This window comes from Oryzias latipes, chromosome 11 (genome assembly GCF_053564925.1).
Source record: "Oryzias latipes strain Hd-rR chromosome 11, Olatipes_Hd-rR_3.1".
Classification (NCBI taxonomy): Eukaryota; Metazoa; Chordata; class Actinopteri; order Beloniformes; family Adrianichthyidae; genus Oryzias; species Oryzias latipes.
In genome coordinates, this window is record NC_136247.1 from 23,294,435 (window position 1) to 23,416,330 (window position 121,896).

General features: G+C 41.2%; 3 protein-coding genes and 2 long non-coding RNA genes across 29 annotated transcripts; 3 read left to right on the forward strand and 2 right to left on the reverse strand.

Annotated features, from left to right (window-relative positions):
• Positions 1-16,784: 16,784 nt before the first annotated feature.
• On the forward strand, positions 16,785-27,426 carry LOC101160822 (homocysteine-responsive endoplasmic reticulum-resident ubiquitin-like domain member 2 protein). Of its 4 annotated transcripts, none has more exons than XM_011480747.3 (9): positions 16,785-16,912; positions 17,330-17,537; positions 18,353-18,430; positions 19,023-19,136; positions 19,248-19,372; positions 19,858-19,962; positions 20,045-20,332; positions 26,397-26,568; positions 26,710-27,426. In XM_011480747.3, exons 2-9 carry the CDS (start codon positions 17,385-17,387, stop codon positions 26,890-26,892), a joined length of 1,218 nt encoding a protein of 405 aa, XP_011479049.1. In that variant the 5' UTR covers positions 16,785-16,912; positions 17,330-17,384; the 3' UTR covers positions 26,893-27,426. The 4 variants fall into 4 exon arrangements, with proteins under 4 accessions (XP_011479049.1, XP_011479051.1, XP_011479050.1 ...); XM_011480749.3 differs by having other exon boundaries at positions 26,397-26,511; XM_011480748.4 differs by having other exon boundaries at positions 16,796-16,916.
• Positions 27,427-29,179: 1,753 nt separating this feature from the next.
• On the reverse strand, positions 29,180-90,273 carry LOC101171423 (sodium bicarbonate cotransporter 3). Of its 19 annotated transcripts, none has more exons than XM_078955408.1 (26): positions 90,049-90,273; positions 77,667-77,748; positions 72,559-72,708; positions 71,720-71,858; positions 71,072-71,232; positions 70,836-70,985; positions 68,204-68,578; positions 54,342-54,457; positions 53,507-53,664; positions 51,400-51,487; positions 51,085-51,231; positions 50,318-50,424; positions 47,801-47,975; positions 46,180-46,313; positions 45,850-46,095; positions 45,287-45,395; positions 42,095-42,256; positions 37,127-37,240; positions 36,863-37,024; positions 34,203-34,454; positions 34,042-34,110; positions 33,742-33,915; positions 33,502-33,639; positions 33,212-33,312; positions 31,997-32,045; positions 29,180-30,728 (listed from the first exon to the last, which is right to left on the reverse strand). In XM_078955408.1, the coding sequence occupies exons 1-26, from the start codon at positions 90,256-90,258 to the stop codon at positions 30,705-30,707; spliced, it is 3,792 nt and encodes a 1,263-aa protein (XP_078811534.1). In that variant the 5' UTR covers positions 90,259-90,273; the 3' UTR covers positions 29,180-30,704. The 19 variants fall into 19 exon arrangements, with proteins under 19 accessions (XP_078811534.1, XP_078811533.1, XP_020562643.1 ...); XM_078955407.1 differs by having other exon boundaries at positions 54,378-54,457; positions 70,797-70,985; XM_020706984.3 differs by having other exon boundaries at positions 70,797-70,985.
• Positions 62,164-64,417, forward strand: LOC144995662 (uncharacterized). Its single transcript, XR_013659175.1, has 4 exons — positions 62,164-62,340; positions 63,628-63,713; positions 64,059-64,170; positions 64,279-64,417. It is a non-coding gene; the product is annotated as an uncharacterized LOC144995662 (long non-coding RNA).
• Positions 90,274-97,210: 6,937 nt separating the features above from the next.
• Positions 97,211-101,483, reverse strand: eomesa (eomesodermin homolog a). 4 transcript variants are annotated; one of them, XM_078955420.1, is made up of 9 exons: positions 101,400-101,461; positions 100,532-100,949; positions 100,084-100,451; positions 99,655-99,809; positions 99,001-99,122; positions 98,662-98,820; positions 98,520-98,581; positions 97,700-98,418; positions 97,211-97,563 (listed from the first exon to the last, which is right to left on the reverse strand). In XM_078955420.1, exons 3-9 carry the CDS (start codon positions 100,437-100,439, stop codon positions 97,550-97,552), a joined length of 1,587 nt encoding a protein of 528 aa, XP_078811546.1. In that variant the 5' UTR covers positions 100,440-100,451; positions 100,532-100,949; positions 101,400-101,461; the 3' UTR covers positions 97,211-97,549. The 4 variants fall into 4 exon arrangements, with proteins under 4 accessions (XP_078811546.1, XP_023815941.1, XP_078811545.1 ...); XM_023960173.2 differs by having other exon boundaries at positions 100,084-100,949; positions 101,400-101,458; XM_078955419.1 differs by having other exon boundaries at positions 97,518-98,418.
• Positions 101,484-102,129: 646 nt separating this feature from the next.
• Positions 102,130-119,666, forward strand: LOC144995663 (uncharacterized). Its single transcript, XR_013659176.1, has 3 exons — positions 102,130-102,268; positions 118,885-118,960; positions 119,535-119,666. It is a non-coding gene; the product is annotated as an uncharacterized LOC144995663 (long non-coding RNA).
• The last annotated feature ends 2,230 nt before the right edge of the window (positions 119,667-121,896 follow it).

The following is a 121,896-nucleotide window of genomic DNA, read 5'->3' on the forward strand; positions in this document are numbered from 1 at the left end:
CCAGCCACCCCCACACCCAGACCCCCGCCGCAGCAGCAGCGGCAGCCGGAATTCCCCCAACGCCACACGGGAACAGGCAGGGAACAACCGCCCCCCGGGCGACCAAGACCGCCACCCAGGCCAGGGCCAGCAGGACCGCCGCGAGGCCCCCAGAGCCAGAGAGCAGGGAGGCGCAGAGGGAAAGAGAGCGCCGCCCCAGCCCAGCCAGGAAAGCAGCCCCCCGCCGCGCCGGAAGAGCCCAACGCAGGGCCCCACCGGAGAGGGACGCCCACAGCCCCAGACGAGCACCCCACCACCACCCAGGAGTTCCGGGCATCCCCCCGCCCCGACCCCAGGTACGAGCCAGGACCCCCCAAGGGAGACCCGCTCCGCACTCCAGGCGGCCACCCACCCGGCCCACGGTTGGTCCAGGGAGGAGCAAGGCAGGGGCCCGCCGCCCCCGCCCAGGAGGGGGGAACCCCGGGGAAAAAAGGGCGGCCCACAAGGGGTGTTATAAATATGGCCCGACCAGGCTCGGCCATGTTGGAAGTTTGGCGGGGCCCAGCGCCCAGGGGCAAGGACCAGGACCCACCCCCCAGGGACACGAACACCCCCGGCTCAGGTGTAATATGAACCCCCCCACCGCGCGGAGAGAGCACCGCCGGGCCCAGGGAGCCGGCACCCAAGGGACACGGCCGCCATCGCCAAGGGGCCCGCACCCACCACCAGGGAAGGGGTAGGGGACAGATGGACCCAGGTCCCACCTTCCTTGTAAAATGTGTGTGCGTGTATGTGCCTGACTTTTGTTTCTTTTGTGTTCCTCACTGTAATTCTTCTGCTGTGGAGCTTATTATTTTAAAAAAATTCAAACCTAAATCAATTTCATTTAAAATTTTCTCTAGGTTTTTTTTTTTGTACCAAAAGAAAAAAGCCTTTTACAATTGATATAAAAATGACTTTTGAACTGATTGTTTCAATTTCACCTTTAAAACTTAATTGCATTCCCTGGTGTGATGCAATTTTATTTACTAGTCATCACAATTTTTCTGACCCAAAATTCAAACTAAAAATGCAATCTGCCAGTCTCTTCTCAGGGCGGGTCACACCTGCTTGCTTTTTTTAAGTCCCCCCTCCACTGTTGGATGGATCTTGAGTTGAGTTTAAGAAAAGAAATGCATTTTTACAATAACTGACCAAATTCAACAATGAATTGTTAATAATTCCTTAATTATTGCACCAGACATTTTTTATAAATTTTTTATTAAATAAAAATTATTCGCTCTTTTAAAAACGTTAGTTAGAAACATGCAAGACTGAATTGTTTTCGGATTGAATTCTGATTTGCTAAATCATTTAATGGCACGCAAGCGCTACCTGCCCCCCTTTTGACCCGGCCTCAATGGCTTTTGACTGCTACACACACCCCTTCTGCCCCTAACCTACCACCCTCGTCACATAACAAAATCATTTAAAAAAAAACAAACTGTTTTCAAACAGGCAGCTTTTTTGTTGATTTTCTCTCTATGCCATCCACTCTGTTTTTTGGTCGCCTTGGGATGACGGACAGGTTGAAGTCATTTTCAGAAAAATCAGCAAAAGTACATTTTTGAATTTCCTTAACTGAGGTTTTTTTTTTTTTTGCACGCCCACATTCCTTATATGTTCACATTGAATGTTGTATCATTTCATCCAGCTTTAGATAAGGTTTCATTCACTTTTCATAAAATTTCTGGTAAAAAATATGCGAGTAACAGGGAAACGCCACTTTTGCGAACAGCATTCAAAGTCTACAACTTTTAATTCCAACATTTTTCTCCTAAGGAGCTTCCGAATGATGTTCAAGAAGTCAGGAGGACAGATTGAATTTCATAGGAGATTGGGACTAAAAGTGATTGTACTTTTATTTTTTGGAGGGTGGGGCTCAAGATGGCTGCCTCTTTCCGAGGGCTGTACATTATGTGCAAAATTCCTTTTCACCGGGTACCAGGTGCACATTTTAAAGAGTGTTCGAGTTTGTGGTGGGTCGCAAATTTCCCCTCAAAGGCGCAGAAAGAAAGAAGAATTGTAAAAACAGGTCCTTCAGTCCAGCTGCGGCTGTGGCTGCGAGAATAAATACGGGTGAAAAACCCTCCATGTCTTCTGTACCTCCAAAAGTGACATCTTTCCAGAAGATGTCCGTGTACAAGTGGTAACTTGTTGTGAGCAATTAGAAACTGAAGTGTCACATTTATTTGGCCCAGATCCTGAAGAGCGGCATCATTAATGTGCGGCGTGGATAACGCGTGGATGGATTCAATCAGGCGGCGCGGGGGTCTTCAGTGGAATAAAAACCATTAGCAGAAACAATCCCAGCAGAAGCTTCAAGTCATCAGGCAGATGCCGACTAATTGAACCTGATAGCAGCATTTCTGACTCTGCAGAGAAAACCAATTCAACCTACTTGTCCCCGTCTGGTTTCAAGTGAATTTAAACGGTACGTGTCCTACATCCTGATGAACCCGTAACCATGGAGACCAACTTGTTCAGAGCACCACTCTCCGACACTTTCTACTTAAATGTGTGTGTTTCTTTCTGCTTGACTTGCCTTTGCAAAGGCCGTGGACCCGTTATGCCGTGTTGAGTGACAGCAAAATGATAGGCAGCGTTCTTTTACGTGCGGCGAGACTTTTCCTGAATGAAAGATTCGTGCCCACTGACAGTGCTGACATGTCTGAGACTGCACCTTCATTCATGTTTTTCTTCCTTTGCTTGTAGAAGCTCCAACAAAAGAGGGTTTACTCCTTTTGCTCCACGCCACCAACGCATTTCTGCATGTTTTGCTTAATTTAGGCTTCGTTTTTTGCCTGTCAGTGGCTCAACACGGAGCATATTTATGTTTAACCAGCTAGTGGGAGGCTGTCGAGAAACAATTGTTGCAGGCCGTCCATCAAAAGCGTTATAAAACCTTCTCCAAACAACAAGGAGCTCTTTCTGCAGCAAAAGAAAAGATGATTCTTTACGGGATTGTTAACCTTTCTGAAGGTGGACACCTCTGCAAGCTCACCCCATTTGCAGACGGCAAGAACTAGCAAGAGGCTGTGTGACTAATGCAAAAGTTTGAAACTGTGAAAAAGTCATTTGGGAATTGTTGTGCAGATTCTGGTCTTGGACAACGTGCAAGCTTCATTATAACATCTTTCGCACTTTGTTCCACCTGTAAGAGGACTTTGTTTCACTGACCACGGCGCTGTGAAATGTGGCGCTCTGCAGTGGCTTTATGTCTGTGTCCCCAGAGGTGGTTCTAGAGCTCAGTCGCAGGGCAAAACCACAACAGCAGCCTGATGTGACGGTGGCCGCGCCGCAGCATTTGGAATCAGGAGGCGGCAGGGGCAGTTTTACATCCCAAGATGTTTTAAGAAAAAGTCAAACTTTTATAGCAACCGGACAATTTTTCTCCAAGAGTTGACCAGGCGGCTGGTGGTACTCGGTATGGATGGCCGCCGTCTGGAGACGTCTATCCATCCTCCAATCAGAGCTGCTGCCGGACGGCGATCCGACTGCCACCACCCTGTGGCCGCCCAGCTGTTGCCCAATTTCGTAACGGCATCATCTCTGCCTGACTGACTAGCCGCCGTCCAAATTCATGACCATGCCAAAATCTTGAACATGCCCTCCCTAGGGCGTGGTGGCAGTTGTATTTGGGACTGTGACATTAGTTTGTGTTACCTATTCTATTCAAATATTTAGATCAAAGCTTGATCTGTATTTTTTTTTTCCTTTCCTCCACAGACTGCTGCAGTAAATGGTCTTTCCTCTGCCAGAGCAGCAGCTAAAACCAAATCTGCCGCTAAAGGGGAGCGAGGAGGGCAATCTTTGTTTCACCTGAAGTGTGATTATAGCCACGACTACAGTAACAAACCCTGATTTTCCTACATTAGACTTGAAAGGAAACCTGTTCAGACAAATTGTTCCTTTAAAACCATGTCCAGAAATACAGGCGAGGAAGTCGTAGCGACCACCAAAATAACCTCTACGAACTCTTACAAAGGGCTTTCTTTAAGCAATTTTATTGCACTAAAAAAAGAAAAAGGTTCAAGTTTGAAGTAAAAGTGTCTTAAAATTAGAAACTGAGAAACTTCAGGTCAGACTATTTTTTTTCTTTTAGCAAAACCTCAGATCTTGTTAGTTGTGTGTAATGGTGTGAACTTGTGAGAACACACTAATATACTGAACTGTCAAAAATAACACAATGCAAAGATTGCTTTTAGACTTTATAAGGAAAAAAATGCACAAAATAAAGGATAAATTCTTATTTATTTACAGTAAAAAATCTGATTGTTTTGTGATGTGTGGCAAAACACGTCAACCTACATTTAACCCGTATTTATCTTTAAAAGAAACAAAAATGATCAAAATCATTTTTAAAATAAGCTGAATAACGAGCAAAGACAATTCTATGAACAGCCAGTGGATAAAACAAGTTATTAAGATAATTTCATCACGGGCCCCTTCAAAACAAAATAAATGGCTGAAACTTTGAAGAAAATCTGCATAAAACCAACAAAACAAAATGGTTACTCCTAAAACTGAGACAGAGAACGGAAATCTTTTTTATACTTTCTAAGAACGCCGTCTAAAACTTTTGTCTTTGCTGAACAACCAGAAAAACGCTGTAAAGACGATTCAAAAAAAGTAACACACAAATATCTTTGTGAATAAAAAATTGTACATTAGGTTTAAACGCGGGACAGAAATTGAGTTAAAGATGTATTAAAAAAAAAAAAATCTCTTTTTAATCAAATGTTCTGGTTTGAATTAAACATTTTGTTTTCTTCATGATTGTTAGATTATACATTTTTGTGTGGATTTTTGTGCAGAGCCTTTGTTGCGTGGGAATTGGAACTGCATCTAATGGTTCAGGCAGATGCAGACAGGAAAGAAAAAATGAATGAAGACAATCTTGGAGACACAAATGTTAAATCGTAGTTTCGGTCTTTGAAACATATCAATGAAAAATAACTTTAAGGGTGTTTTCAGATCGGACACATTTGGTTCGCTTAAAATGAACCGGGGTTAGGGTTGCGTCCAAGCAGACCTTTGTTCAGCATCTCTGCTGTTCTGACTGTCAGACATGAAATTCTTCAAACACCATAAAACACCATAAAACACAATAAAACACAGTGATACACAGTCATACACAGTAACACAGTAAAATACAGTAGCTCTGTATTTTCACAATCTTAAAGAATGTTTGCAAATCATTTTCTCAGTATGACAAAGCATTTTGTTTACGGTTATTGTTTTCAATCCAAACTATTAGAATCTTTTAACACTTGCAGGAGATTAAAGTTTATACTAAATAATTGATTTCACAACAATTCAAAAGAGTCACTCAAGGAGTTTCCTCGTTTCTTCCACATCCATTCAAACTTGATTTATAGAATATTCGTACGCTCTTTTAGGTTTCAGCTGAGTGATCTAATGTCAGAGCGACTTTCTCTTGCTAAATTCTGAATTTAAAGAATCAACTGTTCCCTAAATGTAGGCGTTTAATTGAGATGCTACGTGTTGGTTCTCTGAACAAAACATCCTCTGATTGCTTTTCTTTTTTTGGTTTCTAATTCCCCAAAAGGGTCTATTTGCAGCTATATTTTAGGTCTCCGTGTCCTGAAATGACCTGGTTTCAGGGCGAAGAAGTGGCAGTAAACCAGCCATCATTAGGGCTAATGCTGGAGACAGTATTCTTGGGACTATCTTTAGAGGGAGCAACCACCAATTTAGCAGCATGGAGAACCAATTTTGATCTCCAGTGAACACTAAAGGCCAAGTCTATTCATGGTTCGCCTTGGACTATTTTGAGCTCCTTGGAAATAAACTGAGCACATGTGTGTGGCACATGCGTTAAGACCGGCCCATTGTAGAGACAGGGTGTGGGAGTCGTCAAGTTTTTTTTAACCCAATGACCAACAAAAGACGTTTCATAAGGAACTAGTGCTGCCCCCTTTTCCAGTCCTCTTTTGTGTTGGAACACCAAATTAAACCAGAGAGGTACGCACACAGGCTGAACAACACAACAAAGCTAAGAAAGTGTTATATAACTGTCTCCAAATAATCCACAGTTATGAAAAAGTACTCTTCAGATTTTACTATTCAAAAATCCTTTCTTGTCTGAGCGTGGAGACGTCTTTGAGTTCATCCTTAAGTTATTTTTCCGACATCACTGAGCTTTGTACCTTTAATTTTGAACTGGAACATTTGGATTCATCAACTACTAAAAAAGATTTCAGACGTTTTTTGTTTTTTTTTCTGTAGAAAGATGAGACCAAAGAGATGTTGTCAGGTGATTAAATTATAATTGAGCAGAATTAAACAATCTGTAACTTCTTAAAGCTTTTGGCCCCGCTCTCCGTACTGGTGGACACGCAGGAAATGTTCAGATCGTAGATCGCTCAGTGAGTGACAATTTTCATGCACATTTATTCAGTCATGCTGCGGGCGGCGGGTCGCAGAGAACACTTATACAACACGTTAGAGTGACGTAGGAGAGGCTACGTTTTTTGCACCAGATTTGTCACATTTTCCACCCCCAAGATGCAGCGGACCGTGCAAAGAGCCTGTTAGTGCTGCTCACGTGATACGTGAGCGCTCTTTGCTGATGCCTGACTTTAAAGATGCGTTTAAATAGTAAATGGCGTATACTTGTGTGCTATACCTTCCTCGAAGGCCCAAAGCGCTTTACAGTCACACACACATCCACACACTTATGGCGGCTCCGCTGCCAAACACTGGCGCCAACCTTCCACCAGAGAGTGGGGTTCAGTGTCTTGCCCAGGGACACTTCGACACATGGGCAGGCAGAGCAGGAATTGAACCTACAATATTCATATCTGAGGTCGACCGCCCTACCACTACACCACAGCCACATGCATTACACTGAACGAGATTCGTGCAGCAGAGGCGGGCGGTTTCAATGTCAAGTGAATGGTGCTGATGCGATCAGAGAGGTCCTGCGGCGCCATCTGAGCAGCCCTACGCTTAGATGGCGGCGCTGCTGGTGCCGGACTAACTCAGTGCAGTTATGGCGGCGCCTCCAGGGCCCAAATGTTTGAACTTTGGCGAGGTCGCCACACTGCGCCAACCAGAGACTCTGCTTAAGGCATTAATGGCTCTTCAGCAAGAAACGTAATTGAACTGAACATCCACAACCAGATTTTAGCAAAAACCAAGGTTAGGAGCAGGTTAATCTTGTTTCTCTGCACACCTGAGCGATCCAAAATGGCCATAAATGTGCCTGCATGATCCCTCAAGCCTGACTAAAGGCTGCTCATGCAACCGGACGGACACATGTGCAACAGAAAAGCTGAGGAATCCGGGGTTTCTTTGGATGAACATGAGCAAAAAGTGTTATGAACTTCATTAGACATGTGCATGGATGCTGCCTAAAACTTTGAGAAAAGAAGAAACAAAAAAAAAGTCACACATAAACCTCTCTTTTACAAAAATGGGCAAAGTAGGGATTTAAACATTTTAATTTGTTTCATGGTGAAATTGCAGAAAAAGCGAATCTAATACTTTAAGGGCTGCATTTGGAAACTGCTGCCTTCCTGTCATTTTTGCAGACAAACCCCAGCATCTAATGGCTTTCACTCCTATGCTTCTACTGCTTCTGCAGATTTGTCGTATATGTAATTTAGCCTTTTGTCTTCTACAGGTGCCAAATCCATCTTCAGCAGCAGTGGGAGGGATTGTTTCAGCCAAATTGCATGCAAATGACCTTGTCTCATTTGCACACTTCCTGTGGACAAATAGAAGTTTTGAGCAGAGAAAGTCTGAATCACTCCTGCTGCAAGTGCCCCCCCCCCCCTCTCCTTCACAAACAAATGAAGGGAAAACACCCGAAACACTGAAGTGAACCCATGAAAGCAGAGAGTCACTCACCTCCCCATCCTAAAAAATGTGAATGTTTTTAAACTACTTTTTTCTCTCTCTGTCGGTAAAACATGTCCAAAAAACCTTTGCCAACAGGAAACCCGTTTCCATGGGAACCGCTCTCTTTTGGAGAGAGAGGGTCTTGCAGCTCACACAGAAAGATTTTCAACTACATACTGCTAAGTGCTTCTGCAGGGAGACTTGCAGAGGTGATGTTTAGTTAGTCACTGGCTCGAATGCTAAAGACAATTGTTTAAACAATGACGCTGATTGCAGGGAAACCTTTGTTTAATCAAAAGGAGAGTCGTGCACAACAAGCTGGTGCTGCAGAGACAATAAATTTACCCCGAACTGTCTTTTTGTTTGCATTTAACTCTTTACACATGCTTTTTTTTCCCCAAACTTATAAGTTGTGATTTGTCATAGTGTAATAACAGTGTTTTCTTGCAAAGATGCTGCAGGTTAGATTTCTTTTATTTTATTTTATTTTGCACTTTTGTGCAAAAAGTGCAGAACTTTCTGGAACAGTGAAAGTAGATCCAAATGCAGGACGCAGGACTAAAACTTTGAGACAGAAAAAAGATTTAAAAGAAGAAAGGAAGAACCAATAGGGTAACAATAGCTGACCTGGCAACCAAACTCCAAAGGATGACGACCAAAATGAGACGGGTGTGGAAAATGAACAATTACAACCAGGTGAAATCTGAAAACAGAACAGTTTGCACCAATCCTCACCAAAAGCAAAAGAGCTTTTTATTTTGAAAATGTGGCTTTATTAACAAAAAAAGGAGGAGAACATATGTTAGAAGTTTTTAATTAATTTCAAAAATCACACAGAAAAGAAAAATGTGAGGTGCTTTGGAAATAAAGCCTGTGGGTGACGGCTGTCTGAGCAGATGAGATGAATGAACACTGCCCCCTAGTGTCAGCCTCAGATGTGTGGTGGGGGGGCCAGAGAATCTCACACAGAAGATGTTTTAGATTTAGATTTTTTTTGTGTAATTCTGACAAAACGTGCCTTTTAAACTCAAGCAATAATTTTTTTCCTTTGGTATGAATTCATGTCTCCGCCCTTCAGGTCAAAGTGTCTTTCTACCAAAGAAACACAAGAATAAATTTTCTTATGAGTCTCCAGAAAACAGGAAGTCATAAACCAAACAAAAAGGGTCAGAATCTTTATTTTGAAAAGTCAAAATCAAACCTCTGACATGCGGACGTCCTGTCCTTCGTTCCCCGGCCTGACTGTTGATGTGCTCTGACATCATGAGTGACCCACAAGGGCCCCAGAGTTTGTTCAACCAAGCGTCTGCTTTCCTTCTTCTACAGGGATTCAGGATGAGACTCCAGGGAGATCTTCAGGAAAACAGTCGATGCAACAAGAGTTTGTTTTTTGTAGATCAACTCAGTGATCCAAGTTTAGGCGTCCTAATACACACACCGGTGTGAACGGACAAAGTTTTATCTCTGACTTTAAGAGCCCGGGGCTCTGTCCAAATTCCCACCCTAACCCCTAACTACTAAAAAACTATATATTGCTGGATTTTAAAGCAATTCGGACAACATGCTCACTACTTTTTTTTTTTCAAACAGCCAAAATGACATCATCGATTTCATGAAGTTAAAATCTAATTGATTTGAGCGTTTTGTGACGATTATTTATGAGTCCACTGTCTTTTGAAGATAAAAACATTGATGGTTTATCAAAAAAAATGCATTTAAACACATTTTTTGACAAAAGATGTTCCGATGCAATGCATTGTGGTCTATATTCTCCACTCTAGTGAGCATCGATGCACACTGGTTTTCGCAGAGACTTTTAAGATATTTCCAGGGCACTCGATTTAGGAATTGTAGATCTGGACAGCACTACAAAATGCGAACGCACTTTAATAGTGCACTGTGTCACGAGTAGGGAAGGAATTCACACACAACCCTGGTTATTGACTGACTAACTCTAACCTTCTCTACTATTTGAATATGAAATGACTGAATAAAAGTTTCCAAACCGCGATGGATTAATAAAAAACATCTCACTTAGACTCTGATTTGCAGAAGAGCCTTCCACCAGTGTAGGACTGCTGTCGTATTGACACCTCCAGTGGAAATGATCTCCACGCAGACTCCTGAATAGGCAGGTCATGACCTCCCTCAAAAGTACCTGCAGGTGACGTACAACCCGCCCAGACCTGCATCGATCTGAGTCATTCAAAGGTAGCGCTGACGACTGCAGACTGAGGAGCTGGACCTGACGGTTGGAATTTTCCAGCTCCTGCGTAAGCGAGCCCTTCTGCTGGACCTGATCTTCTGCAATATTTAAGGATTCCTTTGACTGCAAGGAGAGACTCTGCAGAATTTAAACAGTGGAGAAAGTAGAAACTCTTTATAGGGAACCATGAAACCTGATCAATCTGCGTCATTTTTGAGACAGATCGATCCAGAGGCATTTATTTATGAACTTATGATTAGGAGTGGATAAAAACGATGGGAGCGCTCAGCCAGAAGCTTTTTCAGGTAATTTTATGATTCTGTGCAGCAGCAGCAGTCCTGGACTGAGGGACCTGACTGATTAAAAAAAAAAAAAAAACAGTGGGAGAAACCATTAAAAAAATCAAGAGGACCAAAATCATAATAACGGGTGTCCGAAAGAAGTTTAGAGACTATTATGGGATTGCCACAGGATCTACAGTTGGCAAAGTGTAAAACTTGGCAATTTTCACATTTTTCCCACAATATGGAAAAGAAAACTTTTTGTCTAAGCGATCCATGAAAACTCCCCACACGTCACTAGGTTAAGCAACCACAACCACTTGACCTGTGCCCAAGAGGAGACAGCCATCAGTGGCTCAGGCAGGTGAGCGGGTCGGCCAATGATTGACGGGTCAGCGGTTCAATCCCCGATCCTGGCAGCCACGCCCCCGTCAGTCTGCCCCAGGGTAGCTGTGGCTGCATCAGCAGCTTACCATCACCAAGCATCAATGAGGAGTGAATGAATAATGGACACGCACGCATTCTGAGCACTTTGAGGGGCGGGAAAAGGGCAGGTAAATCCAATCCATTATGAATATTATCTCTAATGTTCCAAAAAAAAAAAAAAGGTTCTACAAATCTAAACTCCTCAAAGGGTTTTCAATCTATCACCTCTCAAATCCTGGAGCATCACATGAAGATAATTGCCAAAAAAAGATGAAATTAAAAGGTTGTAGATTTTGAATCGTTGGCTCAAGCTCAACGAAATTATTTGACACACGATATGAACATATTAGGAATGTGGGCGTGGTTAACCCAAAACCCTGTGTTGCCAAGGAAATCCAAAAATTTACTGTAGTTGATTCTTCTGAAAATGACACAAACCTGTTCGTCACCCCCAGGTGATCAATAAAAGGATGGATGCTATGGAGATAAAACCACCATTTTTTTATTTTTTTAAATTAATTTCTATCATGCAGTTCTGACCAGGGTGTCAGGGGGCCAAAGGGAGAAAGTGAGGGGTCTGAAGCCGGCGCTCAGCCAATGAGGGCAGGTAAAAGGGGTGTGTGGTGAGGATGAAGGCAGGTAGTGTGTCATGGTTTGAGTTTGTTTTGTCTTGGTTTTTGTTTTAGTTCTTGTTCTGTCTTGTTTGGTTCTGTTTCCTGTTTTATTTTGAAAGGGTTCCTGTCTTGTCATGTCTTGAGTCTTACTTCCTTTGGTCCCCATCTGCCCTGATCGTGTTCACCTGTGTCTTGTCTGCCCTGCCTGTAAATAAGTCTTGTCTCTGCCTTCCTCTTGTGCTGGTCCATTAGCTTCTGGTCATGGTGTAACGTCTTCATGCCTCGTCGTCCCTTCATGTCCTGTTCCATGTTTCATGCCACGCCACAGTGAGTTTTGTTTTGTTTTGTGATCCTGATCTGCAGCGCCTTTTGTTTGGTTAATAAACCCTCTAGCCTTGGAACCGTTTGCCTCCCGTCTCTGCATCTGGGTCCTACCTGCTCTCGAGCCCCCTCACCGTGACATAGTGGACCCATCAACGCCACTCACACCTGTATTTACCTGTCAAAATAACAACATGGAACTAATTGGAAACTTTTTGAATATTTTAAGGATTTAATGTGATAAATATTCCCTGTCAGGAAGCTGCATCTCTGCTGTGCTGTTTAAGAAACCAAAAACAAACCAGCGTTTTGCATCTCAAATCTGGCCTTTTGGACTCGCATTTATCCTCCCTTTCTAATTTAGTTTCCACATTGATGACATCTTTACATTTTTACATCTGTAGAGTTTGCAGAATCTTTATAATGTCAGCTTTTTCCACATAATCATCCTAGTTTTTGTGTTCTTAACCAGTTATACCTTCTGGCAGACGTTTCCGGTCCAAACCGACCAGAACAAAAAGACTTAGGGACAGTTTTTTTCCCATAAGTTGTAACAGAGTTAAACTCCAGTTTTGCACTAAAAACCGCTTCATTCATTTACCTTTTTATCATTTTTTATTCTATTTATTTGCCTGTTTTCTGTGTCCACTTTGAAGAGAACTGTTTATACCATGTACAATGACAAAAGGCTTTCTATTCTATTCCAATTCTATTCAATTCTATGGTGGTAAAAATCTGTCCATTAGGAATGCTGTTTTCCAAAACCCAAATGTTTGATTTTGTGGATTTGATGCCAGCATCGTTGCTTTCTGCGAACGCCATCAGATCTACCAAACACATGCAAATTTTATCATACATGTGATGCACAATTACATTGAAAACACAATTATTATTATTTTTTGTCATTTAGAAAATCTTCCGTGAAAAGATGACTCATTTTTTTTTTCTGAAGCAGCATGATGGATAGATTGTACTATGACCTTCAGGGCTGCATGCTTTCCCGCCCCGAGCTGTTAGCGCTTAATTAAAACCTCCTCCAGCCACAGACCTTTTTGCACCAGTGAGTCAGTGATGTAAGGCCTCATTACAGACCGGAGAGGGGGTTGCCGGGGCCTGTGAAGCTGTTTAGCACAACAGGAGGAAAAACCCTCGGCATTGTTGCGGAAATAAAAGCTTTTTGTTGATTTTCACTGTGGCTGCAGAGGGAAAGAACAAAAGCCGCAACGGTGACACGTTAGTGACTCAATATTTGACAGAATGAAGAAATGTCTTAATGTCAAACGAATGATCCTCCTGAGTTTGGCTGGAAATTCAGGTATTTGTCTTGAATTTTTCATTTCTTCTGATTACAATCAATGTAAGAACAACTAACCAGTTGCCTTTGGTTGGATGTATATTTTAAATTTGCTCTTTTGATGGAAAATATTCAGACCAAGGGAACTCACGGGTTAATGTGGAGAAAGACGGGAAGCTTGACTCTGAAGGTCACTGGGAGATCCGTGAGGCGCCTGAAAGCAGCGTGACATTTACCTGGAGGACACAAATAGATGCTGAAATATAACATGGTGGTTCCAAAGAAGATTAGGAAAACTCTGCTTTTTTAACCTTTAACATTTCAGTAAAAAGGAAACACAACTTTAAACTAAATTCAAAGACTAACATTTTTTTTAAACACATTTGATTTTTAATAAAAATACAAAAATGTGTCAGTGTCTCAATAGAGACATTTTACAATATTTTGAATAAGACTGACACTCCACTAAAGGAATATCTTAAAATGAAAAAAATTAATTCCCTTATCTATTATCTATTACCCATACATGACTTTTTATAGATTTAATGTCCCTTTTGCTCAGTTTTTAACTTAAATTTTGCACATTTTGTCAAATTTGACAAATGCTTTAATCTCTTCTTGTCCTTACTTTGACTTTTTTATTGCTGATACCTGCTCTTCTTAAATCTTTTTTTTTATTTTATTATTTTTTTTTTTTTACATAGTGGGTAAAAAGTATTGTGCAACTGTGCACGTCTTCCCACAGGTGCCATTGATTCAGGTAACGAGTGGAGGACAGAGGATCCTCTTACAGGTCTGTGACAGCCAGAAAGCTGGCTTCTTTGTAGGTGAACAAATCCAAATAAATTCTTTAAAAATCAGATTTTTCTGGTTTTCTTTTGTCTCTCAAAGTTGAAGTATACCTATGATAGAAATTACAGGCCTCTCTCATCTTTATGAGGCATAACTTGAACAATTGGTGGCTGACTAAATACTTGTTTGCCCCATTGTACATTAAAGTTTTTAAAATAATGAATTTCTCTGTTTTTTTTTTTAAATTATTTTGTTATATTTGCTGTTTTATATATATTTGGTATATTTAATATCAAATGTAAATGATTTTTAGTGATTTTAGTTTGTGAATTTGTCTATTAATGAGTTTCAACCTGTTGGCGAACAAGTATAAATAAATGCATACATCAATAAATAAAATCTTGATGTAAAACCTGTTTTTGCCCTTTTATCTGTTTTATCAAACAGAGTTGAAGGCCTCTGGTGATTGACAGATATTTCTGTTACAACAAAGGGTTATAAATCTTCTGACACACAAGGTGTATACTTGTATAAACCCCTTTTGTATTTGGAGCTAAACTTTATATCAATCCTGTTTGTAAAAGAAGGGGAGATGAGGTCCAAAAGAAAGGGGAGGGGGAAAAAGGCGGGTAAAGAAGTTGGAGGATGAATAAAGAAACTTTTTTTGACATTTTTGAAAATAATGAGGAAACATGACGGGGCAGAAAGCTGTGGTGTGAATATTGGCCCCATCAGGAAGGGAGATGAAAAATGAGATAAAAAAAAAAAAAAAAAACTAGCTCACATCTCATTTGGTAAGGAAGTAACCTAAAAGGTAAATCTGAGCTTTTTTGTTTGTTGCTATGAGCTGCCGATATTCTATCCTCTAAATTGGATCCATTTGTGTCCAGACAAAAATGTTTGGACACAAACGAAACATAAGAGAGATCAACAAAGATCCAAAATGTTCGTGACCTTTGAAGAAACACAATAGTTGTTTTTTAGACCTGCACTTTAATAACACATCATCAGTACATGTCTAAAGCATGTTGCTGCAGAGAATAATTCACGTCATGGTTGCTGTTCCTGTGGACCTAATTCCAGCCTCTTTTTCTTCTCCGATTTCTCCACCGGTGCACAGCAGGTTACAAGTGTCCTGTATTTAATGCCCCTCTCTGCTAAATTGAGCTGCAGTGTGAAAAGCATCTTTGTGCAACAGAAAAGAAGAAGACACTGGTTCTGAAAGGGAAGTTAAAAAATGAATAAATCTGATGTGGCTCCATTAGAGGCAGAGCTGTTGTTGTGCCTGCAGACATGGTAGAGCCTCTGAAAGTGAGCGGCGTTCTCGCAGCATCAACACGGCGAGCAAACGGGAAGGACGTCACAGGAGGAGAGCTTCACCTCACTCAGGTTTTAGTGCAGGAAGTCCTTGTGTAAAGAACGAGTAGCAAAGGTTTGAAAACCATTCATATGCATGCTGGGAGGACATAAACGCAAAATGTTTTAGTTGTTTTTTTTCAGAATGGCATTAATTTCAATAAATATACACTAAATCGTTTAACTTTTTAGCCTCTTCTAGCTAATTTGACACATAATGTCTGAAGTAATTTGTGAGAACATGAGAGTAAACGGCAGAATTCCAGGTCCAGAAGTGATATTTTGATTAAAACTATAAAACATAACAGTTTTTAAAATGAGAGGGCTATAAAATAAAAAGATGTGCTCTTATTTTCCACGTAATCAAGACCATAAAACCTCAAATGAAGGCAGTGCCGTCCTCCAACGTCTGGGTTGGTAATCAGAAGGCAGTTAACATTTGTTCAGACTAAATTTGATCCAAATTAAATTGTCTAATGTGTCACATTCAACTCATTCTTGAATTATATTTAGCTTCTCTGCAAAACGTTCAGATGCAAACTTTTACTGCAAAGTTTGTTTCGTCTTAATTAACAATTCTACTGATGTTTTTAGAAACAAAAACACAGATTTGCTCAAATGGACAAAACGGTGGTCTTATTACTAAAGACCTTTTTTTTTTAGGATTTATTTTTCTCTGATTGTATGTGGATGCTGCAAGCAGTGAACCCACATCATCCTTATTTTTCACGTGGAATATCCACCACAGGGAACAAGGCTGTATGCGTTATAACTCAGTACCAGCAGATGTCACTATTTGGACTGAACCACCGAGCTCTAAAAAAGAGAAAAATGAGCAGAAAAAAGATTTTAATTGATTAAAATTGTCATATTTTGTTTAAAGGTTTTTAATTTTAATGTTTTGCTTATCAGAGTAAAATATCTTTTTACAGTTTACATCAGAAGTTTTCTTTTGTTTGCATTTAAAACAAAGGTTATCCATCTTGTAGGATCTTTTATTTTTTTACACTTGAGGGTTTGATACTATTGTCCTTAAACATTAGGTCTATTTGAGTGTTTTTTCTATTAGTCCAATACTTTGCCATGTTGGATACCTTCCATTGTCAGTCAATCAATCACTTTATTTGTAGAACATCTTTCGTCAATGATGTAGAACACAAGGTGCTTGAAAAAATATACATTGGTCTACATTACCATAGGTTTATCATAAAACACCACAGACTAACATCTAAATCTGAACATGTGATGGAAGGAAACACTGCTGCTAAGAATTTAAGAATAGATGAATAGGTAGAACGGGTAAAAATGTACAAATGATGATGCACAAAAGCCATGAAATACTTCAAAGCCCAAAAAGTAAATAAATAAATAAATAAATAAGTTTATTTAAATGAGCTATGTAAAAGTTGAAATTAAAAAGATGCATTTGAAAAACTCCAGATCTTCAGGTTGGTTTTTCTACAGATGAGGAACATAAATATGAATATATTTTCTAAATCGTGTAATGAAAGCCCCACAAACACAACAACACAATATGCCTTTGACAATTTTTCCAAAGCCACATGAGCTGCAGTATCGAGTTGTAATACATACTTTCTGCCGGTAGGTGGCGATCACATAATTTCCAAACGGAACGACCATTTTCACTCCGTATCTCACGAGGAAGAGTAGCCCGAGGCTGGGCTCTGACTTCCGAGCTCGGTCAGTGGAGATAAACAAGCCAAACAAACAACGTGTGAGTGAGTTTTGAACTAACGCCGTCGAAGTTTGTAGTCGTTTTGTTAATTGTAGCAAAGCATGCTGGGTATTGATTTTTGTTTGCTCGGTATTAGCATAAAAGCTACAGGGCTAATGTTAGCATAGTAGTGCGTTGTTGAAGAGACCCGGACAGATTAGAGACCTTCGTTTTATTGTTAAAGCTTTTCTGAGCTAAAACCACTATTAACGTCAAACATTTTCAGTTTATACAACCATGTGAAACAATATGATTGTTTATGTATCATTTCAAATCAGTAGCTGGGTAATTTTGGTCTAAAAACCTCAAAAAACAAGAAGTCTGTTGTGTATACTGAATATTAACCAACCAAACTTCAGTGATATGTGATCATCGACCTCTTCGTTTATTTATACTCTCATTTCTTTCTAATTTTAGAGGTGAAACCTGTAACCGGGATAACCGCAGATGAGCTGAAGACAAATGGTTTTGAATGATGATGAATCAGGGCGTAATGGACAGTCCTGTTACTCTGGTCATCAAGGCTCCCAACCAGAAGTATGACGATCAGAAGATCAACTGTCATCCCAACTGGACCGTGGAGAAGCTCAAAGCCCACCTGTCAGATGTTTACCCCAGCAAACCTGTGAGGATTCAACACAACTTTATTGACAGCTTCCGTTTACAGACAACAGAGGGATCAAAGCTGGAGGGGAAAATCAGAGAATTTACATTTAGTTATCCTGACGACAAGCGGAACAAAAATGGGAGGAATTGTGGTTATTATTGTTATTATTATAATTATTATAATTGTTGATGGTTAAATTATAATCTGAAAAGTTATTTGTTTGATAATCCAGATTAGTGCACACAATCAGACTACATGATAGTAAGGATTGTGTGCAGAAACATTCAGTTCTGCTTTAGCTTTGGCGCTTTCTGCTGTTGATTTTTTTTTTTGTTTTTTAAATCTCTTGGGAAAATAAAGAGTAAAATGAAGGCAACTAGTTTACCCATGAAAGAGTTTATACATCTAAGTGCAGCTAATCAGCTGTTGTTTCCTTTTATTCTACGAGCTTTTATTTGTGAAGATGTAGACTTTCGGTTTTATTTGAATTGACTCCAGACGGCCTCAGTTTGGAAGAAGGAAACGTTGGGTCTTGAAGGAGGCGCTGAATGAAAGCTAATTAGGACACGCTCTGACCTTCTTGTTGCTAAATCCATTAAGACTGGCTTATCCAGATTGAGGTTACTACGATTACTCTCTTACGCAACGTAGCTGCTCTTTGATTTGCAGCCATTCACAACTTTTCCATGTAGATTTCAGCATCGAACTGCCATTCCTGGCAATTTTATATCAAACAAGAATAATCTCTGTTGCCCTTGTTTCAAAGAGGTGTATTTCTCCTTAAAACTGCTCTATTTCGCACCTATTTATTTATATTGGTTTGTGTTTTTAAGAGTTCAAAGGACCAGAGACTGGTGTATTCTGGGAAACTCCTTCTGGATCACTTCACCTTAAAGGATGTACTGAGGAAAGTAAGTTTTATGCTCTTAAACAGGAGAATGAAAATGGTGATTTTTGGTGTTTTTAACACGTTCTTGTCTCATTTTTCTGATGATTGAGGACATGTGAGAAAAACATTGATATTTAAATTGTATTTCTTTATTTCCTGCTAATGAACTTCTGCCGCTCAGCAGAATCTGTCCTAGAAAATGACCCAGGTTTTAAGATTTTTGCTAAAAATTCGTATAATTATAATTAAAAGATCACTAAAAGTAGATCAGAAGATCACCAGAGTGGGACTTTAAGATTAAAACAAAAGGATTAAACCAAACATTTTGTAAGAATGAACTTTTCTGACATCATTTGGCTTTTTTGATACTGTTTGATGTAGGAACATTGAAAACTGAGCTTTTGCTTTGCCGCTATAGATATACGGAAATTTATATTTTATTGCTTTCAGTGTGACTCATGACATCATCAAAAATAAAGTCACATGATCAGAATCTGGTGTTGATCAGTGCAGGAAATTCTTGTGAAACTGTCATTAAAAGTACACTGCTGTAGAATTGGTTTGAAGTGTGAAACCCTGATGCATTCTGGGAGATAACGAGTCGCCTCTCACAGCAGGACGAGTACCACATGCTCCATCTGGTGTGCGCCTCCCGAACGCCTCCCAGCTCCCCGAAGCCGGTCCGCAGTCGCAGTAATAAGCCCCAGGAGAGCGCCGTCGCTCCCGCGGTGAGTCGGTGAAAAGCCGCCTTCGCCTTTCAGGTCGTGTCATCATCGCCGTACTTCCTTTCATCACCGCTCCCATCCCAGAGGTTCACCCAAAGACTTTGTGTTTTTCAGTCCCAGGTTCCTCAGAACGCCGGGGGTCACAGCAGCCATGCGTCTGCAGCAGAGAACAGTGGCAGCGGCGGCGGCTTCAGGCAGGGAGCGGAAGCCTTTCCTTACCACCAGATGTTTATGCAGAGGTAACGCCTGGATAAAGACACGTCGACGCCACACAGATCATGTGACTTCAGGACTCTGTTCTACACAGAGTTAAAGTTCAAATGTTCTTCAGTGGATCATTAGGAGAAAACCGCTTTGAATCATCTGAACATCAAGATTTTAGAAGGAGAAATTCTGTGCCGGTGTTTTTACTGCCGTTTCTTTCAAACACGTTTGGTGAATCCAAATTCTCCCCCTAAACGTCTGGCTTCTCCCCCTCCCTCCATTGGTCGGGGCATTAGAAGACTCTATTTCTCTAAAACTCTCCGTTTGGACGGCCAAATGTAGGGGAACAGTTCGGATTCAGCCTTTGAAGTTAAAGTGAATGAAAAATCAAATTGGAAAAGTAAAATGGGACAAATAAAAATGTATATTTGAAGACATTCTTCATATCCAGGAACTGAAGGTAGTTGTCGTCCTGTTGGGTCACTTGGTCGTCATTTTAAAGCTGCGCCGTGTTTTCCAGTTGGAGTCGTCCTTCGCCGCCAGCACTTTCCACAAACTACTACTACAGCCCCATGAGCCTGGTGTGGTGGCAGCAGCTGTACGCCCGGCAGTACTACATGCACTAGTAAGGTCGTTTCATCCAGCTTTCAGGACGATTTTCAAAATAAAAGCAGAGTCCGAACCAGCGTTCTCGGTGTTCACCACAGCCACTTACTGGCCGCCGCCGCCGCCGCCGCCAGGACAGAGCAGTCCTCCGCCCCGCCTCACCACCCCGACCCTCTGAGCCGACGGCCACAAGTGGGTCACCGCGGCAACCCGGAGGTCCAGATGAACGCGCAGGGCGGGGAGATCCTGAATGAGGAGGAGCTCAACAGGGACTGGCTGGACTGGGTGTATACGTTCTCGCGCGCCGCCGTCTTACTCAGCATCGTCTACTTCTACTCCTCCTTCAGCCGCTTCGTCATGGTGACGATGGCCATGCTGGTGCTCTACCTGTGAGTTGGTTCTGCCTTTCACCGTCTGTGTTTACAGTTGAACGTTTTAGAGAAACGTCACGCTACAATGATTCTTTCTGCGCCTCTGAGCAAAAAATGTCATCCCCGCCACAAACACAAAATTAGCACGCAGCCTGTTCCCCGTGACCATGAATGTTGGACATGGATGACATCACAGCGGGAGAAACCATCAAAAAAAAAATGAATGAGGCCAAAATCTCTTGAGGCTCAAAAAAGTGTATATTTTTCAAAATCCACTAATGAAGCCAAAACACGTGTCGGAAACCTTTGAAATGATTATGGGATGGCCACAAGACCTACAGCTTGGTGGACATCCTGTTGGCAAAATGTTAGAAATTTTTAACATTTTTGCCCAAAAAAGTTTTTACAAAAGTTCCTTCACACAGCAAAAGGTTACCGTTAAGTCTACCACCACTGCTGACGTTTCGTCGACCTTTGACCTAATGAAGAAGCCGCCATCTTAAATGAATAATAAAAAAACCTTTAGTACCCTCTACAAATTTTCACTTCTACAAATCTCAATCTATCGCCTCCGAACGTCCAGGTTTGTAGATTTTGAACAATGTTAGCGTGGCGAGCTCACATAAGTGGCGCTCCCCTGTCGCTTGCATATTTTTTTTTTACCAGAATATTGTGAAAATCTCATCTATGAATCGCTGGCTCAAGATGAATGAAGCATGACATATGATGTGAACATTAGAATAGTGGGCGTGATTAACAAAAACTTCAGTTGCTAAGGAAATCTATAAATGCTGATTCTTTAGAAAATGATAACGACCTGTTCGTCACCTCCAGGAAACCAAAAAATTAAATGGTTGCTATGGAGATGAAACCCAAATAAAAGTCGCTATTTTGGAAACCAAGTTTTGTTCCGCTATGAAACTGACGAGGGGGGAGTAGCAGCCGCTCAGGGGGTGGTGAGAGTGGATGGCGCATGCTCGTGGTTTTAATTTCTTCTTAGTTATTTATATTTCTTGTCATCTTGTGTTTATTTGCGGATGTGGAAGGATCAGATCGTATAAGAATTTCCTTTTGATCATGGCTTCTTTTATTTTGAAACGCCAGTTTAGACGCCATGAACAATACATTAGAAAATTCTAGAAATGACCTAAGAGCACTTAAAACGGTTTGTTAAAATACAAATAACAGTATTTTTTTAACGTTTATGTTGAGTTTAGTTCATTATTTGTTTTTGTTTTTTTTAACTTTATTTTTTTGAGATAATTTTCTTAACACAGAATACAGTTTTTCTTGTCAGAACAAAAGCAATGGGAACAGAAGGAGAGGGAGGGGAAAGAAGAAAAAAAAAAACCAAAAAGGGTGGGGGGGACAAAAACAGACGTTAGTAGCGGGGCGCAACTAAGACATTGTTTCAAGACCGGACCGAGGGAGCTGAATATTGTGTCCATTTTTTCCATCAATCTTCGAGTTTATGTGCATCTAGCCTTAAGTAATACGTAATCTTCTCCATGGAGAAAATTTCCTCCATAATGTCTCTCCATTGCTGCAGTGTCGGTGCTTCACTTCTCAGCCAATTTCTTGTTATTGCCTTTTTACAGGCTAATATCATCACCTTGAACAGGTATTTGTCTTCTGGACGAATAACGTCCATCGATAGGCCAAAGTACAATGTCTTAGGGTCCATAACTATCTCACATCCTAGGATATCCTGAAAGGTTTTAACCATAATTTTCCAGAAAGGAGAAATAATTCCACATGACCAAAAGATGTGTGAATGGTTAACGTTGAAGTCCCCACATAGCCTCCAACATTGTTGTGAGGTTCCCAGTTGTTTACTCTTTATGTGAGGACTAATAAAAAACCTTGTCAAGTTTTTCCATCCAAATTCTCTCCATTTTCTAGAACATGTGGAGCTCTGCTGCAGTCCACAGATTGAATGCCATTCATCTTCTGACAGTAAAATTTGTAATTCTGATTCCCACTTTTGTTTTATATCAAACCAAATCAAATCAACCTTTATTTATATAGCACTTTTTCGACAACAGATGTCACTCAAAGTGCTGTGCATAAAATACAATAAAATTTAAAAACAAGATGACATGACAAGACAAACCGTGCGACAATACCCCCCCCCCCCCCCCCGCAAAAACACACACACACCCACACACACACACACACATCAATAAATAAATAAATAAATAAATAAATAAATAAATAAATAAAAAAGTGATAGAATGATAGAATGTAGAGACCTGGCTTTGTCCTGAGGTGGGAAAACGATAGTTTGGGGACATGTCCACACCAGCGACCCCCCCATCCCAAGTTCACGGAGAACACTACCACAGAACCCCCCAGATCCGAAAGAGTCAGACCCAGGAGATCCCACTGCAGCGACCCCGCTCACTGAGAAGGGTCAGTCACCGATGTGGAGGATCCCTCAGAGGAAAACACTGGAGTGTAATAAAATGTAGAAGGAATAAAATTAAAATATATATAAAACATGGACAAAAAACAAATAATTACATAAACCCTAATAGGCATATGAAATAGTAAGAGCGTCTTAAAAATTAATAGAATAAATAGATAAATGTATTTACATACACACATAAAACTAGTTAAAAGAAAAATAAATTAATTAAAATATTTAAAAATAATAATAATAATAAATTAGAAAAAATAATACTACTAATAAAAAATAAATAAACAAACAAATAAATAAATAAATAAAAAATTAAAAATCCTAAAATTCAACTAAAAGCTAAATTAAAAAGGTAGGTCTTAAGCCTTCCTTTAAAAACATGAACAGTCTCTGCAGCCCTGAGGCTCTCTGGGAGGCTGTTCCACAGGCGAGGTCCGTAAAAACTGAATGAGGCCTCCCCGTATGTTTTAGTTCTAACTTTTGGGATAACCAAAAGGCCTGTATCAGAGGACCTCAGGGTCCGCGAGGGCTCATACATTAAAATCATGTCAGATAAATATGAAGGCCCGAGACCATAAAAACATTTGTAAACCAATAAAAGAACTTTAAAATCAATCCTGAATTGCACAGGGAGCCAATGCAGCGATCTTAAAATCGGTGTAATGTGTTCCCGCCCCCTGGTCCTCGTCAGAACGCGTGCTGCTGAATTTTGCAGCAGTTGAAGATTTGCTATTCTTGTTCTGGGAAGACCAGAGAGCAGGGCATTACAATAATCCAATCTGCTGGAATAGAAGCATGCATTAGCACCTCTGTACTGGCAAGAGAGAGAAATGGGCGGACTCTGGATATATTTTTTAGATGATAAAATCCTGTTTTTGTGATGTTTTTAATTTGTGGGATAAAATTCAACTCAGAGTCAAAAATGACACCCAGGTTTCTCACACACTGAGAAGTTTTGTAATTCTTTAGTTTAGATAAAACCATCTCTCTCTTGTCTTCAGAACCGATCACTAAATGATCACATATGCAGAGAGTTATATCCATTACAGTTTAACAAGCATTTGTACAGTTTGGAAATGACCCTTAAATGTAACTTCTTATAAGACCCCATCAGTATTTCTATTAACTTGCTTCCATCTTGACTAAGATATTTTTTAATCTCCGTATTGTAGAAGTGCCTTAATTGAAAATACCTAAATAGGTCAGCCGTATCCAGCTGAAACTCCTCTTTGAGCATTTCAAAGGACTTGAACAGTTTTCCGTCTGTTAACATGCACACTGCCGTCATTCCTCTGTCACTCCATTTCTTAAAAATGTTGTCCATCTGTCCCGTTCTGTATTTTTGAGATTGTGAGGGCCAGATAAGTAGTTTGTAATCTCCACCTATGTCGTATTTATTGACCATGCTCCACCAGATCTTTAATGTCGTTTCAATGATAGGGTTTTGTTCTGTGATTTCTATTTGTATTTTCTCACCCAGTCTTGCTTGTGGTGGACATTTACTATAGGTCAGCTCGATTTGTTTCCATTTGGAGTAATATTCTGTTGTACACCAGCATACTATGTATCTTAACTGGGCTGCTAAGTAGTATTCTCGAAAGCTAGGGAGGCCTAATCCTCCTCTTTCTTTTTGGAGTGTTTTCAGTTTCACTCTTGGTTTTTTCCCTTCCCAAATAAATCTGCTCACTTGTTTGTCCCATTTTACAAATTGATCCTCTGGGATCTGCACTGGCAATGATGAGAAAAGATACAACAATCTAGGTAGCACATTCATTTTTATAACCTCTATTTTGGAGCTAAGGTCCATGAACAGACTGGTCCATTTTGTTAAGTCTTTTTGTATTGCATTATTCATCCTACTATAATTAATCTCATAAAGTTTATCAAGTTTTACTGTCAGAAAAACTCCTAAGTATTTTATATTTACTGCATCCCATTTCAATTTATATCTTTGTCTGATTGAATCTGCTGGTTTATAATTTATGCAGAGTAATTGCGTTTTAGAGATATTCAATTTGTATCCGGATTTCCTTCCAAAATCCTTCAGAATTGTCAGGAGTTTTGGGAATGCTAGGTCTGGGTTCTGTAGATAAATAATAATATCATCTGCAAATAGCCCTATTTTTTGTTCTTCCTTTCCTATCGTCACCCCTTTTAATTCGTCACACTGTCTGATATACTGGGCTAGAGGCTCAATGAACAGAGCAAAAAGAGCAGGGCTCAGACAGCATCCTTGTCGTGTTCCTCTGGACAGCTCAAAGTTCTCTGTCAAGTTTCCATTTATTTTAATTCTGGCTGTCGACTTATGGTATAATGCTTGTATACATTTAATGAAGAGGGGGCTAAAGCCCATTCTCCTCAGGACAGCGACTAGGAAGCACCAGCTGACTCTATCAAAGGCCTTCTCAGCGTCTAAACTTATTAAGACTGCAGGAGTGTTGACTTTGTTAACTTCGTTTATGACGTGCAGTGAGCGTCTTATGTTGTCCTGTGTCTGTCGTCCTTTTATAAAACCTGTCTGGTCCTCATCTATCAGATCAGGGAGAAAAGTTTCCAGTCGTCTTGTTATTATTGATGTGAATAATTTATAATCAACGTTTAAAATTGAGATTGGTCGATAGGACTCACAATATTCCTTATTTTTCCCTTCTTTTAGTAGTACAGAGATAACTGCCTCTTTCCAAGATGGTGGAATCCTGGCATTTTTAAGTGTCCAGTTGAACGAATCTAGTAAAAGAGGAGCTAGACCTTCTTTAAAGACTTTATACCACTCATTTGGGTAGCCGTCGCTTCCTGGGCTTTTGTTATTTTTCAGTCTCCTAATGGCTTTATCCAGTTCAGTTTTTGTAATTGGGGAGGTTAAAATCTTATTTTGAGTGGATCCGATAGAAGGCAGATCTAAATTAGCCAAAAAGTCTTTAACTTCTCCTTCATTGACTGGCTCACTGGCATATAGAGTTTTATAATAATTTAGGAATATTTGTTGAATTATTTCTGGTTCATAATTTATATTGTTGGTGGCAGGATCTCTGATTTTATGAATCAAGTTCCTCTTTTGCAGTGACCTTAAGCGCCTTGCCAGAATCTTTGTTGCTTTTGGGCCTGATTCATAAAAAATTTGTTTTGTGAATCTTAATTTTTTCTGGGTCTCTTGTTCTAATATACTGGACAGCTGTTCTTTAACCTCTTTTATACTTTTCGTCAACTCATTACTTCTATCTGAGTGTTGTTGTTTCTCTAGCCTTCTTAACTGTTGTTCAAGCTTCTTAGTTATTTATATTTCTTGTCATCTTGTGTTTATTTGCGGATGTGGAAGGATCAGATCGTATAAGAATTTTCTTTTGATCATGGCTTCTTTTATTTTGAAACGCCAGTTTAGACGCCATGAACAATACATTAGAAAATTCTAGAAATGACCTAAGAGCACTTAAAACGGTTTGTTAAAATACAAATAACAGAGTATTTTTTTAACGTTTATGTTGAGTTTAGTTCATTATTTGTTTTTTTAATTCTAAATGTCTTAATTAAAAAGCAGTTCCATGAGTTTGCATATCATTTCATTTTATTCTAAAAAGCTGCACATTGTTCAGCTTTATAATGGAACAATAAAAAAGCAGAAACAGTTTAGATGCAGAACTTTTTTGGTTTGTTTTCCGCCTGCAGACATCAGGCCGGCTGGTTCCCGTTTAACCTGGACAACGAGCTGCAGCTTCCTGGAGACCGAGCCCATCAGGACGACCTGGACGGAGACGTGCAAAACCACGACTTACAGGAAATGGTAGCGCCTTCTTTACCTGAAACGAAACTAAACAAACTACAGATTTTCTCTAAAAAGGTGAATTTCCTAAATTTTGCTTTGAAGAAAACCAAAAACCTGGAGGAGGAAAAGTGTGAAGAGTTCATGTTTTCCTGTAATCTAGTCAATGATTTATTCCATGACTGAAAAGAAAACCTGAACCTTTGCTTACCTGTGCAGGAAGTGGCGAACGACGAGAACTCTGACGATGACGACGACAGCGGCGGCGGCGAGAGCGGAGAGGAAGGAGCAGAAGACCCCAACAGCGCTCCTCAGGCGGGATTCCTGTCTTCCACCTGGTCGTTCATCATAACCTTCTTCATGTCGCTCATCCCAGAGGGGCCACAAAACGCCGCCAACTGAGAGGCTGCACGCTCCGGATCCCGTACGGCCGCGAGGGGGCGGGGCATAACCTTCTGTCTGCTCCGTGGACTGAACAACAGATTCATCCAAATGTGGATTTGCGTTTCTGCGTTTGTCTGCCGGAAGACAAACGTGTTGTACAGAGACGGCCAGTGATGCTCTGCAGACAAACCGCCGGGAAACTTCTAACTAATCCTCCTTCCGGCCTGTTTTTGCAGCCATGTTTGTTCACAGAAGTCTGCTCAAGTGTCATTTCTTTATTGACTGAATATATCAGGCATTTCCACATTTCCTTGTATATTGAAAATAACGTAGCATTTACTGGAAACTGACGGCAGATAGTTCGCCCCGTTAGTTTTACAAACTGATCTGAACTTTATTTTGTAGGAGCACTTCCTGTTTTCTTTTTGGTTTCTCCCAAAAGTACGAATTAATTTGGAGACATTTGTTGTTAAACAAACGTGGGAGCTCCTGATTGAGGAAAATGACGGCTGTTATGACGACTCAATATTATATTCATGTCATGAAAACTTCCCCCAGTCTGTTTTCTTGAGTTTGGACCTTTCTGCACTCTTTTGGAAACATGAGCTGTAGCTGCATTCTTTTTAATTACATTTTCCCCTTTTTCTTTAGCCAGGTATTTAAAAACTTTTATTTATTTTTGTTTTGTTTTTACCTTAAAAACAACAAAAAAAACTTTTTTAACACCTTAGAAGTTTTGAAGTCAGCAATAAATTACATTTTTGTCTGACTTTTCGTTTATTAAAAGCCATCAAAGATTCCAATGTGGATGAATACAGTCTGTACTGATCTAAATAAATTTTAACGATTTGTTCCAGGGAAAAAATTAAAATTCTTGCATCGTTTGGAATGGGAGCTTTTACTGTGGTGGGATTCCGAGAAGTGGAAAAACAAACTTTTATTGTGACTTTTACAAACCGGGTCCTTTTAACAAATTTAATAAATCCCGGCAAAAAAGTTCTTCCAAAGCCATGTTCAGGTTCACTAAGTTTTAGACTTTTTCTTAATTACTAGTTAGAATAATCAGAAAGAATTGAATAATCCATACTTTTCTAGCTGGTTCTAAAAATCAAAAAGTCACAATAAAGTGCTGCTTTGAAAGACTGCTTCACAAATATTTAAACCTGATGCATCAAAAGGTCTTGTTAGGTTGTGGCCCGCCTTTGCCCAACTGTAGCCGGGATAGGCTCCAGCAACCTTGTGACCCCCAAAGAGGATTCAGCAGGTTTGGATGGACGGATGGATCAAACGGTCCACATATCCTGACTTCCAGAGAGAAAAAAAGTACAAAAATGTTTTAATCCACTAAAAACTGAAATTCCCAGAGCCCCTTCACCTCTGGTGCTATCTTAGATGACCCCCCCCCCCCCCCCCCCCCCTCCTTACTTTGACGTGTTTTCCCTACCATGACAAAGGTGGATAAAGGTGGAAAGATTTCATGTAATCCATGGACACCAGTGAAGATCACAAATCATTGAAGAAAAAAGGTTCAGAGCCCTGTCTAGTGGGTCTAGATGACCCAATGTTAAAGTGCCTAGGATAGCACAAGGGTTACTTTTGCCATGAAAAAACCCCAAATGTCCTACATAGAAACCAAAAGGAGTCATTGGGAGACATTTTGGGTTAGAAAAGTGCTGCCGTGAGGACGCATCTGTATACTGCTAGTCAGGAAACGGCATAAAGCTGACAGGAAAAAGCTCTACACAATAAAAGTCACTGTAATCCTGTTTCCCCAACGCTGTTACGGTTTATTTTAGGGTAAGACCGTCTGAAAAGAAAGGAAGCATGGAGAATCAAACCTCTGACTCAGCATTTACCTGCAGGAAAGTGTGAATGCTGCCACCTTTGACCTTATTGTGAAAGAAACACTTTTAAGCATCTTGTTTCAAAATCAATCACCAGTTCTTAAAAACCACTGGAATTAAGTGATCTTAAAGTAAAAGAAGGGAATCCGATGAATTTGTGTTGTTTGTGTACAGAAGAAAATGAAAAAATATTTGGATTCCATCCACAATAACTTATAACTAATAATTTATTTTTAAATGTATAATAAACATGCTATAGGTACTTAATCTCCAGGTAATTCAACAGTTTTCACTTTGGATCAGCCAAAAGTGAGAAATTTGGCTCCCTCTAGTGGTCACTTTGTGAAAGACTTCTGCAGGTTTTCTCTGTAATGACAACCTTGTTGTGAATTTCCCACGACGTCCTTGAAACCGGCTGGTCCGCATCCTCCACGGGTCACAAAAGCACAGAGAGGCAGGACAACGTACTCATCTTTATTGCTTTGCAACAATCCGTTTGGACAGAGACGTCATCAAACCCTCAGGATGGCGAGCGCGTCACTGGTTTATTGCAGGTAACATTTTTCACATGAATACATGTCACTGATGCTGTGAAAATAGAATCTTTAGTATTCAACAAACTATATGCTGTTCAGAAAATGTACGCTTCTTTTGATCTTTATGTTTGGTCGTTGCCAAGAGTGAAATTACTAGTATTTGTTTTGTTTCCATAGATATTATAATAAATATAAACATTTGTGTATTTTTGACACAGACAGCACAATAAACCGACACACACAGAAGTGTAACCTAACAGCATGGATGTGACGGCACGCAGAAGCAGGTTCACGTTTGAAATGGAAGAGTACATCTGATTGGCTGATTTACCAGGTTCATGCAGACGGCGAGCGGCGTGCTGGACGGCCCCTTCTGTGGCGCCTTTGCAGTCACCCGTTCAGCAACAGTACGACACCTGAACACGAAGAGCTTTACAAAGGCACGAAGTAACGCTATTGTGGGTGGAGCCTCTGCACACGGACAAAGGCGACGAAATACAACTTTTTCACCATTTTTTTCCTCCCGCCAGTTCAGCAAAAACTGGAATCTTTTATTGCTAGAACAGGACAGCACTTAAGAAAAATAAAGATGCATCTGTAGATTATAGCTCCAGACACAATAGAAACGTTCAACATGAAATCTTTTGCGACACTAAATAACTTTGCACCACACACACACACGGAGACCTTCACAAGAACAGACGGTTCAGAAACGACTGCGACTAAGCGGCGCCGTGGGCGTTCTGGCTCCTCGGACACCGGACTACACGTGAAACGAACGCAGGGATTTCTCTGCCGGGCCACGAACACAACACGGCGTGGCAGAAATCGTGAAGGACTCCTGAGTCGCGTTTAACAGCTCTAAAATATCCGATTCGGGCTTTTGTCCAATAGAAAAGTGCTTCCTGTACAGTACAGAATCGGTATGGCCTTCAGAGTAGGAAATAAGTAAACACAACAGTGCATAAACTAGGAGGGGGGGGTGCATGAGCAGCAACACTGAGTGTTCCCTGGGGGGCTGTGAGGTGCGTCTGGATGTACCTGTGAGGGCTTTTGTGCTTCATCAGCAGCTCGGGAATGAAGTCCCCGACACCAAAGTGCCGAAATATTTCAACTGTTAGGTTTGCCGCCGGCGCGGCTCCCGACCACGAAGAGGAAGTGCTGAGGACAGATGAGTGAAGACGACATCATAAAAACCCACAGAAGTACTGGTATGAGGAAGGTCATGTCAACGACCCCCCCCCCGCGGTCTTCCGACAGCAGAATTCTTTGACTGGATGGAGACCCGACGTTGGCCACGAGGGCAGAGGGTGTCTTCAAAGACGCCCTCAGGAGCTCCACAAACATGCAGCGCCCCCCCCCCTCTTTGGAGTTCTCAGTCCTTCTCCCAAATCACAGGAAAGTCTCGGAGGCGGAGCTCTCTCCGTGGGCGTCCGGGCTGATGTCCACTCTAACACAGGCCACCTTCTCCTGGCTGTGTGGGGAAGGAAGGAAGGAGGGGGAATCATTAAGGCGGCTCAGCTTTAAGGTGGAAATGCATCATTTTCACAACACAGCAGCGATTGGTGACAACAAAAGGACCTTCGTGCAAGATTTCTTTTCTTTTTGGTGTTTTTAGAAACAAACCTCACAGAGAGGCTTCGCTCAGAGCCACCTGGAAAATGCTGGTCCAAGTTTTTAGCATTCAGATTGCTTCCATCGTACTTTCAAAATAAAACTCCATACAGGGTTATTTACGGAGTTCTTTATTTACTGTGACGTGATCACGCGAAGACGCATGCTAACACAGTGGATAACGCCGCCATGGACGGCCAAAGTTCAACCGTGGAGGTTAAAAAACACAACATCGTAAAAGACACAAAACATTTATTTTATGGAGACTCAGTGATGAAGGAGAGGGTTTGATTGATCAAGTGTTGGATGAGCGAGGAGGGCGGGACGAACTACTCAACACGCAGGTGACGGGACAAACCACTCCTCTGGGGAGGGGGGACGAACTGGAGATGCAAAGGAGACGCTGTAAGGTACTCCTCATGCAATGCAATGGAGATGCGCCGCAGACGGACTGGTGAAAATACGGGGTCAGAGATAACCTTTAGGGTCTTTAACAATGATCGTTTCAGCCTGACTCCCTCACTCAAGTCCAGAAGTATGTGTGTTTAGGGGGCAATTACCCACCAACGACAGGAAATAACTACTGTTGTGGGAAAGGGGCCCCAGATTGGAATTGTTTACATTTTTTAGTAATGATTTACTCAGTTGGCTGGGTGTAGGATTTGATTCCCATGGCGTGCAGTGTGGGTCGTTGGGCAAGAGCCTATTTGAGTCTCCCTGTGTCAGGATGGGCATCCAGTGTAAAAACTGCTCTGCAAAGGGGGGGCGGGGTTTCCCCACACTGAACTCCTGCCGCTCTGCAGAAACTATGTCCTAGAAAATCCCACAGATTTTTTAAAACGTTGGCTAAAAATGGCGGCATAATCTGAAGATCACTGGGAAACAAGGGAACCGCATTCATTTCAGCCGATGTTAAATATCAGAATCAGAACTGCACACCAAAATTCAAAGACTCTCCAGGCAGGCAAACATCCCGTTAGCAGGAAGGGGGGGGTCCGTGCAGGACTGCTCCACAAGCTAACACCAGCGCAGCATTAGAAGCTAACTGCTAACACCTCACACGCAGAATCTGGTGTTAGGTTTGAGGCATGCAGGGGGGGTGTGCAGGTCTTCCATCCGTCCTGCTACCTGGTCTTCCACTGGGAGGCTTTGGGTCACTATTCCTATTCTGTAGGATCTGTTCAGGACGAACATGATGACACAGAGCCGTCTAAATCCACGTTTCCAGGTGTACAGATAATGCATCAAGTAAAAAATCTACTCATTTATTGGACTTTCTTTCATTCATTCATCATACACTTAGTTTTTTATTTATCTGGGGACATATCAGACCAATCACAAACGTTATTTAAAGCTAAAGGTGGTGTTTTATGCCCCGCAGGCGTTACAAGCCCCCGCTGCCCCCTTTAGACCCGCCCTCACTGGCTGAGCGGCTGCTACGCCCCTTTGCCAGCCTGGTCAGACAAATCTGTTGGTCTATCTCCATAGCAACCAATTGACTTTTTGGTTGTCTGCGGGTGACGAACATGATTGTGTCATTTTTAGAAGAATCAGCAACAGTAAATTGTTGAGTTTCCATAGCAACAGAGTTTTTTTCTGAACTGCGCCTACACTCCTAATATGGTCATATTGTTTTGTTCAGCCAGAGCCAAAAATTCATGTTTTAAGTGTTCACAATATTCCAGTAAAAAATGCGTGAGTAACAGGGGAACGCCACTTTTACGAGCTGGCCACGCTAACACCGTAAAAAAATTGAAAAACTTTTAAACCAACATTTTTTTTCTCCCTGAGCTTTCAAAATGATGCTCAGGGAGTTGGGAGGGGATCGACTGAAATCCCAAGAGGGAGGAGTTGAAATTTGTAGAAGGTACCAAAGGAGATTTTTTTTCTTTCTTGGAAAATTCAAAATGGCGGCTTCTTTGTGAGGTCAAAGGTCAACAAAACTTCGGTTGTGGTTGAAGACTTAACCTAGTAAAAAAAATTGTGACGATCGCTTGAACAACATTTATTTTGTGTAAAACTGTGAAAAAAAACGTAGGATCTGTGGACATCCCATAATAATAAAAAAACTACCTCTGAAACGTTTCGTTAGTAGATTTTGAAAACACTTTTTGAGCCCCATAACAGATTTCAGCCCCGTTGATTTTTTAATTTTTATTTAATGGTTTCTCTCGCTGTGATGTCATCATTTTTGGGGGGGCGGTCGTTCACTATAAGTGAATGGTACTTTATGGTACGTGCAAATTTAAAAAAAAGGTTGTGAACCCTAATCAAAACCGAAAAAATGTATTATTGAAACAAAATGGGCTTTTTTAGGGATGTTGGGAGGAGTTTTGTGCTCACCTCCCGGTCATGGAGGTCACTGGGATCTTGAGTCGGTTAGAGGCTTCAAAGCTGACATTCAGTGCCGCCTGCTCTTCCTCCTGCAGTCTGGACTCTTCCTCCTTCATAAATGAAAGCATAAACAGCCTGTTTATGCTTCATGTTCTGTACTTTTTTTATAGCATCGTGTTGGCTTTTAATTTAGGATATTATTCAATAAATCATAAAGTTAGGACAAAAATCTGCTAAAAACCTGCCACCGTGGAGTAAAAAAAGTTTATTTCAATGGAATCTATAAACCAGAGCTGTACCAGCTTCTCCCGGGCTTTCTTCTTCTTGTCGTCTTCCGTCTTCTTCTTGCTCTCCGGCATCAGGTCGTCCAGCCAGCTCAACTCTCTATTCGTGAAGAAAAAGTCTAGAAGCTTTCGGATGAAAACCAGCGCCAGAACCTGGGGAACGCCCACAAAAAAAAAGACAAGGGCTCTAAGTCCCATCGACGCCGCTTTCTGTAGTGTGTGGGTGTGACGGCAGGATGAGGGCGAAGGACGCACCATCATGGGGAAGACGACGGCAGCTGCGGAGGCCTTGATCACCCAGAGCAGCACCAAACACGTGAGCTGGATCAGCGTGAAGATGTGTACCTTCCAGAGAGGGACGTAGCGCAGGTAGATCAGGTCCGGCTGGTGCTTCGCAGGCATGCCGAACAGTTTCAATCTGTCAAAGAACTGTGGAGACAAAAACCAAAAACAGCTGGAAGTTTCAGGAAAAACATCATACAAAACTTCAGCAGGTCAGAAGGTCCAAGCTAAAAGTTCAGAACTTTCTGAGAAACTAGTGGATGGAGGTCTTACCTGAATTCCTTTGAGGGAGGAGACCCCCATGTAGAGAAAGACTCCATATAGAACTGGCATGGGGATAAACTGGGAAGAAAAGGAAACACGAGGACAGAAACAATCAGTCAAGATGGCGGATAGAAGGTTAAAACGCACCAGGAACAGCTGACCCCGCCTACCTTCAACACGGACGTCATGAAGACGGAACAGCCCATGAGGACAAAGATCATGAAGCCAGTGACCCGCTGCTCCCGGATGCCCAGAAACTTGGGCTGCTCCCCCGGGGCGGAGCAGCCGGACTCCACCTTTAGGCTGTTGACGTGGGAGATGGACAGGACGGTGGCGGCCACGAACCACGGCAGCCCCATGATGGAGCACACCCCCAGCATGACCGCCACCACCATCAGATCCAGGTGATAGCCGCAGCCTTTCTGTGGGACAGAAAGGATGAAGCAAGAGATCAGCTGAAGGGCAGCAAAGAATAGAAAAGTTAGTCTGAACGTTAAAGTTTATTAAAAGATAGAACCAGTCATACTAGGTTATGACATTGGCATTGGTGTGGTAAATAAATCATGAAGTATTTGTGAGGCTAATGCAAGTTACACACACTTATGAGGTACAGGCAATAGTATCATACTGTGTCCTTATGCCGCACTCTAGTGGTTAGTAAAGTGCAAATACTGGCTTACTGACCGTGCATGAGGTGTGCACGTGCTACACAGCTTGTAGGACATCTGTAGGACGTCCACACAAACTGTATCATGAGAACGGCACCAACGAGCTCCTTTTGCAGTCTGCTGGATGGGGGGGGGTCGTACCAAATTAAAAGTTGGTACGACACGCCTACGTCTCGCCTGCTTCACCCTTGCATGTATAATGTATAATGTATAATGTATATACATGTATAATTGTTCTCTATGACCTGTCGCCCACTGCCTTTGACCATTTTACCCATACGGCATAAGGCCCGTCTCACCTGTAGGGGCATTTGGGACTGAGGCTTAGGATGAGCAGATTCCTCTCCATAAGCCTCCACAAGCCTAAACACCTTTACGAGTGTGCCTGACGAAGGCTTTAAGGCAGTGGTCTCCAACCCTTTTCAGGCCAAGGGATCAGTTTGATGTCAGACAACATTTTCAAGGAACGGTCCCAATGAGGCCAAAGGTTCTGTTCAATATTTTCAAGCTTCCGGGTTCTGAAAAACCTATTTTTCAAGTTAAAACGCTACTACAAGTTGTTGATTTGTGAAAGTTGTTTCTGATTTGAAAAACATTCAATAAAAGCAACATAACAGGTTTTATTTATTTTTATTTTCCATTATAACACTGATTTTTCATAAATCCTGATTCATTGTGTTTTTTTTCAACACAGAGGAACATTTTCTGCGCTAAAGCTTCTGAACAGACGACTGCCTAATTCCCCCATGCTGTTTATTTGATTGAATCTTCATTCTCTGTCAAATGTTTGCAGCTGGTTTGTGACTTTGTGATGAAGATTTTCCCTCTAACGTCAAAGTGGATGCTAACAACCGGATGCTAACTTTAGACGCGTCCAACTTTTAATGGTGGATAAATAAATCAAGATAAAATGACAGAACCGTGGTAAAAGTGGTACTTTCTAAATAAAATAATAAACATGAATCCACTGTTCCTGCATCTTCATTATCGTCTTGTGTGAAACATTCAAGTCAGTCGCTGCATAAATTTGCAAAGCAGCTTCTGGTAGGTGAGAACAACTGTCTCCATAAATCCATATGTCGAGGAAAACTTCTGCTTTTGTCCATAAATAGCAGCTTTATGTTTCTTTAAAGTTGAAGGCTCTTCTTCGGTTTCCTTTCTGCCTTTTTTTTCCCAGAAGAAACTTTCCAAATGAGTTTTATGGTTTGGTTTTATTAGCTTTTTAGCTTTGGGCTTCTGACTTTGCAGAACGTGCCTAAAGTCACGTGATGTGTCGAGACAGACGGATGTGGTGAGGAGAATCTGGTAGTTTTCCAAAATAAAACTTAAGTATCAGAAAATGAACTAAAGGGAAATAATCAAAATGAGTTTTTTCTGTCCGTGGCCCGGTACCGAGCAGCCCACGGACCGGTGCCGGTCCCCTGCTTTAACCCTTGTGCTATCCTAGGCACTTTAACATTGGGAGTTGGGTCATCTAGACCCACTAGACAGTGCTCTGAACCTTTTTTCTTCAATGATTTGTGATCTTCACTGGTGTCCATGGATTACATGAAATCTTTCCACCTTTATCCACCTTTGTCATGGTAGGCAGAACACGTCAATGTAAGGGTGGGCTCATCTAAGATAGCACAAGGGTTAAGGAGTTCAAACAGCTTCTTGGACATGCGTGGATCAAACATATGATGAACATGTGATTATTTGTTCAAAACATTAATATGTTTAGATTTTACATTTATTGCTGCGGGGCCTGAGACAGATTCCTGCTTTATTCCTTAAGGAGGTTTAAAGGTTGTCGTTTAACACTAAAATAAAAATCTATATGCTGAAACTGTACCCATTGACACAAAAGCTTAACAAAACATTTAATAAACAGCCTAATAAAACAGTAGATTTCGATATAAAAAAAGAGTTGTAAAAAAAATAAACATTTAGATCCACAGATGGAACCTTTAGCCCTTCTGCTCTTAACCTCCTGTTTTTATCATTTAAAGAAAAACTTTTCAGTGTTTTCTATGTATACATTTGTACATTAATAGCGCGTAATCGCAGCATGTTTGACATCAGATGTAGGATCTTTTCTGCGCTGAATTCCTAACACTAGAAATAACGTTCAGACCAAAGAAAAGCAGCATCACAGCACCTCCTCCTGTGGACGTTCTGACCTTCAGTTTGTGCTCTTTGCGGTTGATGATGACGGCCGTGATCTGCTGGTCCATGAAGATGAGGATGGTGCACAGCAAAGCAGGAAGTGCTGCCAACAGCAGCGTCCACCAAGGGTTCCCCCCTAAGGGGTCCATCAGCCAGCCCCTGTTCTTCGACGTTGGCTTCGGGGTGAAACACGGAACACGTTCAGAGAGAAATCCACCAATCAGAGAGGCGTTTGGTGATCTCACCTCCACATCATGAGCATCCATGCGTCAACGTACCTCAAAACGGTCGGGGACGTTGAGTTTAGGAGAGGGGATCCCCATCAGATAGTCCACCATCACCATGATCATGATGGTTAGAAAGACGGCAAAGTCACTGATGGTGGATCGCAACTACACAAACAAACACACACAGACACATAGACAAAATATTTAGTCATGTGATGCAAACATGTGTCCATTTCTGACGTCAGTTTTCTGACTGATTCAAAATCAATAAGTGCTTATTTTTCTGACTTTACAGGGTAGAGGAGTGGTTTGTTTGAACTTTAAAAACGTGATGGCGGCACGTTCTAGGCTCTTTAGCAGGACGGTTGGTTTGCGTTTCCAGTTCCTTTGCTCGTTTTCATCCTCATCGTGATCAACATGTACATGTTCTTCTCAGTGGACATGTTTAAAAAAAGAAAAGAAAAAATGTGATTTTTACTCCTTTGATGCCAAAAAAGGGCAGATTTTTTTTATATTATATCCAAGATTAACTGTTTTTTTTCTGACCTCCTCTGAGAATCGCCCAGTCTGACCTTTAGGGAGGGGGTTGTGGGAAGAGCGGCATCTGTTTAGAAATGTTCCCCTCATGAAGGATCATTCTGGCTGCTGAAGAAGTTGGCAAACTGTCTGGGAATGTTGTTAAACCCCTCCAGCGGATTCCTGCTGGAAGCTGGAACGCTCCAGACAAACCACCTGCAGAAGCATCTCCTTCTACACAAAGTCTTCTACTTTTTCATTATTGATCAATGAGGCGGATCCAATCTAGCCACAGGGGTTGCAAGCCAGTTGCCTCTGTGCCGGTCCCAAGCCCGGATAAATAGAGAGGGTTGCGTCAGGAAGGGCATCCGGCGTAAAAATTGCCAAAATAACCATGCGAATCATCCACAACACTTTAGACATACCGGATCGGTCGAGGCCCGGGTTAACAACGACCGCCACCGATGCTGTTAACCTACAGGGTGTCGGTGGAAATTTGACTACTGTTGGTGGAAGAAAGAGGGGAGGCAGAAGGGCCCGTGGCCAGAGAGAGAAGGGAAAAGGCAGGAACATAGGTTTGAGAATAGGGACTCTTAACGTTGGCACAATGACAGGGAAAGGCAGAGAGCTGGCAGACATGATGGAGAGAAGGAAGGTAGATGTACTGTGTGTGCAGGAGACAAGGTGGAAGGGCAGCAAGGCACGTAGTATTGGAGGAGGATACAAACTGTTCTATCATGGTGTTGATAGGAAGAGAAACGGGGTAGGAGTGATTCTGAAGGGGGAGTTTGTAAACAGTGTTCTAGAGGTGAAAAGAGTCTCAGACAGGATGATGAGCCTAAAGTTAGAAATCGAAGGGGTGATGGTGAATGTAGTCAGTGGGTATGCGCCACAGGTTGGCTGTGAGCTAGAAGTGAAGGAGAGATTCTGGAGTGAGTTGGATGAGGTCATACAGAGTTTCCCCAGAGGAGAGAGAGTTGTTATTGGAGCAGACTTTAATGGGCATGTTGGTGAGGGCAATAGAGGTGATGAGGAGGTGATGGGCAGGTTTGGTGTGAAGGAAAGGAATCTGGAGGGACAGATGGTGGTGGACTTTGCAAAGAGGATGGAAATGGCTGTAGTCAACACTTACTTCCAGAAGAGAGAGGAACATAGAGTGACATACAGAAGTGGAGGTAGGAGTACCCAGGTGGACTACATCCTATGTAGACGAGGTCATTTGAGAGAGGTTATTGACTGCAAAGTGGTGGTAGGAGAGAGTGTAGCCAGACAGCACCGCATGGTGGTGTGTAAGATGACTCTGGAGGTCAGGAAGAAGAAGATAGGGAAAACAGAAAAGAAGACCAAGTGGTGGAAGCTACAGAATGAAGAAACTTGTGAGGAATTTAGGCAGAAGTTGAGACAGGTCCTGGGTGGTCAGGATGAACTTCCAGATGACTGGGAAACTACAGCAGAGATTATCAGGGAAACAGGTAGGAAGGTGCTAGGTGTGTCATCTGGAAAGAGGAAAGACGGTAAAGAGACTTGGTGGTGGAATGAGGAAGCACAGGAATGCGTCCAGAGGAAGAGGTTGGCTAAAAAGAAGTGGGATGTAGAAAGGACTGAGGAAGGTAGACAGGAGTACAAGGAAGCGCAGCGTAGAGTGAAGAGAGAGGTGGCAAAGGCCAAACAGAAAGCTTACGATGAGCTATATGACAGGTTAGACACAAAGGAAGGAGAGAAGGACTTGTACAGGCTAGCCAGACAGAGAGACAGAGATGGGAAGGACGTGCAACAGATAAGGGTGATTAAGGACAGAGATGGAAAGGTGCTAACAACCCAGGAGAGTGTACAGAAAAGATGGAAGGAGTATTTTGAGGAGCTGATGAACGTGGAAAATGACAGGGAAAGAAGGGAGGAAGATGTGGTTGTTGTGGAGCAGGAAGTAGCAGAGATTGGAAAGGATGAGGTTAGGAAGGCTCTGAAAAGGATGAAGAGCGGAAAGGCCGTTGGTCCTGATGACCTACCTGTGGAGGTATGGAAGTGCTTAGGAGAGACAGCAGTGGAATTTCTAACGAGGTTGTTCAATAGGATTTTAGAGAGTGAGAAGATGCCTGAGGAATGGAGGAGAAGCGTTCTGGTTCCGATCTTTAAGAACAAGGGTGACATGCAGAACTGCAGCAACTATAGAGGAATAAAGTTGATGAGCCACACAATGAAGCTGTGGGAAAGAGTAGTGGAAGCCAGGCTTAGGAAGAAGGTGGAGATTGTGAGCAGCAGTATAGTTTCATGCCCCGTAAGAGCACCACTGATGCCATTTTTGCTTTGAGAATGTTGATGGAAAAGTACAGAGAAGGCCAGAAGGAGCTGCATTGTGTGTTCGTAGATTTAGAGAAGGCGTATGACAGGGTGCCGAGGGAGGAGCTGTGGTACTGTATGAGGTCGTCTGGAGTGGCAGAGAAGTATGTCAGAGTAGTTCAGGACATGTATGAGAGAAGTATGACGGTGGTGAGATGTGCTGTAGGTCAGACAGAGGAGTTCAAGGTGGAGGTGGGACTACACCAAGGATCAGCTTTGAGTCCTTTTTTGTTTGCTATGCTGATGGACAGGCTGACAGATGAGGTAAGACAGGAATCTCCCTGGACAATGATGTTTGCGGATGACATTGTAATTTGCAGTGAGAGTAGAGAGCAGGTGGAGGAACAGCTAGAGAGGTGGAGGTTTGCTCTGGAAAGAAGAGGCATGAAGGTCAGTCGTAGTAAGACAGAATACATGTGTCTGAACGAAAGGGATCAAGGTAGAAGCGTTAGGTTACAGGGGGCTGAGGTGAAGAAGGTGCAGGAGTTTAAGTACTTGGGGTCAACAGTTCAGTGTGATGGGGATTGTGGAAAAGAGGTGAAGAGGCGAGTGCAGGCAGGTTGGAGCGGTTGGAGGAAAGTGTCAGGAGTGTTGTGTGACAGAAGAGTGTCAGCAAGACTCAAAGGAAAGGTGTACAAGACAGTGGTGAGACCAGCTCTGCTCTATGGGTTAGAGACGGTAGCAGTGAGACAGAGACAAGAGGCTGAGATGGAGGTAGCGGAGATGAAGATGTTGAGGTTCTCCTTAGGAGTGACCAGGTTAGACAGGATAAGGAACGAGTACATCAGAGGGACGGCTCATGTTGCCTGTGTTAGCGACAAAGTCAGAGAAGCCAGACTGAGATGGTTTGGACATGTTCAGAGGAGGGATAGTGGATATATTGGTAGAAGGATGTTGGAGATGGAGCTGCCTGGCCGGAGGGCAAGAGGACGGCCAAAGAGGAGATACATGGATGTCTTAACAGAGGACATGAAGTTGGCTAATGTTAGGGTAGAAGATGTCCATGACAGAGTGAGGTGGAAAAGGATGATTCGCTGTGGCGACCCCTGATGGGAAAAGCCGAAAGAGAAAGAAGAAGATCAATGAGGCGGATCTGGTCTCCAGCACCTTGTTAGGTGTTGTTAGGTTAGAATTTCTGCTTCTTCCTCACTATAGATCTCACATCAGTAAATGTATCAAATGTAAAAGCCTCACTTGACGCATTTCTATTGACTGTGACAACAGATGGAAACACGACAATTAAAAAAAAATCCTCGCATTTATCGGAGAAAAGTTTTTGTGTTTGGAGGAGGTGGTTTTCAAGGCGTATTAAAATTGATTGGAAATACTTTTTTTGAATTAAATGAGTCACGTGACCAACAACCGGATGGCGATGCGTTTCCTGTTAGGAACTGGCTGTCTTGGGCACTGCGGGCGCCACCACAGCTCATCAAACGTTGAGCGTGTCACGTGGAATTGTTGGATCCACAGCTCTTCTGTAAAACCATGATTTCCCAAAATGGGTTAATCAATAGCCACTCCGGTGTGTGAGATGCGCGTCGCTCCACGGCCTGAAGAAGACGCCGACGTCTCCTTTGATGGATGCTGATGAGCGCTAGTGCCGTGACGGAAATGGAAATGGATCTGCTGTCAATCAAAGTATTGTCCACATCTGTCTCCATGTTTCTGAATGACTTATCCCATCATAAACACGTTTGTGTTTATTCACATAATTATGACTGAATGGAAACGGTGCCATTGTGAAATTGTGTATTTTTTCAACATTTATGGAATTTGGATAAAGTTTTGTGCATAAGTGAGATGGAAACACAGCTAATGAAACCATTTTTTGCTCTCATCATGTAAAGAGAAAACCTGTAAAACTGAAGGGAAAGGGGTGAATAAAGTCCCTTCAATAGATTCTCAGGTCACCGCTCCACCACATCAGCGTCTGTCCTCACCAAGTCATTACACACTTGTGTGTGCGAACACAAGCAGTAGCATACACACTAAAGCCTGACGCAAAGTAAACATTTACACACAATGAAAGGCGGCAGATGAGTCCAACCACTCGGTTACACATGAAAGACCACAACTCTTCAGATCGCAGGCATTTTAAAAAAAATAAGAATGATGCATCATTTAGGTGTGGAACACAAAACAGACGGAAAAGAAGTAAAAGGTCACCTTAGTGGGGAAGTATCTGTCAGTCTTAAACTTCTTGAGGAACGATGACAGAAAGAAGGTTGTGAAGAAGAGGATAATGGACCAAAACAGAACATCTGGGATGTAGGGTCCATGGTGACCACAGGCTGACCCCACAAAATCCCCATGGAGCAGTTTACACATCTGAAAAACAACAAGACAACACAAATCTGTGAAGTTTTACTGTAATATTTGAGGAGTTCTTGTTATTCTGTTCCGCAACTGCAGCAGCCATAGTCCTCGACTGAAGGGCCAAATTATCTTCACTATTCTCCATCTTTCTGTGCCTTTGAGCAAAAATCTGACCCAAAAAACAAAAAAACATCAAAGTCCATCCGATTGGTCAGAAGCATAACTGGATTTATTTGATTTGCTAAATATTTCAAGCTGCCATAAGATTGTTTCAGCACATTTAAGGTAACCACTTATGGCAATATTCACCGACTTTTGCGATATGCATTTTGCAGAGCTTGATATCGCAATAACAATAAATTTGCAATTTATTGTGCAGGCCTACACAAGGTGAAAATGAATTTTGGACATATTAACACCCGGCCCTCCAGAAACATCAAACATGAGGAAGAAACTATCATAAAAAATCATGGGGCTAAAAAAGACTAAAAAAGGTCTAAATCCACTAACAGAACTAAAACACGTGTCTGGGATATTCAAAGGAAGTTTTTAATTATTATGGGATGGTCACAGGGCCTACAGCTAGGTGGCCATTTTGTGGCAAAATGGGAAATTCTTTGATTTTCAAATTTTCCAACTATATGGTAAAATATAAATAATGGATTATATTAATCTGCGCTAAGTTTTATTGACCTTTGACCTCAGAAAGAGCCTGCCATCTTGAAGTCTGGTACCTTTAGTACCAGCTACAAATTTAAACTCCTCCTATGGGATTTTAATCCACCTAGATCCTCGAGCTTTTATTTATTTATTTTTTTTTAACTTGTCCTGTCCAACAGCTAGGCAGACAGATGAGAGCTGAGGGCCTCTTGGGTTGGACATATTTTACTTTAACAAGAGGGGTTATTCATCTTCAGACAAACCAAAGGTATGTCTGAATAAACCCCTTTTGTAATTGAGGCCAAACTTTATTAATTTCAAACATGTCTGAAAATCTTTGGTGTTGGACCGGACGGAAAAGGAAAGAGGGGAAGAAGAGAGAGGGACGTTAGAGAGAGGGGGGGTAGGGGGTGATAATAGGAGGGGAAGGGGGATAAGACCATGAAGCAGCATAAAGCAACAAGTTTACTGGTTGTTAATCATTATGGTAAGGTTCAAATGTAAAAAAAAACAAACAAAAAAAAAGGGCGGAGCCTGTCCACACACACACTCAAATGTTATAAACACACCTGTTAGTTGCAAAAATGTCCACCTGTCGACATGTACACAAAACAGATAGTGTTCACACGCATACTTATGCCTTAAAACCAACTAGTGTGAAATATTTCAGTCATTCAGTCTGTTGAGCTAACACCTGTGCTCAGGTGAGTGTTTATGTTCTTCTAAAATGGATGGTGGAATGTGAAAAGAAGGAGGGAGAGTGCCCAGCCTCGAGCTTTTAAGTTGCAGATCATAAACGGTGTTAGCGTGGCGAGATGGCAAAAGTGGGGTTCCCCTGTTGCCCGCACATTTTCTAACGGAACATTGTGAACATTTAAAGCATGAATTGTTGGCTCAAGAAGAATAAAACGATGTGATATACCAATATTAAGAATGCGGGCGTGATAGGCAAAAAACCTTTGTTGCCAAAGAAATCCAAAAATGTCCTTTTGCCAACTCTTCTAATAGTTACATCGACCTGTTCATCACCCCCAGGCAACCAAAACATAAAATGGTTGCCATGGAGATAAAACCAACAGAAGAAAGTTTTTTAAAAATGAATTTGTCACATGCAGCTTTGACCAGGGTGGCAGAGAGGAGGCAGCCGTTCAGCCAGTGAGGGCGAGACAAAAGGGGGGCAGAGAGGACGGCTCATTCTGGCCATGCAAAACTGCTGGCGGCTTTCACTACAATTGCTCCTACAGCAGAGAAAAAGGTAAATTTAGTGTTTAATCTGATGAGATGCTGCTCCTCCTAAAGGACGGGATGGATTTCTGTGTGTGAGCCTAAATATAGAAAAACTGTCTGGATGAGATGTGGCTGCCTTTGCTGCACCACGAAAGGTAGTCCTGCGGTGTGCGCCGTGACCACGTTCAGCCGGCGCCGCAGCTGTGGACTCACGGCTCGCCTCATTTCCCAGACGCGACCGGAGTCCCATCTGTGCAAATCTCCAGGGTCCTCCTTCAGGAACAGCTTTTATAAAATGTCCCATCTAGGTAAATCTTTGCAGAAAATAATGTTTTCCATGACTCCCAGATTCTAATAAAAGAGTGGTGCAGCAGAAACTCCTGGACAGCCACCAGGATGCAGCTCAGTGTGTTCCAGCTCCAAAACCATCAGAAGTGAGGATGCCCACCTCATGTCTCATGTTGGAACGTCATGCTTTCAGATTCAGCATGTAATTACTCCAGTATGCCACTAGAGGCTCTCCCATAGCGTTATAAAAAGAGCCCTCCTTCTCTTTATCCAATCAGGGATCTGTGACGTCATGGAGGATAAAAAAATGACCCCCGAAAAACAGGGGCGATATTAAACAAACACATGATTAACTAAAAAAACCTAAAAGCCATTTTGATTTATACCCCAAATCCTCCTGAAACCAGCTCCATGAAATGATCAACAAAGCAGGAAGCTGAAGTTAAGAGGATGTGCGGACAGTCCTCAGACCCGCCTGACCGATTACAATTATCGTTAAAATGCAGGAAGTAAATGAGGTTGTGTTTTTGCCCTTCTTGGGTCATTTTATCAGCACAACGGCGCCACTAATTAATGAGACTGCAGGGAATTACATCAATTTAGGGATTTAGACGACTAAATCTTACATCTCCTGTAGGGAATAAGGCTAAAAAGTCGGATTTGCTGTTACGTCTCTGCATGTTTGAAGTATTATCAAGAGAATTTGACTTAATTGCTGCAGAATTATTCCTTCCAGAGTTTTTTCTGCTCATAAAAATGATATTTCAGACTCAAACATGCAGTCTAAGTCCTTTATTTTAAGGAGTTTAACATGATGCAGACGGATCGTGACATGGGAGTCACTGGGTCTTTAACTGCGAGCCTCACCGAAACGTTCAGGCTGCTCCACGGGATGGAGTCCGAGCTGCCGAACCCCGTCTGGTTCCACAGCTGCCAGAGCTGCTCGGTTGCGTTAGCTGGTGGGGAACACTGACACCTGAGGACACAAGAGTGACATCCAGAAGGTCAAACAAATGCTGGCAAGCCTTTCAGATACAGGAAATGAAAAGGTTTCTAAGAGAGACTTTCGTCAACATAGACGATCACCCGGTAGATGATTGAATCAGCGGAATTAGTTTTGATCTGCTAGCATTTCATCTGGATTTACAAGCAATTCTTTGTTGAAAGCTGAACTTCTCTGGTTAAAAATAAGCTCCATGTATTATTTATTTTATGCCTTCTGCTCTGAACTGCTTCTCCTGCAGGACTGAATCAATAAAAAATCTTTTTGCTGAACGGCTTTTGCTGTTGCGTTGAAGTGAATGAATATAATGAGTTTAATACTGAAACCCTTTGGAGGACAGACTCTAACGTGATTTGTGCCTCTGTAAAAGCGCCTTTCTGTGGTTTCCTGCCGTTTAAATGAATGGAACCAAACTGAAGGGACTCACGAGTAGAGGGTGAGGTTGTCCAAGTTGTTGTGCATGTTGACGGGGTAGTGCTCTCCGAGGTGGAAAAGCTTCTCCAAAGCCTCATAGATGAAGATGATGCAGATCAGAGCCGCAAAGGCTTCCTCTGTGAAGCGGGTGATGTAGCAGACCAGCGAACTGGCGTCCGTGGCCACCAGGAGCAGACACAGGAAGGCCGTCCACAAACCGATGCTGGTCCGCAGGGACAGGTAGGACAGCTGGTAGTCACTGGAGCGGGTTTAGGAGGAGGACAGTCAGCTCTGAGGCCTAATTTGGGATTCCCCTATGAATGAAAAACGTCTTTAAACTCACGTGCAGAATTTAAAAAGGATCTTCTCGAAGACTAAAACGGGGCCCGTGCTGCCGAGGATGGTGAGGGGCTGGCCTGCGAAGAGGGAGTACGCCACCCCCGTCAGCGATGCCCCAAACAGAGACTCTATTGCACTCTGCAGAGACAGAGGAGACGAGAAAGGAGGTGAACGAAAAGAAAGGAGAGAAGAGGAGGCAGAGAGTTTTTCACTGAACAGCTGGCGGCTGAAAGGAGGTCAGAGAAACGCTTCGGCCGGCTGCTCTGACGCCACATCCCTAAGCAAACCTTCCCTGCTGGGTTTACTTAGACACTTTACACACGTGAGCCGACAGACAGTCTGTGCCAGCAGTGACTGGGCTGGGAGGGGGGGGCATTAAGACAGACAAAGATGCAGACAGAGAGCGGAGCAGCTCAGACGAGCAGTTCAGATCTTTAGCTTCAGGACAAAATGATGCATTTAGTCCCCATTTTAAACCATAAACCCGTCACATACCGTCACTTTTACAGCTTAAGCTGGTGAGAGATGCACTTAAAGTAAGAAGGACAGCCAACTGACTACGTCAACACAAACAGAAAGGGAAACCCCCAGAAAAAGAGCTGAATCAGCAGGAACAGGCAGAACAGGAACAGGCTGACAGACAGAACTGAACAAGCTGCACTCAGGTTTTCAGAATCACATGCACGATATGAGGAAAACGTGCGATTTTTGCGAAAATAGTGATCAATGTTGCAATGACGAAGTAACTTCTGATACATGAACAAATAGCAAAACATCTAAATATATCATTTCCATTTTACTGCAACAGTTGAATTTAAATAAAAGTCAACATAACTTAAATTGACCCTCGTCTACATAGGAGGCGGGCATCGAACATCAAAGTCCATCCGATTAATCCAATCCACTTTATTTATAGAGCACATTTCCAAACTAACAGTTTCTAAAGTGCTGTACAGAGACTAAAATTACATAAAAGTTATTAAAAAAATAAAAACAAGCAAAACACAACACTAAACTGAATAAAATAGGATAAAAACACAGATAAAACACAGAGGACCACAAACTGCACAAACAAATACTTTGTGCGCAACTTTGTCTGTGTGTGTACATTTTTGACATTTATCCTCATAAAGGGATTGATTTGATTCGTTAAATACTACAAGCGGTCATAAGATTGTCTTAGTAAATTTAAGGTTATCATTTGTTGCAATTTTCGCCGTCTTTTGCGATACAGCACACGATTTATTTAAAAATTTGCGCTTAATCACATGTCATGTGTTGCAATAAATTCCACATTTTTCTAAAATGGCGCCAATATGGTACGATAATGAAGAAGATATCTCTCAAAATAAAAAACGTATGCTATGCTATATAAGGAGCTGAACACTCCTGACAAAAAGAAAATGGATACAACTTTGATACAACTTTTCTTTGGTTTAATCACAAAAGAGAACAATCAGTTAACACGTTTTAAAAATGGCTTTAATATTCAAATTTTTGTGCACACCTTTGTGTGTATGTGTACAGTTTTGACATGATCCTACCCCGTACATGCACACTATCCCCTGATCCAGCAGACTGACTCCAGCCTGGTTGGGTGAACAGCATGGAGCTTCAGGACTTACTATGTTGCCTTTTGTCGCCTCCCCAAGCAGACCTCCGAATGTGATGACGGGGGACATGCAGGCACAGTAGAGGAAGAGGACGGAGGCCAGACACTGCAGACTGAACGAGTCCTTAATGTCGCTCCAGTAGAAGGGGGCTTTCCGCTTGATGTCCAAAATCAAGCCTCCAAAAATTCTGCAAGAGAAGAAAGATCAAATAAGCTAATAACTTATTTTTAAATGGGAAATCTTTGCATGTTTGATTCATTGATTAAGCTTTCATTAATTCCTTGAAATGGAGTAGGAAAAAGAGAACTAATATAATCCCACCCCTAACCTTTCTTTCTTTACATTCTTGATCTGCATAGGCTATGAAGATTCTAAAATAGAGTTTTGTCTATTTTTACATAATTATTAAGTAATTCCTCTTTGTTATATGATTTATTGATCCTTAACGATTCATAATTCTGTCTGATCAAATGTTATAAACTGGATAATGATAAATCATACAATGAAAATGATACAATAGAACAGAGGTGGGGCTAGATAAGTTCCCTTCCTTCCACTCCCTTTTAAGCAATCTTTAATTTAATGTCTAATTATCCTAAATTTGAAATGTCTTTGTATGAATGTATAACTGCTGATTGTATTGTTTTGTGCATTATTCCTGCTTTGATTGCTTGAAATAAACAATTTTAAACCAAATCAAATCAAATAATGTGTTTTTTAACGTCTATTAGTTATTTATATTTTACCAGTTTAAGTCCACATTATTTAGTAAATCCATAACATTATCTCTGAGCTAATTGAGTGCTAATTAATAACGTAAGAATTTTTTTCTCTAGAAATCACTACTACATGTCAAGATTTAGTCAAATTTAAAGAAAAAAAAACAGGCATGTTCAAAAACACGTGATACACGGTTTCATGAACACGCATTCAGCCCATGGTGTTCACACCGGACAAGCAGGGAGCGGCTTTTTCTTCTTTGGTTTTCCTACTGTCACTCCAGTTCTCTTATCCAATGGGCTCCAGCTCCAGCTTATATGGAATGGAGCTATCGGTGCTCCACCAAGAACCAGGAGAACCCGTCTGTCCATCTGAACTCAACGTTTGTGTTCCTGTAGTTTCTTTGTGGAACACATTTCCAACAACAATCGTCAGAGAACGACACCAATCAAACCGAGTGAAAATATTTGTGTTTATTTTTCACACAGTTGGATCCATGTTTCCATTGTTGGTAAATGAAATCAATTTTTAAAAGCTTCACTGAAAACTTTGGCTGCAGCTTTAAACCTCTGCCGCTGTCGTGCTGCACTTCCTCCGTCTTAACGGATGGCTTTCCTGTGAATTGTTGAGGTTTTCTCTCACTTGGAATAAATCTGTTCCTGAAATGTATTTTACAGTCACAGCCTCTGGAATACGGTATTTTTAGAATCCTTTCCAACCTGGAATTCTTCATTTTTCTCTGTGATGTTTGGACCTCATTTTTCATTTTCTTTTTCTCCTCCCTTCTAGAACACACATTGTTTACCTTCATTCCCCTCTCTTTCTGTTTTTTTTTGATAGGACTCTTTGAATTCATCAACCCCGCTGCCTTTTCGGCCTGCAGCAGCTCCCTCTGTGCTCTAACCTTTTATAGTAATGCTGAAAGGGACTTTGTAAATAATACAGAGCTTCACAGTCGGTGTGTGTGTGTGTGTGCGTGTGCAGTGTTAAGTGTGAGGTTTCATACAAAAGCTGCTTGCTGAGTGGCTCAGGAGGCTCAGTTATCCATAAATGTCAGGGCTCCCGGAAAACAAAAAGGCCTCAAATATGCACAATAATGTATTTTTTTTTCTTTTTTTGTTCTGTCTCACATGTCTAGATCTAAATATAACACAATGATGTATGAGGAACCTCAGAATAAACACCGAAACGTAAAGATACTGGCAGGCTGAGCGGCTGCTACATCCCCTCGCCTTAGCCTAGTCCAAGCTGGTTTGTGTCATATCATTTGCTCTGCTTGAGCCAATCATTCATTTACTACCATATTTCGGTAAAAATGTGCAAGCAAAAGGGAAACGCTACTTTTGCGGACTCGCCACCCAAATGCCGGGAAAAATCTACAAACTTCTAAAGCCAACATTTTTTCCCAAGCAGCATCCCAGTGATGCTCGAGGAGTTAGGAGGCTATCAATTTATAGCCTCCTAACTCCTATTTTTGATCCCATAGATCGAAATTAGTTTAAATTAGTTAAAGGTACTAAAAGCGAGATTTTGAAAAATATAAGCCTTTTCACAAGGTCAAAGGTCAACGAAACAAAAACAAATTTGAATTTTTTCGGCCCTATTCTGTTTTTTCTTCTTCAGTGATTGTAATCATTTTTTTTGTTTTTTTGTTTTGAAGGGGCATATTTGAATTAAAATATAATCTAGATAAATGTATCTAACAAACTATATCTATTTCAAATGCTAGCAAATGTAATTACACATAATGGAGAAGGAATAATGAAATATGATTAGTAGGAATCACTGTTTAGTGATCATTGCACCCACCTCCCTGTCCTCTGCAGCTCAGGCCCAGCTTGGTGGTCGTCCTCCTTTTCCTGCTCTCCCGCGGCGGGTGTGGTGCCGTTTGGCTGGGGGGGTAGTTTCCTCTTCATCTACAAATCACACAGATTTAATTCGTACCTGCAACAGTTGTTATTGCCTCTGATTGGAAAAACCTTTGGGCTGAGTAGGTGCCGGTACTGAGATATACGGTAAAACCAGTACCATATAAAAGCGCAGAGCTTCAATTTGTACATGTATTCTATTCAGTCTTGTTGTGCAGTTCCAGCCAATCGTTTTACCTTTCCAGCGATTGAGGGTGGGCAAATACAAGAATGGGCGTGGCCGAGAGGGTGGGCGGAGCTTCAGTCAAAATCCCAGACCGAAAGTTTGTCTGTACTTCACCTTACCTGATGGATAGTGTAAAATGCACCGAAAAAAAGGCCGTTGTCGTGGCGATGACTGTGTGAAATCTGTGTGTGAGGATGAAGATGCAGCGCTGCAGTGCAGACTGTCAGAAAGGCTGTCAAGCGCCCCCCTTCCCTGTGTGGTTCTGCTTTGGCGTGTTTTTTCATTTTCCGAGCGCCACTTCGGCCAAGAACCGGAAGAACCCATCACATCAGTTCAGGTCCCAATATGAACACAAGGTCTGTGTTCCTGTGGCACCGTTTAGCCACCTTAACTGTTTCAAAAGTATCAGTTCAGCCCCGCATCAAACCAGAAACCATCCCTAGTCACGGATTTAAAAAAAGAAAAAGTAACTTTGATCTAACCTGAGATGGGACGCTCTTTGGAGGCTCGATCCGGATTGTAGGGTCCCATTCCCCGGGGGGCAGGACAGTGACCTGATCTAGGAACTCATCAATCCCAGAGAGGAGGTCAGTCCGGTCTTTGGCCTTGTATGCCACATCGTGGAAAACCTGCAGAGAGACGATAGCTTAGTTTCCTGGAGGAATCTCCTCAGCACGTCAAGCTAGAACCGATCCAGTGAGCAGCTTAAACCAGAACTTAAAAGGAATTTACTTCATTGTTTCACTGCGGCTATTTCAAAAAGATTTAAATTAAAAAATAAAGTATTCTTTCCTCACCTCATCTGTCATCAGTGTTGCCATGGATCTGCCAATTTCATGGTATTGTGGTCCTTTACCATGAGGACCCAGAAGCAGAAAGAGGAACCTTGGAGAACCCACACACAGGTATCAATCTCCTTTCACGATAAAACAAGCAAACTCCTGGTTTTCCTGTTCGATCGGAGAGTTTGGTTGCGATTGAACAAGCTTCCTATTAAAATAGCTTCACATTCATTTCTGGAAGTTACAGGGTTCCCTGGCAACACGTTATCATCCCAACTCGTCATATGTGGACACATGGGTAAGGGCCCCCCTACGCATTATACGTTGACACTTTGGGTGAGCCCAACTCATCGTTTTTCGAAGTGCTGATAATAAGAGATCCTGAAATGCTGGTGATTGATTTATATTTTCAACCATAAAATAAATCTTTCATTTAATACCAGCAAAAATAAAAAATGGCGGCGGGGTTAAGTGAAAGCAAAGTATCAAGCACTGCTTTCAGACTATATGAGGAAAAAGAAATCTACTTTTGTATCTTTTTTTATTATTGTTATTATTATTAATTTTTAAGGCGGAATTCAGAATCCGTGGAATTTTACCAAAATCCTTAAAATGAAGCAGGCAGCACGTTGAAAAACAAAGAGTTGGGCTCACCCAAAATGTCAATATGTGACGCAGAGGGGGGTCCCTACCCATGCGTCCATATGTGACGAGTTTTGGTGAGAATGTTGTCATGATTTGAACTTGTCTTGTTTTTGGTCCTTGTTCTGTCTTGTTTCTGTTTCCTGTTTTATTTTGAAAGTCTCCTGTCTTGTCTGTTTTCTTGAGTTTTACTTCCTTTGGTCCCCATCAGCCCTGATCGTGTCCACCTGTGTCTTGTCTGCCCTGTCTGTATTTAAGTCTTGTCTCTGCCTTCCTCCTGTGTTGGTCCATTAGTATTCCTGTTCTGGTGTTCATGCCATGTCATGCCCTGTTCCTCCTATGGTGCATAGTCTGGTCAGCTCATGTTTATGTCTCACGTCTCATTGCCTCACGCTCATAGTGTTTTTTCTCGCTCTGCCTCAGGACTTAAACCTATTGGATCCTCACCTGGTCGCTGTCCTCCTACGCTGCTGTCTATCCGCCTCAAGAAACTTCCAGCCAGCCGCCTCTACTCGCCATGGTTCAAGCCTCGCCCACGCCGCAGAACTCCCTCAAGGAAATTCCTCCTCAAGATTTCTCCAGCTAGCCTTAGCTCTTTGACTAGAGATAAACCTGTCAAGACCTATTTCAGATTAAACCACTTGAAACTTACCATTGAGTCCTAGCCTCCTTCCGGGTTCCAGCATCTGGGTCATTCTGAACTCACGTCCGCATCATGACAGAACGAACTGGCCAAACCTCTGACCCAGCTGACCCGGAAGGGCTCCGCCATGTAGTTACCCCTGTTATGGTGTTCATGCCATGTTCCTCGTCCATGTTTCATGCCACGCCAAGTAAGTTTTTGTTTCCTTTGTCATCCTGCTCTGCAGCGCTTTTGTTTGTGGTTGTAATTAAAACCCACTAGCCCTGATCCTTGCCTCCTGCCTCTGCATCTGGGTCCAACCGGCTCTCGAGCCACCTCACCGTGACAAATGTGTTGTTCCCCGGAAGTTAAGGGCACCACAATGCGTTAACAAGAGTGATGTAAACACGTGGGTCCATCTTTCCCACCCAGGATTAATTCTGCTTATCGTTTTCAGTGCATTTTGTATTAACAAAAAAAAAAACACTTGATGGTTTAATTTTGACACTGAGAACCTTCACCCACGCTTTACTTTGAAGGTTTATTTATTTCCGGTGACAGTAGCACATTCGGTTTGTTAGGTTTATAGACTTAAATCCAACATTATTTAGCATTTAAGAGTGAAATTACATGGCCGGAAGTTTATTTTTCCAACACTTTACTATATTTATAAAAATCGCGAATAAGCTACCTCGGACACCGCAAATTTTCTTAATCTAATTTCCAGGAACAGATTGGTGAATATCTGAGTTTTTGGATATTTGTTACACTTACTACTTGGTCAAAGATGTTATAATAAGACTAGAAAACGACAGAAAATTTGTCTTCAGAAACTCCGTTTGCACGTCAGCGACACACCTTGTGGGCACAGGTACTTCAGTGAGGCCTGTGATGAGGACTGCAGGCAGCAGCCGCACAAACGCTATGATGGGCTTCTCCAGGAAGTCCACCTCTCCAACCAACACGTTGGAGGCCTCTGCACCAGGAGGAATCTTCTTCATGAAGTTCATGTCCACCTGAAATCAACCAACACAGCCTGAAATCAGACACACAAAAGAGCTCACAGAAGCAAAGGAAGCAGATAACGCGACCACAAACAACAGAACTAACAGAAAACGGCAGCAACGCATGCAAACGAAAACAAAAAAGGTCATGCTGGCAGTGACAGAAGCTTAGTAGAAGCATCAAACTAGAAGCGCTGTACTGAGCAAAGATTGTCCATTCTTTTGTGTCCTATGTTAAATTTAGATCTAATCCAGTTAGAATTTGCAGAAAGAGATGTTTCTTCAGTCTTCCGCATTACTGTGACTCATGTAAACACTGAACCTCTTTATGGCAGAGCCAATGCTTGGTTTCATAAGTCTTTTTGGAAACCTGCCATTTTCCCAACAGATAATGCATTACCAAGTGATAGGATAAAGAAAAAGACGTGCAGTATCGGTGAATTTTGAAGCAAAGCGGTTACATTACACCCCTTTAAGGAACTCATTTGTGTTTCATTAGAGGAAGAGCAAAGATGACCACTTCCTTTCACTTATCCAGGAAAACAGGGGCCGCTGGTTATGTGACACGAGCTTTTAAGGACTGTTTGCAGTGAAAAACGCCAAAATGTCAGAGAAAAAAGGAAGGTACACAACCGAAGCCCCTCCAGGATGATGGGCGGAGTCTGTGCTCAGTGCTAAGGTTAGGTTACCTTGCTGAAGTCCACACTGCTGCCTTCTCTACTGACCCCTACTTTGGACGGCCTCCTCTCCACTGCCTTGTTGCCGTCCAGGTTGTTCGGAAGTGAATGTGGAGACACCATTGGTCCTGGGAGGGATAGCAAAGCAGTGATGGGAAGTGTCAGTTGTGTATCATGGGATGGAATGAGAAGAAAGCAGCTTCATGTCTCAGCAAGGGTTACCAAGGAAAGCACTTTCGTCTCATGTCATAATTACAAAATAAGAGTCCTGTATCTTCTTTGAACTTATTCCAGCAATGCTGCTTAGTTCCTTCTGCTTATGCCTTAGTCACATGCACCTGTATGGGGGTTCACCCGTCTGGTTACTGCAGGTTTTTGAGTTGTCCAGGCGGTTAGAGGGTCATAGAGAGGAGTGGCAGGTGTGTCTTAGATCCGAGTTTCTTCTCTAATCCCTTACTGCTAAAAAATAGGTAGTCCTGCACTATGTTGTTCCTTGGATTTTAATGCGAATTGGAAGCAATTCTCACAACAAGTTCTGCACAATAAATCACAAATTTATCGTTATCGCGACATCAAGCTGTGCAATACGCATATTGCAAAAGTCTGAGAAAATTGGAATAAATAGTTACCTTTAAATGTGCTGAAACAATCTTATGGCAGCTTAAAGTATTTAATGACTCAAATACATTAGTTTATGCATTTGACCAACCAGTTGTTGACCAATCGGATCGAGCTTTTTTATGTATTTATTTATGAGCTCTTTTATGTTAGATGTTTGCCTCCTATGTCAACGAGGGTCATTTGTGGAATAATTTAAGTTATGTTGACTCTTAATTAAATTAAACTGTAGTAGTGAAATAGAAATTGTGTTTTTGGTTGTTTTTCTATTCATTTATCGCAAGTTATATCGTCATCACAATACTGATCACTAATATAGCATTTTTATCGCGAGTTTTCCACATATCGTGCAGCCCTGTTCACTACGATTTTTCTAAAGCCAAATATGACGTCATCGATTTCACAAAGTGAAAATCGTATCAATATGAGTTTTGTGTTTCCAGCTTAAGTGACGTCATGGAACGTAGTATTGTACGATTGAAAGCATTTATAAGAATAATGGAAATTACAAGCACTGATGATGTATGGGTGATGCTGTCGTACCGTGTCCTTCTGCCAAACTCTACTCGTCATTAAGGTATGAGTACTGAACCCTTACGGACCGCTCGCAAACACAGTAGAAATGCATGTGATACGTAAATGCCCAAGACATCCGTAGGACACAAACAACACCGACTAATTTATTCGTTTCTAACAGTCGGGCTGCACGCAAGGAGTACACACTTATCACATGATCAACCAAAACAGACTCCTACGGCCTGCAGGATTTGTGGGTGTTGAAAAAAAAGTAAAATCTGTACGACACGCCTGCGTCTCACCTACTTTACCCTTATGTTTTGTATATATACGAGTTGTCGCTCGCAGCATGAAAAAATGTTCAAACACATTTTCCTCTACGGGTACAGTGAGCCATCCAGTTCATCGTTCTAAAATTTCGTGCGGGCCACCTTTTTTGCTGGTGTTTTACCCGCAGACAGCCCGCATCCCCCCTTAAGGACAGTTGTGACTAAGGCTCTATATAATCTCTATAAAAAAACCTTAAACTTTAACTACAACATGAACTTTTAAACTTGGTCTTGCATCTTTTTTTTTTTTAACAAATAAAAATGTGCAGACTTTTAAACAAAAACAAACCCAGAAGAATTCAAAAATCAGTAAAAGGTTCTTACAATATAAAAACAACAAGAAAAGCATTTGTTACCGGAACATTTTCACAGCATCCATTACTTTTTATGATTACCTAATGGCAAAAAACTGCAAGACAAACGTTACCCTACACAGGGAAGATCATAGATTTCACACAAAACTGTTCATGATTATTTAATTTATGGGTTCAACCCTAAATTCATTCATGAACAGTTCAGAATGCTGTCAGCTTCAGGTTCAAAGATGTTTCCTTTAGCAACTTTATACATTTGTATGCACTTCACATTTAAGCGTTGTTGATGTGATCTGAGCCATACCAGACACAGGAAACGCTAGCACTTATGATGACGTGATGAGGGATGTGAGATGAGGTGGAAATGGAAATTCTAATCAAAGGATAGCAAATGTTATCCTTTGAAATTCCTACAAATCAAATTATGTAAATATTTATGCTTCCCATTACATTTACCAGTACATTTCTGTCAGTAAGTGGTGTAGCCATGTACTATTAACTGTCCTCTGTTGATCCTGCTCGGTTAGCATGTAAGAAAGTGGGGAAGGATTACCTCAGGTTTTACTTGCAAACAGATTTAATACAGAAAGACTAAGCCTTCTGTTGTTTTATTGCATACTTCTACACTAAGGTGCCAGAGTGAAAAAGAACAATAACGTCTAACTTTTATGTTTACATTTATATTTAGGTAGCTTCAAAATATATTTTTTTTCTGAAGGAAATATATAATTTTTTAAACACTATGGATCACATTGACAAATTTGACACCGGTGATCACTTTTAACAAACGTGCTGTCATGGTTTGGATTTCTTTGTGTTGGCTTTTGCTTTCCATCTTGTTTTTGTCATGTTTGAGTTCTGTTTCCTGTTTTATTTTGAAAGGTTTCCTGTTTTGTCATGTTTTTGAGTTTTACTTCCTTTGTCCCAATCTGTCCTGATCATGTTCACCTGTGTCTTGTCTGCCCTGTCTGTATATAAGTCTTGTCTCTGCCTTCCTCTTGTGCTGGTCCATTAACGTCATTAACGTCACTTCCCTGACTGTCTAGTCCATGTCTGTCTCCTGCCACGTTTTCAAGTTTTGCCCACAGTGAGTCTTGTTCTGTTTTACCCTGCTCTGCAGCGCCTTATGTTAATTAAACCCCTTTACCTGGAACCGTTTGCCTCCTGCCTCTGCATTCTGGGTCCTTCACGCTACCACAGCCCTCCCCACCTGACACGTGCTTAGATACAAAAAAATATTTTTTCTTTAACTCTACATTCATCACCTTTATTGATAGTGATTTACAAGTTAAAAGCATATTTTATACAAAAATAAGTAATTGAAAGAGCATCTTTAGTATGTCCCTGCACACATTGAGCAGATTTTCTTCAATTTTAGGACAACTCTATTCAGACAAAATCCATTTTTGCATGACTGCATTACTGTTCCAAACCAAAGCTCCTGAAACATCTGATTACTTTAGAGTCACACCAAGACGAAAACAACATTTCTGAACTAGTTTGTTCATTTGGACCTCCTGGACCAGATTTACTGTCTACATTCAAATCGGACAAAATATTCATCAAGCTCTTCGTGCCATGCTGTAGGATACTAGTGAATTGTCTTTATCTGTTTGTTAGTGGACATTCAATTGTTTTTTCCTCTAAAATAGCCTCAATAAGAGAGCCAGAACTAATAACTCTACATCAACCCATTGGTCATTTCATTGTTCAACCCAATAGTCATAGCATTGGTCAACCCATTGATTCTATTATTAGTCATCCCATTGGTCATTCCATTGATCATCCCATTGGTCAACCCAACGGTCATACTATTAATCATACCATTTGTCATTCCGGTTGGTCAACTCAATTGTCATCCCATTGGTCAACCCATTGGTCATTCAGCTGGTCAACACAATGGCCTATTATTAGTCATCCCATTGGTCAACCCAATGGTCCTACTATCAGTTATACCATTTGTCATTCCCGTTGGTCAACCCATTGGTCATCCAGCTGGTCAAACCAGTGGTCATATAATTGGTCATCCCTGCTGATGGACAGCAACAAACAAGTAAAGAAAAGGTGATTCAGAGGAAATACATGAGTCCTGAACACCTTAAATGACCCCTGGGAAACCCCTACATTTGTAGCCTTCTGATCAACTGTCCATTAGTGGATCCTGGCCAATAAAAGGAGCCTTTAGGGGATCCTAATTCTAAAAAGATTACAAAATGATTTTGATGATCAGCTTAAACGGCTTCGCGCTTTTGAAGCTGTAAAAGTTGATGTGTGTGTTCTATGTTATTAATGTCACATGTTGGTCTTATAAGGCTGCATATTTAATAAACAAAGAGGAAATTACAGTGAAGTTCAGCAGCCATTTAGGTTCCCACCAGATGAACTCTGGTTATTATTGGCTTATGCATTAAATCTGAACTATTCCCAGACTGAAGCAATAAACACTTACATAAACACACGTGCATGAGGCCTAATAATAAACTCACTGAGTCTGGTTGGGGAGGAACAAGCCATAACTGTAGGTGGCAACGTGATAGCACATCCAGTACCAACCCACAGACTCAGGCTTATTTTAGACCCCTTTCACACACGCCAGTCATTGATTCTCTATCAGGGTTTGATGAGGAGGAGGAACAGAGTGGGTGTCAAATGATACATTGTTAAAGGAAGAAGCCACTTTAAATATGCGTGAATGATCATCGGAGGATAAAACAGAAAACAGGATGTAATGTCAGCTTATAGACCACAAATACATTAATGCTGAAAAATATCAGGGATGTCCAACAGCTTTCTGCAAAGCCTTTTCCAGCATAGCCTGACTAGATGATAAAGCTATTCCTATCACATCCCAGATACAGAGAACATCACAGAAAACCCTTTTGTTTGAATCCAGAATGTTAGTTTTGGTTTCCATTTTGTTGGATTATAGTTAATAAATCTGTTTTTATAACCATGACCTATGTCACAGTCACACCAGGCTTAAATTAGTAATCACCACAGTTGTTCACTGTTGGTTTGATTGCCCTCTAATGTATTTAAAGCCATGGGTTCAGTTACTTTTTGACAAATCATTACAATCGAAAATCAAATTTGGAATGAAAAAAATCAGAGATTTTATTTTTTGGTCATATCGCCCAGCTCTAAAGGTCAAATATGGAGTTATTTCAGTCTCAATAATCAGAAATGCACACAACCGGTTTTACAAATACACACGCTCCGATTCACAAATGTCATTTTATGCAAACGTGAAAAATAAATTCGGAAATACACACCCTGTGTTTCACAAACACACACATTGTGTTTCACAAATGCACACTCAATGTTTTACAAATGCACAATAAGTGTTTCTCACAAATGTGCACACTGTTTTTCACAAAAAACATTTTAGAAATTCACAATAAATGTATCAGAAATGCACAGTAAGTGCTTCACAAACGTGATTTTTAGTTACACATGTGATGTGAACTCACAGATCATTCGAACTGCAGACTGTGCATTCAAAATCCCGTTCTCGTTTGTGAATCTCCCCGTGTGTGTGAGAGATTTTTCTACGGTGAATATAGACCTTTTTCGCAAAAACCGGAAGTACGTCATCAACGTGTAAACATAGTTCCGGTTTGTGCTTCGCTGGCAGAGGAATGGCAGAGCCTAGAGTGTTTTCGAAGAGCCTGAGTTGTGTTCCGAAGTTCACCAGCGACGATGTGGTGAAGAGTGTGAAGATGCATTCGTCCACTAAAGGAAATAAATTGGACAAGGGATATAAATTCGTCCACGAAGAGTTTATCCACCATTACCAAGGTAAGCTTCAGCTAGCTTAGCCATAGCCGCATCACAGTAACTCTGTGTGTTTACGTCAACTGTAAATCCTGGTGTTATTTGTAATATAAGGTATAACACATCGCAGTGAATATGTTGTGTGTATGTTTAAGTGAAAAGGCATGAGATTAACATAACACCCAAAAATTTGGTGAAGCTGTAAATAAGAAATGTTAAGTTGCCCGTATGCGTGTTCATTTATTTTGCTGCGGTTGCGGCACTTTCTTCACTTATTATTTTTCTGAAACTAGGGTGACCATACGTCCTCTTTTCCTGGACATGTCCTCTTTTTTGATACTTATATAATAAAATAACATTGAACATAGATGAAATGTAATCATATTTGCTTTATGTACGCAGCTCTGAACACCAATTACTCACAAACTCACTTCACTCCTCTTTTTTACTAACTCAAATCTGGTCACCCTACTGAAAGTTATAGTTTCATGTTACATTGATGTAGCAACATAAGTATGTCTTAACTGTAACCTATTTAATTTATTGTTTCCAGATATCACTGGATGGTTGCAGAAAGTTTTTTTTTCTAATCTTATGACTAACCAAATTATGGTTACAGCAGATATAATGAATTAAATCTAAATGTAGTTATGCACTTATGTCTAACTTTTGTGTGTTGTGTTTCTCTTGTGTAGGACCACAGCCAGATCCATATATGATGGCATCTGGAAGCAGATTATGCCAGGTGCAGCCCCCTGAGATGAAAAGAAAGAGAACTTGGATATATATTATGGCAAATGCATGAATGCATACCTTAAATTACACTTATCTTGTCTTTAACAATCAGTTCAGCCTTCTGTCTTACTGTTGATCTGTAATGTTGTTTTTTATTGTAAATGTTTGTTATTTGTGTTGTGATTAATCAGTTGATGTTACGCATACCAAAAAATTAAATGATGCACAATTTTGACCAAAATTGTTTTATTTGTTCATCTAATTTTTGTGTGAAGTCAAAGTCACATTTCAACAGAAAAATATTAAGAATATAACAATTATATTTAATTAGAATTTAAGAATATGTGGGAACACTAAATTTTTCCATACTATTTGCACATTATACATTATTTACATACCAAACATTAATTCACTCTTCAAAACAAAAAAGGTCCTTGATAATTTGCCAAAACACGGCAGTTTAGCCAGATCTGATTCCCACTGCCCATCAGTGTGACCGGCACGGGAGAGTCCCAGATGTGTAAGGACTTTATCCTATCGATCACTCTTTCCACCATAATTCTGAGGCGGGGCATGACTGCGTTTGTTCCGTTTCCTCCTTGCTGATGGAGCTGAACGCTTAAAAGGTGGAATGATGATCTTAGATCCAATGTCAGTAAGTAAGTCATGGATGTAATCCAAAGCCTCATACAGAGCACCTGTGAAGATAACGAAATTAAAAATCAGTATTAAAACATTTGCTACCTTTCACCACAACACAGTAATCATGATTTGAAAAGTATGTTAAGTATTTAATTACAAAACCGTTTCATTTATTTTTAAGGAAAATAAAAAATGACAAAATACTCTAAATTAGTTAAATACATGTAATTAAAATAGGTGAGAGCATGAACAGCTTTTATTCTAAACATTCATTTGTTCAGGTACAAATGCATTTATCCAATAACGGTACACATAGTTGACTAACGTTAACACATTATGAACAACCTTACCTGCAGGTGGGTGTGTCACGTAGTCGTGATCCATTTACTGCCTTAGCTTAGCCACCATCATGTTGCTATCTTCACAGCATAGCTGCATAGCCTGACGTTTGAGGTTCTGTCATATACTGACTCCCTTCTCAAAGGAGCAGTAAAGTATTTCCAAGGGAAAAGGCTCGGGACGACACCACTCTTCAGCCGACGAACGACGCAGCCGCACCACAATCCGGAGCGAAGTGCCGGCAGCAGAGGGTGCCACCTGTGTTTACATTAAACTATGCCCTTCCTCTCTTCGGATCGCCTATATCCATTTGGGTTTCAGGTTTGGATCCATAGGAAAATAATGAAATGAAAAGTAGGGTTGTTTTTGGTTGGAAGACGAACAGCCTGGAACACAACAGAAACTGCAACTCTTCCACTCTGCCATTCTTCATATGTGCCGCTATGCTAACAGGAAGTTGTTTTACACGTCATTGACGTATTTCCGGTCGAAAAATGCGGAAGTGTGAAAAAGGTCTATTGAGACTCATCTGACGGAGCGGGTCGACTAATCTCACCATTGGCTAGTGAATCTGTCAATCAAACTCATCGGCAAAGCAGGCGGCTTCGCTTTTAGCCAATCGAATGGCCCCTTACACTCCTCACTCTCAACTGACGAGGGAGGGAGCTGTTCAGCACAGCAGTTGGGAGGACGCGGGCGGCAAACATGGCGGAGAGGTCTTCTGAACGGGATCAGTCTCAGCCCGTAAGTAATGCACTTATTTGATCATTCCCTCGTTGTACGTCCTGTAATGTTATTGAATACTAAGTTGAAGCGGTCTCCTTAGCCAAGTGACATGTGTGAATGCTTTATGAACATTTCAGCCGAGTCGTTTGCAGAGTACCCCCACCGCAAATTAGCTTAGCTTAGCCTGTGCGGTCATATTTTTTATGAAAGCGGGGGAGGACTTATGATGGTTTTGTCAAGTTTTATACTTGGCATACCAGCTCTTCACACAACACGAGTAACTACAACCAACCAGGGGCCTCGAAACTAGCCGGCTTTCGACTCAAATTGTGTCTGCCTGCCCTGTGAGTGTGAGGGAAGTTTAAGCTAGCGCGTCGGTTCAAGCTAGATACAGCCAATCTGTAGGTTCTTAACATGATTCATAAGGAACTAAGGGGAAAACATGCCGGATTTACAGCAGCACAGAAAGTTTAATAAAAAGTATTGATTTGGAGACGGGGATTTGTTTAAACACTGATGCTATGCTAACTAGCTAGTAAATTAGCTGTTCCGTGTGCTGCCTTTATGTAAACGCGATCCGGGTTAAAGTTAGACACAGTCTTTTCACAACCCAGACTTTAAGACGGGGTGGATATGTGCAACAAAGTTAATTCATATGACATTCATGAAAACGGCATTTTTGAAATATAACAGACGTGAATCCACTGTTGAATGAAAGAAGCCTCATTAAGTTTCTAACGTTAGAACCCGTATTGTGCTGAAAAGCCCTGTGAGATTGTGTCAGATCAGAGTGACAGCCACTAAAATCCCCGTATCTTTACTTCCAATGACGTAATGACAAGAATCCCAAACATTATGTTTTTAGGCTGTTTTGTAGTCGATAAGTAGTCACAGAAAGGGCGGATGGGAGAAATATGCTGTCAACAGTGATTAGAGTAGAAGTTACTGTAAGTATTACACACAGGCTTCCTGTGATCAGTGTCTTGTCTCTGATTTTTTTAAAGCTGTTCTTTAATACAAGCTCAAGTTATCATAGCAAGAGTGTTTAAAAAAATTCCCCTTTCTAATATTTGAAAATTATGTAATTTAATCTCAGACAGCTAAATGATCTAATCCATGTTTGTCGTGTTTTTATTTATTCTCTAGGAATTGCTGAAGCGTGACATCCTAAATACCTTTCTATTCTATTCTATTTCATATTTTATCATCTTATTGTATTACTGTTTTACCTATCAATTGGGAATTTAGCATTTTTGCCCCTGTAAATATCTGTCAGTTGAAAGTATTTGTACTTGTATTCCATAGATCTTGCACCTGAAGATGGCAAACAACAACTGTGCAGACTTGGCCTTCTTCAGTGACGCTGTGAACGTTTATGGCTTACCTCTGAGGTATTCATGTTATTCATAAAGAAATCTTTTATTCACATATCAGGCAGTATAAGCACTTGGTTATTTGTACAAAAATAAAATAACTTTTTTTAGACTCCTCTCTGAAAACAAAGGCAACTCTAAAACTCTTTCCCCTCATGAATAACATTTTACCCCCCCCTCAGTCTCTCTCACCTCAATTTTTCCCCCAGTGATACATGTAACCCACTCCTGCAATTTATTTAACCTAGAAATTCTACTTATTGGCATCATACATAAGAACATTACATTTTAAATTGATGTGTACAATATTTGCGATGCATTTGTAATTATGTGTTTGAGACATGATTTTCGTGTTATTGTCAGGGTGAGAGGAGATCACGGAGGAGAAAATGTGGGCATAGCCGAGTTAATGCTCACAGTACGTAGAACTGACACAAACAGCTTCATTACAGGAAAAGTGTACACACAATCAACGGTGAGTTGAACCTAGTTTTAGACGCTTTAATATATACATAAAAGTGAATGATGTATTAAAAATAAATCTGACAATATAATATTTCTTTTTGCTTTTTTCCAAATACAGGATTGAGCCCCTCTGGTGTGATGTCTTCATGAGTGTTACTGGTTTATATTACAACATCCTGCACTCTCCTGAGGACCAAGACTTGCTCAATATCAGTAACCTCACGTATTCTGCTGCCACTATATTTTCCTTCCACGCATTCAGGCCAGTTTGGATGTCTTTAGTGACGCGTGGGACACCCATCCAATCAGGACGGAGCAAAGCATGACACCAAATCAGCTGTGGCAGTTGGGCTTGACCCAGAACCCTGTTTCTGATCCCCGGGTAAGTGCTTTATTTCAGTGTTTTTCAACCTTTGTTCACTTGTTCCACGGTCCGACACCGGAATCTGTGGAAAGTTACACCGCTAAAGACGAGCTTTAGCTGGTATTTTTGTTATAACTGAGCGACTTTATCAGCAGAATTAAGAACAAGGAAGTGAAGACTTTAACCACTTCTCATTGGTCAGACTGATGACATGTGATCAAGCCTTCAAGAATGATTGGCGGAGACAGTTAAAGGGGCGCGACTTTTCCTTACACAGTTATAGCTGCAGCTAAATCGCGGTACCGTCAACCTTATCAAAATGAATTTTATAGAATTAAATAAACACAAAGAAAAAGTCATTTTAAGATCGTTCATATTCCTAACTACTCAGTGTTTTATCAGTGCCTGTTTGGATTAACAAAGAGCTGATTTCCTGGAGATGGGAAATGTTTTTAGATCAGTGAAGTAGGGCAATTCCCCACGGCACACTTGACCATCTCCCACGGCACACTAGTGTGCCACGGCACACACACTGGTTGAAAAACCCTGCTTTATTTAATCTTACTGTACTGGAAAACTGATGTGTGTGCAGTTCGACTAAAGTGGAAAGTATCAAGAACAGTATGATGAAATCACAATGACTACAAGGAATTTTCATCAAAAATGAATGAAAAGTATTATTGTTGTGTGGTGCAAACTATTTCCCTAAATTGTTTGGTTTTTTAAATCAAGTAGGAAGAATAGCACATCTGCAAGTTCAAAATGCATCACAATGCATGGCATTATGAGCCATCAGCTGTACTAATCTCACTACTTTGTTAAGAGTCACTTATTTGCAAATTATAAACAGTTATGGAGATATGAGGTCTGCCTGCTAGAAAAAATATAAGTCTTTATTAGTGGGTCTCTGTTCCTACATAATCTAAAACATTAAAAAAAACAGTGCTGTTCATAAACAGTATCTTTTTTTTTTTTTTGTCAGGGTATGCTGGTTCCAGAGATTGAATGGGAGGAGAGTGGATCCATGACTGAACCTCATCCTGGGATTAATGTCCCGGTATGGGACAGTCCCCTTTTGGGTCCACAAATGTTGGAACTGCAAGACGACATCAACCCATTGTTTAATTCAGACCGTTTGGGAGTGGACTGTCCCGTTTGTTTAGAACTTAATTTAGGCGACATAATTACATACAGAAGAAGAGAGACTGAGCGGGGCAAGACAAAGTTCAAATCAATACTGCTGTATTGTTCAAGGGACTTCATTGTATGTAAGGATGTTATGAAAATTAGTTCCAGTTTAAATAAAATTCAAATCAGTAGAGATCCCACATTTGCTTAAATTTTGATGTTTGAATCTGTCCATGTTTTCACTGAATTTTACTCTGCAATAAAGGGTGAATGTTTGCACTTTGTTGTTCTATGACCATCTTTTGTTGTGTAGTATTTAACCAGTTATAAAACCCAGAGAGATGAGGATCTTTTTTGCAAGGGTGACGTGGCCAAGAGGTGTATATGTATATGGTTACAATATAAAATCAATGACATTTGAGTTATTAAAAAAATAAAATTAAGGTCCATCAAAGTGACTTCGGGCTGAGCAGGGGAGGTGTATTGGGTATCTGTGATTGACAGTGAGATGAACTTGAGGTAACGTAGTCCCACTGCGTGGTACGGAGCAAAGTGATGCCAGTTTCTCCACAGAACCTACTGTGGAAGTTAAATATTTTTCTCCTCCACCTTCAGATGATCAAGACCGAAGGGAACCGTGTCTGAGTGTTGAAATGACGCTAGCATGAAAGCTAAGAGAATAACGTACAAACGATCCCGAGTGAAACGTTCATTGTAAATCTCATGACCAGTACAGAGTTCGATGGATTCAATGTCAACTATATTCAACCACTGTTGCCTTGCTCCCAGGTCCACTGAAAAGTTGCGCAAGCCAGTAAATTTTGACAACCGAAGGCAAATAAACCGACAAGCCATGCTAAAGCCAACAAGCTAACGACCGACTGGTCCAGAATCAAACATGGGCGGGGCTTTTGCCACCTGCAGAAAGCGTAGAGAAAGTGTAAGGGGCCATACGATTGGTTAAAAGCGAAGCCGCCTGCTTTGCCGATGAGTTTGATTGACAGATTCACTAGCCAATGGTGACATTAGTCAGCCTGCTCCGTCAGATGAGTCTCAATATTCACCGTAGAAAAATCTCTCACACACACGGGGAGATTCACAAACGAGAACGGGATTTTGAATGCACAGTCTGCAGTTCGAATGATCTGTGAGTTCACATCACATGTGTAACTAAAAATCATGTTTGTGAAGCACTTACTGTGCATTTCTGATACATTTATTGTGAATTTCTAAAATGTTTTTGTGAAACACAGTGTGCACATTTGTGAGAAACACTTATTGTGCATTTGTAAAACATTTAGTGTGCATGTGTGAAACACAATGTGTGTGTTTGTGAAACACAGGGTGTGTATTTCCGAATTTATTTTTCACGTTTGCATAAAATGACATTTGTGAATCGGAGCGTGTGCATTTGTAAAACCGGTTGTGTGCATTTCTGATTATTGAGACTGAAATAACTCCATAGTCAAACCACCAAAAAGTTCCTGTGACAATTAAGCTTTGTTCTCCATTTGGGTTCTCCCCATTGACTGTATATGAGAACTGGACTGGCGTTCCAAACAGGAAGTGACCGCGGGCTACTAAAGGCCAAAATTCTTCTGTAGAGAAATAAACAGCTGTTACTTAGTTATTCTATTGATCAGAGGAACCCTTCTTACTCTGATACCTTTTTTTTAACATGATCTTGATAATCCTCTTTTTTTATTTTTTTTATTTTTATTTTTTGTCATTTAAGTTACTCATGTAATAAAGAGTGGTTGCCATAGAAACCTTGACTCAGACCAACTCAGGTCAATCAATGCTTACTGGCAGCCTCTGCCTCCAACATGGCAACATCCGCATCACAAAAAAAAAACCTCTGAAACTGTGGGTTTGTGCACCCCTAGGGACAGGTCACAACCACTCAGTCCAGTTCTCAGATACATTCAATGGTTCTTCCACCAAACTGTTAGGCGTAAGACAACCCATGAAACATAGCAGATTCACTGGGAGGATGTGTTTACAACGAAAAGCAGAGCAGATATGAGGTAAAAATATCTCCAACTGTGACGTAAGTCACATTCTTACAGTGAAAATACGCAGCTGTTGACCTGGATTAACTTTAGTTCAGAAAAATTTGGTTTATATCGGCAAAAAGACCAATGTGGGGATATTGGGAGGGGGGGTCCTGGACATCCCTTTTTTGACAACAAAAATATTGCATGACAGTGTGCAGTATGATTGGAGAGCAAATCATTTAGATTGACAGCCATGCAACTTTTGCAAAAAAAAAGTGTGAGAGGTGACGTTTCCAAGCAAGGCTAGGTGTTTAAAAGTGTGCAGGAACTCTGGGTAGGGAAAAGCAAAAAAAGGTCTGGAGGGCAGTTAAAGCCAGAGCCAGGTGTGTATGGAGAAACAGTGCAGAACACTTGCAGGTAAATAGTTTTTTTGCATGTCAGTCTTGCTTGATGGGATGGCCACAAAAGTAAACAGGGCAGCAAAGCTTTCATGCCAGTGCTAGTGTTCTCTGTTCAAGCTGTGACTCACACTGGCAGGCTACACAGATATTTGCCTTCTAAGGGCAGTAGCTCAATGTTGTCAGATGCCGAAGATGCTCGCCGGCTGAGCTGTGGTAACACTGTGTCCGCCTCTGCAGAGTGTTGAGGGCCGTCATCCTCAGGAGGAGACACCACCACCTCCGGGATGCCTTGAGGGCCCGTGCCGTGGGTTTGTGACAGGCTCTGAGAGGAACGGCGAAAAGATGGAGTATTTTGGGGGGTGTTGAGTAGAGAGGAGCTTGGGGACAACCCAGTGCCATTTGAAGAAGATGGCAGGAGGTGGTGGAGCAGGACGGACATTCTTGAGTCTTGTCTCTGGGAGAGGTTGGAGACAGAGGAGGCTGACCCTGGCTTGTGGAGAGAGAGACGTGAGGAGGACAGGCCCTCTCCTATTAAAAGGAGACAATGGCACAAAAAGGAAAGTAGAAGGAGGAGATAAAAGAAGGGCGAGGGGGAAGTGAAACAATAAGAGATGGAACAGAGAAGATAAGCATTTGAAAACGACGTTATCTAAACCAGAAAATCCAGTAGGAATGGGAGCAAAAGCGTGGCAGAGGTGTGGTTAGAAAATGACATGCTTGTGTTAACTTGACTTGATAGAGTACAGTACCGGTCAAACGTTTTACAGCAACTTCAAGTTTCAGCGTTTTGAGAGGCACCAGTCAGTGTAATGTCTCGTTGCACTCCAACAGGAAAGTACAAATACGCTAGAAGCCGGGAATGGAACCACAGACCAAACTTCCCTATAAACTTTAAATTATTCAAAGAAGTTGCCTTCTTTGAATAAAAGGCAGAGAGGAAGAGTGGAGAGCCTAAGCAAGCCGCTCAGCCAGTGATGGAAGGTAAAACAGTGACAATGGGGCAACGGCGAGGGTGGGTATCGCCTATGGGCCATACGTCAATTGTGGCCTTCATTTGCTTTATTTTCACTCTTCTGTTCCATTTCATCAGAAACTGGCTTAGGGAGGTTCAAGTCTGGAAGCTGGCAACTTCACCTACTAAAGGTTCCCTTCCTGTTCTGTTGATATGTGTTGCGGTTCATCTTCTTGTTCTACTGTAGAATGAACTTCCATCCAACTAAGCACATATTGGAAAGAACTGCATGTTGCTGCTGAATGTTTGGTTAACTGTTTGTTTAGGGAGACTCTGACTACATTCAAGACCGTGGATCTTGCAAAACAGCCCCATACCATCAAACTTCCACCTCCATGTTTGACAGTCAATTTCCTTTCTCCTTATTGATGGCATATATGATGAACCAATCATTTCAAATGATTATTCATTAGGCCATCCATCATGCAGAAGTTCATTCTCAGAGACTAGTCCTTAAGTTTTAAGGCTTGATCAACCTCTACACTGTCCAGGGTGAACCCCACCTACGCTAGGATGACCTCCAGTGACCCAACAACCAAAAAGGATCAAGCAGATTTCAAAAACAGAAGAATGAACAAAAACAGCTAAGTTTTAACCCCAGTGTTGATGTTGTCGGGTTGGTGACAAAAAAAAAAGTCGTATCCCTACACTGCGTACAGTGTGTAGATACAAGAAAAAAACTACGCCGTTTAACACAAATAGCACATATTCATACAAAATACATTACATGAGGCTCAAAAAATTATGCAAAAGTGTTGGCGCAAAGCTGCTTTTCTCTGTTGGAATGACACTGATGGTCAAAGGGTAATGGTAGTTCAAGGAGTGTGTGTTTTTTGCTGTTGCCGGCGACACCTCCAGTGTAAAAGGGTTAAATTATTAACCGTTTTAATTAATAACTTAACGTTTCATTTTCTCTGTTCATAACGTCATTTTTATCCTTTTGAGCCATCCTTTAATCTTTCCCATCTTGAGCTGGCAAAGTAGAACTTGGGAAGTTTCAAAACGTTTGACCGGTAGTGTCAATGCAGCACTGAACGCTAAAACAGCACGTAGAAGCGTGTAGAAACGTCTGCAGGAGTGCAACACGTCTTCTGATTGATACATGAAGAAAATCTGAAACAGTGGAAACACAAACCAATCATCTGAGTTCAGAGAAGCTCACATGCTGGAGAGAATGAGTTAGCGGGATGTAAGTGCACCAAAGTGCCCCCCCACACACACACACAAAAACACACACAAACAATCAATGTGCTTTACATGTTAATGTCATCACACAGCCTTCAAACAGTATGCACCAATCTGCAATCAGACTTTTGTTGTTCAATTTTATGAAGATGCAAGCTCAAGTTGAACAACAGCCACAGAAGTACAACATCTCAGCTGGACTGAAACCTCCAACTGCAACTCCAAACATCTCAAGATGCAACCAACACCACCCTGACCGTGCTCATCGCAGAAGAGACAAATCACACAAGGCAGACAGACTTCTGCTGCAGGTACAGTTTGATTTTTGAAGTCCCGAGAAGTAAAAGGATTCGGCCACACAGGCTAGCACAAACCTCCGCACCCAAATTTCTTGTTACACGTGTTACATTTTGGCAACATCTATCCTTTGCCTCCTTTGCTGGCGCAAAGGGATTTGAATGTTTTGTGATTTTTTTTTTTTAGCAACAGTTCCCCAGCGGTCAAACACAGGAAGGAACAAGAAATGTGAGTGCATGTTTAGTGTCTCACCGTTTCTTTCAAGCAAGAGTGGGTCAGAATGTTTCTTGCCTATGTCAGCAAAGGAGCGCACCAGAGGGATGCGATTGCTGAGCTTTCTCTCGTTCTGATGGTGGTGCTTCTTGAGCATCGCTTCTCGTACTTTGTTGCGCAAGTCCTCCTTTAGCTGGCCAGATGCCACCATGCTATCGATCACCATGTCTGAGTCATGAAAACAAACGTACACATTTTCAGAACACTAGTTACAGGCGTGTGTCAAAATGGAGACATGTGGCAGCAACATTTACCTGCAATCTCCTCAATACTGTTGGCCCTCATATCCAGCATGACTGTGCCGTTCTGTATGCAGCTCCGCAATTCAAACAGGCTGTGTAGTGACAACGTGGCCACATAAGGCTTACTCCACCTCTCACCACCATCCTCCACATCCTCCTCAAACTTCAACCACCTGAACAAAAACCAAAGCAAGTATGTTGGTAATGCACAGCATAATTTAAAGTCGAAAGTGGAGAGTCTACTAAAAAAAAGTTGTGGTCTTTACGTGACATTTTCACAGATTTATCACAGATCACTGCGTTAAAACCACAGAAGAACTATGAATAAACCACAAAAAGAACACGTAAACCCACGCTTTACTGAATTTCTTCGACATTCATACCACTGAGCAGGAATGACCTTGCGTCAGCACCATGGTCAGCTCCTGCCGCAGACCCTTGCAATGCTTTGTTTTAATTAAAAAGTTGGATTCCTCTGATCTGCATCAGCTGCTTAGGGCCAGCTAAGGCAGCCCGCCAAGATTGGGGACACAGACAAGAAGAGGGACCCCCCGGCCCTCGTCTTGTACCTGGCCCCTTCCCACGACCCACCTTTCACCCGGCGCCAGCGAGAGGCGTGACGCCCCGCCAGGACATTCCCGACACAGGCTTGATTCTTACCTGGCAGTCTCCCTCCATTCAGTGGCCCTTCCATCTCTGAAGGACAGCTCGTCCAGCTCTGTGAAGAGATCATGGGGCATGTGCTCCAGATCCTCATCCTCTGTTCCCAGGATGAACTGCACCCTCTGGGATGGGGTGTCTGGACAGAAAGACCAAACATTTATTGAGCCTCTAAAATAATAACAGTACAAATCTGAATTTATTTGAAGCAACAAACATGTATGCTGCATTTTCTAGGACTTAAAGCTGCTTCTAGAGTTTAATTGACATCAGTGCTAAACAGGCTTTTAATGAATGAGAATGAACGTTCAGTGCATAAAAACAACTTGTGGAGCTGTGCAGCAAATCTTTGGTTTGGTCCAGAAAAAAATGTCCACTTGAAGTGTAAAAAACAAAGCAAAATAGTTTTCCCTTGTATCCTTAAAAAAAGATACATAATGTTATGCTGTGTTATAAATGTAGTGATTAATGTGTGTGTTTTATTTAAAATGAGTCGTATGAAAAGTCTTTATATGATTATTAACCTTTTCATCTTCTTCCCTCCACCATCGTTAAACTGTAGATCAACATGTGGGATGACAGGAGATTATGGATGCCATATATTGATCACGTATGTTGGCTGTTATTAATAAATAACTTGCAATAATTTGCCCTTTTAAAATAACCTGTACCAAAGCAGGTTTAATAAATAGTAAATAGCAAATAATTGTACAGGTTTTGCGCTTAAAATACACTTACTAAAAGGTTAATTGGTAATGATACCATATAAGAGAACTGTGTAGATTTGTCAGTTAAAAACTGGAGCCAAGACCATAAAGAAAACAGAAACTGTTGCCAACCATAACTTGGGGATTCTCTGCCATCGTCCTTCCCGTCCTCTGAGTCTCTTTCTTTCTTCTTTCTGTGGTGTTTGTGTCCTCGATGGCGGTGCCGGCGCTTTGTTCCCCTTCCGAAAGGAACATGGACACCTACGTACACGGCTCTGTGACCTGAGAAAGAAAACCACATATTTTTTGATATTTTGTGTATTCAAAACGTTGACTGTACAGTTGACTGAGGGACCCCTCCCTCTGGCGTTCCAAACAGGAAGTACCTGCTGGCTCCAAGAAGCCAAAATCCTATTTTAAGAAATAAACACCTGTTACACAGGTGTTCTATTGGTCACAATAGCCAGTCTTGATCTGATAACGTTTTTAACATGTTCTTGATAATCCAAGTTTTTTCAATTTTCTTCTGTAGTTCAAGTTATAAACTGGCCAATCCGATACTTCAATAAAAGTAGGAGGAGCCTGCTGGGCCCCACATTCAATGTTCAAAATGTTTGATTGACAGATTTTGTGTAACCCGCTTTCTAATGGTAGGGGTGGGGGATTTCAACAAGCTCACTCCTGATTGGTGAGAGTGGTTACCATCGAAACTTATTGTCTGGCTCCAACCTGCTGGCCTCTTCTGGAAGAAGCGGCTCTAAAAACACGCTGTTGCCAGACTGAAACGCCGTGCCCAACGCTCAAATCGCGCTGCAGGAGCTCTCGCACTTAACTAATGGAGGAAACATGGGCTCCTGGTTTTAGGGCACAGAGGGACAAACCTAACGTGCGTCATAAAGTACTCAACGGTACAGCCTTATTGGTCTGTATAAACAAAACCCTTTATGTTGAGCAATATTCCAATGTTCTTTATTAACTGTTTAAAAAAGCATCCGAAATGTTTCAGAAGGATTTTTGATGAGGAAAGATCAGTGGCGGACGTTCTTTGGCCGTTGTGGTGGGGAGTGGGGGTTGGTTCTCCGTATTCATGAACTCTGCATATTTGCAGGTGTCTCTGGTCCCTAATCCCACAAATATGGAGGGAATACTGTGTCATGCATGTCTCACGAAAAAAACGAAATTTCATCATACGTGGATAATGCGCAAAATAACATCAGCAAAAGGTCTTAATTTGGAAATTTGGACTTAAATCTTTTATCTAAACATTTAGACCAGTGTTTTTCAACCAGTGTGCCGCGGCACACTAGTGTGCCGTGGGAGATGGTCAAGTGTGCCGTGGAAAATTGCCCTCATTAATCATTCACTGATCTAAAAACATTTCCCATCTCCAGGATATCAGCTCTTTGTTCATCCAAACAGGCCCTGATAAAACACTGAGGAGTTAGGAATATAAAAGATCTTAAAATTACTTTTTCTTTGTGTTTATTTAATTCTATTAAAGAAATTTTGATAAGAATGACGCTACCGCGATTTCCCTGCAGCTATGACAGTTTGCGGAAAAGTCCCGTCCCTTTAACTGTCTCCACCAATCATTCTTGAAGGCTTAATCACATGTCATCAGTCTGACCAATCAGAAGTGCTTAAAGTCTTCACTTCCTTGTTCTTAATTCTGCTGATAAAGTCGCTCAGTTCTAACAAAAATACCAGCTAAAGCTCTTCTTTAGCGGTGTAGCTTTCCACAGAGTCCGGTGTCAGATCGTGAAACAAGTGGACAATACAATGAAGCTCCGAGACGCGAGTCTTTCTGCAAGTTTTTGGCAGTTTTCACACTCCATCTCCCATGATGCATTGGCTTAAAGAGCCAGTGTCCCAGCGCACAATGAGTTGTCCTTGCGAAACGCCTTGAAACCACAACAAACAAACAGTTTCTAAATTTTCTAATTTAACTTTCATTTCATCTCTTAGAAAAAACAGCCGCAACTTCCTGCTTTTCCGGCCACAATTATCACAAAAATGCACGTGAGATTGCGGGGGGGCTGTCGATCAATACAGACCATGAATCTCTTTTTTTTTTTCTTTTTTTTTTTGGATGCTGGTGTGCCGCGGGATTTTTGTCAAGGTTAAAGTGTGCCGTGGCTCAAAAAAGGTTGAAAAACACTGATTTAGAGAATAGTTCCCTCATGATCAGGCCTGAGCACTTGGGCTGCATGAAATGAGAAAAACCTGCAAGGTGTGATATTAGGGATCAATATTGCGATGACGAAGTGACTCGCAATGCTTGAACAAATAGCTGAAAAAAACAACGATATCATTGGTTGTGTCCAAGTTCCTTCACTATTCACTACATGGTGCACTTCATAGAGCGTTTTCCATTTTGCAGAGCTGTTCGAATCCAGTGCCCTAGAACTTTCCCAGAAGTCTCTGCAAAAAAACCAGCGTGCATCGATGCTAACTAGACTGGCAAAAAGACCGCAGTGCATTGAGTTTAAACTATTTTTACAAAAAAAGTTTTGAAATGGCCTATTTTAATAAGCCATCAATGTTTTCATCATCAGAATTCAGTGGATTTTATAAATGGTCATCATAAAATGCTCGTATTGATTATATTTTTACTTTACTTTACGGTGACATCATATTGGCAGTGAGCATGGTGTCTGAATTGCTCTTAAAGTCCAGAGCACTGAATATTCCCGTTTTACAGTAGTTAGGGAGTAAGAAGGGAATTCCGACATAGCCATTATTAATAAATATTATTATTAATAAATTATTCTAATATAACCGTTTATTGTACATCATGCCGCACATGATGATATTGTGATGATAAATATACTTTATAATATACAATTTATGATGGAGGCCCAATCAGCACATACGTTTTAGGACATAGATTGTACTTTGTTTGGTGAAAATCGACCACAGTTTGATGGATCTGATCAGGCTTGTCACGACAGCACAGAGATGAGCCACTTGTTCTGCTGTGGCACTTCATGACCCACTTGACATTTTCCTCCATATTAGGAGGAAAAGGTTGCAGGCATAATGACAGTGAATTCACCAAGTTTCACAACATGAGATATTTCAGAGAGAAATTTTACACTTGGAATATCTCATCAGAAAAAAAAAGATCTTTATGTAGCCTTATAAATAAAGTTAGGTATATTTACGCTTAAAAATATATTTTCCATTAATTCAAAATCAGTGTGGTTTTAAGGACAAAGAGGACGCTCCTTAAAGCATGCTGACCTGGAGAATTTACCAGGGATGCAACGATTCACTCTCCCCACTATTTCAAATTCAAATTCAAATTCAAATTTTATTTGTCACACACACAATCATACAGCGTACAATGTGCAGTGAAATGCTTAGGCGACCGCCCGCGACCTCAAACAAGAAAGAATATCAATAGGAATAGGAAAATAGATATAAAATATAGGAATATACAAATATAAAAACATAAAAACAGAATGTCCGAATGTGTGCAAATATGCTCTAAAAGTGACATGTGAAAGTGGCTTGTGTGTATAGTGTCCATGATTACTGGTTAAGAGTCCGTATCGCCTGCGGGAAGAAGCTCCTTCTCAGTCTCTCTGTGTTAGCCTTCAGAGAGCGGAATCGCTTTCCTGACAGCAACAGCGAGAACAGTCCGTTGTCGGGGTGGCTGAGGTCCTTTGTTATCTTCCTGGCCCTGGTCCAGCACCGCCTGCCGTAGATTGAGTGTAGGTCAGGGAGCTCGGTGTGGGTGATGCGCTCAGCTGAACGCACCACCCTTTGGAGAGCTTGTCTGTCCCGCATGGTGCTGTTCCCGAACCAGGATGTGATGTTTCCCGTCAGGATGCTTTCTATGGTGCAAGAGTAAAAGTCCCTAAGCACCAAAGAGGGCAATCTAAAGTCTCTCAGGCGTCTAAGGTGGTAAAGATGCTGCCGGGCCTTTTTCACCACGGTGTTGATGTGACAGTACCATGACAGGTCCTGCGTGATGTGGTCACCGAGGTATCGGAAGCTGTTCACTCTCTCCACTGGGCTCTTGTCAATGACGGGGGTCTGGTAGTTCCTCTTCTGCTTTGTGGCGAAGTCCACTATCAACTCCTTTGTCTTGCTGACGTTTAGGAGGAGATTGTTCCTCTCACACCAGTTTTCCAGATGTCCAATCTCCTTCAGGTAGGCCGTCTCATCATTATCAGTGATCAGGCCCGCCACAACGGTATTTGGTTCAAACCTCGACTTTTGGGACACGTTATTTTTTTTCGGTTTGTTAATGATTTGAGTATTACCAAACAACAACAAAAACCTTAAGATTCAGATAAGTCCTTTTAGGAATTTGCTAATAAGCAACAAAAGCCTTTCAGTTGGCTTATATTAGGGATAGTACAATTCTCAGGTTAAATCCAAACATGTTGTTGCACCATTGAATTGCATCCCTGGCTAATACTAAGCCGGGTGTAACGTAAAATCCAATAATAAATGTATTAAATTTAGCACAACCCTTTCAAGGGATTCACTTGTCCTACAATTTGGTTCCATAATGTAACATACAGTTCAGTCCTCATAAATGCACATGAAAACAAAATCCTGTTTTCCTCTGAGTGAATAGCTGCGTTTTGATGTTTTTGAGGTGTATCCAAATTTGCATATTTGGCAAAACTTCACTGGCAAAACTGTTTTGTAAAATAAATGAGTCATGTGACCAACAACCGGATGGTGATGAGCTTCTTGGTAGAAACTAGCTGCCTTGGGGGCTGCACAGCGGGCGCCACCATAGGTCCCACAGCTCATCAAAAGTTGAGCGTGTCATTGGCCAATTGTTGGATCCACAGCTCCTCTGTAAAACCACAATTTCCCAAAATGCCTAATCCGTAGCCGCTCCCACGCATAAGGAGCTCGCCGCTCCATGGCCTGAAGGAGACGCCGACGTCTCCTTTGATGGATGATGATGAGCGCTAGTGCCGTGACAGAAATTTGAATATTTCTGCTGTCAATCAAAGTATAGTTCACATCCGTCTCCAAGTTTTTAAATGACTTATCGCGTCAGATGGTTTGTGTTTATTCTAAATGAATTAATTATGACTCAATAGAATCAGTGTACGGTAATTGTAATTCCACATTTCTAGAATATGTGTCACTGAAACTCAGCTATTGTTAAATAAAAAATAAAAATGAATTGAATTTAAATATGTTGATGGATGACTTTAGTAAAAGATCAAAGCCCATAATCCATTCATTGTGAACAGTTCAACACTTACTTTCCAACTCTTCTCCCTCATAGTTTGTTTGAGTGGTGAAGCTGGACTTTCCATGGTCAACCAGTGCTTCTTCATCTAAACCCTGCAAATTATTAGAAAAGAGAGAAGAAAAATGAAAAGTTTCAATCATCAAAATAAACTGCATCCTTTTAAAGGTACCTAAATCATAAGGCCTTTCACAGTATAGATGACACCTTATTGGAGCCAGACGACGTTATTTTAAGGGTCTACATCAGGGTTGCTCATTACGTAGATCGCGATCGACCGATCGATCTTGAAGGACATGAGGGTAGATGGCACGCCAGCAAAGATTATTAAGCAAAAAAATCAGCTCATCAAAATCCTCAACCAGAAGTACTGGACTTGATTGACATGCAGAAGGGCCAATCAGATGTATGTGTATATGTGTATGTATGTATGTATGTATGTATTTATATATATATATATATATATATATATATATACATACATACTTGAAGATCGACCGGTCGATCGCGATCGACGTAATGAGCACCCCTGTTTTAGACCCTTTAAATAACGTCGTCTGGCTCCAATAAGGTGGCATCTGTACTGCAAAAAAAATTGCGACTAAATTTACTTCATTTGGTTCGAATCTAAATCAGTCACTCCAGTTCATATATACAGTCAATGGTAGGATCATAATAATGAGCTGAGTACTGAACATGATGTTTTGGGTTTAAGTTATCGGTACATATGTGCATTAAACACTCCGCAGTTGCCCAACAGTAGCTGTATGGATGTGTGCATTTAGAAAAATTACTTTCAAAATAATTTTGATAATTCTAGTCAGTTTAGTGTTTGTCTGTGAAAACCCAAACAAGAAATCAAAGCCAATGTACAAAAATCATAACAATTCTAAAGTTTGTTTAAAAAAGGCTTTTATGCACGGATAGCCACTGAAAAACATAAGTGGATCATATGATGCCTTAAAGATCTGTAACACATGACAGTGTGAGGATGAAGCCTTTATCTTGTTTTTTCTGTCATCTTTTTCCGTTTTCAGGTTTGTCTTCTGGTCAGAGACACACCCGGTTCAAGTTGCTAATCATCCACAGCTGCCTTCATTTCAGTTTATTATCCTCAGTGTATTTAGGTGTCTGGTTATCAGTTCTTTACTGCTCTGTCACTGTTTTGGTGCCTCCTTAGTTCATGAGCTTCAGAGAAACAGCCTTGTCTCCTGCTTACTGGGTCCTCCAGATCTCCACACCATATCCACAATCAACAGATTTGAATAGTTCGCTCTGCTGATTGTGGATATTGTAGTTTTGTTTCTGATCACAAAAGTAGAGTCCACTTACAGATAAGGTCTCTGTGTCTAGTTTGCTTTTGGTTCAATTCAATCTAGTAAACGTTCTAAAAAAAACTCTTTATAGGATAAGTTCTTATCAGTAAATGACTGATTGGAAAGGAATTTTACAATCAGCTGGAAGGTCCTTTGATCTGTAAAATGACAGAGTAGCACTAAGAATGGAAACAAAACATTATATTTGGCTAGATGATCAAAGAATAACACAATTTAAGGCTCCTAGACTGATGCATCCCCAGTGGAAACCCTTCCTCTGATTTTTTTTTTTCTCAATGTTTATCTCAGTTTGAAATGATGGGGTTGTTCATACTCTGGCTGCTTTTCCTCCATCACATCTGTAGCCTTCTGTCACATCTGCACGAGTTCCTGAGAAGCTCATGGATTTACGTAAATTTACCGGTATGAAGCCCATTGAGACAACTATTATTGTTATATCAGGCTATATAAATAAAATTGAATTGGAGCTGTCCATCCCATTGTGAGTGAATTCAGACACAGGTATAAGATGTCCATGATCACAGCTGTTTATCATTTACATCAAAGGCTTTAGCTACTTCCCATCATCTGCTCGCCATACTTTTGTTTCCTCAGTTTTTGTTTGAATTGACATGTAGAAAGTTTTTTAAGATTAGATTTGCTTTGATTAACATTTTACTTTTGTTTAATGGTAATAAACAGTTTATTTGGAGTTTATCTGTTCTTCACAGCATTTGGGCTCTGTATTAAACAAAGAAAAAATGATGATTCATTACATTTATAAAATGATTCCTAATACAAACTGTGGATTTCTGATTACAGAAAATGAATGTCTCCATTGTATATAAATCACATGAAACGCAGTTAACTACAAAGGCAAACGACGCCGGAGAGAAACTTTTTCAGTCTGATAAATGTGGCGTAACTTTAGGCTTCTTAAACAAAATCTGTCACTTATGCTGCACGGTTTGCATTTCAAAGGTTCTCTTGTGGTTCTCGTGGTGCAGGTTCTGTAGCCACATGCCTGTTTGTCTTTAACCCCGTTGTGCTTGGTACACTCTAAGGCCACATGATGCAAACTGTCACATAGCTTTGTCAAAAATAAACCCCATTCCTCTGTCATGGTTCCTAGAAAAGAGCATGGTAACACCCCCCATCCCACCACCTTCCAATAACCTCTGATAGACCATATTAGTGATTCAGCTTTCAGGATGAAAAAGATAGCATTTTATAAATAAATACAATCTAACAATGTAAGGAGTTGTCGTCAGGGGCTACAGACCAACAGATCATTTCCATCTGGCGTTTCTCTACAACCTGTGGCATCAAACTTGTTTTCTTTGATAAATATACTTTGACCCACTTTAAGTCTGTTAGAAACTATCCATTTAATATTGGTCTGAATTTCTTGCAGGTAGTTGACACGGATGGGGGGAAAAACTCATCGGGACGGTTTGCTCAATAATGAATGAAAGCGTCAATAAAGATTAGCCGTCGTTTGTTTTCCTTCAATAGATATTAAATGTAAACACATCATGGAAGTGCCAGACTAGCCCTAAACGCCCAACATCTTCCCAATCTTGTGGGAACAGTTTGACCCTTACTTATTTTGTTTGTTAATCTTTTGTCTGGTTTTTGGTCACTGTAAAGCACTTTGGAAACTGCATGTTTGAAAAAATGTGCTATTTAGATAAAGTGGATTGGATTGAATACTGAATCTTCAAGACTGTATCGTAGGGCTGAGCGATAAATCACGGCCACACCGTGAAGCATCCAAATAGATCTGCAAACATGGATGAGCAAGTTCGTGAGGACGAACTTGACTGACCTACACATAGTCCAAACTTTATGCTCGTTCTTTTGTCTGACCTCCAGAAGAACGATCAGAACTTCCCATAAGAGACGAAGCTGTTCAGCTGCAAAGGCTAATGTCATAATGGGGATGAGAGGCATTCAAAGCGAGATGAAGGAACTCTTGTAGCGCTATAGAGTACGGCATGTGAAAAAATATGATTACAGCAGACGGCTGAATGCATCGCCAGCCACCTAGCAACAACTCTGGTTCTTTCTGTCCTTTTTCCTTTGTCAGACCTACAATAGAGGAAGATGATCCAATCCGGAGGAAATGAAATTCCACATGTGCTGCATAGTGACAGGCCATTCAGAAAGGCACAGCTACATGCACCTTACAAAGGAAGATATCCACAATTCATGGGGTGAAAGAATTTGCCAAACATTTTTTAGGTAGAAATATATTAATTATAAATATTCTATAATAATTGTTGCAGGGTCTCTAAAGATGAGTCTGTCTGAATTTAGCTAAAAACAGTTTATTAGCTACAAATACACTGGTGTTTGACCGCAGCCAGGAAGCCACACAAGCCTGATGTGTATGTAGAATAAGGTAGAGGTATTATTACCTCCTGCATAGGGTTGGGCGATGTCACTTAAATTGGCCGTTGACGATGTTTGCTGTCAACCATCGGGATGGACGATGACATCGTCGGGGGGGGGGGGGGGGGGGGGTATTTTTACATTTTTCGTTCTTATATAACTGCTATTCGTTTTTTTGCTTTTTTTATTTTATTTCCCAATCCGCGATGATCCAGTATAAACTGAGGGAAGTGACTTTAACAAAAAAAAGTAACAAACAAAATAGAAGAGAAGTAGTCCGCTCCCGCACTTCGGGAGTGCGGACTTACAGCTTTGTGTTTGATTGGAGGGGGGGAGGGGGGGGGGGGGGGGCGTACATGAGCGGTATGTGTGGGAGATTTAAGACTGCGATCCGTCCCGCAGCTCTAGGGGTACAAGCAACCGAACTCAGAACCGGGTCTAAAAGTGTGTGTCTGAGCGCAGCTCTGATCGTCAGCACACACAGCGGTTTGAGCTTCAAAGCAGAAATGTCGCTCAGTCCTTAAAAAACATTCAAACAATCACGCGGATTTGTGTTTCCAGTCGTGTCCCGACTAAATAAAGGCTGATGTTATTCTTACATGTTTACGTGCAGCCAGCAAGCAGCACCACCCAAAGCTAATGTTGTTAGCCCGTGTTAGCATACTGCTAATCCTGGCTCCGTTCAGAAAAAGCACTGACCACACGGATTAAAATTCAAATGATGAGCGAACAGGTGTTTCATAATAACCGTAACATTATTAAAAGCACGTTTAGAATATCATCTCGTATTTTACCGAGCTGACATGTCAATGTATATAGCCGCTCGGCGCTGTTTAACAATGTTTTGTATTGAATTGTTACATACAATAAAGTTTGAAGAAAAAAGCCGCTCGGCGGAGTTTATATCCTTCCGTTTTTCAAACCCTACTGCGCATGTGCGAATGATTTATTCCGACGGAAAGTGTGACCTTAGTGAACGTTTTTATATTCTAAAAACATTTTTCTGGGCCCATGTACACGGTTGGATTCTAATCCGACCATTGATCCCATCAAGATATTTTGTACATGTAACCGCGGCTTATGGTGTCGACGCGCAACGTGGCGGAGGCGTGGCATCACGATGGTGGTCTCTCCATCGGGATGTCAGTCACCCATCACGATGGACGATGATATCGTCCATCGGCACAACCCTACTCCTGCAGCAAATGTTCTCATATATTAGTCCTGCAATGTGTGCTCATTAAATTAGCTTGTTTGTATTTTAACTTTATTGGTTACAGAAAAAAAACTGTTTGCTTTGCAAAATTGTAAAAGGGTCCAGGTTGTTTGCATTTGTCCTACATGTGTTAAATAACCCTAGAGGGAGAGGGGAAGCTTCTCTCTCTTCCTCATAGTCTATAGGGATCAGCACCTACATGGGCTTGATGAAATGACACAAACTCTGAAGAGAGTAGGACAATTTCTTTCTGTTTCTAAAAAGTAAATAAGACATAAAAATCAGCCTCATTCAAGATGGCTGTCTGGATCAGGCGTTCCAACACTGTCGAGAAGAATAAGCTTTCCGGGCTTATTAGTTCCCCCCTTTGCAGCAACAGGAACATGGGTACCCTGCAGGATACACAAATAGACCCAAGTGCTAATAAAACTAATTTACTACCAGCCTGCCCTTAGGAAGAAACAAATCAAACAGCAACAGAGTTTGGGTTGGTAGGACAGGAACCATGGTGGTCCAAGGAGTACTTTCCATTCAGCTGTAGCTTAGTCTATAATATTTTCTACTAGTATCAAGAGATCAACTGTGTGCAGAATCCCAGATGTAATTTTTATCAACTACAGCTCTCCAACTCAATTAAAAAAGGGTCAGAAATGACGTTTCTTTTCTGTAAGCAGCTTGTGAATGTCCTGCTCTGTTCTTCCCACCCGAGGTTTGCACAACCTCCTACAGACTGGTTTTACAATCTCTTCAAGTTTTCTTTCTCTGAATTCTTCCTTTGCGTGACACACAGGTCACATATGTTTGGCATAATTGCTAAAAGTAATTACAGCACTGTCTTCTCCATGCACCACCGACACAGTGTGGCCTGTTGAGTGACATTTTACAGGATCTCATGGAAAACTACTATAGATGCTTGACAGTAACACTTCAGCCCTTCTCAAATCTTCAAGGTCTGTCCACCTGTCCATTTTTCCCAGGTCAACACTCTATCAGCGACATACTTAGCATGTGACCTAAGCTCTGGGTAGGGCTTAGATTCGTTATGTTATAACTGACATGACAAGAGAAAATGGTTTTCTGGTACATGTCATAACACAGTTCAGTCATGGTGTCATAAAAGCAGCGCACTCACTTTCATTTACACAAGCTATTGCACTAAATTCCCAGAATTCCAAGCTCTGAAGCAATTCTGTATGTTTTAACTGCTCTGTTTTTTAAATCTATTTTTAAAGCGTTCCCAGTGGTCGTACATGGATCTATTTGTCTACAAGTGGACGATTCAGAATGGAGCGTAGCAGGGAGCTTGTGCATCTCTGAATGTGGCACTTACATCACTGTTACAAACTTTTTTCCAACTGATTGTTTTTCTTCTGCCCCTGATTCACAACGATTTGAATAAAGAAATACTCAAAAATGCAAATTGAGCTTCATTTTCTTTAAATATTTCCTCCATTGGAAAAATGCCACACAAACACATTAAAAACACAATTTTTACAGTAGGGGTAGCTTAAATAGTTTAATTCATAAATGAAAACATGTTTTATTTGTTAGAGATGTTCTGGATGCTCTATGTATTGTACTTTCACTTTAAAAAAATTAGTCTGCAAGTTTGAGAGTTTGCTGTAAACACAGGAGCAGGATTTATAACGGAAACTCTTGAGTTTTCTTTGCCTGAGTCTGAGTTTTAACCGTGTCTGAAACCTTGCCAACTTTGGGCGGCAGACAGTTACGGTAGAAACTGGTGTTTAGAACCAAAAGTTTTTGAATTAAGATGTTTTAAAACTCACCAATATGGCCAAAATAAAACGTATACAAATATACTGTCCCTGCATACAAGTATTAAGATATCTCTTCTTTATTACCACATTTGCACGCATATCAAAATGTATCCAAGTCATTTTCATAGCAGAAGGAAAAGCATCTCATTTTACAGCATCCTATTGTTTGGATTTTGCTGACATGAAAACCACAGTTCCTGTTGCATTTCTCTGCCCCCTTTAGATCCTTCTCGCCCGTCCTCTTTAAGCAGCCATAACCGACTTTCTCATTTACCATGGTCAGGGATGCAATTTTATTGAAGATGCTCTTGAACCCCTTTTTCCCTAAAATCCTCACAGCATTTTCTTTCTTTTTGTTGCCATGACTGAATCTTCTGACCACCTGCCACAACACAACACTGTGTTGTGGCACAGTGAGCAACACAAGCCAGCAAACCAACACAAACTGTAAAGTGAACCAATAATAGCTGTTCAGGGGAGAATATGGACTGCTAGGTAAACAGGCGGACAGGAGCAGAAGATCCGACGTACCGTCAGCATGTGTTCCCCTTGGCTGTCTTCCTCCATTCGAAACATCAGAAAAAAAAGAAGCGAGGATTTGAAGCCGTTTGTTCTTTCTGGTGGTTATTTTTGTCGTGGGGGGGCGTCTGTGAGCTGAGCGCAAACGGCAACGGTGTCAGGCGTGCATGTTGCCTCTTCCTGCGTTCGTTGCCTTATACAAAAGGAGGATGAGGGAGAGCGAGGGAGCTGCTTCAGAACACAGTGCTCGCTCTGCCGTACCCCGACAGCCCGCTCTTTGCGAAGCGGCCAATCCCAACGTGCGACCATGAATATTTCATAGGCGAGAGCCTGACAACACACACGTGCACTGAACCACACAGGGGACACACTTGCGCAGTTGGAGGACACGCAGATCCTTGGCCACTGAGGTATTCAGGTCAAAAATGAAGTGCAATTCCCCCCCCACAACACAAGAAGTAAATAGAAACAGGGACATGTGCACTCAGTATTCCAGACTGCATTGGGTAAAATTCCAGATGCATCTGTGCTTTTTTGACTTTGACATTCACAATCCTGATGAAAGCTTCAAGGTTGTCTCTGTCAACAGGCTGCAATACCGGCTGCTTCCCACAACACGAGCCATCGCAGAAGAACATCCTTCTGAAACATGAGCAGTTATTAAACAGACCTTTATTTTAATTCAAGCAAACCCTGTTTACCCTTGCCTGATTCCAAATGCCCTCTGGGCAACAAAATGGACAGACGGCAAATCCAAATGAGACTGAGATCAACATAGCCAAACATCTCTTAACGTTTATGTAAAATGGATTCAAAGGTTGCATGAATTCCGCAGAAATGGTGACATCTAAAGGCTGATGAGGACCCACTAGAAGACACCCAGGTTTTGGGTGTTCATATACTGTATGTGTCTGATCAATGAAGAATTAAGATAAAAAAAAAGTCTCATCACATTTCCATAAAGATTTCAATACATCTAAGTCCGTTCAGCTGGTATGACCTAAATGTTCTAAATATTTATGAAAGGTATTAATAAAAATTATATTCTGTCAAATAAATCTCTGATACATTCATTTGATCTATTAACTACTAATATAAATGTTTCCCGACTTAGTAAAACAAAACTTGACTGATAAATTTAGCGGGTTAACTTAACCAGAGGGCAATAATATAGCTGTAAAGGAAGACATTAGCTTTTACTTTCGGGGACCAAATAGAAAATAATTTCAAATACTTTTTCTACTGATGATATAAGAAGGCTAAAAACTCTGCTAAAGACATGGAGTTTTATTTTTCAATGAAAGTAAACACAAAGCAACCATAGGACATTTCATAAAGACCTTCTCAAAGACCATCTCCATGACGACACAAGATTTGAGACAACAAGCTTTAAATCCACCACAGGAGAGCCAAACTATTGCATATATCATACAGACTTGAGCTGCACATTGGAACAAAAATGCTTTTCTTTTTACTACTTTTATTACTATGGCTGACACGAAGGGAGCCAGTTTAGCTCGTGCTGGTTTGCGGCGCCTTCCGTCCGTGAAACCCGGGTTCGACTCCGGGCTGCTCCCTGTTCCCTTCTCTACCTCTGCCGGTTCCAAGCCCGGTTTGAGAAGGTTGCGTCAGGAAGGGCATCCGGCGTAAAACATTGCCAAATTTACCATGCGACTCGTTCGCTGTGGCGACCCCTGATGGGAGAAGCCGAAAGTGGAAGAAGATTACTATGGCTGACACTGAACCATCAATGTTCCATTTGTGGTAAAAAGGAAGCCTTGAAAGCCCCGAACCACCATCTGAATCACCAGCCCACTCACACGGTTGGGGGTTAAAGGATCATTTGGTAGAACTGCTGGCTAAAGAGAAACAAACACACATCATTGGGATAGTGAAACTAAAGCAGAAAACAATGGAATTGCTAGTTAACGACGAGTTAATGACATAACTATGGACATCGGTCTATTAGACCCACCTTCTCTCTTTTTGCCAAAGTTTAACAAAGACACTTGTCAGTATGGAGCTGCTTGATTTAGGAACAGCCAGAATGCTTCAGACTGGACTCAAAAATGGAACCCAGAGCATTCGGTTCTGAGCTCTGACTGCAATCGGCCTGTCATGCTGCCTGAGGGCGGACAGGATTAGTCCAACCTTTATATGCAACTGCCCCGATGAGAAGATGCTGGAAATACTGGGGGCGGGTTGGTGCTTTTGGTGTGGGTGTGGGGGGGCTTCTTGGTTACACTCATTGACTGTATATGAGAAGTACTTGCTGGCTCCAAGAAGCCAAAATCCCATAGACATCTATAGAAAGATAAACAGCTATTGGTCAGAAGAACCATTCTGGATCTGACACTTTTTTTAAACATTTTCTTGATAATCCTATTTTTTTCCATATTTTTTTGTAGTTCCAGTTATAAACTGATCAATCAGATGCCTTAATAAAAGTGTGTTGAGCCTGCTGGCCCCCACGGCCAACGTTTAAAACGTTTGACAGGTTTTGTGTAGCCCACTTTTATGTGGTAGGGGTGTGGCCTTCCAACTTTTGTTTGGAAAGAGTGGTTGCCATTAAAATGTTGACTCAGACCAATAATTGCTTACAGATGACGTCTGGCTTCAACATGGCGGCGCCCGTATCGTGAGACAAAAGGCAACTTTGAATTTACGTCATTGGTTAAATCCAGAAGAAAGCAATTTTCTACAGATGACGGCTAGTCCAGTTCTCAGATACAGTCAATTGTTGTACTTCAGGAAGAGTCAAAAGGACATGAGCTTCAGCTCATATTTAACGAGTCTCTACTAGAAAAATCATGAGTTGCTGGTCACTGTTTTAAACAACTTGAATTGTGTTAAATGCTAAGCTAACCAAACACTGCACTACATTTTTGAGGTATTTTTTTTACAATTGTATTTTTTATTTTAGCCAGATGTCTGTGACCTAATTCTTTGTCTCACTGCGTCCGATGAACGACTTTTTATTAAACTGCTTACAAAACAATTTGCATTGGGCTAAACACAGACTAAACACTTATGCATGTCCCTTTAAAACATGCTCATGTGAAAAATCCTCCAGTCTTAGTCCGTGCCAACGGTGCATCTCCAAAAGGGCTGAAAAGCAATGAACCATCCATGCAAAACTAAGTCCTTCTAATTACATGTTGATTTTCAATCACTTTCTTTTTATTACAGTACTTTTGAGGATTACCTATACTATGCACAAAGAGGCTCTATTTAGTTGGCATTAATTAGCCGCGTGGAACTTGGTCCTAACATACTACTTAAAGGCTGTAGTTAAGAGCTAAGCGTATTGTCGGAGCTCTCTACAAGCACTTATTACCACTTTTAGTGCCAAGTAAATTAAAATATGGAACTGAAGTAGTTTCAAAGTCCAAAACTAACAGAAAATTCTGTAATGAAGGCGTTCATTTAGAAGCAAAGCCAACATTTTAGTGGACATTACTAGTGACACGCAACACCAACATGTACACAACTTTAGATCAACCAGTTAATAATGGATTTTAGCACATTTATCACATTTAAGAAACGACTGTGATGGTAAGAAGAACATCCGGCCTCAAAAAGACTTTCTTCTGTCTTTTTGCTGCTCCCCTTAGGGGCGCCACAGCAAATTATCCCTTCCATCTAACCCTCTCCTCTATCCACATGTGCTTTTTCCCTACATCCATCAACCTCCTGTTTGCTCCTCCCTTTGGTAGCTCCAACCTCAGCATCCTTTTACCATCATCATCACTGTTCCTCCTCTCAGCGTGTCTACCATGAGCTGTTCATCTGATGGATTCATTTCTGATCTGTCCATCAAACACTCCTTCCAGCATCTTCAGCTCTGCTATCTCTTGTCATGTAAATAAACACCAGAAAATTCTAAGAAATGGTTCATTTTACTTGTCATTTGGATTTGTTTGGATATTTTAAGGAATTTGTATGCCACATCTTAACGGTGATGGCTTTTGTTTGGGTGAAAAAGTTCCTAAAGAAGTTGTCCATTTAAAAAACTTGGTTTAGTCTGCATGATGTCTAGATAAGAGCTCTAATATTGTGTTAAAAAGTTATTACAGTATAACTAAATGTGGATTGCACAAGCATGGCATGTAGAACTGAAAAGGAACATCCACCTAATTTATGGATGTTGTTTAAGATCATAAATAATGTGGCTCCTCCACCACTCAAAAGCGTTGCCATGTTGACATCAGAACAAATGAGCAGAACACCACGGTCCCCATCTAAAGGCCTGTGTAGTATTACTAAGAAAAGACAGCTTTACACACATAAAATCTTGTTTCCTGTCAAATAGGTGGATAAGCTGAAAGAACAATAGAATTTAGCACTAAAACCTGTGTGATAGGAGAGTTCCATCATGATCAGAGAACATAAAAGTGTTGAAGAAAGAAATAGACAAATATTTATACAATAACGGACACCTTGAATGCAAAATCAAAATAAATGTATGTTTATTTTGAACCTTTCAAACAAATAGAAGTTTATAATTATTTATAACTATGTAACAAGTACAGATTGGCATTCTGTATGCACATAAATCCACTTTCATGTCAAACCCAACACCTCACTATGCAGCTGCTTCGGCTGAAAATAACCGGTTTAGACCCGAAACTGGGTTCTGGTTCCTACAAAGTCACATCTAATGAAACAAAAACTACACCATATAATTATAGTGAGTTATATAGTGATATATAGTGAGTTCTGTTTTTATAAGGAAGTTTGTGGCCCAGCGTGCAGCCGTAAAGGCAGCGCAGTCAAGCACCTTCAACTATTTATAGGATGTTCAAAGCCGCGCGCGTCACTTCATGCCGGCCTGATTTACGGCAAATGTTTCCTCAAACTGCAGAAGTTTGCTAACTAAAAATTTTGGGCTCGCGCGCGCGGCTAACGCTTTCCCTTTTATGGGTGTATTTTGGAACCCGCGTGTCGTTTTACCGAAACAGAACAGTGGACAGTAACGTGGGACCGCGCCACGTGTCCGGGGCAAAGAAAGCCGGCTAACAAAGGCGGTCCCCGGCGGACGATGCCGCACCGGCTCCGACTCCCCAGCATCCCCCGCACTTCTGCCGCAGAGCTAACGATCACAACTCCGGACACAGAGATGTTCCCTCACTCAGGTTCCCCACAGGAACCGGTCGTTCTCCGAGTACTCACGGCTCTCAGAAGGGGTCTCATTTGCTCAAAGGGTTCGTCCATGTCAGCATTCCGGCCCCAAAACCACCGGATGCGCTCATAAACGGCTGATGTGCCGGACAGGCTGGGCTGGGCCGCCTGACGCTCCAGGGAGACTGGCTCCCCCCACCCCAACGACAGAAGAAGGACACGCCCCCGCGGTGGCAGACAGCCAATCACATTTGAAAGCATGACATCGTGATCCAGTGAAATTAAATAATGTAGATAGGGGCGGGGCTTAATCTTCAGTTGCTTCGAGGGGCTCCAAAACGGGTTTATGAGTGTGTGATAAGAGGTACTGTACTGAAAACTGAAAAACTATTGATGTACAATATGTACAATAATAACAACACTAGACTTTTTAATGAGTTAAATGAAGCCTCATTTTTGTTATCCCAAATGCAAAGGTTGTTTTTTATTTGTTATTATTTGCTCTGTACCGCCGTCCTGAAGGTAAAGGGTGTCCTGTATGTGATGTGTCCCTGAGGATGTGTTGGTCCCTTTTAAAACACTGGGAGTTCAAGTAGAGTGGATATATGTATCAAATATTCCAATCTTATCAATGATTTTTTATTTTTGCGTTTACTTGTCTTAGTGTTCAGACAGACTCATTTGCGTTATCTCTCATCCATATTTGTATAAGTATAGCCTATCATTACAATCCTCTAATTACATTTTGTCAAATGTCTTAAACACTTACAGTTGATCTGTTTCTGGATCTGTACCTGTGTCTAATATTGCCTACATCGGTTACCACGTTCCAATTTTCTTTGTAAATGAGGGGTGTTCTCTGGCTGGGCTGGGGCTTGCGCTTCCCGTGGCCCCCTTAACGTTCTGACACTGGGGACCCTGGTGGGATCCCGTTGGCCCTGGTGGTCTGGGTGGCTGACATTGGGTTGTGCGTGTTCCTTTGATCTGCTATCCCAGTCAAGCACAGGTGTCAATAGTATGCATGAGAGAATAATATATGCTTCACATGTGTTTGTTTGTATGCATAAGTATGTGCGTGGTAACATGTATGCGTGTGAAGGTTTTTTCTGAGCCAACAGGTATCTCCATAACATTTGAGTGTGTCTGTGGACAGGCTCCGCCCCTTTGACCAACATCTACACTTGACAGTAAGTATGATAAACCTCCAGCAACTTGTTGTTTTGTGGTTCTATCCCCTGCATCTTATTTATCCTCCAACATCCTTAAACCCACTTTTCTCCCACTCTTGTCTTGTCTCTTTTTCTTTTCCGTCCGGTCCAATAAAAAAAAAGTGGAAAGCAATCATAATTGATATAAATAAAGTTTAGCCTCAAATTCAAAAGGGGTTTATTCAAATTTACACCAAGTGTGTCAGAAAATCCAGAACCCCCTGTTGTAAAAGTAAAATCTGTCCAACACACGAGACCTCGTCTGTTTGCTCAACTGCTGGACAAGAAAAGTAAAAAAAAAAGAAAAAGGAAATCCATTTTGATTGGCCTTGAACGGCATCCTCCTGTTAACCCTAGGATGAGCGGCAAGAGCTACATTCACAGCTAATAGATTTGTAATGATGCTGATGCACAGTAAGCTGGTCATTCATCAAAATGAGTCAGCCACAATAAATGTTTGATATCTTTGGAGCAATGTTGTACTTTCTTGTAAAAAGATAAAGATAGTAATTGTCTGAAATTAAAGATATCTGTGCACCTTCCAGGATATACATAAGCATTGCCTCTATTCAATTCTGTAAATTGTTTCTACAAACGTGTCTTTTAGGTCATTATTGGAAAACCCATAGACTGGAGATGAAGTTTCTTTTTGTTTTTACGCTAAGACGCCAATTCCGCTCCAGAATTCTTGATAGTTTTAAAACTTAATTGCACAGATTTTTTAGGAATAGTTTATCTGGACCCCAAACTGCAGGAGACCAGACCTAATGACAAGAACCTGATCCCTTCCCGCCATATGTGGCTTATTTGCAACGTACCATTTAATCCAGGACTCCACTCAATCTAGCATCCACTTGAACAAACTGAACTCAAGCATGAAAAATGAAAATCTGTAAAAACTGTGACCCAACTGGAAGACAAAAAGGTGAAAACAGACCTGACACTGATGAGCCAGACCTGAAAACTATTTATCAAAAAGAAAAATAGTGAAAGTGAAACATAAGTGAAAGCAAACAAATGGGCACACACTAAACTCAACTTTAATTATTCCTTCCTTTTTTTCTTCCTGTCATCAATTTTCCTCTTTTGGCCACTAACAGTGTGCATGTGTTGCCATGGAAACACCACACTGCGGCAAAAACAATGTTAGATAATTAAAAAAAACACACACAAAAGGCAATACTTCTTTATATGAGTCTTGGATTTAACTTTAAAAATTACTGTTCAGTCTTCAGTTCCAAAACTGCACAAGAATTGTGTAGTAAGTTAACTCTACCAGTAGATGGCAATGCTGTACTGAGCTATTTTGTAATGGTCAGAAAAGGCAAATTCTTTTTGAAATTGAATGAATAAAATGTTTTAAAATAATTTATAATAATACATTGTTTAAACAGTGAATTATGTTATGGTATAAAAACAATCAAAGTGCAATAAGCATAAATAAAAACCCATTTATAATAATTTATTGACCTTTTATAACTTTCTGAACACATTTAAAGATACCTTTTGACAAACAAAGCCAGTAAAAAAATACAATTAATTATTTATTCTTTTTTTAAAGCGGTGATTGATAACCATGTCATCAGTACAGCAGTAATACTATGCAAAGTTCCTTCAGAGCTGCCTGGCATCTTCTTTTAAATAGAGCCTGTTCAGCACCCGCCCATCAACATCCGACACGATCACGCGGCAGCTCCGAAATAGAACTGCGAGGTGGGAGCTCAAACTATCACCTCTTAATTGTGCCCCGAGTCTTAAAGAGGCTGAGGGGCCTATTAGTGCACATAGACGTGTGCTGTGTTCTTCTCCTGAAACATGCATCGGTGCAATGCAGCTGGGAGATGAGTCAGAGTGAGTGGAGGAAGAAGAGGCAGCACTCTGGCATCCACCTGTGCTGAGACCATCAGCAAGGATGGAGTTGATAAAGTCTGGTATGTAATGCAATAGAAAGTTTCCATCTTTGGAACAGAATCAGAAAGTCTTGTGTTAAATCCCAATTCAGACAGTTGGATCTCAGGTTTTTTTTTTAAATTAGACACAGGCTTCTGTAAAGTTTTCTCTCAGGAATTAAAATAACCATTCTATTTGTCTGAGTGCTGGGGACCTCAGAGGGGGCCAGGGGAGAGTAGAAAATTCTTAAATCTGTACAAATACTTGCCCAAAGTGCCATTGCATTGATTTTGACCACAGAGCTTTTCCGCCTCGGTGCCTCAGTGCGCCCTGCCCCTCACGCTGCTTTCAAGATGAAGATCTTGTGAGGCATCCTCCCCCTGCATCCTCGGGGACGCAAGTGGAAAGAGGGGAGGGAGTGGAGTCCTACGGCTAACGTGGTGCACCTCAATCAAAACAAGGACCGGTGGTTGGTGGGAGGGGTGCATCTTGGGGACGGCAAATGGTGGCGCTGAAGACCCGGGGAGCGGTATGACCTGTTGAGGTGCGTTCCACTGCCCTCCAGAGGGAAGGCAGAGGTTTTGAAATCAATGTACTGTTAAGTGCAGCTTAGCCGTGGGAGACGCTCCACCATTATCCACGCGCCAGTGGACCGTGGCCCCGCTTGCTTGATGCACATGCCGTCTGAGGGCACTGACACCAGGCTCTTCGGCACCTTGGTTTCTCTTCACCTCCGTGGACTGTGCCAACACTCAACACTCTAGATCAAACTGTTGTGGCAATGATAACTTGAGGTCTCACTGTACCAGAAATGTAAGTCATACAGCGACTCTGAGATCCACCCAACAGTAATGACAATTAAAAAAACGAAACAGAAGCCATTAAATGGCAAAAAGTCTAAAAAACTGAGATTTTATTCAACAGCGTCATTCAGATGTTTGTCTTTGGGCTTAACCTTAGCTTTGATTCTAATGACTGGATCTGATTTCTAATGACAACTTCAAAATAACAAAATCTTTTGCAAAATCAAAGTGATTAACAAGATCATAAAAGGCGGAGATCAGGGGCACCACAGTGACTTCATGCGACTTCAAGTGTCCCCGAGGAACAATTCCACGTAATTCTAACTGGCTCGATGACCATGGAATAGGTGACATTTATCAACACACGAAAAGAGAAAATATGGCGTGAAGAAGAAGAATAATTGGTGCACTTTGAGTGGAGCCGACTTTTAAAAAGATCCTGACCCAGACACGTGTTTGCCCGCGGCCGCGTTTAGTCAGTGAGAGCAGTAATAGTGTGTGACTGAAGGTGAGGAAACGGCCTCGGGGCACCATGTGTGTTTGGATGTCAGCACTTTCAGAGCAAATTTCTCCAAAGCCTCCTTGGCCCGCCTTACACGGATTCCCAAAATGGTAACCAAAGGACGGCCTGAGGGAAGGACAAAGGCATGCGGCCATTCATCCGCACACACGAAACAAGCAGAGAGGTTTCACAAAGGCCTGGTTTTATTTTGAAAGCTCCTCCCAGACCTCCAACAAAACAAAGTCAATTACAGGACTGCAGTGAACAATGTTGACATCCTCCCAGTGTGCAAATCTCCTTCAGGTAAACATGGGATGTGCTACTTGCACGCATGCAGCCAATGTGTCTATTGATTGTTGTACCTTTTGCTTGAATGGTTACAAATTTTAGAGATGAACTCTAAACCTTTGCAGACTTTTACCACAAAAGGAGCATCAGAAGATTTACTGAATTAAAACAATAAGAGTGAAAACACAGCAGCTTTTTTTTCTGTGCTACTTTGCCGGGGCGGGTGCAGATCCTTAAAAAAATCTCACAGACCCACTCCGATCAAAAGATTGGTGAATATAAACCACAATGCATTGCGTCGGAATTATTTTTTAACCAAAAAAAATCATTTACATGTAGTTTTTTTTGATAAAGCTTCAACGTTTTTATCTTCAGAAGACAGTGGACTCATAAATAAACGCAAAATGCTCATATTAATTAGAATTTAACTTCGTGAAATCGATGACATCATATCCGTTGTTCAAAAAAAAAAAATTTGTGAGCATGGTGTCCGAATTGCTTTAACTTAAATTCAATAAAAGTAAATTCTGGTGAACGGGTCTTAATTTTAATGGCTTCCTGTCACCTCAAAAACAAGCAAACAAAATCTTTCTAGGCTGGGCTGTCATAAGATCGTGAACTAAATCAATTAACTTGAGCTAGCCAATGAGCCCGTGCTCGCCAGAGCAGGAATAGGTGAAAGTGTGAATTTATGTTGAACTGGCTTAGAAACAGGGATTATTCGTGGTGGTTAAAATCAGTGAGTAGAAATCCTAATGAAGCCAACTGCACGACCTCTTGAAAAGGTCCTAAAAATCCTTAACTTCCACAAATCTGTAGACACGCTGTTTGTGGACATGGCTTCTATTTCAGAGATGAATTTCAGGTTTTCCATAAGAACATATACAGCAGCACATCCTGAGCATCAACAGGAACATCAGACTCTATTTAAAGAGCCTCACACGCGGTGTTGGAGCCTCACACATGGCAGCCGCTGCACCTTCAGCCATTATTGTCCAATAGAATCCTGACAGCTGTTCTCCAAATCACAACAAATTATCAACGGAGGTCAAGACATGACAAAAGAGAAGAAAAACATCATCAGATGCTCTCAAATACTATTTGCTGACAAGCACAAGTGAAAACATTTTTATCCCCCCCCCACCTCCTTACCCATGAGCCTTTTTCTTACAGCTTTCCTGAGAGGCCGGGACAATCAAACACTCTACCTTGTTAGGAGGTGTTAATTGGAGTTAGTCAGGCTCCTCACTTTGTCAAGGAGTCTGACAACAGAATTAATTAGAATTTCAGTATGTAAATCAATTCAAATTGGGTTCCTCGTCGGGGAAGAGACGAGGTATTTTTGTTGGAGAGGAGCAGGTGCCCGCAACGCCGGCCAAGGAGTGTTTGCATGATTGTTGAGAATCTGAATTTCTTGGATTTATTTCATCCTCAATTGTGCATTTTTGGACGAAACACAAACATGCAGTATGGAAAGGAGGCGTCAAAGTAGCATCTTGCTCTTATGGATGCTGCTGCTCTGCTTTCAATTTCCCTATGTTTCCGTGAACCTCACACGGAGAGGCATTAGTTATTTAGAAACGTTTGAAAACTGCACGGAGAACAATGGGACAGCTATGTGCTCACATAATCCCAGTTAAACAGTGAAGGACTTGAAATTCTTAGATTGAGACAGATATTAGAAATAAACCAGTTTAACTGAAAATTATTTCCTCATTCGTTCTCGTTTCGGATGCTCTAAAATCCTTATGGCTTGAATGTGAGTATGGAAAATTGATTTTTGAAGGAAGAAAAATGAGTAAAAATATCATAAAAATGTATGTTGCAAGGTATGTCGAGTTATACTTCCAATATTTATCCATCAATAATAGTTTCTACATAACAGGATCTTTATTCCTATTTTTATTACAAATGTCTATTTTTCATAAAATAAAATTAGAAGTGATGTGAAAAAAGTAGAAATTAGATGCATTAAATAAATCAAGATTTATAGCTCAAACCGAAATATTTTAAATTGATTTTATTTATTCATTGATCTTCTACCGTTTATTCCCTTTCGGGGTCACGGGGCTGCCGGAGCCTATCCCGTCCACTTGTGGGCGAAGGCAGGGGACACCGTGGACAGGTCGCCAGTCTGTCTCAGGGTAGAGTGTCCGCAATCACACACCCATTCACACCTAGAGACAATTTAGATTAACCAATTAACCTATAAAGCATGTTTGTGGACGGTGGGAGGAAGCCGGAGTCCCAGGAGAAAACTCACGCATGCACGGGGAGAAGACGCAAACTCCACACAGAAAGCTCCCCCATCAATGTTCTGGTTCAGGTCCCCCAGCCGGGACTTGAACCGGAGCCTTCTTGCTGTGCGGCAAGAGCGCTAACTACTACGCCACCGTGCAGCCCAGTAAATTGATATCTACTACTTTTTTTTTTCAAAACTCCCATTTCTTGAATGTATTTTGCTTTTCAAAATAAAATACCTTGTTTTTTTTGAAGGACACATATCAAAGAAGTCATTTGACTCTGCTTTAAGAAAAGCAATTTTATTTATCCATTCAATACCACTTCAATGAAGACAATTTGTACAGTACAAGATACATCACGTCCTAAAGTGCACAAATACTGTACAACAAAAATGATATGATTGAATATGCAGTGGGGGGGGGGGGGGGGGGGTCCACGTCAGTTTAAAAAAGTTGCAAAAATAATTGGAGAAAACTCAACATGCTTTTTCAAAATAAAAACCCAACAAAACAACAACCACTATGCATGTTTCTGCTCATTTGAGAGAGGGGGGGGGGGGGGGGGGCTGGCCTGGAAAAATAACCTTGTTCAGCTTGCTTGAGGGTGGGGGGGGGACACTAAGCTTTGGCACCTTTAGAGAAAAGAGAAAACAAAAACAAAACAAAAAAGACATTAACGAGGAATAGCGAACATGGAGTCATAAACAAATATTTAGCTTAAATAAATACAGTCTTAGGGGCTTGTGTAGAATGCATAATAACCCATGCCTTTTGGATTGTCCTTGTTGTATTCCTCTGTGGTCAAGTCCTCACACTTGATGGTGGGGGAGTTTTCTGTACTCGAGCCCCCGGGTGACATCCTGCGTCTCTTGCACACCATGGAGTACACGCCGGAATCGATAGAGTCCAACGATTTCAGTGAGCTGGACGTCTCGATCCAGGTGGAGGTCGGCGGCAGGTTCTCCTCAGGCAGCTTGTCTTTAGTGACCCCCAGCTGGTCCTCTGAAAAGGCTGGAGGGCTTGGGCGGGGGGACCAAGGCAGCCCTGTGGCCATTTTGCGCTGGTAGGAGCTTCTGGTGCCCCAGCCTGCGGCCATGGAGGCAAAGGCAGAGTCTGGGTAGTAGCTGAGAGCGTGAGACGTTTGCAGAGACAGAGGTTTGATGCCGTACGACAGCAGGCTGCTGGTGGAATAGTCATTTTCGTAGGACAGATCAAGCTTGTTGGAGCACGGCTGCTGCACCGGGGGCACGAACCAGCGCTGGGCGGAGGCAGCGGCGCTGGCTTCCTCAGTCTGTGGCGAGAGAAGGCTGTTGGTTTGGGGAACGGCGCGTTCCCCGGTGTAGAATCGGTTCTGAGGCAGGTTGTTGACAAACTGGTCCTGAAAGAAAGGCTGCATGGCGTAGCGAGCTCCAGGGACAATCTGTGTGGAGCGAGGAGAGTCTGTCGGCGACGGAGTCAACCGGTCGCTTTCCGGAGCTGTGTACATCCTGTTGAGCAAATCCAGAAACACACAAGGACACAAGATTTAAAGCGTAAATTCAGATTCAACTGCAACACAACCACGACGCGTGAAGTACAGGAAACGTACGAGTCATAGTTATCCCGGAAACCTTTGGCAAACGGGTTGTGATCGATCTTCAGCTGTGTAATCTGAAAGAAACAAAAACAAACACTGATACATGACGTGAATGCGATCACCAAAGAACTATAACAAATAATCAAAGACTCACATCTGTATTCTGGTAGGCTGTGACGGCTATAAACTGGTTCTCTGGGAAGGTGAAGGTTTGAGTTCTGGCCTCATTGCTCATGTCCTCCACTCCATCTTCTGTCACCTCCACGATGTGCAACCGCGGTTGGTATTTATGAAGCGACTGCAGCACGATCATCTGAAAACGGGAAGTGGTTAATGAGCACTGCACGAGCTCATGCCAACTTTGGCTCCGTTCAAATGTGAAATAAGTTAAAACCAATCCCCCTTTGGGGTCAGAAGACATTATTTCCAAGCAAAATCTGTTGAAGTTTTTGGTAACTCGGTCCAGCAGAGGAGGGAGGAATCAACGTCTTACCTGCGTGTTGTTGTTGTTTGCTCCTTTGTTGTTGGTCAGCTTCAGCTTGCCGAAGGAGATTTCTTGCCTCATCCAGTGAGCACCAGTGTTTGGGGATTCCGGATGAACGTAGACTTTGTTACCTTAAAGTCAAATCCACAATGATATTACAATCAGAAAAAAAATCTTTACAAACTTTGTTTTTAAGCACAAAATAAAATTCTTCTATTTTACTTTGTTTGTTTAGCAATAACTTTGGTTTTTTAATAAATATGTTACATCAAAAATCCCAAATATGTCAAAGGATGTTTAAAAAACATTTACAAACTAATAAAATAAATACATAAGATTAAAACTTAATTTTTAAACATTTTTTTTTAATTATTATAAACATAAATGACACTTGTTTCAATAAAAACTGCTCATTTAATCTGAAGCAATCTATTGGTGAAATTTGTTAATAAAATATAGAATATGTTATTTAAAAATGTTATTTTATATTACAACATTTATTAAAGATTAAAAAATTCATTGATTACACATTTTTATTGAAAACATTTTCTCCTATAAAGAGCTGAGGCCCCCATGGAGAGAAAAAACGTTTAATTCTTTTATTTTTTAGGCCTTCTTTGCCATGAAAAAAAGGCCGTTTTTTCCGGTGAATGACCAACTCACCTTGCATATTGTTGTCCGCCTTCCCGCAGGTGACCCACTTGCCCCCCTGAAAGCGCCAGTGGTTCGGGTCGGCCAGAACAATTTCCACAAAGACATTGTAATGGGCCGTGAGGTTGAGTCCGGTGATGTTGAAGCTGAGAAAAGGAAACATCCGCCTGGAAATAAAAATAAAAAAACGTGAATTTTTGAGCAAAATAACATGAAGGATCACCTTTTTTGACTTTTTGGTCACAAAAAGATCTGCAAAAAAGCAGGAATCACTTTAAATATTTTGGGAAATTTAACTTTAAATTTAACAGCAGGCCTCTGATTAAATTATTCTGGTGTTTTAGCATGTTTTCGGTATTCAAATGTCAGAAGTTTGTGCGTAAAAGACGCGCGCTTTACGCGCGGGTTTGGTGCCCGCTTGAGGCCCTCGCGCCTGCTCACCTGCCCTGTTTGGTGATGATCATCTCCGTCTGGTGTCGATGGAATTTCAGCCACAGAGGCCGGTTACACAGGTAGACCTGCGCCCTCGCCCCGGTGGCAGATCCGGGCAGAGACATGGAGCCGATTCCCGCCCCCGTCCCAGGATAGGAGGGGTACAAGCAGCCCGGACCCTGGCTGAACTGGTACCCGCCGCTGCCGAACTGACTCCTGCCGCTGCACACTGACGGAGAGGAGAAGCCCGCGGGGGGCAGGACGGAGCCGTAATGGAGCGAGGCCGGGTACCTGGAGCTGCCCGACCCGGTGTACACCGACCCGGTCTGTCCGGTGTAGGGGAAGAGGGAGCAGGGGTTGGCCATGTCGGAGCTCGCCTGGGATGACGAGATGAAGTAGCGGTCAGAGCCAAGTTCGTCTATGTTGTACCGTCGGCCGCTCGTCAGCTCGTCCTCACCCAGCCCCGGGGAGCCCTTCCTCCCGTCGGCCTTAAACGCGTCCCCCTCTCCCTCGCCCAGCATCCCGGTCCCCACGCCGCCCAGGAACTTCTTCGGCGCGCTCCTGCTCTCTGACTCCGGCCGCTCCACTTCTTGATAGTCGAGCTGCGATGACGGCCTGGGGCTGTTGTTGCCGCTGTCCGTGGAGGACAGGTTGTAGAAGGTCTTGGGTAAGTTGATGCTGGAGCTTGGAAGGATGTTCTCCAACTGCATGGTCTTCAAATCGGTCAGAACTTCACCGAACCTCGGAGATGCCACCGACTACTCCCCCGGTCTGTGCAGCCCTCCTCCCTGACGACTGATGGGGAGGTGACAGCCTCGCACAAGCGGCGCGTGCTCAGCTCTGACAGTGGGCAGGACATCAGATGCTCGGCGGCTCTTATAAGAGGCAGACACACAAAAACACACACAAAAAGACACACACTTGTTCAGATGGAACAGAGGAGGAGCTTCAGAGAACCACACAGGAGCTCAGAGCCAATAGCCTTCCCCTATCAATTCATCACACCGACCGGTACTTTTATATTTTTATTTACTGCCTATTCTACCACTAAAAGACAAAACATTCATATTTTAGACAACATTTTATTTAAAATATTGGTTTAAAAAACAATTTAAGATTAAAAAATTTAAAAAGCGGATTTTCCCCTTTTTTTTAAATGTATTGCAAATCTCGCAAATCAATCCGGGAGGATGAGTGTGAAATCTGCGAACTGAGTTTCCTTAAATGTGCGGATCGAGTCATAAATGACACAAACCAAAAGTGTATTTCCCTTTTTTGTGGTTTTTGTTTTTATGTTTTTTATTGCTTTCTTTTTTAATACTCACCAGCAGCAGCAGCAGGTTTGATCTTCTCTAACAAACACCGAAAAATCCGCTTGGCATCACTATCATTTCGAAAAAAGGTGGAAAAAAAACGTCACATGTGCAGCTTGTTTCCTACAATTGGACTGTCAATATTCTGGAGTAAAAATAATTAAAAATGAACAGCGACATCTATTAGATTAAAAAAAAAAGTCTGTAATTCAGTTTTTTTGTAAAAACGTTTCAAATATAGGCAATACTCCCCGACTTTTTGAATAAAAACTGCCCAGACTCTCTTTGAGAAAATAAAACTCAATATTTTTAACCGTTTATTCTAAGTAAAATTATAAAATCTTAATGTCATGTAAAATCTATAACATGGACACTAATATCAATATAACGTGAGCCGAATATTTGATTTATTCTATTTATTTCGATATTCTAAATGATTCGATTTTCTAAATAAAACCTGAGTGTTGGAGATGGTAAAAGACAAAGCCTTTTAGACTTGGACCTTATTCAGGCCGCGGATTTATTTTTTTTCCTCATTTTTATGCTTCACGTGAAACCTCGTTTTATGCCACAACACCAAACTCTGTAGTTGAGCCTTGGATGCATTTTAAAAAGAAAAACAAAAAAAGCATCCATGAAAGACTTTATAACATTATTAAAATGAAAGTTTTTTTTTTTTTTTTAATAAAGTGGATGCGCTTTTACACACATGCGCACGCACGTTTCGAGCCACTGACCGTGACGCAGATGAGAAGAGAAGCCGCCTCGGTTGGACTACACCGCGGCCTTTTGATGAGGGGGGGCGGCACGCGAAGACAGCGCTCTCTAGTGACTGATGAAGACACTGGTTGACGTCCCAGACGCAAAATTAACAGGAAACAGTAAGAGACCAGAAAGCAGTCTGTTAAGTCTTCCTGTGTTCTCGCGCTTCCTTCCGCGTGTTGTGTGCGCGCGCGCGTTTGTCGAAGCTAAACGGAGGGAGGGGCGGAAAGGGGTGAGATGAATTTGGGGAAAATGGGGATACAAATCTGTGAAAAGCCGAGGGAGAGTCTCGGCTGGAGGCAGATTGGCTCTCGTCATAAATGGGATAGAAACGCCGGTTACTGGTCCGCCAGGGGACCCGGGCTACACGCGCTCAGCGCGGGCTGTCAATCAGGACGGCGACCCTTCAGCAGACTGCTTCATGCAGACGAGCACGCTCTTTGAGGGGGAAAAAAACTTCAATTTCTGCTATCCTTTGACCCACTTCACAGTAGAAATCCATCTGCAGCAGAACTGGATGCAGATTTTCACAGATTGTCGTCTTTATTCTACTTTTCTTTTCTTTTCCTTTCAAGAAGCACAATTCACCTGGGAAACCCAGAAAATGAGGAGCCCCTCTAGGGGACATTTTTTCGAAACAGTCAAGTCAACACAAATGTCTATTTTTCAAACATGTGTGTCCCAGTTTGCCCCTTTGGGTTCAGGAATCAAACTCAAATATGTAGTGAAGTGTATTGCTCGACTGTTGGACAAAGGCTTACGAGCAGGAAAGTTAAAAAAAAAGATTACTAGAAGACATTTTAATAAACTGTATGGTAATATAGTCTATAGTATGATCAAACCTTAACTATTCCCCAGCTGAGCTGTCAGCACCTTATTAGTCTAATTCTGTCTTCAGGCTGTTCCTTTTTTCAGGAACTGTTAAATGAAGAACTTAAAGATTCGGTCCTCCAGCAGCTCCGCATGTTCAATTTTCATCCTTGCCAGTAAGATTTCCATCATTTTTGATTTTTTTTGGGGGGGGATCCGTTCTGCTAAAGTTTTATAGCGAGCAGTGGCTCCACAGAGTGACCCTCAAGGCTTCAGAAAAGCAGAAAACAAAATAAAGCTGATTTATAGGACGCCTATAAATAAGCTAATTCCAAATGAGGTGGATGTGTAGGTCCGACCCATAAAGGAAGTCCTATTTGTGACCTGTTGGCATGGTTTTTGACCACCCATAAAAGCCCAAGTGTGTCTGAGATGACCCTCTTTGGCCCCAGACGAAGGCCTGCGCGACAGGGGAAGGGAAGTCTTACCACACTGTTGTCAGAGTACATCATCAACACGGCACATGAAAGGAATACATTCCAGCTTTTATGGGCCAAAGTGACTGCAGAAGGCTTTGCTCAGGAGTGAATTCATGTACCCCATTGCAAGGATTAATAACGCAAGACTCATTAGAGATCCCGGCCGCGGAGACCCCTGGAGGGAGGGGTGCTGGGAAAAGGAGTGAGAGCGGCGTGCACCGCGGCGGCTCTGTGCTCCTCTGCAAATCATCATTCACAAGAGCGTTTTTATTGGAAAGAATTTATTTCAAGAGTTTATCAAAGATGTCCCCTTGTATATTTTCCAGCGAGCCAACGTTTAACCAAAGCTGTAGTCTTTACGCACGGAAAGCTTATGTTACCAATGCGCTGCTGTCTTCAAAGATACAAAGGTGACGGCGCCGTGAACTCTCCATTCGAGGGCATCTTTCATCTTGTACTTTGTCTTCTCTTTATTTCCCTGTCTCCACCATTTTATAGAATGATTTAAGCCTTTCCCTTCAGATCAATAAAAAACACACAAGACTAGTTGCATTGCAGAAAATGTCCGATTGGACGGCTGGCTCTACAGAACTTTTAAATTTAGACCCACTCTAAGAAAAATTGTGTTTTTCTAACGTGTTCTCGTGGCGTTTTTCTGATAATGGAGGACATTTAAAGCTTAAAATTGGATTTCTGGTTGTTACTTTGTTAAAATTGTTGCTAAAATGCTTTGGAAGAGGCTACTACGGCGAGCCACAAGCTCTCATGCATCCACTTGCAGACACATAGATCCATGAATGTTTTTGTTTTCCTGGTCTGAGCTGGAATCTGGATCTAAACTGGACGGCTGGATAATTCTGATGCTATGCCATTTTTGTTGCACCATTAATGTTAGATTGGAGGTGTGAGGGGCTGTAGCTGGAGGTGGTGTAAACAGAGAGCTCTCAGTAGTGCGCCAAGAGTCCCCGCCCACAAATCAGAGGTGAACTTCTAATAAACTCCTGCCGCTCTGCAGAAACTATGTCCTAATAAATGACCACTGAGAACGCTTTGAAAAAAAAATATGAAAAGATGATCTGAGTGGAACTGTAAAGAAATGAGAATTTATTCCATCATTGCAGAGCTTCACGATGAACTAGCATTCATTGAAATCTTCTGAACTGCACAACAGCTTTGGGTGCTGCTTTGCATCCTTTCGTCAGATCGTGCAGCCTTATGCATGCATGCATGCATGCTTGCGTGGTGCTGCCTGTTTTGTTTGTTGGATTACAGCAGACGTGTATCTGGGGACCTGAGAGCCCAGATTTTCTTGGAGGGGGGGCATTGATAATCCCCTGTCTTATGTCAAATCTTAGTAAAATAAGGTGAGCTGGTTTCTTTCATTGAAATAGGATTGAAGCTGCTTTGTTTTATTTGACTCCCTAAGGCAGGATAACATGATTTTTGGATTACTGCATAAAAAAGTGTTACCCAGGACCTTTGGGGGAAGTGGCGGGAGGTACATGTTGTGGAAGGTGGCCATGCTTGGGATTTCTTATTATCTATGTATAAATATATATATGGATGCAATTACTTTGCAACAAATTTTTATATATATATAGATATATATCTATATATATCTATATATATAGATATATATATATAAATTTGTTGCAAAGTAATTGCATCCAGTTGACTATAAAGCAGTGAACTGAGTTTGACACATCCATCCTTTTACTTATACCGAGAGTGTCGTTTTTGGGCAGAAACACGAAGGCGACAACGTCAAAAGTAGATGTCAGTCCGCTGGCCCAAGCCTCACCCTGATAACCATTTTAGCATCAACCTTTGTTGACCCATTTCTCCGAGCCCTTCCTCCTGAACCACCAGAGAAATTGACATAGCCTGGGGGACCACAGCAAAATAGCAGGTGCTAAAAGTTTGACAGCGCAGACTGGATATATGTGTTCCCTGGAACGTGAGGTGTAAGGGAGGGTGCTGGAGTTGTATCGACTTGGCATTAAACCTCCAGGATAACAGAGCTTCTATGACGGGGAGACTCTTTTTTTGGCTGGAGGAGGAAAGACTGTCCCATACTTGATTTTGTAAAAAACAATAAAAATCAGACCAGGATCACCAAACAAGCTTTGATCACATCCTAGAAACTGCATCTCATGAAAATCCTGCTTAAATTTATTTATTTTTTCACTTTTTCCCGTCCTATTTTTTTTTTTTTTTGGACAGGGAACACAAACAGATTTACACCACAGGAGTATTCTGCTGCTGCTCCTGCTTCAATGTGGTTAAATCAGTGAGTCAGAAGTGAGAATGTAGAGTTTTAACACTTCTCTCTCCTGGTATGAAAGCTTCTAGATCAACACAGAGGAAAGCCCTAACTGACTTACTGTCTACTAAGCACAAGCATATGCTGTTGGGAGGGAGGTTATGCAGACATGAATAATGGTTTAAGGCTGAACCCCCCAGTGAAACGGAGATCTTTCCTTGGCATCTCCGGCTTCTCCAGGGACGCAAAACTATATTTAAGGTGTTAGAAGGCCCTTGGATGCCCCTTTAAGTCAGTCAGAAAATGTCATTATGCTACCAGGAAGGCCTGTGATTACGGTGGAGGCTGTCACTCAATGCTTTGGTTTTTTTTGGTTCATTTATCCAGAAATAAAGTACCACTTTGATCATCTGTTACATTTATTTTCTAAGCTTTTTTTTTTTTTTTTAAATTATCATTATGGGTTCCAGGAAGATGAAAGTGCAGCTGAAAGCGCCGTCCTTCAGACTAAACTCCTGCAGTCGAGTTAAAAACAAGAAGGACTGAATGACGTCATGAAACACAGACATGGAGACGTGATCACTGACACTTTTTGTAGAGCTTTTCAAAATAAATTAACCTGATTCCGGGTCTTTCATGCCTTGCTCATGAGATTAATAGTCAATGCTTCCATGTCGATGAGGCTAAAACCTTGGCCAGTTGCTCCTCCCACGTGCGATGGGAGTGTCATGTGTATGAATACTTTTTTTAGACCAAAAGAGAGGGCATTTGCTGTGAACGGAGCATTACATCGAGCTTGGCGGATTTGTTCAGAAGCGTTGGACTTTTTCTCAAAAGCGCAACTTTTACTGCAGATTTTTTTCTTCTTTTTTATCGTGCATTTTTTGACTGCTGCGACTTTTACTCTGGAGCGACTTATCATCCGAAAAATGTTATATGGATGTAGTCATCTGCCAGTGAATGCATCTGAAGGAAGCTTGTGACCCCGCCTAGCGTATTTTGCGACGTCACAAATACTCGACTGCATTTTCATTTGTCTGCTCCATATTCTTAAAATGTCATTTTAAGCCTAGTTTTCAGAAAAATGCCTCGAGAACACATTAATAAACCCAATTTTCATCAGAGCGGGTATTTAAAATGCCAAGTAATTTGCAAATAAAGGCTCTTATTTTTGCTGTGGAGAAATGCATCCAGCAGCCATTAGATATAATTAGAGACCACAGAATGGCCATGTATTAAAATATTTGTAGCAATTTGGCAGCTGTATAATTTACATGTACTGGATCTTGCCATCAATCATATACGCTTGCCGGCGTGTCTGCACACACGCCTGGATACCCACACACAGAGGGACCCCAGTGCAGCGGAAACCTTCAATATTGAACCCAGACCCAGGCCCGGTCTCTGTATTTACATGTAAATGGTCTACAACAATCTGCGGCCCTGTTCAACCGCTCTGTCCCACCAGCCGTCTGGGTCTGGGGAGGAGAGCTGCTAGTCAGATGGGAGGACCACATCAGATGGGCTCCCGCGGTTACGGAGCCAAACGCTCCAAGGACAGAGGGAAGAGACTGCCTGACTGGCAGCCACGGAAACAGCAGGGACTCCCACATAGCATGGAAAAGGTCCATGGACCATGGTTCTTCTTCTCCAACTGGGGAGAGAAGAAAACAATGCAGCAAAAGGCCTTCCTGTCTGATAAATAGAGACTAAAGCAGATGTCTCCTTCCCTTAAGGCTCGATTAATGTGAAGGCTGCAGAAATACCTCGGCGGCGGTGGAGTTAGGAGAGCTTCTCCACGCAGGTTCCCTCTGGAGGACAGAGAACCTGGTTTGTTCCTCGTGGGTAGAGGTGTCACATTTGACAAGTGTATATGTGGATGTGGAGGGGTGGGTGTCAGTAAGAAATTACGAACAGCAGTGAGCATCTATGTCCAAGTCACATGGCGGTGGGAAGGAGCCTGTCTGTATTTGTTCCTTATGATCGTCTGTCGAGTGTTTGCGTGTCCTTCTGTGCTGGCGGGTCAGGCATGGTGGAGGTCTAGACACACCAAACATTCATCTGACGCTCGCGGAGCTCCGAACAACCGACCAGCAGAGACGCGCTGGACCCAGACCTCACCTGGTGTTCGTGGAGAGGACTATGAAAACCAAAGTGTTGATTATTTCACTGAAGTTAAACTCTAAAGGACTCAATAAAGTCAACAGAAAGTTCAATATACACCTCAATCTGACTCATTTGGATATGAAGTATCTTCTTCACTTGTTTGGACGTGTAGCTACGGACGCTTTTTAATGTAGTTTTATTAAACTTAACACATTTTTTTAATAATAATAATAAACTTTAATTACATAGCACTTTTCAAATTTCAATTTCAAATTGAGGTGTTTGACAGTACGACAAAATAAAACACAACACACACACAAAACAGTGATAGCGGTTACAATCAATCAAATCAATAATATCATAAGTTTAAATGTAAGAACCAGTAAAATCATTAAAAGCACGCCTATAAAGGTAAGTTTTTAAAAGAGATTTACATACTGGTAGGGACTCGAGCGAGCCTGATCTCTTCCGGGGGACCCGTCCAGAGTGTTTGGATTGTGTGTGGATTGTTAAAGAGCCTTTTGCTGAAGATCTAAGATTGCGATCAGGTACATAAGGAACTAGGAGATCAGCTATATATTTAGGGCCCAGACCACAGCGTGCTTTAAAAGCAATCATTAAAATCTTAAAATCTATTCCAAAAACAGACTGGGAGCCAGTGCAGAGATGCTTAAACTAGAGTAATATGATCTCTTATTCTGGTTTTGGTCCGGGGAATAATTGATTAATTATTTGAAGTTTCAAGCTAAAATTCATGACCAAAAAGTCGATGCAACTAGAGGAAAGCAAACCTGCAAAAGACAGGGAGCTTCCATCTGCCTCAAAGAGAACTAAAAATAAAATAAAAAGTCAGGGAAAACCTGCAGATTAGGGTAGAGTTACGGTGCTGCTTTTATACCTTTAGCCAGTTAGCAAACATTTATGACAGCTTATTTGATGCATTTTTCTCAAAGTAAATCCTGTTCTTAAAAACATCTTTTTTTGATTAAACATGAAAAAGACATTTGTCAAAATCCTCCTGCAATTCTAATTCATCCTCTGAGGACATCTCTAAACCTGAATATCTTCCACCCACTGCAGACTTCTGTCCACAGAGGACATTTGGGGCTTTGCAATGATACTAAATGTGAATGGGCGGGGCTCTGTAAATTCTAGTTTTAGTTGAAGTTTAAACACTTCTAACTGGACAAAATGTTTTTTTTTTTTTTCTGGTGGTCTGGAGGATATTAAATATTTTATTTGTATATTCCAACAAAGTCAAAAGGATTTGGAGAATTGATAGAGAAATCTAAAAAACTGTTGACTAGTCTGTTTTATTAGTTCCGTTTTCCTAAAGGTTCTTTTAGCTTATATGAATATTTTTGTGACTTTTCTGGTTTTGTTGGTAAAACCAAATGAAAAAATCTCAGCTTTCAAACATTTTCTTTTTAAACTGAATTTTAAAGAAATAATGAAAAGTGTTGTATCCATTTTTTTTTGTTAATTGAAAGTACATACAAAGAGTGATGTATTAAATTGATTTTCTCTTTTAATGAAATTCATCGTTTTATTTTATTTTACCTTATTTTGTTATATTTACAGTTTTATTATATGTATTCTGTGATTTTAGGGATGTTAGTTACAAACTTGCCTTTAATGGGTCTCGGCCTGTTGGCGAACATGTGTAAATAAATAAAAAATACTGTTTGTGTAAAGTAAGTTTGGATTGAACTGAATGTATTGTTCATCTTCATCCAAAGCCCTTTTTGCACTTTGAACTTTTGACATTTATAGTTTTGTTCCTGCTTAGTATCTTAATTTTTTATTGGTTCAAAATAATACTATTAATCTTTAAAAAAGTAATGTAATTGTGAAAGATTAAGCTAAACGGAACCCTTAAATATCCACTCTAATCATCTTCTGATTTATTTTCAAAGCGTTCCTGGTGGTCATTTAAGTCTAATTTTTCCATTTTTAACAACAAATCTAAAAACCTGTAGTTTTTAGGACTTAGTTTCTGCAGAGCGGCAGGAGCACATTCGAAATTCACCACTACCTTGTGCGTGGGACTGTTGGCGCAAAGCAACCCTACCCCCTTTCCTTCTCCACCCCCCTTCCCTTCCCCTCCCCGTTCCTAAGAGGCCAAAGCAGAGAACTTGTGGCGTGCCCAGCGTATTTTCCATGATCTTTTTCAAACAGCATTTTTCGTCTTCTCCAACGGTTTCCCTAAAGAAAAACGTAATTTTCTTTATAAATGTCCTCCATCATCAGAAAATGCTACAAGAACATGTTAAAAACCCCATCGGCGTCGATCTTATTTACACATTTTTGCCACAGATTTATAAAAGTTGGTTCCCACTTAGACAGAAAAAACTACAGAAAGATTTCCAAAAAGTCCGTCCGTTGGTGCTGAACGGCATCGCAGAACGACACGAACACGTGAAGAACCACGTCATTTGCATTTTTCCAAAGATCAGAGAAAAGCAAACATCTGTGACATCTTTTCCATCATAAATTATACTCTAGCATAATAGAACCATGTTTATGAACTTAATTAGGAACTTGCCTAATAAACTCCTTAAGGGTCTAGAAATCACAAATTAGAAAATGAAAGTGAAGTAAGGCTGGCGTCTCACAGAGAGGCTCATGTTGGCTTTACGGCTCTCCAGCAGCCTTTCACAGCTTTGATGGATACATGGAGGGGATCCCCAATACACCTAAAGTTGTATAAAAACTATGATTTGGCAGAGTGGGACCCACCAGGCTCATACCTCCCACCTCTGGTTATTGAACGTCCCCCACCTCCTCAGCCCCACGATGAACAGTCACACCTTTAATGCAGAGGCAGACAAAGGGGAGCCCCAAGCTGATGTGGTCTCCCCCATACATGTGCAGAGTGTGTGTGTGTGTGTGTGTGTGTTTGTGAATAGCTGTGTGGGGGACAATGCAACACGTTAAACCAATGTGGGAGGTGTGAAAACAGGGGATCTGCTGCAGTCAAAATGAACAAATAGGAGGAGGGCTTCTTCTTCGCTTTTCTTGTTTTGTGAAATTGCAATTAATTATGTTTATTGTTAGTCTTTCTGCTTTTTTTGCTGTTTGCGTATGGAGCTGTTAATTGTCAAATGCTAGAAATAATTGCCAGCAGTAAAATAAAGAAATCAAAATCCCCAAAGCGACCGGTGTTTTGACTCGGTGCACACACGGTTATGGAAAAACAACCAGCATCCAACCGCGCTGCACTTTGACATTCTGAAATCTTCTGACGGGTGAAGAAGCAAGAACTTCAACTGTGTGGTTGGTGGTGGCAGCAAATAAAAACATTTGAGGGGGTGGTCTCACACCAAAGTCAAGCAGTTTCACTTTCTCAAAAAATACCACAGAACTGGAATAGCAGAAAGATCCACCTCTTCACACCTGATCTGTACTTGATGTCTGACTTTAAAACACCATTGGTTCAGTTTTTTCCCTATCAAGGTTCTAATTTGTAAATTTTTCGGATTTTCTTTTTCACTAATTAAAAACATTTTGTGTTTTTTTTTTCCTTTTTCTTTTAAAGTGTTTATCAGTACACATGAGAATTATTTTTACTATTTTTTTTAAATGTACAGGGGGGAATCTCAGTGAAGTAATAAAAAATAGTAAATACAGAATTAGGGAAACTAAAACAATGGTTTGACAAAAATAAGATCTCACTCAATGTCAATAAAACTAAATTCATGATTTTTGGACATCTCCATATTCCGATATAGATTTAGAAATAAAGGTTGGTATTGATAATAATGTTTGGGAAAGAGTGGCTGAAAATTGAGTTCCTTGGAGTAATTATGGACGACAAAATAAGCTGAAAGCCACAAATAAAGCAAGTCAGAGCAAAGCTTGTCATACACTCACCCACAAAGCACGTCCACTAATATATTCACCGTTAATACTACCACATTTACAATACACTGCAGAAGTTTGGGGAAATACTTATAAAATAAATCTACAGTGTTTGTATATCTTACAAAATAGCTACTTGAATAGTTCATGGTTTGGATGAAGATACACATACAAAGGCACTATTTTTTAAAATCTGGTTTATTGAAATTATGGGAACTAGTGAAACTTAAAACCGCACTTATCGTGTTTAAAGCCAGAAAATAACTTACTTAAACACAGGTGGGAAGCAGATTTTCTGTTCACGAATGTAAAGGACAAACCTGTTTGTTTTTTGTGCGGAGCTAACGTGGCTGACGAAAGAATATAACATAAGACGACACTATATCCAAAGGTTAATAAACATTACATATCAGTCGCAGTTCATTTTTCAATCAATATGGAGTTTGGCTTTACTTTAGTGCTTCATTTTGGCCCACTGTAGTGTTTGACACCCCTGGTTAAAGCAAACCAAGAGTTTACATGTATTAAAAAAAACCTACAAGATGTAACTAATGGATCCTTACAGGACAACAAATGATCAATAAATACAAACATGTCATTTCTGCATAGGTGCTATAGATGATGTAATGGAAATGAGTGGAACAAAACTGTAAATAGAAATATGCAGATCATCTTCACTCCTTTTCAAGTACACTGTCTTGTTTCATCCGTTTCAAACTCTTCTGTTTATTTTCATTTGTGTTTGAAATAAAGAAAATTGAATTGAAAAAATTGAACAAATCTTCAGCTGTAATTTTAATTCCATTCAGACTAACCTGCAGCCAGAAAGTATGAAGATCACTGAGATGATTCATGTTTGGGTGAAGCCTCGGATGCTTTCTGCTGTTTGACACGAGTCAGAGTTGAAGTGGAGGCTAAGCAGCATCATGTGAGTCATCCCAGCAACAGCTTTCTACTCCACTCCTGTGGCTGCTCGTCGGGGCGGGAGGTCACTGCTTTCTGCCTCCCACCTCTAACCCTCCATGAACCAACTCGCCCATGACTGGCTGTGTGGCGTGAATTCGGCGTGAGCGTGCACGGCGCCGCAGCCGGCCGAGGCCAGAAGGTCTGCAGCCCCGGTCCTGCCAGTTTCTCCCCTGTCTGGGGCCACTTATGTCATGATGGCAGTAGCTTGTGGGCGGCTGCTAATCGTGAGTCCTCTTCACGCCGGATTCTGGAGTTCCATCAGCTGCTTGTGTAACTCGTTTTCTCGTGGGACAGGGAGGGGGATCTCTGCGTGTGGAAGGCTGATTTAGTTTAGCCGGGCAGGTACTGAGGGAAACGGCGTGGATTTTTGACGAGCAGGCCTCCAAAACAGCTGTCCTCCCCCGCGTTTGTGTTTGTGGTCCGCTCCCGTCTCCGGTGCAGAACAGCAGCAGGGGCGAACCATCACATTTGGTGCCCAGCGTGGGGGCGGTTGGTGAGCTGTCGAGCTCCAACTATCCCATGGAGCTTTTCTTCTGTCTTTTCAGGGCAATTTTGACTAACCTCATTTGCATCTGCTAATTAGATCCTGTTAGCATAATTCATACACATGACACCCTTTTTGAAGCTAATGAATAGATACATCTCCAGACAACTCACGAAGAGCTTTTAATGAGACTCTACCAACTTAAAAAACGCTTGTTAACGCACGGAGGAAAGTTTGACATGAAACTCCGGAGAAACTTCGATTTTGTTCCTTCAGACCAGGTGGGATTTGGATGTTAAACTTGCTAATGCAAAAGCAGTTGGAAGGTATTAATTCCCCGATTCGCTCTAAAGGAGTTTCTATACACACGCGAGCTGCCTTTTCACTTAATTATAACGTGTCTCTCTCTTCGCGCTGCATAACATTTGAAACGTCCATTCAGCTGACTTGCATGAGCAGAGGCTACAGATGGATGGTATTGATCATAACTGTGATTTTGAGGTCTTCAACCACTCGTTTTGTTTATTAGTTTAAATGCAAAGCAGGAAATTTGAAATATTCATTGGGGAAATGTAAAATGACATGACTCATCCTATGCAGCTGCCTTATTATTCACACAGTGAAAAAAAAAAAGAACAGGGCTTTCATTTCAGGTTGTCAAGAAGCATTTCATTTATGGGGCGTCAGTTTCTTCTTTTTTAGGCGATATTCTGAGGTTTTAGACTCGAATCAACAACGATATTTGTATTCTCTGTGATTTTTATCACAGATGAGAGTTTTAGTCGGCTATTTTTGTTTTTGATTGACACTTTTGGTTTCTAAAACACTCACAGTGGAGTGAGTCTGTTTCACTTTGTCAAATGGAGTTTCCATAATTCAGATTCATATTTCTGTAACAAAAGGTTTTGCAGCTAAATCTGGTTCCAGGTTTTAGGCATTTCTGTCTTAGTTTGTTATTTTATTTTTTAAGGTCACTGTCAATGCACTGAAAAACGGAATCTGAAGAAAGTAAAAAGATTCCTGTTTTAAGAAAAATGGTTTTATTTTCTGTCATAAGGAAAGTCTTGCAAGAGAAAAACATTTGTAGTGTAAGAAAACACAACTGGAAGTTTTTTTTTTGAAAATAATTCTTGATCTGATCCCACTGGAAGATTTTTTGCTTCATATTTAAAGCATTTTAAGAATGTTTGACCTTTTTCTAAGGATCTGTTTTTGCAGAGGGCAAAACTCATAATTGATCGTTGTGGAATTATTTTTACTCTACTGAACGTTAGACTATTTGGGATATTTATGCAATTTTGTTTTTAACATCTATCATTTACATTAAAAATATAACCATAATGTTGATATTTTCTAAGCTATAATGTGTCTTTTACATGAACGGACACATTTCTTTTGTGTTTCCGTCACACACATTTCTTTGTGACCCACAAATGTGCAAAGCGACTCTTGTTTATCGGTGCTTTGGCTGGAAAAAAGTTCTTGCTCAAGTTAAAAAAACAAAAAACAAGACGGTTTTAAGTGAAAAAATCTCCCAATGGGACAAGAAGAACTTGTCTTGATAAGATTTCTCAAAATATGTGTTAATGTCCTGCCTTTTAAAGACAACATCTTGAAATGAGCTCTAAATACTCATATTTAGGTAGATTGCTCTGGTAGTTGGAAATGTCATGTCTTCAAATCAGTGTTTACCGCTCAAAAATGATTTTATATCTTTAAATTTGGTAAATCAAAACATATTTCCTGAATATATCATACTTTGAGTTTTTTCTAACCTGAATAATATGGTTACACTTTAAAAAATGAAACGTAAATCTATTTTTACTTGCAAACTTCTGACCTAAATGCATTTCAGTTTTGAGTTAAATCATGGATACTATGTTTCCTGAAATAAGTCTACTCTCCATTCACAAATAAAATTATTATGTAAGGTGAAGACAAGAAATTTTACTTATAAGTTAGTTCGAGATTAATAAAGTATCTATCTATCTATCTATCTATCTATCTATCTATCTATCTATCTATCTATCTATCTATCTATCTATCTATCTATCTATCTATCTATCTATCTATCTATCTATCTATCTATCTATCTATCTATCTATCTATCTATCTATCTATCTATCTATCTATCTATCTATCTATCTATCTATCTATCTATCTATCTATCTATCTATCTATCTATCTATCTATCTATCTATCTAGTTTTGTTTTATATCAAATGTAATAAGATATTTAAAACTATAAACTACAACAATTATTTGGTAAGATTTTAATTCTTTGCAGTGTAAAACCCAGCTTTGCCTCCTTAAATTTTTGGATTTCTACTTTTCTTTTACTTTAGTCTTCATCCGAGGAGTTGCTCTGGCTCTGGTCATCTCCTAAACTAAAGTCTGGGAACTCCTGAGAAAGATCTTCTGTCTGATTGTTAGAATTATTCACAGACTTAAAAGCGATTTGTGCAAACATACTTTCATTTGCACAAACCCTCTTCCACATTTAGTGGCTCAAAGATGGAGTTGCTGTTGTTGAGCTGTGGAGCTCCACCTGGCTGACTGAGCGAGGCCCCAGCGGGGGGCCTTGAATCATCTCGGCTGAAGCCTCATGGCTCGGCCTGGCTGGAGCCCTCATGATGTGATACGACGATGAGCCAGGCCTGAGTGTGTCTCTCCGAGTGTGGGCGCATTTGTTTCTGTGAGACGCCGCGTGCGTCGACTGACTGCGACAGCGTGTATCCCCGCTCATGCACACGTGTGTCTTTGTGCGGCTAAAGCAAGTGCGCTCTGAGTGTGTGTGTGTGTGTGTTTGTGTGTGATTGCTCCCGTCTGCTCGCTCCAACCGGTTGATCTTTCACATTTTGCACGGGCAGGAGGGACAGGAGGCTGCCAGGCTGCGCCCGAAGCCTGGGTACAGTACAGTTAGCAATGCCCGGCATTCATTAGCACCTCCCAAGCTGTCTGCACTTTTACCAAACGCGCTCTAGCTAGCTAACATGCACTGGCTCCCTGCACCCTGCTCTTGTCACCCTAGCAAAGGCCTTCACCATGCATTGGCTCGCCTCACCAGCAGCTGAGGCCTTCAGTCTTGGCTTGGGCCACTTCAACTTTGTCACAGTTCAGCTCAGTGACACAATGGAGAGTCAGGTGGCTTCGACAGACTTCCTACAACTTCGGCGACTGTTTTCCCACATACAGGAAGTCAGGCAAATTAAAGTATTTAAAAAACAGCAACTTGTTTACGGTAACATGCTATCATAAAGAGGTGATTGGATGTCGACTCATTAAAGCAAATTTCTATCTGTACATCAATTTTAGTACAGGCTGACAGGTAATATTTGTTGTAGCTCAAATATTCAGTGACTGTACCAACATAAAGATCCAAAATATGTGGCTAAATAATTTCCTAAATACTCAAAAAAATAGTTGACTTGATTTTTGCTAAAGATACACTCTGATGAAAATGGTGTTTTTGACGTGTTCTTGTGGTATTTTTCTAATGATGGAGGACAATCATGCAGAAAATTAGTCTTAAAATTGTATTTCTAAGTATTTCTTTATTCATATAATTGTGAAGCAGGAACAGATGAAAAAATGCAGTCTGAAGAAGATCATTTTTATAACGGTTGGGGGCACTAGCTCCCTGCTCCAAGCTCTCAGCAATGGGGCAGGGAAGGGGGGGCGGGGTTGCTTCGTGCCACAACTGAACTTCTAATAATGAAGTCCTGCCTCTTAGCAAAAACTAGTTCTTAGCAGATGACACAGGTTTCCTGATTTTTGCTAAAGACAGCACCATCATAATTTAAAGACGCTTTGAAAATAGATCAAAGGATGACCGGAGCGGGACTTTCACGTTATTTTCATGGTTGGTTCTTTTTTTGTGACCATCTATCTAGATTTACTTCTGATCTTAAATGTCTAGTTATTTCTTTGAATATTAATCTCAGCTTTTACTTTTGTGTATTTTACTCTTAGTTGACTTGATTCTTAGTTTAGTTTTTACAAGGCAGACATTTTTGTAACTACACCTGTCTATTATGTTACTTAGTTTTCTCTCCTAGTTAAACATTTTCATCCCCACCACCCTGGACAGAGCTGCATGTGACAAAATCATGAAAAACCCCACTTATTTCTAAATGGTGGCTTTTCTGTTGCTTTTACTTCACAGCAACCATTTCCTTTTTTTGGTCGACTGGGGGTGGCGAACAGGCTGATGTCAGTTTTTGAAGAATCAGCAAAAAGTACAATTTGAGAGTTCCTTGGCAACAGAAGTTTTTTGCCCACATTCGTAATATGTTGAAATGGAATGTCTTATCACTCCATTCAGCTTGAGACAGGGATTAACGTATGAAGTTTTCACAATATTCCTGTAAGAAATGTGCGAGCAACACTTTTGCGAGCTCGCCACTCCAACGCCAATCAGAAGCTACAATTTTCTTTTTTTTCTCAAGTAGCTTCCCAATGATGCTTGATGAGTTAGAAGGTGACAAAAATCCTTGGGAGAAGTTTAAATTTGTAAGTAAAACGCTAAGAGGTCAAAGGTCAAATGAAACTTTGCCGTGTGTGAGACAAGCAAACGTTTTCTTTCTTCATTTTGACACAAAGTGGCCAACAAGCTGTACTTTGGACATTCTTGACATGTCTGTTTTGGTACCAATAGTGGATTTTGAAATATTTTTTGAGCTCCATTAGAGATTTTGGTCTCATTAATTTTTTTGATGGTTTCTCCTTCTCTGATGTCATCCTTTTTTTGAGAGGGGTTGTTCATGAATCCCAAAATTCATTCTAGGTGTGTGCACAGTTTTTTAGTTTGTGGAGGGGGAGAAATTTTCGCTCAAAGGCGCAGGAAAAAATAAGACGAAGAGTGCAAATAATCCAACTCTTTATGTCCAACTCAACCCCTTTGTTCCCAAAAAAAATCACTTCCTTTACACTTTCCTTTTATTTACATTGATCAAGATTGGAAAGTATCTGCCTATACACACAAATAAACCTGTTAAGACACATCAAAAAACTACCCCAACCACAGAAGAAGAGACTCACCCTTAAAGCTCCTACAGCACTGTTTACACGTTGACACAAGTCAGATTTTATTTTGAAATGTGTGACGATTTCCGACAGTTAAACAGATGATTTTACAATCCAGAATATTCTAGCCAATGCTTTTATGATGGAGGTGTGTTTGAAAGAGTAAAGGAATGATATAAAACATAAATGTACATTTGTTTAATGTGTAGTTCTTATAGAAAAAGACCCTTTGAAGAGTGTAGGCCAGATAATTGCAAGACGAAACCTCTCCCAACATTCCTGGTCTTTAATGATGACAGATGAACATTTTCGATCACAAAAACCTGGGTTTTATCTTCAATTATGGGTGAAAATAACTGAAATAAAAAAGATGCAGAAAACCATCAAAGGATCACATCTTTGTCAGTTTCAATTATAAAAAAATGTAAATTACCAGAGTGACAAAAAAAAGAGCGATGTTTAATTTATTGGTAATATGAAGAAAATCACACCCTGACATGAACTCACAAAAAAGAACCTAAAATTGTGTCGTGCTATTAGGAGGTTTTTACCTGCACGAAAAAACTTCTCACATGTACCTTTTGTTGTAAAAATGAACACTCATTCGCTTCATCGCTTCAAGCAAATGGGGAAATTTGACATTCTTTTTTATTTCACGAATCAGTATACATTCAGGTCCATTGCGGCGCATCGGTAACTTTTGCACGTTACTCAATCATGGAACTCTAATGACTTTTCTCAGGGAAGGAGCGAAACAGCTGAGCAGGAGCGAAGAGGTGGAGTCGTATCGGCTGAAGGTGCAGCAGGCAGGATGCAAGGTGTGTGTGTGTGTGTGTCACTTTATCCACGTTATCTCTTTGTTTTCACACTTCGGTTCCTCTTTTAACACGCTCCTTCTCAGATATCATATGTTCTCTCTCCTTCTTTTCCCTTTCCGCGGTCCTCTCTCTTTCCCTTGCAAGTTCAACAGGCTGGGAATACCTCTGAGAGCTGCAACCGGGGTGCAAAGAAACCAGCAGGAGTGGGATTTGCCAGGCCTGGCACTTCCCCAGGCAACTCCATGAGAGCTTGACAGTGCTCATTATAAAAGTGGATCGGAAAACTTCTGAAACACTTGCATTATTCCTGGGAGACGTTTGTGCTGTTGACAGTGCAGACCCTTCCTGTTTAAGATCCAACCTAAAGGCTTGTTTGCGTTTAGGCATTTATGGAAAGAATTTAAGATAGAAATGAATAGAAAAAAAGGAGGAAATATTTGTTTTGATGTTATACTGCTGTGTGAAGTTTAGTTAATTATTTTTTAATATGTTCACATTCTTTTGACTACCGATTGTCTCCAATTCAATTCAAGTCAATTTTATTTATATAGCCCAAATTCCCATGTCCCACTAGGCGGAGGCCCCGGGGAAGACCCAGGACACGTTGGAGAGACTATGTCTGTCGGCTGGCCTGGGAACGCCTCGGGGTCCACCCAGAGGAGCTGGAGGAAGATGCTGGGGCGAGGGAAGTCTGGGCATCTCTTCTTAGACTGCTGCCCCCGCGACCCGGTCACGGATAAGCGGAGGAAGATGGATGGATAGCCCAAATTCACAACAACAGTCGTCTCAGTGGGCTTCATAGCAGAAACTGTAAGGTAAACATACAATCAAAAAGGAAACCTTCAACCACGGACGCAATTCCAGTGAACTCTAAAGGAAAGCAGCTTTGCTTTACGCTATATCGGTGCAAAGCCGATTCGAAAGCCGCTGTTCTCCGGATTGGAATCAGCCGATTGATTGTGTAAATGGTCGAAGAATTCCGATACTGTCAATTAGGAGACATATTAGGAATGTGAGTAATGATTTATTTGAGTTACTTTAAAAAAAGTCCAGAATCTTTGGTGGTTTGGCTCTGGACCTATGATGTCTTGCATGTTTGCATGACGGTAGATGAATAAAGTCCAGAGCCTAGACTTGGGGGTGGGCAAACTACGGCCATGCAGCCCCTAAAACTATTTATCCTGGCCCACCAAACTGGAATAAATTATTTTGATAATTCTTATTAATGTTGTATTTTCTGGTGTCTCCCCATACATGGTGCACTACAAATAAACTGACCTTTGTTTACGTAGAGAAAGTTATTCTGCAATCATGTGGTGTTGGAAGATATGTTGTTTTTTTATGTTGTGTTTGTTTTCCGTCATTTTTCCAATCATTTCAGCAGTTTATGAAAGCAGCATTTCTCTAAATTCGGGCATCTACCCATCGGTGTAATTGGCACTAAAATGAGAACAAAAGCCGAAGAAACAAAAACTCTAAAATATTCAGCTTTAGAAGATATAAAGTTTCAATCAAAGAAGGTTTTCATCCAGATTCCGTGTTATATCCTGCTTTTATGAGGTAGATTACCAAAACACTCCACTGATCCGTGTCTGGCTCGGCCCTTTTGTCAAATTTTAGAACTCTTTGTGGCCCACAAAACGTTTGGCCAGAACCCTGATGGTGGTTAGAGGCCAGACTGTTCCAAGCCTTCACTCCAGGTGAAATGTAAAAAAGAGACAATCGTTGATGAATTTAAAACATGACTGTGATTGGTGGGTTCAAAGTGAAGACTTAACTGATACAGAGTGGCGTAACAACCTAGCTTACCTGTAAGGTATGTAGATCTTCCATATTTAAGTTTTGCCAAAGTTTCATAGTGTCTTTTTGAATTTAAAGTCCCACTCCCATCATCTTCTGATCTATTTTCAAATTGTTTTCATTGTTCACAAACTTTTGCACAACTCCTGAGTCAAGATTGATTTTTTTCGATTGACTTCTTGGACAAAAAGGGTTTTCGTTTTTCTGGCAGAGGGACTTGGAAAATGCTACGTGTGTTGTGCTATGTTGTGTAGTTTTATTGTAAAACGTTTGTGTCAGCGTCATTTTTGTGTGAAGTTGTGTTCAACATATTTTATAGATAAAGTTCAGTGTTCCTGTGTGAAATGAACCAAAGTTTTAAATTAAATCTTTATTGAGCAGCATTATGAGAACCAGACAGACTGAATGAAATGCTAGATGTTGTGAGTTTACTCATACTACACACACTTACGGTTTATTTTGAAAGCAATTGTTTTAGTGTGTATTGCATTTTTACGGCTACAGGAACCATAAAAAAGGGTCCGATCATTTTCAGTTCCAACAGTTTTCTGGAGATGCCTCCTTCATTTTGGTGAAGGTCTGATGTTAATTTTTAAAACACCACAATATCGAACTTTAGTACAAGGATGTACTTGACCCATACGAAGCCCATTGAGACGACTGTTGTTGTGAATTTGGGCTATACAAATAACAATTGAATTGAAAATTAAATTGAACTTGATAGATTTTGCAGTGAAACTGAGCAGTAGGTTGTGATGAGGATTTTGACTTGAATATTTTAGAAAAATGCTCTTATTTTGTGAGAGCTCCAAGTCTTTTTTTGTACATGAAAATACTGAAAACGGAGTAGTGTGACTTTCCCCTTCCATTTTTTTAGTTCTAAAGATAGAGTTAAACTCTATTTAAGTCGAGGCCGTCGAGCCGGACATTTGAAATCCTCCTGAGTTGGATCCCTGTCCGTTCAGCCGAGGAGCCTGTTCTTCACTCTGCTTTTCTGCGACTGCAGACGTGGCGGCGTGGCGCGCCTGCAGGCCAGCAGAAGTGCCGAGGAGAACGGTAATGCGGGTTGAAGGTTCACTCGCCGGGTTCCCGGTGCTCATCCGAGGCACGCCACCCATCCGTCTCATCCTCCATGA

Excerpts from the sequence above, each read along its gene's own strand:
- LOC101160822 (XM_011480747.3), top strand. The coding sequence starts at position 17,385 with ATGATGATGAATCAGGGCGTAATGGACAGTCCTGTTACTCTGGTCATC. Across the intron at positions 19,137-19,247 it reads AGAGCGCCGTCGCTCCCGCG|TCCCAGGTTCCTCAGAACGC; the intron begins GTGAGTCGGTGA and ends TGTGTTTTTCAG. Across the intron at positions 26,569-26,709 it reads TACAGATTTTCTCTAAAAAG|GAAGTGGCGAACGACGAGAA; the intron begins GTGAATTTCCTA and ends TTACCTGTGCAG.
- LOC101171423 (XM_020706983.3), bottom strand. The coding sequence starts at position 90,258 with ATGCTTTCAAATGTGATTGGCTGTCTGCCACCGCGGGGGCGTGTCCTT. Across the intron at positions 54,458-68,203 it reads TGAGCTACTGCCCTTAGAAG|GACCAATGGTGTCTCCACAT; the intron begins GCAAATATCTGT and ends TATCCCTCCCAG. Across the intron at positions 34,455-36,862 it reads GCAAAGAGCACAAACTGAAG|AAAGGCTGCGGCTATCACCT; the intron begins GTCAGAACGTCC and ends TCTGTCCCACAG.
- eomesa (XM_023960172.2), bottom strand. The coding sequence starts at position 100,784 with ATGCAGTTGGAGAACATCCTTCCAAGCTCCAGCATCAACTTACCCAAG. Across the intron at positions 99,123-99,654 it reads GGCGGACAACAATATGCAAG|GTAACAAAGTCTACGTTCAT; the intron begins GTGAGTTGGTCA and ends TTTGACTTTAAG. Across the intron at positions 98,419-98,519 it reads TTCCGGGATAACTATGACTC|GATGTACACAGCTCCGGAAA; the intron begins GTACGTTTCCTG and ends TTTGCTCAACAG.